The sequence below is a fragment of the Akebia trifoliata genome, chromosome 3 (assembly GCF_017979445.1).
Source record: "Akebia trifoliata isolate Shusen 1 chromosome 3, ASM1797944v1, whole genome shotgun sequence".
Classification (NCBI taxonomy): Eukaryota; Viridiplantae; Streptophyta; class Magnoliopsida; order Ranunculales; family Lardizabalaceae; genus Akebia; species Akebia trifoliata.
The window spans coordinates 878,259-988,828 of NC_141377.1; the positions used below are offsets into that span (position 1 = coordinate 878,259).

The 110,570-nt window shown below is 33.8% G+C and overlaps 9 protein-coding genes, 2 long non-coding RNA genes and 1 other non-coding gene across 22 annotated transcripts; 5 read left to right on the plus strand and 7 right to left on the minus strand.

Annotated features, from left to right (window-relative positions):
- Positions 1 to 449: 449 nt before the first annotated feature.
- On the minus strand, positions 450 to 36,382 carry LOC147405347 (uncharacterized). 4 transcript variants are annotated; one of them, XR_015175905.1, is made up of 13 exons: positions 32,253 to 36,380; positions 29,650 to 31,913; positions 28,346 to 29,524; positions 25,422 to 25,539; positions 22,002 to 22,059; positions 19,384 to 21,662; positions 19,201 to 19,258; positions 10,760 to 14,124; positions 10,447 to 10,539; positions 10,141 to 10,279; positions 1,316 to 1,414; positions 991 to 1,138; positions 450 to 842 (listed from the first exon to the last, which is right to left on the minus strand). It is a non-coding gene; the product is annotated as an uncharacterized LOC147405347 (long non-coding RNA). The 4 variants fall into 4 exon arrangements; XR_015175903.1 differs by having other exon boundaries at positions 10,760 to 20,523; positions 20,625 to 20,664; positions 32,253 to 36,382; XR_015175902.1 differs by having other exon boundaries at positions 10,760 to 20,533; positions 20,625 to 20,664; positions 32,253 to 36,382.
- A 4,538-nt stretch (positions 36,383 to 40,920) lies between these two features.
- LOC147405348 (acetylajmalan esterase-like) lies at positions 40,921 to 43,210 on the minus strand. Its single transcript, XM_086433104.1, has 5 exons — positions 42,915 to 43,210; positions 42,584 to 42,796; positions 42,302 to 42,450; positions 41,872 to 42,148; positions 40,921 to 41,234 (listed from the first exon to the last, which is right to left on the minus strand). The coding sequence occupies exons 1-5, from the start codon at positions 43,168 to 43,170 to the stop codon at positions 41,008 to 41,010; spliced, it is 1,122 nt and encodes a 373-aa protein (XP_086289230.1). The 5' UTR covers positions 43,171 to 43,210; the 3' UTR covers positions 40,921 to 41,007.
- Positions 43,211 to 48,587: 5,377 nt separating this feature from the next.
- Positions 48,588 to 52,081, minus strand: LOC147405349 (acetylajmalan esterase-like). Its single transcript, XM_086433105.1, has 5 exons — positions 51,802 to 52,081; positions 51,239 to 51,451; positions 49,987 to 50,135; positions 49,539 to 49,815; positions 48,588 to 48,989 (listed from the first exon to the last, which is right to left on the minus strand). The coding sequence occupies exons 1-5, from the start codon at positions 52,064 to 52,066 to the stop codon at positions 48,757 to 48,759; spliced, it is 1,137 nt and encodes a 378-aa protein (XP_086289231.1). The 5' UTR covers positions 52,067 to 52,081; the 3' UTR covers positions 48,588 to 48,756.
- A 2,119-nt stretch (positions 52,082 to 54,200) lies between these two features.
- On the minus strand, positions 54,201 to 57,986 carry LOC147405350 (acetylajmalan esterase-like). Its single transcript, XM_086432920.1, has 5 exons — positions 57,716 to 57,986; positions 56,482 to 56,694; positions 55,462 to 55,610; positions 55,004 to 55,280; positions 54,201 to 54,415 (listed from the first exon to the last, which is right to left on the minus strand). Exons 1-5 carry the CDS (start codon positions 57,984 to 57,986, stop codon positions 54,201 to 54,203), a joined length of 1,125 nt encoding a protein of 374 aa, XP_086289046.1.
- A 1,853-nt stretch (positions 57,987 to 59,839) lies between these two features.
- LOC147405351 (small nucleolar RNA SNORD36) lies at positions 59,840 to 59,923 on the plus strand. Its single transcript, XR_015177118.1, has one exon. It is a non-coding gene; the product is annotated as a small nucleolar RNA SNORD36 (small nucleolar RNA).
- Positions 59,924 to 65,160: 5,237 nt separating this feature from the next.
- On the plus strand, positions 65,161 to 69,799 carry LOC147405352 (protein AUXIN SIGNALING F-BOX 2-like). The gene is made up of 3 exons (XM_086433106.1): positions 65,161 to 66,610; positions 67,635 to 68,130; positions 68,807 to 69,799. Exons 1-3 carry the CDS (start codon positions 66,159 to 66,161, stop codon positions 69,572 to 69,574), a joined length of 1,716 nt encoding a protein of 571 aa, XP_086289232.1. The 5' UTR covers positions 65,161 to 66,158; the 3' UTR covers positions 69,575 to 69,799.
- A 2,511-nt stretch (positions 69,800 to 72,310) lies between these two features.
- On the minus strand, positions 72,311 to 76,047 carry LOC147405353 (uncharacterized). The gene is made up of 3 exons (XM_086433107.1): positions 75,879 to 76,047; positions 75,418 to 75,715; positions 72,311 to 72,717 (listed from the first exon to the last, which is right to left on the minus strand). Exons 1-3 carry the CDS (start codon positions 75,919 to 75,921, stop codon positions 72,669 to 72,671), a joined length of 390 nt encoding a protein of 129 aa, XP_086289233.1. The 5' UTR covers positions 75,922 to 76,047; the 3' UTR covers positions 72,311 to 72,668.
- A 3,331-nt stretch (positions 76,048 to 79,378) lies between these two features.
- Positions 79,379 to 86,662, plus strand: LOC147405354 (GEM-like protein 5). Of its 8 annotated transcripts, none has more exons than XM_086433109.1 (5): positions 79,379 to 79,474; positions 79,508 to 79,552; positions 84,498 to 84,959; positions 85,053 to 85,327; positions 86,157 to 86,662. In XM_086433109.1, exons 1-5 carry the CDS (start codon positions 79,408 to 79,410, stop codon positions 86,406 to 86,408), a joined length of 1,101 nt encoding a protein of 366 aa, XP_086289235.1. In that variant the 5' UTR covers positions 79,379 to 79,407; the 3' UTR covers positions 86,409 to 86,662. The 8 variants fall into 8 exon arrangements, with proteins under 8 accessions (XP_086289235.1, XP_086289239.1, XP_086289237.1 ...); XM_086433113.1 differs by having other exon boundaries at positions 84,585 to 84,959; XM_086433111.1 differs by having other exon boundaries at positions 79,408 to 79,552; positions 84,498 to 84,666; positions 84,712 to 84,959.
- Positions 79,558 to 80,158, plus strand: LOC147405355 (GRAM domain family protein; the record flags this gene model as incomplete). The annotated part of the gene is made up of 2 exons (XM_086432909.1): positions 79,558 to 79,789; positions 79,875 to 80,158. Coding segments are annotated over 2 exons (516 nt in total), but the record flags the coding sequence as incomplete, so codon positions are not given.
- A 4,886-nt stretch (positions 86,663 to 91,548) lies between the features above and the next one.
- On the minus strand, positions 91,549 to 92,801 carry LOC147405356 (protein CURLY FLAG LEAF 1-like). Its single transcript, XM_086432689.1, has 2 exons — positions 92,575 to 92,801; positions 91,549 to 91,979 (listed from the first exon to the last, which is right to left on the minus strand). Exons 1-2 carry the CDS (start codon positions 92,779 to 92,781, stop codon positions 91,650 to 91,652), a joined length of 537 nt encoding a protein of 178 aa, XP_086288815.1. The 5' UTR covers positions 92,782 to 92,801; the 3' UTR covers positions 91,549 to 91,649.
- A 6,706-nt stretch (positions 92,802 to 99,507) lies between these two features.
- On the minus strand, positions 99,508 to 101,118 carry LOC147405357 (protein CURLY FLAG LEAF 1-like). The gene is made up of 2 exons (XM_086432690.1): positions 100,750 to 101,118; positions 99,508 to 100,156 (listed from the first exon to the last, which is right to left on the minus strand). The coding sequence occupies exons 1-2, from the start codon at positions 100,954 to 100,956 to the stop codon at positions 99,830 to 99,832; spliced, it is 534 nt and encodes a 177-aa protein (XP_086288816.1). The 5' UTR covers positions 100,957 to 101,118; the 3' UTR covers positions 99,508 to 99,829.
- A 4,140-nt stretch (positions 101,119 to 105,258) lies between these two features.
- LOC147405358 (uncharacterized) lies at positions 105,259 to 108,988 on the plus strand. The gene is made up of 4 exons (XR_015175907.1): positions 105,259 to 107,493; positions 107,574 to 107,660; positions 107,768 to 107,927; positions 108,225 to 108,988. It is a non-coding gene; the product is annotated as an uncharacterized LOC147405358 (long non-coding RNA).
- The last annotated feature ends 1,582 nt before the right edge of the window (positions 108,989 to 110,570 follow it).

Sequence of the window (110,570 nt, forward strand, 5' to 3'; positions counted from 1 at the left end):
ATTCTAATAAGGTCGATTTTTTTTTTTCTTCAAAAAATATTATTTTCCATAGTTGAATTTTAATTTTAAGTTTTGGGAGCTTAATAGCCATCCATTTTTAACACCTACGAACAAGATCGAAAAATATTTCTTTTTATTTTTTACTCTTTTTTACTTTTTTTATTTTTTGAATTAGAATTTTTCATTATATAAAAAAGGCTGTCATGTTGGATTGCCAATTTGGTAATCCATGCGGGCCAAATGACCCTATCTAAGACATGAAATCTAACTACGTAAGTAAAGTGTTTTTATTTTCTTTTTCCCAAGGTTTCAAAGACTGAATTATAAGAAGACTGGGCTCAATTGGTGCATTTCATCAACTTGAAAAACATTGGTAATAATGAAAATTGAGCTCAATATCATTTCTCAGATAGAAATTAAGATTCTAACAATACAAACATACATACATCTTGGCATTCCAATAAGAATAATTTATGAGAATTATTAATTTAATGCTAGATTGGCTTAGCATAATTTATTGACATGCATAGTTTATTGAAGTAATTTAAAGGATGGGCCAGTGGTGTAAAATCCCAACTTTGCTACTAGTGATCTATCGTGCATTTCATCAGATGATCCGATGGCCCAACAGAGTATTTTAATTTACATTTGAACAAAAGTTATTGTTCACATAATTATATATGAATTGTTCATCAATTGGTCTTACTATGATCATTTGTTTGGGGCCATCTATCTATTTCTGTGCATCTAAACCATCTTTCTTTCGATCGTCGAAATCTCAATCAGTAATATGTGTGGTCCTTTCTGGTAGAATTATGAAGTTGCCTTACTTGGTGACCTACCTGTTTCAGATTTTGTAAAGCTTTTAGTAACCATGGACAAGATATCAACTAAAGCTTAATGGGTTTTGAGAATTAGAGGACGGGGAATTAAAACGAATAATAATTCAAATAAGCGAACTTAATAAGGGTCAAGCAAGAATCAATATACCCATTTCGTATTGTAGCTTGATCTTCTTTTCATTCTCTATGTGTACACTCGTGAATCCAGGTGTCTGGAGTGTTGATCCCACGACCTAGCCTAGGTTCAAATCTCGTTGAAGCCACCTTCACATTGGCAGTGGATCACCCTTGCCTGCCTAGCAAAAAAAAGGTAATGGAAATTGTACTTTACCAAGTTAGTCCACATCATGATTTAGTTTGTTGATAAACATGAATTCATAATGACTCTATTTCTCGGTTGTAACGACAGGAAAATGAAAACATTGTCAAAGAAATGGTCAAGATATATCTACTAGGGAGGGATGGATAGATACCTCAAGTTCCATCTTGCACAGACACCAGAGTAGTTCTGGAGCCCCCATAAATTTGCAGACAAATAGGGGTGATAGGTATTCTGACAACAATAACAAATCCTAACCCCAAAGATTTGGGGTCAGCCGAACAAATAAAATAAGAATGGGTGAGTGCAGTAAAAGGAAAAGGTGTAGAAACCCAAGTGTATAACAAATAAAAGGCAAAGAGGAATGGTTGAAGGGCAAACCAAAATCTACAAATTGTTACATCGTCTAATTAGGGGTTTGTGTACTATTCACTATGGTCTATCATCAACACACCACACCCCCATAGAGTGTTCATAATTTAACATGTAATTATATATAATAATCCCCAAAGAATATATCGGGAACTAAATGCACCATTTCCTTCCTCTTCTGTTCTGCAACATAGTCGAAAGGGTGATCACAGGTGAAACAGTACAGCCAATCACCATTGGTCATGTTGCTTATATATGATATATGTTCATGAATGAGCTTGTTCAGTCCTTAAATGATGGAGGAAGATTTCCATTTCTTACTAGTATATCAGAATTACTAGAAAGAAATAGATTCCAATCTTCAATGAAAATAAAATCTAGAAAAGGCGAACAATTTGTCGTGTCACCATTTATGCCAAATATTGGGGGGTCAGCAACATGAATCCTATTTCACCATTCAATTCCATTCTTGAACCATATGCATGTCTTCATATCAATTCCAACTCCGTATACGTTATTTTTGGTCTTCCCAAAGTGAGCAATAACTCAATATCACAAAAATACGGCAAGTAACAACATGTGCAACTTAAACCTATGAGGCAGCGTATCTGAGTCTTCAAGATGTCAACATCTTTATCAGCCCCCTATCACAAATATTTGCAGTTGGCAACACAGATCCTGTCCCAATTCAACTATTGCAGATCTGAGAAATGGACAAGATCCATCATTATTGGCTGGACCACACCTTGGAAATTTCCTTGGAAAAAAATCAACCCAAGTCAATTATCATACAAATCTGATCTGTAATTCCTTTGAGACGGGCAGAAAAAACAAGGAGAATGGTCCAAAAACAGAGTATGAAATGGATTTATGATCATCCTAACAAGTCAACACTTGTCCTAGGAATCCGAGTTGAGCCTTAAGTGATGGTTACTAGCATAGTCATTTCCCCATGCATGATTCAGGTGCAAAATGTCATTGCTAAACCATATTTGTAGTGATGAGACAGACATTAGCTTCCAGCAAACTATTAACATTTATAGTTGTAGATTGATTATCTGATGCATAAATAATTCACGAGCTAAGGCCATAAAAAAATTGGATTGTCAATCGGAAGAACCTAATCAATAAGCATCTGGGGCACCAACACCAATGGAGGTGTACTGCAATATGCTGAACACTAAATTGCATTGCAGGAACAATTCCAGCCATGTACTCCAAGTGAAAAAGAGCGCTGCAAAAGTAACTGAATAGAAGAATAAAGAATACTTGCATTGATCTTATGCAACATGAGCACACTGACAGAACTCTTCCATTTCCTACTGCTTATAGTAGAAAATCCACATCGGCATGGTGTGATTGAGACCTTCCCTTATCAGCAAGTGTGACTCTCACTTATTGCTCAAGGATTTTTTTCTCCACATGGGAGCAGTGCTTGTTGGTAGACCTTAAGATCATGGTGATACTCATTATCATTGATGGAACTCTTCTTTCCATTGTTGCCTTGGTCTTCAAAATGTGGACTACCATCATTATAATTGTCTTGAGCTTAAAATTCTTGTGACAGTTATCTGCAGTCTGTCTTACATCCCTGAAATGCTTAGTGTCAGGGCTGTTGCCAGCATGATCTCGAGGAGTGGATACTTGTCATCATCATATTTTTTTGTGTCAAACCTTTCATCCTTAAAGTTTCCTTTCTTGGCTCAAATGAACCCCCTAGAGTTCTTATCACCAGAGCCATCTTCTCCTCCTGGCCCAAGTTCTTTCTCTAATTCAGGATTTCGTGGCTCATCTTGTTTGTGACAATAAGAAAAAAAAATAATTTTGAAGTAGAAAACAAATAAGAAAAGTTAAGGCCAAAAAGGATGAATACTAACATTACCATTGAAAGAAACCTTTCTCAGGTAAATTGAAGAAGAAAACCTTAAAGATGCAATTATGCATAGCAAGTTCATCTGCAGTCTCTAACGTTAAAGGTCATCCATTGGTAAAAAAGGAAAAATAGCATGTTATGCCATCACATGAGCATTTATTAGGCCCACGTAGAATGCAAACAAAATGATAGTAAGTGCCTTAAAATGAAATTAAGATAAAGGTATCATGAACAATTTAATTGGTCTGTCAAGATGAACATGATGAGCTGACAATCTTTCATTTATTATAAGTTATTTTCATTTTTAAATACACTTTGAGCCCTATAAGATCAGTGAACCCCGCATAGAAACCGAAACTTTGTCTTATGCACCAGATGAGAGGAAATTGTTATGAGCTATGTGAAAATGTGTACATGAATCTGCGATAGCAAGGATTCCTAATATAGATGCATCAAGTGAATTCATTTTCCCTATAAAAGAGAGATTTAGTAACTCCAATATTGTATAGTAATTGAAATTAATGGTGGTAATTGTGGGTATTGAAATGAGCAGCATTGTTTTTCTCCGTGGACCTTGGATAGTCAAACCCACAATTCCTTAGGATATATCACATTCAAAGTGGCCAACTACCCTTTATTCCTCTAGGGGGAGCAATAGCCTTTACACCAACCTCCTCCTCCCTCTTCATCATCAATTTTTTTTTATTCCGTTTTTTTTGCCTATCCCAAAGATTGGGCACAGCAGCATTGACCTTATTCCGCTATTCAACTCTAACTAGAGCATCCATGTGACAAGGCATGTGTCTTTGGATCTTTTCTTATGACCCAGAAAATACATTGGCATGAGTCAAGATCAACGAATTCGAATGTATGCGAACATGGCTTTTGGGGCTTATAGCATCTGAAACAGTCCTCTTACCATTGGACTCAAAATATTCGAGTTGGCAACAATCCTACATTTCCGTTCAACTCTATCTAGAGTTATATCTTTTGTTGTAGAATATCTTCAAATCTTTTTTCCTACCCAGTGAAGGCTCTAACATTCGTCAAAATCAATGAATTTGATTGCATGCAAGATGGCTTTTGTGTCAACAACACCACAATTACAAAAATAAGATAATTACGCCTACTGAGCTCATCTATAAACCATAAGATGCTCAAAGTTACCTGACTTCAAAATGATTCAATCCTTAAAGCAACCTCTAACAAGGAAAACCCTACGATGTTGCATTGCCAACGTAGTAAAATACGAAATATCATAATTAGACTACAAAATATCCATAACAGAAGTCTTATTTAGCTTAGTCTCCCACCTTAAACTATGTTAACAAAACTACTAATTCATCAACAACATTGTCCACAGTTGCACCATCAAGCTTTCTTGGTTCAACACTCAATCTGATTGTCATTAGCTTTTTTGAAGCTTCATGAGGCCAATAAATCCGAATATTGGGGTTTGCAACATCAATCCTATTTCTCCATTCAACTCTGTCTTGAGATGTTCACAACTGTTATGAATTGCTCCAAAATGTGGGTTTGTCTTCAAGACGGAACAAGTTTCAATGTCAATGCATCTTTGCATCATATACTTTCCAGAAAAGATCCTTTCAGCTCTAGAGTTATAGGTAAATGAATATCAACAGTGCATTTCCAACATACAATTTTTTAGATTACTAGGTGTGGGCATGGGGTGTAAAGTCTTTTGTTAATGCGTCACAATGATTGAAAAGAAAACAAGATTGGGTAATTTGTTATAGAATACCCTTAAGAAGGCACCAAATGAAACAATTTTTCTTCCTGCGATACAAAACATACCATAAACGAGGTAAACAATTTCTTAAAAGATTTTCTTAAAAGGTACGTACTCCATTATAAATTGAGGTACCTTCATCAATATTAGCTACAAATGCACAAAATAAAATTTGTTGAGTACAATTTTCCAGATTACTTGTGCAGATTACTAGGCGTGGGGTGAAGTCTTTTGTTAATGATTCACAGTGATTGAAAAGAAAACAAGATTAGGTAATTTGTAATAGAATACCTTAAGAAGGCACTCAATTAAACAATTTTTCTTTCTAAGATACAAAAGCATACAATAAATGTGGTAAAAAATTTCTTAAAATGTACATGCTCCATTTTAATTGAGGAACATTCATGAATATTAGCTACAAATGCACAAAATTTGTAATAGAATACCTTAAGAAGGCGCTCAATTAAACAATTTTTCTTTCTAAGATACAAAAGCATACAATAAATGAGGTAAAAAATTTCTTAAAATGTACATGCTCCATTTTAATTGAGGAACATTCATGAATATTAGCTACAAATGCACAAAATAATATTAGCTACATGCACAATTCTTCCAATCTTTCAGTCTAAAACTTAGCTACAATTTCATGCAAGCAAGTATGCCTACGTAGTTGAAACCATTGAAAAGAAGCCAAATATGCAAACCTCAAGTCATGAAGTTCTAGAAAGGAACACACATACACAATGAATAACATGATCCTCTGCTCATTAGATTTGCTAGCCTTACAAGAATTTCAACTATAAGCGAAACAAATAAACATAAACTACACAAGTTGAAAAAAGTTGCTCAAAACCATCAAATTTTAGGTTCTTCTCAATGCCTTATAAGATTGAAGATTTTCCTTGAGCTAAACTTCTGAATTAATTTGTAAAACAATACCCAGACATAGAAGAAAAATGAATTAATATTTTCCCAATGGTGGTGTTAATGAGTGATGCAAAAACTTGAAAAAAATCCCTTTGAAATAGAATCAACAATGAATATAAATAAAATACTTCTGCCAAAAACAAATTTTACATAGTCCAATGGAAATTTTTTGGTGACAAGTAAACTTTAAGGAAGTTGTGTTCCAAGAAACATTCTCAAAATTAAGCATTTAAATGGGGAATCATAGTAAGTTCTTGCAATACTTAGATATTGGAGAAAGTAATGACTAATAAGATGACTAATTGCTCGTCTGTTGCATTAGCTTTGAAATTCAAAATGTAAAATAAAAGAGCATTCAATTACCTATTCTACTATACATCTTCTAATAAATCCACAAATTCACCACTAACCACCATCGTTATACCTGAGATCACAGTACTTGCATGCCATATAGAGAAAAGAGTCGAGTAATGGATTTCAAATAAAAAGTACATAAACACGGAAATCAAAATCATCCTCATATGTGATTATCTCTTAGAATTTCTAAAATCAAGGGGAAAACTTCTCATAAAATATAATGCCTCAGTGCCAAATACTTTTAAAAGCATCTACACGATAGGAACACCGAAACCAAACAAAAATAGGGAATTGAAATCATTCTATACAAGATTATCACTTAGAGAAAAGATTCGAGTGCTATATAGAGAAAATAGTAGAGTAATAGATTTCAAATAAAAAATACATACAACCGAAATCAAACAAAAATAGGGAATCAAAATCATCCTCATATGTGATTATCACTTAGAATTTCTCAAATCAAGGGTACAACTTTTCATAAAATATAATGCCTCAACGCCAAGTTTACCTTTAGAAGCATCTAAACAATACGAACACCGAAACCAAACAAAAATAGGGAATCAGAATCATTCTTAATGAGATTAATAGTTAGAATTTCTTAAATCAAGGGGGACTACAAATTTTTAGAAAATATAAAGCTTCAATTTTAAGTTTAATTTTAGAAGCATCTATAATATAAAGATCATTTTGATCTATTTACAAAGGTTTTTCTAAAAGTTTTATAAAGTTTCTAATTGTATAGTGTTGATTGAGATTAAGGTAACCCAGTCTGGGTATTTTTTTTAAACACTACAAAGTTGCACTCAATTCACCCAGTCCCAATCCTAAATACATGAAATGGGTTAGAATAGAAGGCCAATTAGCATAAATTATGCATGTCTCATGAACTTGATAATAAATTCAGTTCAATCTAGGGTTTCCAGGCATGTCTTCAGACAAAATTGAATTCCTATGTCATAAGAAAAAAATTGAATTGAGGAAGAACAAGATTCATTTAGTACCCAAAACTATTAGGGACCGTTATGATGATGACGAGAACTATGACAACGATAATAATGATGATGACAACAATGACAACTATGATAATAATGAATGAATGATGATGACAAAAATGACAATGAATGATGACGACAAAAATGACAATGAATGATGACGACAATGACAACTATGGCAATAATGAATGAATGATGATGACAATAATGACAACGACGATGATGAACGATGAGGTCCAACATCATCAAACACTTATCCCAAAGATTTGGATTCACTAAATGCCATCTTTGTTCCTCTACTCAATTTTCTCCAAAGCCAACGTCTTATATTATTTAAAATGAGTACTTATACACATTTTCTATCTTAATCAACATTCATTTGGGTTCCCCTCATTCTTTAAAAACCTTCAAGTAGCATAGTCTTGTAACTAAGGGGTTGTAACTGATCATTGTTGAACATGCTCAAACCATCTCAATCAACTTTATCTTAGTTAGTCATCTATTGGAGCTACTCCAACATTTTGTGAATGTACATATTTCTAATTTTTTTCTTGTCTAGTTTTATTAATTTAAGCTTGTTTTAACCTTATCTTTTTAAAGCCTAGGTGGGTTTCCTCAATTTACTATTAGATTTCTTCATTTCTCAATTTATTATCCTTGCAAACATAATGTTTATCCTCATTATTAAACCCAAAGTAGAGTCTCAAGTTGGCAACTGATTGAAAATTTTTGCCTAATAAGTCTAGTTTTATTAATTTAAGCTTGTTTTAACCTTATCTTTTTAAAGCCTAGGTGGATTTCCTCAATTTACTATTAGATTTCTTCATTTCTCAATTTATTATCCTTGCAAACATAATGTTTATCCTCATTATTAAACCCAAAGTAGAGTCTCAAGTTGGCAACTGATTGAAAATTTTTGCCTAATAATTTCATATGAGTATAGATGCAATTAATCGAAAAGGGGCAATGCACAAGAAAATAAATTTAACTTTGACTGCAATTTAGAACAAAGCTTCGACGATTATGATTATCGCCAAGATATTATACAAGTAGAGATTTTGAGATCATCGATAGGTAAATATCAAAAATAGATAAATAAAACTATAACATTTTAAATACAAAGAAAGACTACTATCTTTTCGATAATAAGAAAAGTGTGTGCATGAAAACCTATAGGACACTTGTGCTAAGTTCATGAATAAATTTAGGCCTATATTGATTAATAAGAAGGCCTAATGAATCACCCTAAGCCTCTTCACATTACTCTAATCATTTTTAAGGTTGACAACATTCTTTGATTGGATAACATTGAAATTTGGGTGAATTTCCATTTCGTGAGGCTGAATTTGATGAATTTATAGTTCCGGCTCGCTAATTATTTTAATTACCAAAACATGAATGGTAATGAATTCAAGTGTTTTGAAGTGACTATTTCGTAGGTTTAAAGTGATTGTCCCGCTAAAAATAATGAAACCTACGAGATAGTCACTTTAAACCTGCGAAATAGTCAATTTAAAAAACCTCCGAATTCATTTCACGTTTTGGTAATTAAAATGAACAGTGAGCCAGAATCGTATAATTCGTCCATGTGGGCTAAATGACCCTTTCGAAGACGTGAAATCAAACAAAGTAAAGTGTTTTTATTTTTCTTTTGTCCCAAGGTTTCAAAGACTGAATTATAAGAAGACTGGGCTCAATTGGTGCATTTCATCAACTTGAAAAACATTGGAGTATGTCAAATATTCATCAAAACATGGGGGGTTATGCCTAAATCGTGCTTTATTAATAATAAGTCTATCAATGGAAAAGTCCAAGCCAACCTTGATTGAGCCCAAACCTGACCCTAACGACTGGGCTGGTTTTGGGTTTTATAAAAATTAAATTCATGCATATTTCAAAGTCGTTTGGAGTGTTTGATATTGTTTGTCATCAAGATATGGTTCCAATCTCTATCCTAGATAAAAAAAAAAGGTTAAAGATGAATGTGGCCCAGGTTAAGGAAGGCACCAGACCTAATTATATCATCTATGATCTTAAATTGATTTTTTAATTTATGGTAATAATGAAAATTGAGCTCAATATCATTTCTCAGATAGAAATTAAGATTCTAACAATATAAACATACATACATCTTGGCATTCCAATAAGAATAATTTATGGGAATTATTAATTTAATGCTAGATTGGCTTAGCATAATTTAATAACATAGTGCATAGTGTATTAAAGTAATTTAAAGGTCTAGGATGGGCCGGTAGTGTAAAATCCCAACTTTGCTACTAGTGATTGATCACGCATTTCATCAGATGATCCGATGGCCCAACATAGTATTTTACATTTGAACAAAAGTTATTGTTCACATAATTATATATGAATTAGTTCATCAATTGGTCTTACTATGATCATTTGTTTGGGGCCATCTATCTATTTCTGTGGACCTAAATCATCTTTCTTTCGACCATCTAAGTCTCAATCAGTACAATGTGTGGTAATATCCTAAGTAGCTGCTGCAAATTTGGTCCTTTTTGGTAGAATTATGAAGTTGCCTTACTTGGTGACCTACCTGTTTCAGATTTTGTAAAGCTTTTAGTAACCATGGACAAGATATCAGCTAAAGCTTAATGAGTTTTGAGAATTAGAGGACAGGGAATTAAAACGAATAATAATTCAAATAAGCGAAATACTTAAAGAGTCAAGCAAGAATCATATACCCATTTCGTATTGTAGCTTTTCATTCTCTATGTGTACACTCGTGAATCAAGGTATCTAGAGTGTTGATCCCACGACCTAGCCTAGGTTCAAATCTCATTGGACCCACCTACACATTGGCAGTGGATCATCCTTGCCTGCCTAGCAAAAAAAAGTAACGGAAATCATACTTTACCAAGTTAGTCCAAATCATATTTATTTTGTTGATAAACATGAATTCATAATGACTCTATTTCTCTGTTGTAACAACAGGAAAATGAGAACATTGCTGGTTAAGATATATCTACTAGGTAGGGATGGATAGATACCTCAAGTTCCATCTTGCACAGACACCAGAGTAATTCTTGAGCCCATAAATTGCAATTGAACACATAAATTTCATCAGTTGTGGAAGTATCTAGCTGAAATTCAAAAAGGGGTGATAAGTATTCTGACAACAATAACAAATCCTAACCCCAAAGATTTGGGGTCGGCCAAACAAATCCCGTTCCTCCATTTTACTCTATCCAAAGCCAAGTCTTCTGTGACATCTTCTCAATAAAAACAAAACCACAGAGGGAGAATACTGCTGGTGGGGTCTATCTAAAGATATATATATATATAAAACTTTCATAGTCGAACCTTGATGATGTGAGACTTATGGAGGTTCAGAGAGATGGTTGATACTGTTAGAGCAAATCAACTGTTAATTGGGACCAGAGAGATGGTTATCATATTTTACTGGGTACCTTGAACAAATAAAATAAGAATGGGTGAGTGTAGTAAAAGGAAAAGGTGTAGAAACCCAAGTGTATAACAGATAAAAGTCAAAGAGGAAATGGTTGAAGGGCAAACCAAAATCTACAAAATTGTTACATCGTCTAATTAGGGGTTTGTGTACTATTTACAAAATTTGATTTTGATCAACCACTAATTTTAAAGTGTTAAAAGCTAAAACATACACTAATAAAGAAGGCTATAAACTAATAAAGAATAGAGCGGCTCGACAATAGAAGGTTTAACCTGTTAACTTGAATTCCTCAATGGATTGAGTTAGAAGTTTTGGAGTGTGCAGATTTTTTGTGAGGATGGATCTAAAGAGATCATCCCCACCAGATATCAGTCATTGAATCATCATCTCCATGTGGGCCCAATGATCATGTGTGAACATAGACGTCAAATTATCCATACATCTACATATAATGATATCAATTGTTTCAATAATCTTAATTTTGGGAAAATACTTCAAACAAGACAGAATCTTTTATTTTCGAAGGCGATAATGTACCTATCCTCCATTTTGTTAAATGGAGAAGGGTCCATAGTTGTGATTCTTGTTATTTATATAGAAAATTATGTGACTGATCTAATTCGACACAAAGAACAATGATCCTTCACATGAAACCATCCTCATTTACAACAGTACATAAATGCCAAGGCAATAATTGACTATATTGAGCCTTTCTTCCTTTTCACACATATCAAACAACACTTATTGGTACTTTCCACAAAATAAAACATTATAAATGGACATTCGATTAAGTTACTACTTCCCACAAGTACCGCAATCACAAACCCAAAAGAGGCCATCCTTAGCAGAGCCAAGGTGGTTTCATGGAGCTTTAGTCATCCTGATTAAAATTGACTTTCTATAATTTAATTCTTCTTCAAGCTAATGGTAAGTCCAGCCACTTATGCCCCATGTACACTGGTAAACCATTAGTAGAGAATCCTTAGAGTCTACCAATGGATCCGAAAATTTAGCAGATATTGCAAAATGAGCACAAAATGAAAATCCCATCTAGGTTATGAGAAAGATACAATGCACAAACTTACCCTTGACCCTCACATGATTCACCTTCGCAAGAAGAGGATGACTTTTGAATTATACTGGAAGCTACAAGTTAAGAATCAACATCCAGCCTCTTTGGCAGAGCGAATCCTGTTCGTCCATTCAATTATGTCTAGAGCCCACTACTGCCACAAGTTAAGCATACATCTAAAACCAATAGATAACGGGATGCAGAATTACTAGAAAGAAATAGATTCCAATCTTCAATGAAAATAAAATCTAGAAAAGGCGAACAATTTGTCGTGTCACCATTTATGCCAAACATTGGGGTCAGCAACATGAATCCTATTTCACCATTCAATTCCATTCTTGAACCATATGCATGTCTAAATATCAATTCTAACTCCATATACGTTATTTTTGGCCTTCCCAAAGTGAGCAATAAATATCACAAAAATACAGCAAGTAACAACATGTGCAACTTAAATCTATGAGGCAGCAAATCTGATTCTTCAAGAAGTCAACATCTTTATCAGTCCCCCTATCACAAATATTTGTAGTTAGCAACACAGATCTTGTCCCAATTCAACTATTGCAGATCTGAATAACGGAAAAGATCCATCATTATTGGCTGGACCCCACCTTGGAAATATCCTTGGCAAAAAATCAACCCAAGTCAATTATCATACAAATCTGATCTGTAATTCCTTCGAGACAGCCAGAAAAAACATGGAGAATGGTCCAAAAACAGAGTATGAAATGGATTTATGATCATCCTAACAAGTCAACACTTGTCCTAGGAATCCAAGTTGAGCCTTAAGTGATGGTCAGGTGCAAAATGCCATTGCTAAACCATATTTGTAGTGATGAGACAGACATTAGCTTCCAGCACACCATTACCATTTATAGTTGTAGATTGATTATCTGATGGGTAAATAATTCACGAGCTAAGGCCATATAAAAACTGGTTTGTCAATCAGAAGAACCTAATCAATGAGCATCTGGGGCACCAGGGCACCAACACCAATGGTGGTGGACTGCAATATGCTGAACACTAAATTGCATTGCAGGAACAATTCCAGCCATGTACTCCAAGTGAAAAAGAGCACTGCAAAAGTAACTGAATAGAAGAATAAAGGATACTTGCATTTCTTATGCAACATGAGCACACTTAAACTGAAAGAACTCTTCCATTTCCTACTGCTTATAGTAGAAAATCCACATCAACATGGTGTGATTGAGACCTTCTTCAGATCCTGCTTGGATGAAACGAAAAATACCTTATCAGCAAGTGTAACTCCACTTATTGCTCAAGGCTTTTCCTCCACATGGGAGCGGTGCTTGTTGGTAGACCTTATGATCATAGTGATACTCAATATCATTGGTGGATCTCTTCTTTCCATTGTAGCCTTGGTTGTCAAACTGTGGGCTACCATCATTATAATTGTCTTGAGCTTAAAATTCTTGTGACAGTTATCTGCAGTCTGTCTTACATCCCTGAAATGCTTGGTGTCAGGGCTGTTGCTAGCATGATCTCGAGGAGTGGTCATCTATGTGCTTATCATCTTGCTGTCTATTATCCTTGTCAAGATCTTTTCGGTCTTTATCTCTGTACTTATCATCATCATATTTTTTTGTGTCAAACCTTTCATCCTTAAATTTCCCATTCTTGGCTCAAATGAACCCTAGAAGATATTCGTCTATCATGACCATCTCTGAAATTATCTTGATCATTGTCTTGATATTAGACTTCTTTATCTCTAGACTGATCATCCTCAGGTAAATTGAAGAAGAGAACCTTACCATTAAAAGAAACCTTTCTCAGGTAAATTGAAGAAGAAAACCTTAAAGATGCAATTATGCATAGCAAGTTCATCTGAACTCTCTAAAGTTCTTATCACCAGAGCCATCTTCTCCTCCTGGCCCAAGTTCTTTCTCTCTAATTCAGGATTTCGTGGCTCATCTTGTTTGTGACAATAAGAATATAAAAAAATTGAAATAGAAAATAAATAAGAAAAGTTAAGGCCAAAAAGGATGCATCCTAACATTACCATTAAAAGAAACCTTTCTCAGGTAAATTGAAGAAGAAAACCTTAAAGATGCAATTATGCATAGCAAGTTCATCTTCACTCTCTAAAGTTAAAGGTTATCCATTGGTAAAAAAGGAAAAACAATATGTTAGGCCATCACATGAGCAGTTATTAGGCCCACATACCTGCATGCAAACAAAATGATAGTAAGTACCTTAAAACGAAATTAAGATGAAGGTATCATGAACGATTAACTTGGACTGTCAAGATGAACATGATGAGCTGACAATCTTTCATTTATTATAAGTTATGTTATTTTTAAATACACTTTGAGCCCTATAAGATCAGTGAACCCCGCATAGAAACCGAAACTTTGTCTTATGCACCAGATGAGAGGAAATTGTTATGAGCTATGTGAAAATGTGTATATGATTCTGCGATAGCAAGGATTCGTAATATATATACATCAAGTGAATTCATTTTCCCTATAAAAGAGAGATTTAGTAACTCCAATATTGTATAGTAATTGAAATTAATGGTGGTAATTGTGGGTATTGAAATGAGCAGCATTGTTCTTCTCTGTGGACGTTGGATAGTCAAACCCACAATTCCTTAGGATATATCACATTCAAAGTGGCCAACTACCCTTTTTTCCGCTAGGGGGAACAATAGCCTTTACACCAACCTCCTCCCCTCCCTATTCATCATCAATCTTTTTTTTTTTCCGTTTTTTTTTGCCTATCCCAAAGATTGGGCACAGCAGCATTGATCTTATTCCGCCATTCAACTCTAACCAGAGCATCCATGTGACAAGGCATGTGTCTTTGGATCTTTTCTTATGACCCAGAAAATACCTTGGCATGAGTCAAGATCAACGATTTTTTTTTTTTTTTGAAAGGAAGATCAATGAATTTGAATGTATGCAAATGGCTTTTGGGGCCTATAGCATCTGAAACAGTCCTCTTATCATTGGACTCAAAATATTCGGGTTGGCAACAATAATCCTACTTTTCCGTTCAACTCTATCTAGAGTTATATCTTTTGTTGTAGAATATCTTCAAATCTTTTTTCCTACCCAGTGAATGCTCTTGCATTCGTCAAAATCAATGAATTTGATTGCATGCGAAGATGGCTTTTTGTGTCAACAACAACAAAAATAATATAATTATGCCAACTGAGCTCATCTATAAACCATAAGATGCTCAAAGTTACCTGACTTAAAAAATGATTCAATCCTTAATGCAACCTCTAAGAAGGAAAACCCTATGATGTTGCATTGCCAACGTAGTAAAATATGAAATATCATAAAAACCCCTTAGACTACAAAATATCCATAATAGAAGTCTTATTTAGCTTAGTCTCCCACCTCAAACTATGTTAACAAAACTACCAGTTCATCAACAACATTGTCCACAGTTGTACCATTAAGCTTTCTTGGTTCAACACTCAATCTGATTGTCATTAGCTTTTTTGAAGCTTCATGAGGCCAATAAATCCAAATATTGGGGTCTGCAACATCAATCCTATTTCTCCATTCAACTCTGTCTTGAGATGTTCACAAAACTGTTATGAATTGCTCCAAAATGTGGGTTTGTTTCCAAGACGGACCAAGTTACAATGTCAATGTTGGGAGAAAGGAAGCGAAAGGGCCATCTTTGCAACATATACAAATGCACAAAATAAAATTAGTTGAGTACAATTTTCTAGATTACTTGTACAGATTACTAGGCGTGGGGTGAAGTCTTTTGCTAATGATTCAAAATGATTGAAAATAAAACAAGATTAGGTAATTTGTAATAGAATACCCTTAAGAAGGCACCCAATTAAACAATTTTTCGTTCTAAGATACAAAACATACCATAAATGAGGTAAAAAAATTCTTAAAATGTACGTACTCCAATATAAATTGAGGAACCTTCATGAATATTAGCTACAAATGCACAAAATAAAATTTGTTGAGTGCAACTTTTGGATATTACATGCACAATTCTTCCAATCGTATAGTCTAAAACTTAGCTACAATTTAATGCAAGCAAATATGCTTACATAGTTGAAACATTGAAAAGAAGCTAAATATGCAAACCTCAAATCATGAAATTCTAGCAAGGAACACACATACACATAAGTGAAACAAATAAACATAAACTACACAAGTTGAAAAAAGTTGCTCAAAACCATCAAATCTTAGGCTCTTCGCAATGCATTGTAAGATCTAAGATTTTCCATGAGCTAAACTACAAAATTAATTTGTAAAACAATACCCAACATTGAAGAAAAATGAATTAACATTTTCCCGATGATGGTGTTAATGAGTGATGCCAAAACATGAAAAAAATCCATTTGAAATCAAATCAACATGAATATAAATAAAATACTTGTGCCAACAACAAATTTTACATAGTCCAATGGAAATTTTTTGGTGACAGGTACACTTTAGGGAAGTTGTATTCCAAGAAACATTCTCGAAATTAAGCATTTAAATGGGGAATCATAGTAAGTTCTTGCAATACTTAGATATTGGAGAAAGTAATTGCTCATCTGTTGCATTAGCTTTGAAATTCAAAATGTAAAATAGCATTCAATTACCTATTCTGCTATACATCTTCTAATAAATCTATCAACAGATTCACCACCAACCACCATCATTCTATTTGCGATCACAGTACTTGCATGCCATATAGAGAAAAGAGTTGAGTGCTATATAGAGAAAAGAGTCGAGTAATGAATTTCAAATAAAAAATACATAAACACCGAAATCAAACAAAAATAGGAAATCAAAATCATCCTCATATGTGATTATCTCTTAGAATTTCTAAAATCAAGGGGAAAACTTCTCATAAAATATAATGCCTCAGTGCCAAGTTTACTTTTAAAAGCATCTACACAATAGGAACACCGAAACCAAACAAAAATAGGGAATCGAAATCATTCTATACGAGATTATCACTTAGAGAAAAGATTCGAGTGCAGAGTATTGAATTTCAAATAAAAAATACATACAACCGAAATCAAACAAAAATAGGGAATCAAAATCATCCTCCTATGTGATTATCACTTAGAATTTCTCAAATCAAGGGTACAACTTTTCAGAAAATATAATGCCTCAGCGCCATGTTTACTTTTAAAAGCATCTAAATAATAGGAACACCGAAACCAAAAAAAAATAGGGAATCAAAATAATTCTAAATGAGATTATGACTTAGAATTTCTTAAATCAAGGGGGACTACAAATTTTTAGAAAATATAATGCTTCAATGCCAAGTTTAATTTTAGAAGCATCTATAATATAGAGGTCATTTTGATCAATTTATAGAGGTTTTTCTAAAAATTTTATAAAGTTTCTAATTGTATAGTGTGGATTGAGATTAAAGGTAACCCAATCTGTGTATTTTTTTAACACTACAAAGTTGCACTCAATTCACCCAGTCCCAATCCTAAATACATGAAATGGGTTAGAATAGAAGGCCAATTAGCATAAATTATGCATTCCTCATGAACTTGATAATAAATTTAGTTCAATCTACGATTTCCAAGCATTGCTTCAGACAAAATTGAATTCCTATGTCATAAAAAAAAATTGAATTGAGGAAGAAAAAGATTCATTCAGTACCCAAAACTGTTATGATGATGATGAGAACTATGAAAACGATAATAATGATGATGACAACAATGACAACTATGATAATAATGAATGAATGATGATGACAAAACTGACAATAAATGATGACGACAATGACGACTATGATAATAATGAATGAATGATGATGACAACAATGACAATGACGATGATGAATGATGAGGTCCAACATCATCTAACACTTATCCCAAAGATTGGGGTTCACCAATGCCATCTTTGTTCCTCTATTCAATTTTCTCTAAAGCCAACGTCTTATATTATTTAAAATGAGTACTTATACATGTTCTCTATCTCAATCAACATTCATTTGGGTTCCCCTCATGCTTTTAAAACCTTCAAGTAGCATAGTCTTCTAACTAAGTGGTTGTAACTGATCATTGTTGAACATGCTCAAACCATCTCAATCAACTTTCTCTTAGTTTGTCATCTACTAGAGCTACGCCAACATTTTGTGAATGTACATATTTCTATTTTTTTTTTCTTGTCTAATTTTATTAATTTAAGCTTGTTTTAACCTTATTCTTTTTAAAGCCTAGGTGGATTTCCTCAATTTACTAGTAGATTTCTTCATTCCTCTATTTATTATCCTTGAAAACATAATGCTTATCCTCATTATTAAACCCAAAGTAGAGTCTCAAGTTGCCAACCGATTGAAAACTTTTACCTAATAATTTCATATGAGTATAGATGCAATTCATCTAAAATGGGCAATGCACAAGAAAATAAATTTAACTTTGATTGCAATTTAGAAAAAAGTTCAACGATTATGACTATCACCAAGATATTACACAAGTAGAGATTTTGAGATCATCAGTAGGTAAATATCAAAAACGGATAAATAAAACTATAACATTTTAAATATAAAGAAAGACTACTATCTTTTCGATAATAAGAAAAGTGTGCATGAAAACCTATAGGACACTTGTGCTGAGTTCATGCATAAATTTAGGCCTATATTGATTAATAAAAAGCCTTAATGAATCACCCTAACCCTCTATACATTACTCTTATCATTTTTAAGGTTGACAACATTCTTTGATTGGATAACATTAAAATTTGGGTGAATTTCCATTTCGTGAGCTGAATTTGATGAATTTACAGTTCCGGCTCACTATTCAGTTTAATTACCAAAACGTGAATAGTAAGGAATTCAGGTGCTTTGAAGTGACTATTTTGCAGGTTTAAAGTGACTATCTTGCTAAAAATAGAGAAACCTGCGAGATAGTCACTTTATACCTGCGAAATAGCCACTTAAAAAAACCTCCGAATTCGTTACCATTCATGTTTTGGTAATTAAAATGAACAGAGAGCCGGAATCGTATGATTCGTCAAAAGTTGATCATGTTTTAGAAAATATTCCTCGAAATTTACTATCAAATTGTTGTATGATTTAAAGGATGCAAAGAGATTACAACATTAGTGGTTCACAATGATTGAAAAGAAAACAAGTTTAGGAGAATTTTTTTCAACATTTTGAATTATACAATTTTCTGTTATAGATTGCTCTCTCATGCAATGAGCCAAGATACTGTCCTTTTCTCACCTGAGAGGATTGAAAGAGAGTTGTTTTCAAATTAGTTAGTTTAGATAAGAAAAATGTCTAAATGACTAAAAGAAACTTAACTTGTACACCAGATGGAGGCCATGGATGTGTTTCCCTGGTTCAAAAGTTGTTGTCTCACCTGTTAAGGGCATGGACAAAACAGAAAGAGATAAAGATCAATAATACAAATGAAATGGACACTTTAGATGGAAAATCCTAGTCAAGTTTTGAATTCTTAGAAAAAAATTCTTTTGGGACCCATACCAGTAAAATCTGGGAATCAACATATTGAGAGAAATGAACTGTTCTGTACCTGCAGTTCCAGATGCTTACACTAGTAATCTCTAACGTAAGTCATATGTCCTCATAAATTTCTAATGCAGTTTGTGCACAAATAATTCCATGGGGTTTCAGCATGATCTCTTCAATTTGTCTACATTAAAGCCATGGAACTCCTCGGTACCATCAACGTTGAAGTCCAAACCTACTCCATCAAAACCTATGCAGCCTCCCATCTATATATAAACCAACTAATTGCAAGCCCTTGGCCACTCCTATCCTCCGAATTTTATTCAAAATTCTGATATACCATATCCTGCTACCAGTGCTTAGAGGCTAGGAAGTAATCTGCATTCAGATTAGTCATAACCCATCTTGAAATGTAATCTGCATTCAGATTAGTCATAACCCATCTTGAAAAGGTCAGTAATCTCCCCCCAGTAGACATCGTTGTGGCGCGCTCATTCTGCATACATATCCAATGGCCATAAAATTCCAAACAGGCATGCAATATGGAGCTGTTCCAGGGATTGATTTATTTTCCGTGATGGCGCGCCACCATATTGATTTATCAGGTGAGTACACCATAGCCTGCTACCAGTTCTCAGAGGCTAGGAAGTAATCTACATTCAGATTAGTCATCACCCATCTTGAAAAGGTCAGTAATCTCCCCCCAATAGACGTCGTTGTGGAGCACTCATTTTGCATCCTTTGGAGAGAAGAGATGGTCAATCCCCATGCTTGTGAACTACGTATCCCATGGTCTTATAATTCCAAACAGACAAACAACATGGAGCTGTTCCAGGTATTGATTTATCTTCCGTGATGGTGCGCCACCATATTGATAATCAGGTGAAAACCTTATCGATGCATGGAGGCCCGGTCAATCCCCATGCTTTTGAACTACGTATCCCATGGTCTTATAATTCCAAACAGACAAACAACATGGAGCTGTTCCAGGTATTGATTTATCTTCCGTGATGGTGCGCCACCATATTGATAATCAGGTGAAAACCTTATCGATGCATGGAGGCCCGGCCCCTTCATCATGTGATTGTTGTTTGGCAATCAGATGATCTTTCTTTTTTGTTTGGAGAGGAGTTGATGACATTTTAGCCGGCTTCACTATCGTACCCTTACAAAAGACATCAATCAGGAGGAAAATGAAGTGAGAAAAGGTGGTAGAAACAATGTCATCCTAAAAAGATAAAACCCAAAGATCGAACCTGCACTCAATCTGGCATGAATAATTGAGAAGTTTGGCCACTGCATTTTACAATGTATGAACGGTCAGCAGTCCTCAAAGTTGGGTTAATTCAAGAAAAATTATTACCAATAAAAGCTCAGAAGTGACATTTTGATGACAGGTCACACATCCAATTGTTACTAGATTTTGATTTTGGCACTGCCATCACAAAGATTGTGTTTGGAAAAAAAAAATGAGAAAATGAATGAATTAGAAAAATGTAGAGTGTGACAAGTCAGGCAATGGATGCGTCTGTCTTTTCATCCAATGCCCTATAAACAAGTCAGGCATGTTACTAACATTACTAAAAACAGATAAAAACACGAACTGGGTAGGGGCGAAAGGAACATTGAATAAAATGGTCATCACCCTACAAAATAGTCAACCTTCAAAAGTTTGATAATTCTGACATTAAAGGGGAGGCCATAGAAAATGTTCCTAAAAATCAAACTTAACTGTAACCAAACACAACTTCAGAAGATGAGACCATCTTTCTAATGGTGAGAATACCATAAAAATTTTACGAGCAATTATAAATCCTCCCTGTTCTATGGTCTGAGACAAGATACAGAAATATTTGAACAGGTGTTTTTTTTATCTCCTTTCTCTGCATCATTTAGATTAAGAGAAAAAAAAAAGTGGGGTTGCTCTTGCTCTCTAGTATAAAAATGAATTCACTAAATGATCAGTCATGAAGCAAACACAAGTCACATCAGCATGTTTTAAATTTAAGAAGATTTTTGTAAAACAGTTGAAAAATGAATACCTCAAATTATGATATAATGGAAAAAAAAAACATTTTTCAACTAGAAAGACTTCACATAACCCAACCACAGACTGATATATTGAGCACCATTTCAAGACATTAAAGAGGAAAAAGGATAAAAATTACTTTTCTTTTGGAGATAACAAACCGTTGGGTTATTGAAGGAAGTATCAAATACCAATCATATTCAAAAACCCATGCTTTTACTTCTTGGCCTCTCTCTGAGATTGTTGTAATTAGTTCAAGGTTAGCCTACAAAAATAACAGTTAGTTCGAAGTTCAACTTCAAGAATCTAGCAAGTTGATTTGGGAACCCTACATCCTATTAGAAAGAAAACAAGATCCAGTAGAAAAGCCACTTAAAATATTGAAGTAAAAAAAAATGAAATACAGGAACATTCTCAAAAGTTGAACCAGTACATGTACATAGCTGAAACATTTAGTTTAACCCAACTGGACTGTGGGTAGTATGAATCCCAATTTTCAAACAATGGGATAAACAAGAATAAAACAAAATTTTGATGTTTGAGTTCAAAGAAATTTAAACTAAAAACAACAAGAAAGTGTTGAAACAAGTATGCAGCGCCTAACCTTGCATCTATGAACACAAGCTTCATGGTTGTTCACAAGTACCCTATCAGCAGCCCATCTGTTGAGGGTAAAAAAGAATTAGTACTATCAACGACTCATCTGACATGAAGCTGCCTGTGAGTCCTAGTGGGGGTATTTGCTCGACTGTGAACATCACAAAGATGACATGAATCAAACCCAAAGTCACATCAATCAGCCGAACAAAGAGCCATGTAACATATTTACTTATTCTTGGTTCTTTTCAAAACCTACGTGGATTTCCTCAATTTACTAGCAGATTTATGTTGAGTGTTGTGTTTATCCGCCTCCACTCCTAGGTGTCACGTGCTCACGTATTGTGCCCCAATTGCGCCTTCCCCATCAGATCGGTATTTTGGGGTAAATGGTTTGTCAACATGGTTTCAAAGTGGTAGGTTCGTATAGGTCACGGGTTCAAGTCGCCTCAAGGGAATTTTCCACCCTTATGAGGGGGGGAATGTTGAGTGTTGTGTTATTCTGCCACCACTCCCGAGTGTCACGTGCTCACGTATCGTACCCCAATTCGATCCGTGACATAGTTGTGCTTCCCCATCAGATCTGTCTTTTGGGGTAAATGGTTTGTCAACAATTTCTTTATTCCTACCCTATTGATTTTTATCAACTCAACTACAATAAAAGTTAGTAATTTTATCAACTCTACTACCATAAAAGTTAGTATTATTAAAACCAAAGTTGAAGTGAGGAGGGTTGTTGTAAGTTAGCAATCGACGACAAGTAAACTTTGAGGAAGCTGTGTTCCAAGAAACATTCTAAATGAACTTTACAACAATTACTATAAAGAAAGTTATTGCAACACACAGATACATATTAGAGAAAGTAATAACTAACAAAATGAAAATTAATTGAGTATGGCTATCATTTTAGGCAAAAGTATATGATCTTACTGATAAGTGATAAGATGGAAGTTAACTGAGTATGGCTAACATTTCAGGTACATGTGTATGATATGACTAATTACCCCCATCAGTGCCACTAGATTATAAATTAAAAAGAAAAAAATAACATTGAAGTAAGAACCATACATCTTTGATAAACCATCAATAGATTCTCCACCAATCAGTGGAGAAAAGTGGTGGCATGCAATATATAGAAAAGTGGTTGCATGCTATAAATGGGGAAAAGAATTGAGTAATGGACATCAAATGAAAAAATACACAAGGATTCACACCCAAAATCAAACAAAATTAAAAAATCAAAGTCATCCTCACATGAGATTTTCACTCAAATTAATCTATCCAAGAAAAAAATATTTTCACATCTAAGCTTTTCAAGGCATGGCTTGAGACAAAATTGAACTGAGGAACAAAATTTCTTCAATCAACCCAAAACTGTTAGGGAAATGCTTTTATGATGATGACGACAATTATGACGATGATTATAATAATGATGATGAATGGATATGACGACGACGATGAATGATCAAAGACTTATCCCACAGATTTGGGTGAACTAAATACATCTTGTTCCTCCACTCAATTATGTCATTTAAAATGAGTTCTTATACACTTTCACTATCTCAAGCAATGTTATTTTGAGTCTTCCTCTCTCTTCTTTTAGAACCATCAAATTTCATGTCATCTAACCAAGGGGGTTGTAATTGATCATTGTTGACTATTGTTAAATGTTCTCAAAATTACTTATATATAAGTTACTAGGCTTGGGATGTGAAATCTTTTGTTAGTGGTTCACAATAATTGAAAAAGAAAAATGGTTTGGGATGATTTTTTCAATATGCTGAATTCTAGCATTTTCTGTTACAAATTGCTTTCTCATAAAATGAGCCAAGATATTGTTCTTTTCTCACCCGAGCAGATGGAAGAGAGATATTTTCAAATTAGTTAGTTTAGATGAGAAAAAAATTCTTAATGGTATCTCTTGTGCACAGTTTCACAATCTGTTGTCTCAAGTGTTAAAGAATCAACATATTGAAAAGAAAAAAAAAATGGGTTTCAAGATAAAATAGAGAAACTTATCTGGGGCTTTATTGAGGGATATTGCTGGGAATCCAGCCATGCTGATGCAGCTTATCATGGTATCAAGGTTCCAAACTCACTCCATCAAACCTACGCAGCCTCCCATCGATATAACCCTACTAATTGCAATCCTCCCAATTTTGTTTGGAATTCCAATACACCATTAATTCTGCTCCTAGTTTCTTATAAGCTAAGAAGTAATCTAAGGCATTTAGATTAGCCATCACCCCCATTTCATGCAAACAAGTATGCTTATGGCTAATATGGCCTTCAGTGATGGTTGTGGTTGTCACTATAATGCATTTTTCCGTCGCTAAAAGTTATGGCGACAGCCACAATTTTTGTTGCTGAACGTCGGTGAAAGCTTGGAAGCAAATTCATTCAGTGATGACCAAAGTTCTAGAAAAAAAATGTCCCTATTACTTTTTTGCCAGAAAAAAAAAAAATTGGAAAAAAATTTCTGAGATAACCCTATAGCGACAGTCAATTTTGGTCGTTGCTAGTTCTGGCTGTCACTATAAATATTTTAATTCAAAAAAAAATTTAGTTAAACTCTTTGACTTTCTGCAATTCATTAAACTCTTTGTTAATGTTTGATGGAAAGACAACAATAAACATATCAAACGCCTCACACCAAAAACAATAGGGATCAAATACAACACAAAAGACCCACCACCCATCTACAGACAATAACCCAAAAAAGAAAAAAGTTTTGGGGGTGTTTAGTACACTACATCACACTATAAACAGATAAAACTAAAAAGTGATCAACTTTTGACGAATTTACGATATCGGTTCACTGTTCATTTTAATTACCAAAACGTGAACGATAACGAATTCTGAGGTGTTTATAAAGTGACTATTTCGCAGTCGTTCTGAATTTTTTTTAAACGTGATTGTTCACGTTTTGGTAATTAAAATGAACAATGAGCCGGAATCGTAAATAACTCATTTTCAGCCCACGAAATAGAAATTCACCCATTAAACTACATCAAACAGATTAAACCTATCACACTATAAACAATAAGAATCGCAATGATAACAAAGAGCTACACCCAACTTCAAGTAAAAATCCAAGCAAATAAGTTGGGGGTGTTTGATGCAATTCAACATAGGTTATGACAATCAAAGATAAAACAAAAAACCCATAACCCATCTTCAAGTAAGAATCCAATATCGAACCTCCCTATGACCTGTGAAAGTTGTTTGTTAGAGTGCCTGAAAACATTGAATTCTCAATGAATAATAATAAAAATAATAGAATCAAAATTACAAGAAAACAGAAAACCTGAATGGAGGAAGCATCATAATTATAATAGTATATAATGGTCAACTTACAAGCACAATAATGTAAACCCCCAGCAACACAAGTTACTAAAAAAATAATTGAAAACAAATTGGTACTTACCCTCCTATGCAAACAGATTCTTTCGAACTCAATAACTTGGCTGCAACATCAATGTAGTCAAGAACAAAATTTTGATCACCAAGTAGTGGCGGAAGGGGTGGATCAAGGGACAACTACCCTGCAATAAGAAGAATGGTTGGCAAAAGTGCTGAATGAACACTCCAAAGACAATTCCTTAGAGAGAAACCTCAATAAACATTATTGCATGCATGCATTTCTGTAGCATGATCTCCATGTGAAATAAGAACCTCTCTGACTCAAAATCTAGTTATGAATATAAAAAAATAAGAGGCTACACAATCGGAACATTTCTATAATCAAGATTAAGATGTATGACCCGGCTGGTAAATATCAGGTGGTAGCCACTACCAATGTGGTCAACCTGTTTACAATGTCTTTTTAGGTCACTAATGATGTGTATACATTTTTTTTAACCACGTACAATGTTCCCCATTTTTCAGTATTGGGCTTCCTAATTTAAACCTGCAAAATTGTCACTTTAAAAAACTTCGGAATCGTTAGAGTTCTTGTTTAGGTAATTAAAATGAATAGTGAGCCGGAATCATAAATTCATCAAAAGCTGGTCACGTTTTCCTAAATATTCCCTGAAATTTTACTATCAAATTGTTGTATGATTTAAAGGATGCAAAGAGATTACAACGTTAGTGGTTCACAATGATTGAGAAGAAAACAAGTTTGGGATAATTTTTTTCAATAGTTTGAATTATACCATTTTCTGTTATAGATTGCTTTCTCATGCAATGAGCCAAGATACTGTTCTTTTCTCAACTGAGAGGATTGAATAGATAAGAAAAATGTCTTAATATGACTAAAAGAAACTTGACTTGTTATCTCTCTCAATTTAATGGGATGTCACCTGCCTCCATCGCCACTGTAGAATCCGAGGATTCTCCTTGGCTTCACCATTGCAGATACCCTCTTCAGTTGCCTCTCTCTCAATTTAAAAGGAGGCTTCCTCGTTACTCAACGTTTACAACGGTCATATTGCTCCACATTCTCCAATGGATATATTTGTCCATCATCAAATCCACGTTCACAACGGTCATATTGTTCCACATTCTCCAATGGATACATTTGTCCAACAGATCTCGTTGAATCCACGGTCATACTTAAAAGTTGGTTTATTTATGATGGAGAATGAGTTTTATACTCGTCTCCGGAAAAATTAGGGCCGCAAATTGGGTGAGCCAAACCCCTTAGACTACAAAATATCCATAACAGAAGTCTAATTTAGCTTAGCCTCCCACCTTAACTATGTTAACAAAACTACCAGTACATCGACAACATTGTCCACAGTTGTACCATCAAGCTTTCTTGGTTCAACACTCAATCTGATTGTCATTACCTTTTTTGAAGCTTCATGAGGCCCAATAAATCCAAATATTGGGGTCTGCAACATCAATCCTATTTCTCCATTCAACTCTGTCTTTAGATGTTCACAAACTGATATGAATTTCTCCAAATGTGGGAGACAGAACAAGTTACAATGTCAATGTTGGGAGAAAGGAAGCAAAAGGGCCATCTTTGTATCATATACTTCCCAGAAAAGATCCTTTCAGCTCTAGAGTTATGTGTACACAAAACTGTTATGAATTGCTCCCAAATGTGGATTTGTCTCCAAGACGGAACAAGTTACAATGTCAATGTTGGGAGAAAGGAAGCGAAAGGGCCATCTTTGCATCATATACTTTTCCCAGAAAAGATCCTTTCAGCTCTAGAGTTATGAGGTATATGAATATCAACAGTGCATTTCCAACATAAAATTCTCTAGATTACTAACCATGGGCATGGGGTGTGAAGTCTTTTGTTGATGAGTCACAATGATTGAAACGAAAACAAGATTGGGTAATTTGTAATAGAATACCCTTAAGAAGGCACCAAATTAAACAATTTTTCTTCCTATGATACAAAACATACCATAAAGGAGGTAAACAATTTCTTAAAAGGTACATACTCCATTATAAATTGATGTAACTTCATCAATATTAGCTACATATGCACAAAATAAAATTAGTTGAGTACAATTTTCTAGATTACTTGTGCAGATTACTAGGCGTGGGGTGAAGTCTTTTCTTAATGATTCCCAATGATTGAAAATAAAACAAGATTACGTAATTTGTAATAGAATACCCTTAAGAAGGCACCCAATTTTTCTTTCTAAGATACAAAACATAAAATAAATGAGGTAAAAAATTTCTTAAAATGTACATACTCCATTATAAATTGAGGAACCTTCATGAATATTAGCTACAAATGCACAAAATAAAATTTGTTGTGTGCAACTTTTGGATATTACATGCACAATTCTTCCAATCGTTTAGTCTAAAACTTAGCTACAATTTAATGTGAGCAAATAGGCTTACATAGTTGAAACATTGAAAAGAAGCTAAATATGCAAACCTCAAATCATGAAATTCTAGCAAGGAACACACATACACATAAGTGAAACAAATAAACATAAACTACACAAGTTGAAAAAAGTTGCTCAAAACCATCAAATCTTAGGCTCTTCGCAATGCATTGTAAGATCTAAGATTTTCCATGAGCTAAACTACAAAATTAATTTGTAAAACAATACCCAACATTGAAGAAAAATGAATTAACATTTTCCCAATGATGGTGTTAATGAGTGATGCCAAAACATGAAAAAAATCCATTTGAAATCAAATCAACATGAATATAAATAAAATACTTGTGCCAACAACAAATTTTACATAGTCCAATGGAAATTTTTTGGTGACAGGTACACTTTAGGGAAGTTGTATTCCAAGAAACATTCTCGAAATTAAGCATTTAAATGGGGAATCATAGTAAGTTCTTGCAATACTTAGATATTGGAGAAAGTAATTGCTCATCTGTTGCATTAGCTTTGAAATTCAAAATGTAAAATAGCATTCAATTACCTATTCTGCTATACATCTTCTAATAAATCTATCAACAGATTCACCACCAACCACCATCATTCTATTTGCGATCACAGTACTTGCATGCCATATAGAGAAAAGAGTTGAGTGCTATATAGAGAAAAGAGTCGAGTAATGAATTTCAAATAAAAAATACATAAACACCGAAATCAAACAAAAATAGGAAATCAAAATCATCCTCATATGTGATTATCTCTTAGAATTTCTAAAATCAAGGGGAAAACTTCTCATAATTTAGGACACTTGTTTTTGATATTTACCTACTGATGATCTCAAAAACAGGTGAACTATAGGACACTTGTGCTGAGTTCATTAATAAATTTAGGCCTATATTGATAAATAAGAAGGCTAATGAATCACCCTAACCCTCTTCACATTACTCTTATCATTTTTAAGGTTGAGAACATTCTTTGATTGGATAACATTGAAATTTGGGTGATCTCAAAAACAGGTGAACTATAGGACACTTGTGCTGAGTTCATTAATAAATTTAGGCCTATATTGATAAATAAGAAGGCTAATGAATCACCCTAACCCTCTTCACATTACTCTTATCATTTTTAAGGTTGAGAACATTCTTTGATTGGATAACATTGAAATTTGGGTGAATTTCCAATGCGTGAGCTTAATTTGATAAATTTACGGTTCTGGCTCACTATTCATTTTAATTTCCAAAACGTGAATGGTAACGAATTCAGGCGTTTTGAAGTGACTATTTCGCTAAAAATAGCGAAACCTATGAGATAGTAACTTTAACCTGCGAAATAGTCACTTAAAAAAAACTTTGAATTCGTTGCCATTCACATTTTGGCAATTAAAATGAACGGTGAACTGGAATCGTATGATTCATCAAAAGTTGATCATGTTTTTGAAAATATTCCTTGAAATTTACTATCAAATTGTAGTATGATTTAAAGGATGCAAAGAGATTACAACGTTAGTGGTTCACAATGATTGGAAAGAATTTTTTGTTATAGATTGCTTTCTTAGGCAATGAGCCAAGATACTGTTCTTCTCACCTGAAAGGATTGAAAGAGAAGTGTTTTCAAATTAGTTAGTTTAGATAAGAAAAATGTCTAAATGACAAGAAGAAACTTAACTTGTGCACCAGATAGAGGCCATGGATGTGTTTCCCTGGTTCAAAAGTTGTTGTCTCACCTATTAAGGGCATGGACAAAACAGATAGAGATAAAGATCAATAATACAAATGACATGGACACTTTAGATGGAAAATCCTAGTCAAGTTTTGAATTCTTAGAAAAAATTTCTTTTGGGACCCATACCTGTTAAATCTGGGAATCAACATATTGCAAATACGGATTTCGAGAGAAATGAATTGTTCTGTACCTGCAGATCCAGATGCTTACAATTAGTAATCTCTAATGTAAGTCATATGTCCTCATAAATTTCTAATGCAACTTGTGCTCAAATTATTCCATGGGGCTTCAGCATGATCTCTTCAATTTGTCTACTTTAAAGCCATGGAACTCCTCGGTACCATCAATGTCGAAGTCCAAACCTACTCCATCAAACCTATGCAGCCTTCCATCTATATATAAACCAACTAATTGCAAGCCCTTGGCTGCTCCAATTCTCCTAATTTTATTCAAAGTTCTGATATACGATAACTTGCTACTAGTGCTTAGAGGCTGGGAAGTAATTTGCATTCAGATTAGCCATAACCCATCTAGAAAAGGTTAGTAATCTCCCCCCAATAGATGTCGTTGTGGCGCACTCATTCTGCATACGTATCCCATGGTCATATAATTCCAAACAGGCAAGCAATATGGAGCTGTTCCAGGGATGGATTTATCATCTGTGATGGTGCGCCACCATATTGATTTATCAGGTGAGTACCATATCCTACTACCAGTTCTTAGAGGCTAGGAAGTAATCTGCATTCAAATTAGTCATCATCCATCTTGAAAAGGTCAGTAATCTCCCCCAATAGACGTTGTGGCGCACGCATTGATTTATCAAGTGAGTACCATATCCTGCTACCAGTTCTTAGAGGCTAGGAAGTAATCTGCATTCAAATTAGTCATCATCCATCTTGAAAAGGTCAGTAATCTCCCCCAATAGACGTTGTGGCGCACGCATTCTGCATCCTTTGGAGAGAAGAGATGGTCAATCCCCATGCTTGTGAACTACGTATCCCATGGTCATATAATTCCAAACAGACAAGCAACATGGAACTGTTCCAGGTATTGATTTATCTTCCGTGATGGTGTGCCACCACGATATTGATTATCAGTTGAGTACCTTATCGATGCATGGTGGTCCAGCACCTTCACCATGTGATTGTTGTGTGGCAATCAGATGATCTTTTTTCTTTGTTTGGAGAGGAGGGGTTGATGACATTTTAGCCGGCTTCATTGGTCGCACCCTTACAAAAGACATCAAGCAGGAGGTAAATGAAGTGAGAGAAGGTGGTAGAAACAGTGGCATCCTAAAAAGATAAAACCCAAAGATCGAACCTGCACTCAATCTTGCATGAATAATTGAGAAGTTTGGCCACTACATTTTCCAATGTATGAACAATCAGCGGTCCTCAAAGTTGGGTTAATTCAAGAAAAATCATTACCAATAAAGCTTGAAAGTGACGTTTTGATGACAGGTCCCATCCACTTGTTACTAGATTTTGATTTTGGCACTGCCATCATGAAGCTTGTGCTTGGAAAAAAAATGAGAAAATGAATGAATTAGAAAAATGTAGAGTGTGACAAGCAAGCAAACATTTCAAATAAGGAGTGGAGAATGGATGCGTCTATCTTTTCATCCAATGCCCTAAAAACAAGTCAGGCATGTTACTAACGTTACCAAAAACAGATAAAAACATGAACTGGGTAGAGGCGAAAGGAACCTTGAATAAAATGGTCATCACCTTATAAACAAGCCAACCTTCAAAAGTTTGATAATTCTGACATTAAAGGGGAGGCCATAGAAAATGTTCCTAAAAATCAAACTTAACTGTAACCAAACACAACTTCAGAAGATGAGAGCATCTTTCTAATGGTAAGAATACCATAAAAATTTTACAAGCAATTATAAATCCTCCCTGTTCTATGGTCTGAGACAAGATACAGAAATATTTGATCATGTGTTTTTTTAATCTCCTTTCTCTGCTGCATCATTTAGATTAAAAGAAAAAAAAAAAGTGGGGTTGCTCTTGCTCTCTAGTATGAAATTGAATTCACTAAATGATCGGTCATGAAGCAAACACAAGTCACATCAGCATGTTTTAAATTTAAGAAGGCTTGATTTTTGTAAGACAGTTGAAAAATAAATACCTCAAATTATGATATAATGGAAAAAATATATATTTTTCAACTAGAAAGACTTCACATAACCCAACCCAAGACTGATATATTGAACACCAATCTTTAAAGACATGAAAGAAGAAAAAGGATAAAAATTACTTTTCTTTTGGACATAACAAACCGTTGGATTATTGAAGGAAGTATCAAATACCGATCATATTCAGAAACCCATTGCTTTCACTTCTTGGCCTCTCTCTGAGATTGTTGTAATTAGTTCAAGGTTTAGCCTACAAAAATAACAGTTTGTTTCAAGTTAATCTTCAAGAATCTAGCAAGTTGATTTGGGAACCCTACATCCTGTTAGAAAGAAAACAAGATCCAGTAGAAAAGCCACTCAAAATATTGATGTCAAAAAAATGAAATACAGGAACATTCTCAAAAGTTGAACCAGTACATGTACATGGCTGAAACATTTAGTTTAACCCAACTGGACTGTGGGTAGTATGAATCCCAATTTTTCAAACCATGGGATAACCAAGAATAAAAAAAAATTTTGATGTTTGAGTTGGAAGAAATTTAAATTAAAAACAACAAGAAAGTGCTGAAAAAAGTATGCAGTGCCTAACCTTGCATCCATGAACACAAGCTTCATGGTTGTTCACAAGTACCCTATCAGCAGCCCATCTGTTGAGGGTAAAAATGAATTAGTACTATTAACGACTCATCTGACATGAAGCTGCCTATGAGTCCTAGTGGGTATTTTCTCAACTGTGAACATCACAAAGATGACATGAATCAGACCCAAAGTCACATCGATCAGCCGAACAAAGAGCCATGTAACATATTTATTTATTCTTGGTTCTTTTCAAAACCTACGTGGATTTCCTCAATTTACTAGCAGATTTATGTTGAGTGTTGTGTTTATCCGCCTCCGCTCCTAGGTGTCACGTGCTCACGTATTGTGCCCCAATTTGACACATGACCTTGTTATATTGATAGTTGCACCTTCCCCATCAGATCGGTCTTTTGGGGTAAATGGTTTGTCAACATGATTTCAGAGCGGTAGGTTCTATTAGGTCACAGGTTCGAGTCACCTCAAGGAGGGGGGGAATGTTGAGTGATGTGTCATTCTGCCACCGCTACCGGGGTTCACGTGCTCATGTATCGTACCCCAATTCGACCCGTGGCATGGTTGCGCTTCCCCATCAGATCTATCTTTTGGGGTATATGGTTTGTCAACAATTTCTTTATTCCTACCCTATTGATTTTTATCAACTCTACTACAATAAAAGTTGGTATTATTAAACCCAAAGTTGAATGGAAGAGGATTGTCGTAAGTTAGCAACAGACGACAAGTAAAATTTGAGGAAGCTGTGTTCCAAGAAACATTCTCAAAATAAGCATCTTCTAATTGGGGAATATAAATGATCTTTACAACAATTTCTATAAAGAAAGTTATTGCAACACGCAGATACTAATAAGATGAAAACTAATTGAGTTTGGCTATCATTTGAGGCAAAAGTATATGATCTTACTTGATAAGTGATAAGATGGAAGTTAATTGAGTATGGCTAACATTTCAGGTACATGTGTATGATATGACTACTTACCCCCATCAGTGCCACTAGATTATAAATTAAAAAGAAAAAAATAACATTCAAGTAATAACTATACATCTTTCGATAAACCTTCAATAGATTCTCCACCAATCAGTGGATAAAAGTGGTGGCGTGCTATATAGAGAAAAGTGGTTGCATGCTATATATGGAGAAAAGAATTGAGTAATGGACATCAAATAAAAAAATACACAAGGATTCACACCCAAAATCAAACAAAATTAAGAAATTAAAGTCATCCTCACATGAGATTTTCACTTAAATTTATCTATCCAACAAAAAAATATTTACACTTGAAATTCTTAAATCAAGGGACTACAAATAAATATATATATATGCCTTGGTGTCAAGTTTACTTTAAGAAGTAACTTAGCCAGTCTGGTTTTTTTATACACTGTAAAATTAAAATTGAACTTAATTCGTCAGTCCCAAATGATATGGGTAAGAATAAAAGGTCAACCAACATAAAATTATGCCATATAACATGAATTTGATAATTAATTCAATTCACATTTAAGCTTTTCAAGGCATGGCTTGAGACAAAATTGAATTGAGGAACAAAATTTCTTCAGTCAACCCAAAACTGTTAGGTAAATGCTTTTATGATGATGACGACAATTTCGACGATGATTATAATGATGATGACAATGACGACAACAATGATGATGAATGGATATGACGACAATGATGAATGATCAAAGACTTTTCCCACGGATTTGGGTGAACTAAATACATCTTGTTCCTCCACTCAATTTTGTCTAAATCCACGTCTTATGTCAGTTAAAATGAGTTCTTATAAACTTTCACTATCTCAAGCAATGTTATTTTGAGTCTTCCTCTCTCTTCTTTTAGAACCATCAAATTTCATGTCATCTAACCAAGGGGGTTGTAATTGATCATTGTTGACTATTGTTAAATGTTCTCAAAATTACTTATATATATGTTACTAGGCTTGGGATGTGAAATCTTTTGTTAGTGATTCACAATGATTGAAAAAGAAAAATGGTTTGGGATGATTTTTTCAATATGTTGAATTCTAGCATTTTCCGTTACAAATTGCTTTCTCATATAATGAGCCAAGATACTGTTCTTTTCTACCCGAGCAGATGAAAGAGATATATTTTCAAATTAGTTAGTTTAGATGAGAAAAAAATCTTAAGGGTATCTCCTGTGCACAATTTCACAATCTGTGGTCTCAAATGTTAAATCTGAGAATCAACATATAGAAGAAAAAAAAAAAATGGGTTTCAAGATAAAATAGAGAAACTTATCTGGGGCTTTATTGAGGGATATTGCTGGGAATCCAGCCATGCTGATGCAGCTTATCATGGTATCAAGGTTCCAAACCCACTCCATCAAACCTACGCGGCCTCCCATCGATATAACCCTACTAATTGCAATCCTCCCTATTTTGTTCGGAATTCCGATACACCATTAATTCTACTCCTAGTTTCTTATAAGCCAAGAAGTAATCTAAGGCATTCAGATTAGCCATCACTCCCATCTTGAAAAGGTCAGATTGGAAAAATCCCTACAGAACCCCCCCACCAAACAGACGTCGATGTGGCTGATTCCCATGCCTGTGAACTATGTATCCCATCATCATCGAATTCCAAATAGTAGTAAAGCAATATGGATTTCTTTCAGATATCGATCTTCTTTAAGTCCAGTTGTAATTAAGAAGCCATGGATTTCTATCAGACTATTTGTAACAATAATTAGATCAAATCAGGAATCAGAGATTGAGGGAAACTGCCCAGAATACCCCACATCTGCCTCCATCGTGTGCAAAATAGACTGAATTTGTCTGTTAGTTAGATCAGGACATCCAATTAGGGTTTTAATGAGATCTCACCATTATTGCAGGAACTCCAACTCGCAAGGCCGATTAAACTCCACAAAAACCAGAAAAAAAACCTAGAAGAGGAAGATTTAGCTTCTTAAACCTCAATCTGCTTCCATCGTGTCTAAAAGAGATTGATTTTGTCCGTAGGTTAGATCAGAAGATCCAATTAGGTTTTTAATGAGATCTCACCATTATTGCAGGAACTCCAACTCGCAAGGCCGATTAACAACACAGAAACCAGGAAAAAAAAACCTAGAAGAGGAAGACGTAGCTTCTTAAACTCCAATCTGCTTCCATCGTCTAAAATAGATTGATTTTGTCTGTTGGTAGATCAGAACATCCAATTAGGGTTTTAATAAGATCTCACCATTATTGCAGGAACTCACTCTTATGGCCGATTAACTCCACAGAAACCAGAAAAAAAAACCTAGAAGAGGAAGATTTTGCTTCTTAAACCCCAATCTGCTTCCATCGTGTCTAAAATAGATTGATTTTGCCCATTGGTTGATCAGAACATCCAATTAGGGTTTTAAAAAGATCTCACCATTATTCCAGAAACTCCAACTCGCATTGCCGATTAACTCCACAGAAACCAGAAAAAAAAAAACCTAGAAGAGGAAGATTTTGCTTCTTAAACCCCAATCTGCTTCCATCGTGTCTAAAATAGATTGATTTTGTCCGTTGGTTAGATCAGAACATCCAATTAGGGTTTTAAAAAGATCTCACCATTATTGCAGGAACTCCAACTCGCATTGCTGATTAACTCCACAGAAACCAGGAAAAAAAAAACCCTAGAATAGGAAGATTTTGCTTCTTAAACCCCAATCTGCTTCCATCGTGTCTAAAATAGATTGATTTTGTCCGTTGGTTAGATCAGAACAATCAATTAGGGTTTTAAAAAGATCTCACCATTATTGCAGGAACTCCAAATCGCATTGCCGATTAACTCCACAGAAACCAGAAAAAAAAAAACCTAGAAGAGGAAGATTTAGCTTCTTAAACCCCAATCTGCTTCCGTCGTGTCTAAAATAGACTGATTTTGTCCGTTGGTTAGATCAGAACAGACTTTTATGTGATGTCACCAATATTGCAGCAACTCCAACTCGCATGGTTGATTATCTCCACAGAAACAGAGAAATAAAAAAACCCTACACGAGTACAACAAGAGAGGAAGATTTAGCTTTCTAAGCCCCCATCGCCACTATAAAATTTAAGGATTTTCCTTGGCGTTGCCGTTGCGGAAACCTCTCTCTCGATTTAAAAAGAGAGATGACCGTTACCCCACGTTCACCCAACGGTCATATTGCTCCACTCTCTCTCGATTTAAAAAGAGGATTTGACCGTTACGCACGTTCAGCCAACGGTCATATTGCTCCACGTTCCCAGTTAAATTTTTCTATCGTCAGATGACGTTGAACTACAGTCTTTTTCAAAAGTTATTTCTTTACGTTAAATAACGAGTCTCATACTGTTCTTCGGAAGTTCCTCTTCATAAAATTATTTAATGGGAAAATTATATATATATGGGTTAGGATCCATATACTCATAAAGTTACAATGTGTTTTGTCTTATATGGGCAAAAATGTTTTGAATGGGCTGATTTTTTGTGAGGATGATCTCTATGGTGAGGAGATCATCCTTGCCAAAAATCAGCCTATTATGAAACTTCTAACCCTATGTTTAAGTTGATAAATTTTAGACCATCCAATTTTTGTAAATCAGTTTTGATGGGGTTAGAAATTTTGGAATGGGATGATTTTTTGCAAGAATGATCCCCTCACTATAGAGATCATCCTTACAAAAAATTAGCCTATTCCGAATATTTTTAACCATATAAGACAAAAATGTTGTAGCTTTATGTGTCTACGGAACCCGACCTTATATATATATAGGGTCCCATTCGACACTCAACTATTTACCCAACAATTTGCCCAACATGTTTTATCCTACATGGGTTAGAATTTTTGGAATAAGTTAATTTTTTGTGAGGATGATCTCTATGGTGAGAAGATCATCTTCACCAAAAATCAGCCCATTTCAAAACTTCTAACCCTATGACAAATGATTTACAAAAAATGGACGATCCACGATTTTTCAACTTGTAAACATGGGGTTAGAAATTTTGGAATGAGACAAAAATGGTTGGGTGCCGAACAGGACCTTAAAGAGCTACTCATAAAGCTACAACGTTTTTGTCTTATATGGTTAAAAAGATTCGGAATAGACTGATTTTCTGTGAGGATGATCTCTATGGTGAGGGGATCATCCTTGCAAAAATCAGCCTATTATGAAATTTCTAACCCCATGTTTACAAGTTGAAAATTTTTAGACCGTCCAATTTTTGTAAATCAGTTTTGATGGGGTTAGAAGTTTTGGAATATGCTGTTTTTTGGTGAGGATGATCTCCTCATCATAGATATCATCCTCACAAAAAATCAGCTCATTTTGAAACATCTAACCCTAATTTACAAGTTGAAGAATTGTAGACCGTCAAATTTTTGTAAATCACTTTTGATGGGGTTAAAAGTTTTGGAATAGGCTGATTTTTAGTGATGATGATCTCCTCATTATAGAGATCATCCTCACAAAAAATCAGCTCATTCCAAAACTTCTAACCCATGTTTTGAAAAATGTTTGGCAAACTTTAGGGCTGTTGAACTGCTCCATATATATATATATATATATATATATATATATATATATATATATATATATATATATATATATATATATATAATATTAAGTAAAAAAAAATATACTTTTTCAAAAAAAAATTAATAAATAATACCTAGGTCTTTTCACTTTTAATTATATTTTATTTTTGAGTCGTGCTGGGGTGACCCAGTATTTACTGCGATTCTCACAATTTTGACGTGGACATACATATATAACCATAGATGATTTTTACTCGTATCACGAGAAAATATATCTATGGTTATATGCACATCCCACGTTAGACTTGTGAGAATCACAGTAAATACTTTTTGTCATTTTAACATTTTCCTTCATTTTTTTAAATAAAATTTGAAATAAGACGTTAGTCGATCGACTTGATTTCATTTTTTTTAAATGAAATTTGAAATAATTCAGAAAACAAGTTTGGGATAAATTTTTTCAATATTTTGAATTATATCATTTTCTGTTATAGATTGCTTTCTCATACAATGAGCCAAGATGCTATCCTTTTCTCACTTGAGAGGATTGAATAGATAAGAAAAATGTCTTAATGACTAAAAGAAACTTAACTTGTTATCTCACTCAATTTAAAAGGAGGCTCTCTCGCTACTCCACGTTTACAACGGTCATATTGCACCACATTCTCCAATGGATATATTTGAACATCATCAAATCCACGTTCACAACGGTCAAGTTGTTCCACATCCACTGTCATACTTAAAAGTTGATTTCTTTATGACGGAGAATGAGTTTGATACTCATCTCCGAAAAAATTTGGATTGCAAATTGGGTGGGCCAAACCCGAACCCATCAGTTGAACCCAACCTCAAGTCTGGTCTGGAGTACGCTTGGGTCTGGTCTTGAGCTCGGGCAACCAAAAAAAAAAGAGTTGCGGTAGAGTGACCTCAAGATTGGACCTCATATTACATATCTTGACGTAAAATAGGAATCATAGATGCTTTTCACTCATATCTCGAGGAAAGCATATATGGTTCCCATACACATTCAAACGTCAGGGTGTGCAATGTGAGGTCCAATCTTGAGGTCACTTTAGCATTATTCAAAAATAAATAAATAAATAAATAAAATAATTACTTGCATTAGGTTCGGTCAACTCATTATAGTCTATTAATCTTTCACTACAATGTAATTATAGATAATTTTCTTTTACTTCTAAAAGATATTTTGCAAGTCAAGTCATCCATGAAGAGAAATCAAATAATAAGTTGTAAGTATATGAGATATTGGAGGAAACTACTAGTGATAATAAATCAGAAATGTTATGTATGAGTGGTGACAGTTTGGAACGATCATTATTCACAGATTAGCTAGGCCAACAAACCGAATATTATCAAGTTAGTCATGATCTTAATATTTTCGCTCATAAAGAAACATATTTAAAAGTAGAGAGATTTACTCATTAGACTTAATTAATGCGTTTTTATTACAAAAACTCCTATGGAGTTCTTACAACTCGAGGAGAATATTATTTTATGAAGTTTGTCACCAACCATACTTCATCAAGTTTGTTATTGAGCAAACCTTGGAGTGTGGACCCAAGCCATAAAATTCAAATTTATGCGGATAATTTGTTCCTTAACATGATCTGATATCATAAGATTATAAAGGAAAAAATTCTAACACCTTTAAAAAAATATTTCTAAAAAAAAATTAATTTTCAACATTAAATTTTAGTTTTAAATGTGAATTTCAATAGCCATACATTTAAAAACAAAAAAAAAATCTTTTGAATATGAATTTTGCCATGAAACCTAGAAGGTTATGTTGTTGGATTTCTAATTTGATAATCTATGTGAACCGAAAGACCTTTAGTAAGATTTGAAATTTTACTAAGTTAGTCGTTTAGCATGATCCATAAAGTAAAGTTTCTTAATGTAAACAAACTTTATAAATTAAAAGAGTTTTTATAATAAAATTACTACAATTAGGTTTGTACAATAAATCTCTCCAAAAAGTAAATTTATGATGATAATTTGTTAGTTAACATGATCTGATACCATAGGATTATAAAGGAAAAAAAATCTTACACCTTTAAAAAAATATTTCAAAAAATAATAATAATAATTTTCAACATTAAATTTTAGTTTTAAATTTGGATTTCAGTAGCCATACATTTTCAAAAAAAAAAATCCTTTTGAATGTGAATTTTGCCATGAAACCTAGAAGGTTATGTTGTTGGATTTCTAATTTGATAGTTTATGTGAACCCAAAGACCTTTAGTAAGATTTGAAATTTTACTAAGTTAGTCGTCTAGCATGATTTATAAAGTAAAGTTTCTTAACGTAAACAAAAGTTATAAAGTAAAAGAGTTTTTATAATAAAATTGCTACAGTTAGGTTTGTAAATTGTAGGTATCCCACTAAAACTCCCCTATCTATTAAAAAAAAGTCTCATATAAGGGAGGTGAGAGGTGAAAATGACATAAAGTATGAGAAACACTTTAGTTGAAAAACAAGGAAAAGAAAGGAATATGGATAAAAGATAGACATTCCACCATACACATATCTCTATTATTGCACGGTGGACCCATGAATGTCTTTTTTCTGTTTTCATATTTAAGAAGATTGATGTTTGGTAGGTTTAGTTTCAATGCTTCAATTATGTGTGGGAGAGAGATTTTTATGGAATGAGAAGTATTTCGATGATTGTTATTGAGAATTATTGTTGAATCATGTGAGACGAATAATTTTCTTTGAAATTAAAATAAATTCCTTTAAACTAAGAACCTAAATGGCTTTATAAATTTATAATTCAAAAATAATAATAAAAAACTGGTGTTTTTGAGTAAGGTTGAAGACAATGAAATTATGTGAGTAATAGTTATCGATCTTGACCTTCACCTAGTTATTTCTATACTTTTTTGCTATTTTCAACATTTATAATTGAACTGATGTACCATTTTCATAGTTGAACAAGTAAATGGTCCATTGAAAGGTAGTCGTTGGCCTAATGTTACAACACCAATTCCATTTGCTTTGAAACTGTCAATTTATTCTACATATATATTATGTGCATCTAGATTTGCATTAAAAGGTGCCCATCCAGACTACGGGCCCATTTAAAATAAATGTAAATTCAAATTTCATCTAACCACTACATAAAAAATATATTTGCAACATCATTAGTCAAACACTGATCCAAAACCTAATATAAATAATAAAAAAAACCAAAAAAAAAGAAACACTTGTTCAGCAAATTAGTAAAGTATCGAGGCTTTAATAGTTAGCTTGACTCATATGCATAGGAGTCTAGATTTCGAATCATTTTAATGTGCCATAGTGATATATACTGGTAAGCCTTCTGAGTCAAATGGATACCATCCCAACTCACTTGTTCTTCTGGATTTGGGCAAGACGAAACCCCTTCCGTTCCACACATCCTGAATGCGTCGAAGTTGTAGTCACCTCCAGTCCCACAGCACGCTTTCAATATCGATTCCTTTTCAAATCCTACATAAAATGTATGTGATCTTCATCTGTACAAGTCCTTTTATACAATAGGATGAATTACTATTTTGTGAGCTGAAAATAAGTTACTTACAATTCAGGCTCACTGTTCATTTTAATTACAAAAATGTGAATGGTCACGTTTTTGTTAAAAAAAATTGATAACAGTACCGAATTCGGAGGTTTTAAAGTGACCATAAAAACCTCCAAATTCGTTATCATTCACATTTTGGTAATTAAAATGAATAGTGAGCTGGAATCGTAAATTTGTCAAAAGTTGATCACTTTTTTTGTAAATATTCCTATACAACACTACGTGAAAATTGGAAAATTTGACAGAAAATTTTGATGAGCCAAAGCCCATAAATTTTGGAAATTGAATTTTGACGGTTTAGGACTGTCGAAATTCTAGATATTCCCAGATTTGACAGCTTAAAGCTATCGAATTTCTCCCATCCTTCATTAATTTGATAATTTCAGCCTATCGAAAAAAAAAATTTGATAAGGAAAAATTTGACGCCAATCGAATTTTATGAAATTTGAAGGTCCAAGGCCATCAAATTTGAGCTTTTTTCACATAGTGCAATATATGTTTGTCTACTTAGGCTACAACAGTTAGAGCTAGATGTCAAAGATTTACCAAGGAAAGGAGCATCGTGAAGGAGGGACATAAATGTGTTGTAATAATCAGCGTAGAGTATAACAACTTCGGGATATTCTTGTCTCAGCTCTTGTAGTACTCTCTGAAGTTGTTTGTTGTGAAATCTCGCAAAGTCGTTGAAGCTAACAAGACACTTGTAGTCGGGATCATAGGCTGTCGGATCATTGCTTTTGAATGTCGTTAAATATAAAGGCAAACATCCAATTGGGAAGTTTCCGGGCACCAACACATGAAGTGCACCTAAACTAATCACTTTCTGTATGATCACAATCATCCATTGTTTTAGAAGAAATCAAATCAAGAACTTAAGGATCACAACTATATATTGATATAAATCCCCGAGGCACCACGAGAATGGTCTAGTGTTAAAAAATTATGTTCTTAGGAAAGAAAAAAGAAAAAAACTCACTTTAATGGCATTCTTGATGACCTTGACGACGTGTGGCACGTAAGACTTAACTTCCTCCATGGTTTTGCCTTGGCTGAAAGCGTAATTATAATCGTTGCCTCCAATCTCCCCCACCAAGAACAGAGCCATTTCAAGTTTCTTGGCACACTCTGTAACATTGGTAAATAAGTAATTATGCCCAAAATTGGCCTAATAATAGGTATGTTAGAGTGGACATAAGGTTTTGTTTTATTTTGTTGGCCTATTGTTTCCTCTAATATAAAGAGTACATAGCTAAATCACCTGATTTAGTGTTGCAGATAGTCTTGAGATGAGTCTTGAACCAATCAATTTGGATAGAAAGGGAACTGTTGGTCACTTGCATTTGAATATTGTGGTTTCCAAAGAAGGAATAATCGAGTGCCGTGGCTCCAGCGACAGCAAAGTTCACTCCATGATCGAACGATGCTTCCTCATCCAAGTAAGGGTTAAGGAAGGGGAGACCAAGGGCATTAGCTGTAAAAAGCATCAAATTTATACATAATAGAAACTTATAATTAGCCTCAAAACAATAGATCTAGCGATGCAAAATATATGAAATAAACAAGAAACAATCAAGAAACACAAGATTTACCCAAGAAATCGATCATAAGTAGTCCATTGGAACATCGACCTGTTGATTTGTTGAAAAAAGTCTCACCATATGGAAGATTAGTAATGAACCAAAGGGCTCCGCCCACGTTTTCACGAATTAGATTACCTACGTCGGATATCGAGTCCCCAAACTGATAAATTGATCTGGAAGAGAGACTCTTGTGTTGAGCAAGACATGGCTGGAAAAGAAGGAAAAGAAAGCTGAAAGAGAGCATGGTGACTCTACATGTGGCCATTATTGAAGAAAATGATATGTTGATGCAACTTGCAAGTCCCCCAAGTATAGGTACAGCTATATATTAATAGATATTAATAGAAGAGACCTAAGTTTTGCATTGTTATTACAAAAACTCCGTTGGAGTTCTGACAACTCCAAGAGAACCTTATTTTATAAAGTTTGATACCCAGCAAACCTTAGAGTGGGTATCCACGTTATAAATTCAAATTGGTGCCATTAATTTGTTATTTAACATACCTTCGAGTGGATCTTTAACCACATCAATTTGTTACATCCAAAAACATGATCTAATGCCAACAGGTTTATAACAGATAAAATTCTAAGAATTTTTTAAATAAAATTAATTTTTTACTATTGAATTTTAATTTTAAATTTGAGAGTTTGAAAGCCATCCATCTTCAACATCTTGTTCAAGTTCAAAAAGAAAAGAAAAAAATCTTAGAATTCAAATTATTCATAAAATTTAAAAGGATGTAGTGTTGAATTATCAATTTGATAATTCATATGGGTCCAATGACCCTTAGTAAAACTTGAAATCTTACTAAGTTAGTCATACTAGCCTGATTCATAAAGTAAGTAGTAACTTTATATTTTATAAAGTAAAGGAGTTTTTTAAATAAAAATTGCTACAATCTGCCCCTTTTGAGTCTCTCTCTATAGAATATGAAAATTTCAAATATAGATGTGAAGCATAAATACCTGTGATTTGATTTGGTTATGCGAAATATTTCCACATCGTACACTCTTAGGCTCCCACTGACTTAATCAACTTTTTGATTAATATTTAGTAATCCAAACCTATAGATCGACTTCATATATGTCAGCATCAGCCCCATGGTTGAAAAGATCGACTTCCGAGCATGGTAAAATGCACAATCGTAAAATTATAGTTAATTTTTTTCTTCATCAGTGGACTTTGTTGATTGAGTCTTTGATGAGTGGGGGTATCTACTTTGGATTGATAGAAAACATCTCTCTTTTGTCCCTCTTGATTGAAACTGTCTAAAAAATGCAACCAACCAAATAGAATAAGTTGTTCTTGTCAAGAGAGTAACGTCGGAAACATCTTTATCTGAGGAGGAGGCTTAGCCGTACAGCTCCTCAAAAATGATGTTAGGATCGGCTGGCTCATCCTTAAAATCCGAAAAGAAAACAGAGATAGAATGAAACCAATTTGTTTCAATTACATATCTACGAAGATTGAATAGGATTTTAAGAACTATCACAATCATTCACATTCATTTCAACAAATAGGGAAAAAAAAAAAAAAAAGTTAAGGGTATCGTGAAATACCTTTAAAATTCTATTCATCCAAGAATTTTAATAGAATTTTAAAACACAATAATCTATCTCCCACACAGCTACCAAGTTGATTTGTCTTAGTCATTCCATCATAAACAAGATAGTGAAATAAAATATATTCATTCTCATAATCTATAAAAAAAAAAATGTTAATGAGAAGATTCTCACTTAAATGATGATATTTTTATTTAAAAGTAAATATTTACTCAATTTAAAATTATTTATTCAATAATATTTATATTCTTAGAATTTAATTTTCTTTAGAAAATGAGGTGGATTGAAAAATTCTTACTCTCAAATTATTTAAATAATATATTTATTGAGTCAAGATCTGGTAACTCATGAAGAACGACTCATGAGAAAAACACGTGATCTCAACCATTTAAAAACAAAATCCAACAATTGAGATTCATCCTCGAGATAAGTATTTTTGAGATTTGTTTAATGGGGAAAGGTATAAATCTCAACCATTCGATTTTTTGTTTACACAGTAGAGATCATGTGTTTTCTCGTAAGTCATTCTTCACAAGTCAACGGAACCCAACCCATATTTTCATTTAAAAATTCAATACCCAAACTGACCTTTACTTGTTTCAAACGGTTGAAACTAATAAAATCTCGCATTATCTCCTTATGTCACATGTCATTATTAGGAGAGAAGTAACCACCACGCTCCTACCTAGAACGTGGGGCAATCATGTCTCCATTATATAACATAAAGTGAGATGCAGAATATGTGAAGAATTCATTAAAAGAATATGTCAAGTCATGAGAATACCTTATTTAGGGAAATTTTGGAAAACAACTCCATTTGCACTGGCCCTCTAGACATCTTAGTTTAGTGTAACTAGATAGATTGACTACTTATGGGATGGCATTTACAAAAAAGGACTAAAAAAAAATTCTTCAAGATGGCCAAAAGAAGGACACATTCGCCAACTCAGAGACAAAATTACTCAATTTGTGATAGTACACACTACACATTCGAACCATATTGATTACATAAATTTGGATTTTGATTTGACCTGACTAAATTATTTGATTCGGATCGGATAACTTTGGATTATTCAATATTTATTTTTTTGTCATATTTCATTTCTATTTTACTATTATAATTTATTTATTTTCTAAGAGTTAATGTTATATTCAAGTAGTAAATAAAAGATATTTTGAAAAATAAAAAAATAATAACTTTTAAAGCAATATATTATTATGATATAGGGATGGATCAGTATTTGACCCTAATCCAACTCGGGGAAGGAAAGGGACATCAACCTATATCCGGCCCATATTTTTATTTGGATAAATTCCAAGGGTCTAAGCCCTCTAAATTCAAATCACTCGGATTTTGAATAAAATTTGATCCATTTTATGCCCTATTTTTTTTTTCTTTTCTTTTTTGTCTATCTTGGGTATCCCCACCTTTCGGGTGAGACTAATCCCATGGTCACACACACCACCTCCTCGAAAAGTGCTAAGTGCATTTGATTGAGTCAAAGGTCAACTAGACCTGGGATGGTGAACCCAAGGAATTCATAGTTTTGTGGGGTTTCGAACACTTGACCTATCTTTCTTGAGGAGTTTATCAAGGCTCAGCTTGTCACTAGGTCAACCCCTTGGGGTTTATATTATGCCCTATATATTCTAATTACTTTATTTTATTAAAAAAATTATAATTATTTAAATAGGAATCTAGATTATAAATAATATAAAGTGAGTTGAATGATTTATAATTATTTAAGTAGAATTAAAGATTTATGCGTGGAGTTGTAAATCCCACCCACAAAGGTGGGAGTTGTACCAACTTTAAAAATAGGAGTTGAAGACTTCTTTAGCTGTAACAACCAAACAACCAATTAGAATTTTAAGGTGGGAGCTGTAACTTCAAGTTCCACCAACCACCATTTTCAAATACACCCTTAGTTTAAAAAACAACTCATTCACTAAGAGTACTTACTTTGTAAATAGTTTAGAATGTGTATTGTCCTTGTAAATAAGATGATTTAATTTCATCTTCTAGTAATTCACCCATGAATTAATAGAAGTTGATGCAAATTTTGTTGTGCACAAGGTGTATGACCAAACTAAAAATCGAAAAATTGTGTGACACCACACACAAATAAAAAGCACACCCAATTCGATCTCTCATTGTACATAAAGATAAATCCAAATATCTTCTACTCAATTCGTATATATATTTGCAGCATCATTTTTTGAATGCTTTGATGTTTTTCCTTGAAATATGAGTGAAAAGCATCTATGGATCTGTGCACACTTTCACGTCAACTCAGTGTCCAATGCAGTGTCCTGCACAGATCTAGCGATGTATAATATGAAATAAATAAGAAACACAATATTTACCCAAGAAATCAATCATAAGGAGTCCATTGGAACATGGGCTGTAACCTTGGCGAGTAACATTAAAATTAACATCGATTCACACATCGCTGACGAGGAGGTGAGCATAGAACCATAAATGCTTTTTACTCATATCTCGATGAAAAGTATATGTGGCTCTTTACATACATCCACATCAGCAATGTGTGAATCGATGTCAATTTCAAATGTCAGTTCATCATTTTTTATTTTTAATGGGTGACGGTAATGACCAAAGTTTTAAAATTATGTACAAAATAATCCCCTCTTAAAAATATGGACTCTTTAGTACTTACTTTATCAAATATTAGTCTAACAAGAACTTTTGAAGTTAAAATACTGGAACTGACCTTTTGATAAGGTTTGAAGAAACGTGACTTGAATGTCCTTCAAATAAACTCCAACAATCATAAGTCAAACAAAAATAATTATTTCTATGAATATTTTTAAATAATAAAATATTTATTTTTGTCCTCCATAATTATCATATATAACCTAATAACTTGGTCAATTTTTTTACCTAACTCTATGCATTTTTTAGTTAGGTCAAGCAAGCTGAATTGACAAGTTGATTCCATCGCGTTTGGGGCTAAGTCATGACAAAATCCTATCGAATCGATTGCAATGAACAAAAATTAGTTTTTTGAGTCGACTCAATTGGATTTGAAGATGACTTGGCCCAAATTTTGTAAAACCAACTTCTTGAGTTAACTTGGTTGAATAAGATAAAAAAAATACACCGAGTTAGGTCAAAATTTTGATCAAATTATTTGATCAATAATATTTGTACGAAAAATAATTATTTTATTTATTAAAAATTATTTTTGAAATATTCATTAATTTAATATAATTTCCTTTTAGTCAATTTGAGAGTTTATGAGTCGATTCAATCGATAGACATTCAAGATTAGTTTTAAAACCAAGGATAACCTCAAATATTCACGAAAATGTGGAGAGGTAATCTCTCAAATACATACATTTTTTTTTTCAAACCTACTTGAAAGGAGGGTAATTATGGTATTTTAACTTCAAAAAATCATTATTAGGCTAATATTCAACAAAGTAGGCACTAAAGAGTCCGTATTTTTTAATAGAAGACTTTTTGGTACATAATTTCAAAATTTTGATCCTTGTAGTCATTGTCTCTTTTTAATTGAAACATGTGGAGCAGGTTTACTCATATTATTAAAGACTAGTATTATAAAAATTAGGATCTATGCATGATTTCGATATATTATACTTAGTTAAAAAATTATTTTAAAATCTTAAATAGATTATTTAATTTTATATGATATTTTATTCTTTTAATATGTTATAAGAATTTTTTGTAATTTAATATATTAAATAAGGTAATTTTGTAAATAGCATAACAAAAAAATTACATTTGAACTTTAAGGTGCCTATCCAAACCAAATTGAATAACTGAATCACACAATTTAAATTCAAAAATCTCAATAAAGATAAATCCAAAACCTCATAAAAGAAAGGAAAAATTACTTAGGGAGTGATTTCTTTCTAAACTCCCTTAATTTTTCCACAATAGCTTGATGACCCATTTAGTTAACTCTTTTTTTTCTTCCTTAATTTCCCCACAATTTGTGAGATCAATGATTCAAATTGTCGAGATCGACCTTTATTCAAATAGTCAAGATTAACCTTTTACAACCGTTGAAGTCAAAGATTGTAAATTGTCAATCTCAACAATTTGAACTCCTCATTTATAGAGGTGCCCATTAAGAAAGAAATTAAGATTTTACTAATTGAGTTGTTAAGATACCACTCCAAACTATTAAGTAATTTCACCTAATAGAAATACATTTGTAGCAACACTAGCCCAACACCTATACATCCAAAATAGGAAAATAAGAGGAAAAAAGAACACTTTAATCAACCAAATATTGAGGTTCTAACGAACTTGATCTATAAGCATTGGAAAATAGGATGAAGCGTTCCAATGAACCAGCCATTGTGACATGTACTCGTAAGCCTTTTGAGTCAAATGGATGCCGTCCCAACTCACTCGTTGTTCTGGATTTGGGCATGCTGAAACCCCTTCACTTCCACACATCTTTAACGCGTTGAAGTTGTAGTCACCTCCTCTTCCACAACACGCTTTCAATATTGATTCTTTTTCAAATCCTATATAAAAAATATATATGTCATTAGAGACGGGAAAACTACTCACTTTTGTTAGCCTATTGGAATTATCCCATATCGATTATGTGGGTTGGTTGCCATGGCTTCATATATATGTTCGACCACTCCACTTAGTACCAATTGGTTTGGTTGGAATCTGACATGATATCAGAACGGGTTGTCTTACCCTATTGTGCAAGCACAGAACCCATGCATTGGGCCTCGACTTGAGGAGGAGTATTAGCCAACTGGAATTATCCCGCATCGAATATGTGCATGTGCTTAGTACCAATTGGTTTGAGTTGGAATCAGACAACTTTCCCTTCTATGTGCAAACCAATGGAAAATCGTGGTGTGTTTTGTGGGTGTGTTTGTATAACTTAAGCTCCAATTTACTTTTATTCCATATTTATATTCTTCGTGGATGAAATTCCATTGGTTTGCACATAGAGGGAAAGACAAGTAGTTTCCCAACAATCATTAAGTACTTTCTTCTCTATAAGGTATATGTCTACCTAATTATGAACATTTAGAGTTGTCGAAGAAGTTTACCTAGGAAATTTGCATTGCGAAGGAGAGCCAAGTATGTGTAGTAATAGTCGGCATAGAGTATAACGACTTGAGGGTGTTCTTGTCTCAGCTCTTCCAGGGCTTTCTGTAGTTGTTTGTTGTGAAACCTCGAAAAGCTGTTTAAGGCATGAAGGCACCCCAATTCCTTATCATACGCACTCGGATAGCTGCTTTTGAATGCAGTTAGATAAATGGGCATACATCCAATTGGGAAGTTTCCCGGCACCACCACATGAAGTGCACCCACACCAATCACTTTCTGTGTCACAAACAACATGTTTTTTTTAGAAGAAACCGTACCAATCAATAACTTAAGGACCAAGAGAATAGTAAATAAGGTTTATAGGATGTTGAATCCCACAATTAATTCTAGTAATATAAGTTACAAAAATATGTTCTTAGAAAAAAGAAAGAAAAAAAAAAATCTCACTTTAATAGCATTCTTGATGGTGTTGACAATGCGTGGCACGTAAGTCCTAACCTCCTCAATGGTTTTGCCTTGAGTGAAGGCATAGCTATAATCGTTGCCTCCAATCTCTCCCATCAAGAATAGAGCCTTCTCAAGTTTCTTTGCACATTCTATCAATAGTTAATCAAGATCAATTGATATTGCTGTTTTTTCAAATAGAGAACTTATATTGCCACACCAAGTTTTGCTATTGCTACCCCAAGACGTGTGCCAATTATTTAGTGATTTACATATGAATTGGGTGGCATTAGAAAAACTTGGTGGGGCAATATAATATAGTAAAGACGATTAAATTAGAACATACAAGGGGTGTTAGTGGACTGGATTCAGGTTGGACCACTTAAGCTCCCCACGTGCTAGCCAAATATACTAAAGCAACAAGGTAGAATTACGAAAATGGATATAAAACTTCATGAATTTACACATTTACTATCATATAACCACATAATGTTGATTAAATGTTATCAAATTGTCAACATTACGTTATAATTTTATCAACATTAACAACACTTTGGAAAGATAAAAAATTATTGTAATTATATGGGAATTTACCCTATTTGTATATGTTCTAAAGTATTTATGTAAAAGAATAATTTAACGTGTCTATATATATAAAAGAATGCATATGTATATGTGTGTGATTGTTAATATAAATTTACCTTACATACCCTAAAAGTAAATAAAATAAAATTTTGAAAAATGCATCATTTTTAGATGAAACTACTAAATAATTTTAGGCTAAGCTTTAAAAGATTGTCATTGTTATGTTAAATAATTACAAGAATCCCATTTTAATTTGTAATTTAACTTAAAATGGTGGTTATTCAATCTGATTAAATCAAAAGGGATACCAAAGTGTAAGAGTTGTGATTTTCTGACTCCCCCCCCCCCCCCACCTACCACCCACCTACTCTCCCATACTCTCGTGATGTGACATATGGAGATATATAGTTGTGTATCCCGAGGAAAAAATCTATGATTCTAACATGTGCCACATCAGAAGAGTATGGGAGAGTATGTCAAAGGGGGGGAGTAGAAAATCATTATTCAAAGTATAACACACGCGTAAGTTATTAGGGCCCAAATTTGCCTGAGAATAGGTATGATAGACTGCGCATAAGGATTAATTTCTTTGAAAGTATATCCCAAGTCCATGGAACTTGTTGGCCTATTGTTTCCTCTTATGTAAAGAGTATATATTTAGCTGGATCACCTGATTTAGTGTGGCAGATGGTCTTGAGATGAGTCATGAACCAATCAAGTTGGATAGAAAGGGAACTTTTGGTCTCTTCCAGTCGAATATTGCGATTGGCGAAGAAAGAATAATCGAGTGCAGTGGCTCCTGCTACTGCAAAGTCCACTCCATGATCGAACGTTGCGTCCTTGTCCAAGTAAGCGTTAAGGAAGGGGAGACCAAGAGCATTAGCTGCAAAATGTTGGAAATTTTAATAAAAACCATGGGAAACTTCTTATAAAAATTCTCTTTCGATCCAACACAAACAAGTTTCTAATTGGATTGAGATGTTACTTAGAAGGGTACGAAGGTACAAATCAGAAACCAATTATACAATCTAAACTAGAGTTTCTAATTCGTTTGGTTTGTTATTTTTTTTCACTTATTGTTTCTTAGATCCGTACAAGATGGATAGTAGTAATCCGACACAAAAACCATCGAAGTGACATGTAAGAGACACTAACAATCTCAAAACAAATGCGCGGATCCATAAATTTAGTGATGCACAATAGGAACTAAACAAGAAACACAAGAATATTTACCAAAGAAATCGATCATAAGGAGTCCATTGGAAGATCGACCTGTTGATTCGTTGAAATAGGTCTCACCATATGGGAGGTGGGCAACCAGTTTTGAAAAGGTTCCGCCCGAACCTTCACGAATAAGATTGCCTACATCGGAGATCGAGTCTCCAAACTGATAGATTGATGTGTAAGAGCAACTCTTGAGTTGAAGAAGGCAAGGTTGAACAACAAGGAAAAGAGAGCTGACAAGGAAAGAGAGAATGGTGACTCGAAAAGCGGCCATTATTGAAAATAATGTGATCAACTTGCAACTCCTCAAGTACAGCTATATATATATATTTATTGAATAAGAAATTTTCAAATCTAAAAGTTGATTTAAATAACAAGCTTAAGTCATATACTACGTATATATGATATTGAATTGAAAGTATATTATTTTAATAGAAAAAAAATATATTATTAGTGATTGGTAGGTGGCATGTGTTGTCCCAAAAGGGAGAATAACACTCAAGGACTCTTTATTGAGAATATGTATCGAATGGTCCTCTTGTAAAAAATATGGATCGTTTAAATCCCTCTTAATAAAATATTAATCTATTAAGATCTTTTGAAGATTTATTTTTAAAGAAAATACCTGAAGTACCCATTTAACAACTTTACAAAGTGGTTGATCTAAAAAATATATAGAGTCAAATAAAAATTTTGACCAATTTATTTAATTATTAATATTTCTGAAAAAAATAAAAAATAAATATTTGACTCATTTATGTCAACTTACTAATTTTTGAGTTGAATCAATTCTGTGAACATTCAAGGCGAGTTTTAAAATTATGTGTTAACTATTTAAAATTATTTATATATTTTAATAAATCTAATATACGTTAACCAAATTAGTTTGATGATGATCATACTCATCTCCATCATCATCATCGTTTATGTGATTTAAAGATATTCTTTTTGAGAAGAGAAAACAAGTTTTTTTTTTTCCATTTATATCTTCTTCTTTTTTATTGATCTATAAGAGATGACCATAGTTAAGGAGAATTTCGTTAATTATAAAACATAGGAGTAGATCAAATATTCTCAAATAAACATGTTTCTTTAAACTTAAAAAACTATTGGCATAGTAATTATGATATATTCACTTCAAAAATCCTTTTAAGACTAATTACATTGGGTACTAAAAGGTCCATATCTTTTTTAGAAGGGTACCTATTTTCAAAAAAATAGGTCTTTGGGGGGTGGGGGGGGGGGGGTCATTGTCCCTTATAAAAATTAGAATTTATGCTTTGATTTCAATTTTTTATAATTATTTAAAATTTTAAATACATAATCTAATTTTATATGATATTTTGTCATTTAATATGTTATTAGGATCCTTTTGTGATTTAAAATATTAAATAATATAATGATTTTGTAACTCAACCTGATAGGGTGACCCAAAAACTCAATTGACATCTACCCTGCAAGAATCATAGATTTTTCTCTCAGGATACATAACTGCACATCCCCATAAAACATGTCCAGTTGTGTATCCCAAAGGGAAAAAATCTATGATTTTTGAGTTACCTGACAGGTCGGATTACAAAATCAGCAATCTATTGAGCAGGGTAATTTTGTCAAAAATGATATTTCTGTAATTTTTTAAAGTTAAAACTAATTAATGTGATTATAGGGACCGTGGCAATGTAAGATTACGACAACGAAATCTATTTGTTCAACAAAATTAAATGGGTCTTCTTAAAGTGCAATAAAGACATTTTGGAAATTGGAATATAAGGGTATTTTGGTATATAAAAAAAATTAAGGGCATTTTCAAATACAAAATCCAATTTCCAAAGTGTATTTATTACACCTTAACATGTGCCCTTAGGACACACATTAACAAAATCCAAATTATATTTGCACTGTAAGGTGCCCGTCCAAACCAAATTGAATAACTGGATCACACAACTTAAATTCAAAATCTCGATAAAGATAAAATCCGAATCTCATAAAAGAAAGGAAACTACTTGGCGAGTGATTTATTTTTAAATCCAACTAATTTTTCCACAAAAGCTTGATTATCCATTTAATAAACTTTTTTTCTTTCTTTCTTAATGCCCCCAATCCCCTTTCAATTGGTGACATCAATGATTCAAATAGTCCAGTTTAACATTTTAAAAAAAGAATCAAAGATTGTAAATTGTCGATCTCGACAATTTGAAAGATTGGTCTCAATGATTTAAATTGTTAATCTCAACAATTTGAATTCGTCGTTTAAATGGGTGAGGGCATTATGAATCTATTGAGTAATTTTGCCTGAGAGAAATACATTTGTAGCATCACTTGTCCAACACCCCTCCATCCAAAATATAAAAACAAGAACACTTTAGTCAATCAAATAGTCCAAATATTGAGGTTCTAATGGACTTGATCTATAAGCATAGGAAACTAGGACGAAGCATTCCAATGAGCCATTGTGACATATACTCATACGCCTTCTGAGTCAGATGGATTCCATCCCAACTCACTCGTTCTTCTGGATTTGGGCAAGCCAAATCCCCTTCACTTCCACACATCTTGGACACGTTGAAGTTGTAGTCACCTCCTCTTCCACAACATGCTTTCAATAATGATTCTTTTTCAAATCCTATAAAAAAATTGTATATAATTATCGTCATCAAAGTTGAAAATGTGAACGACAATCTCATATCGCCTAGGTATCATGATCTTGTACTATATATAAACCTAGGCCAATTCTCACCTTAGAAGCCAGTTTTGTGAGGATGAGTTAGGCCCACGGGCTTCTACATGGTATCAAAGCGTGTAACCACAAGGATGTAGGAGACACATTACATGTGAAAGGGAGTATGAGTGACAGTCTCACATCAACTGGGTATCATGACCTTGGGCTATATATAAACCTAGGGCAATCCTCACCTTACAAGCTGATTTTGTTAGGATGAGTTAGGCCCATGGACTTCTACATGGAATACTACTTGCTATCGCTTTCTATGTGCAAACCAATGGAAAATCGCGGTGTCTCATATGTGTTTGCTTGTATAATTTAAGCTCCAATTTACTTTTATTCCATAATTATATTCTTCGTGGGTGAAATTCCATTGGTTTGCTCATCGAGGTGAAGACAAGTAATTTCCCGACAATCATTAAGTATTTTTCTTCTCTACTATTTATGTCTACTCAATTATGAAAATTTAGAGTTGTCGAAGAAGTTTACCTAGGAAACGGGCATGGCGAAGGAGGGACAAGAATGTGTTGTAATAGTCAGCATAGAGTATAATGACTTGAGGGTGTTCTTGTCTCAGCTCTTCCAAGGCTTTCTGTAGCTGGTTGTTGTGAAACCTCGAAAATTTGTTAAAGCTCTGAAGGCATTGGAACTCGTCATCGTACGCAGTCGAATAGTTGCTTTTAAATGTTGTTAGATAAATGGGCATACAACCAATTGGGAAGATTCCGGGTACCACCACATGAAGTGCACCCACACCAATTACTTCCTATCTCACAAACAACACATTTATCATACATATCAATCAACAACTTAAGGATCATAGTCGATGGCATGAATCCCGAGGCACCACGAGAATGGTAAGTCGGGGTCACAGGATTTTGAATCCAACAATTAATTCTAATAATATAAGCTACAAAAATATGTTCTTAGAAAAAGATGAGTCTCACTTTAACAGCATCCTTGATGGCGTTGACAATGCGTGGCACGTAAGTCCTAACCTCATCGATGGTTTTGCCTTGAGTGAAGGCGAAATTATAATCGTTAAGTCCAATCTCTCCCATCAAGAATAGAGCCTTGTCAAGTTTTTTTTCACATTCTAACAATGGTTAAGCAAGCAAAATACCATTAATCAATCGATGTTGCTCTTCATTTATTATAGTGACGTTAAACTCAATTAAATTAGAACATAAAAAAAAGGGTGCTAGTGGGATGGAACTATTGGAATAATAGTAGATGCAACTAACAAAACAGAAAACAAAATTGAAGATTTTGATTAAGGTGATGAATTACTACTCTTTAGAGTATATCGCGTCCCACAAAGATGGTATCTCAGTGCAATTGGTTATAGCGAAACACCTTCCAGGGTACAACAATTGGAATCTCAAACCAAGCGTGCACTCGCAACGGCCGAGCTCCGTGTTGAAAACAATAAGAGGAAGTTTATGGCAAAACGTGAACAAGAAGAGGAGAGAAAGAAACTTTTTATTTGTGTTGTGAGTTTGAGGAAAGCCCATTTATACAAACCGAAGGTTTTGACCTACCCATTAATTTTATTATTCAAATAAAACGAAGCGCACGGTTAATTAAAAATTAGAATAAAATAAATTAAGCACAAATTTATATCAGTGTGTAGTTGTTAATTTAAATTTACCTTATACCCTAATAACAAAATAAATTAAGTTTTGAAAAATGAATCATTTTGGATGAAATTACCAAAATAATTTTAGGCTAAGCTTTAAAAGATTGCGATGATTTTGTTAAATAATTACAAGGATGCAATTGTAATTGGCATTTTTGTAATTTAAACTACAAAAAAGTGGACATTTAATTTTATTAAATCAAAGGTGTATAAAAGTATAACACACTCGGTAGGTAATTAAGACCCAAATTAGCCCAAGAATAGGTATAAGAGAGTGGGCATAAGGTTTTATTTCCTAATATAACGAGTACATGCTTAGCTGAATCACCTGATTTAGTGAGGCAGAGAGTCTTGAGATGGGTCTTGAACCAGTCAAGTTGTATAGAAAGGGAACTGTTGGTCGCTAGCAGTTGAACGTTACGATTGGCGAAGAAGGAATAATCGAGTGCAGTGGCTCCAGCTACTGCAAAGTTCACTCCATGATCGAACATTGCATCCTTGTCCAAGTAAGGGTTAAGGAAGGGGAGACCAAGAGCTTTAGCTGCAAAATGTTGGAAATTTTAACGTAAATCGTGGGAAACTTCTTATAAAAGTTTCCTATGTGGATTAAGATGTTACTTAAAAGCATACAAGAGAACCATGAGGGGTTGGCTCATTGGCAATTTTGGACCGATAAGCAGTTGATGCCCATATGTCGTGAGTTTGATACTCAATATGAGAATTAAATATTTTCCATTATTTCTATGATGGGTTGAAATTAGGAGGTTTAATTCTATATAAAGAGTGGAGGCCATCTCCTGCTACACATGAAGGGGTGGAGTTATGGGGCCAACTAAGGGTAGAAAATATTTTGTGAGAGCATCTAAGAGCAAAATTCTTATTATTATTTTTCTTTTTGTGGATTATAGCGATGGATTTTTTTATTCGCCACTTTAATTTGTCGCAATCACTCATACATCCTTATTCGTTTTGAAAATTCTCCCACTCTAAATCTACCCTATAAACACGTTCCAGAAAATTTTGAGATACCCCTGTATTTTCAACTAATTACATATGCATTTGCCCCCACTCCCTCATCTTCAAATTCCTCCCCCCTCCCCCCTCCCCCTCTTCAATTTTTTGAAGATGATATTGCCTCTTGACTTGGACTTCCTCTCATAGATTTATCGGAAATGACTTAAATATCATTTTCTTCAACTTCTAACTAAAAAACCTATTAATTTCTTCCAAAACCATTCATTTTCAACTTTACCATTACCTATAGTTTGCCCCCACTACAAGAAAATCATGGCTCCACTTCTGGAAGGTAGTGCACCATAGTTGTGATAATCATTTATTTTGCATGCCATAAAACGCATACATGCGATCAAAAAATCTTATTATTTAATTATTGTTTCTCGAATTGATTGAATATTTGAGGCCTAGATCCGTATAAGATGGATTGTAGAAATCCAACACAAAAACCATCAAATTGACATGTAAGAGACACTAACAATCTTAAAACAAATGCGAGGACCCATAGATTTGGTGATGCACAATAAGAAAAAAAAAAAAAGATTTACCAAAGAAATCGATCATAAGGAGTCCATTGGAAAATCGACCTGTTGACTTGTTGAAATAGGTCTCACCATATGGGAGGTGGGCACCCAACATTGAAATGGCTCCACCCGGACTTTCACGAATGAGATTGCCTACATCGGAGATCGAGTCTCCAAACTGATAGATTGCTCGGTAAGAGCAACTCTTGCGTTGAAGAAAACGAGGTTGAATAACAAGGAAAAGAGAGCTGAATATGAATACGAACGCGAGTAAGGAGACTCTAAAAGTAGCCATTCTTGAAGAAAATAATTTGTCCAAGCAAAGTACAGCTATATATTTATAGAATAAGAAATTTTCAAATCTAGAATTCGGTTTAAATAATGAATTTAAACACTTCAGAGTGTGTAAGAAGTTAAAAATAAATAGCTGTTTGATTTGAATTTGCGAAATATTATCCCATGGCACGTATTTAGGCTCAATCAATTTTTGATCACCAGTTAGTTTCGAATCTCAATCCGTATTTTTTTTTGCTATATAAAAAGTTGTATGAGTGAAAGTTTGAACATAGAACATAGGGATTTTGATTTTCAATCTGTGTAATTCCAAGAGACTCGGTTTTAATTGATTCTAATAAAAAGGGATTCAGAACAAGGATTTTTCGTTCCAATTTTGATTCGATTTAGGCTCCATATGGCATGTCATGATGACGTTGTGCTCTCCAAACACGAGAAAAAATATTAGTGAGCAACACATGAGATTTCCTAAAATTTATTTATAAGTGATTTAGAAAAATATGGTTGAATCTAGTTAGATGCGATTAAAATATCCTATTAAGACTAAAAATTTTAAAAATAAAATATTCCAGTCCAACTAACACTCATATTATTAGAGATTGATTGCAATATTGTCAAACTCACATAAACTAATTCAATTAAACTATTTAGTTTAGTATAAGTAGCCTAATTAACCGACCAGATCCTCAATTTATGGGATGCAATGTTTAAAAAACAAAAAAAAGGCCTAAAGGGGGAAAAAAAATGCTTCTAAGGGCCGAAAAAAAGAGAAATTTGCAAACTAATTGGCCAAAGACAAAGACAAATGCGTTAAGGGTAAATTACACTTTGATCCCTTATGATTTGACATAACTCCTTGTTGACCCCCTCCTAACATTTTGACAATTGCACTTTCCTCCCTTGATTTTTAAATTCAAGTGTTATTTTACTAGTTTACCCTCACATTTTATATATTTTTAGATAAAAAAATTAAGTTTTAAAAATATAAAAATGTTCACGTCTAAGCATTCACTCTCTTACATGTGAAACCATTTTTTTTTTAGTCGTGATTTTCTGATGCACCTTCTGACACATGTCCCCCTGACCGTGGCATTAACTAGAATCATAGATTTTTTCCTTCGAGATACAGAACTACACATCCCCATAAATATGTGCAGTTGTGCATTCTGAGGAAAAGAATCTATGATTTTAAAACATGCCACGTCAAGAGCGTGTATTGAAGGAGCGCGTCAAAAAATCTTATTTATTTTTTTTTACAAGGAAATTTGTGTTTATAAAAAGGAACAACATTTTGAAAAGGGTAAAATAATCTTTATAAAGGTTAAAAAAATAAATATATTTTTTAACTATTTGATCAATGGCAAGTAGATAACTATAGGGGAGGTAAGTGTAATTGTCAAATCGTTAAGGGGTTGACATGAAATTATGTCAAACCACAGGGGGTGAAACTGTAATTACCTTATAAATTAATGGACCCATAAAACTGAACTTAAAAACCCCAAGTTTGGGCCTTATTTGAAATGGACCATATAGCATGTGGACCTTAGATTCGGCCTTTCAAGTTTCAATGGGAAAATGTCTTTAGTCGGGCTCGAACCTAGGACTAGGGTTTCTCAAACAAGTTATTAGGGCTTCTCTTTAGGGTTTTATTTCTCTCTCTATAAATAATCGTCTTGTGCGGGAAGAGTTGAGCAAGACAAAAATTGCAGCATTTGAGAGAGAGAGAGAGAGAGGAGAAAGAAGCAGAGTTTTCTTCTTTGCTCTGCCGTTTTGTTTTTTCGCTTTCGTTTTCTCTTTCTTTTAAAAGAATTTTTTTTTTTTCTTTTCTGTTAAATTTGTTGGTCAATGGGTCTGGAGCAGATGATGAAAGAGATTAATGTTTTTTGCTGAGATTCTCTATGAAGCTTCAAACATCGAGCTTTTTAAAACTGATGCTCAGATCTTTGTCTTTGTTATCCTTCTTTGTGTTTCCTTAAAAAATTGTTACTTTTATTTGGGGTTGTTTGTGGTTTCTTTTGTTTTGAAACCAAGAATGTATTGGTTTTAATCTTGATTTTTATTCAAAATAAATTATATTTTCTAAAATTAAATTGAAACCCTTTGTAACATGAGGACGGAAGATTACCCTTGGATGTCAACAGAATTATGTTTATTTTCATTTGGGGAAAATATTTTCACTCACTTTTTATTTTATTTTTAAACAAATATTTTTAAAATTATCTTCATTATTGATCCTCCAAGATTGTATGAAATCTCAGATTCACACTCTTGGAGCAAAAAACATTTGGTCATCTAGAATCCCAAATTCCCAATTAGAAAAAAATATTCAGATAAATGAAATAAATAAATAATAATGGGGACAAAATAAACTCACTATTAGGAAGAGAAGGGAAGAATTTTCCTTTAACCAACCCCCAATCTTTCGGTTGAGACATTGTTGTTAAAGAAAATATAAGTTGACATAGTCATTTAATAGTGTTGCATATTTTGCAAGATCAAGCCTCAATATCCATTCATGGGGATGAGTCCCAAACATGGTATTAAAACTTGTTTTGACATCTCATTAACCATGAGTTTTCCGATATGTTTGAGTTGTCTAGCTCAACAATGAGACAGATGAAGTATGATTTTAAATCTCATCCGATAAGTTTGACTTGTCTATTGGTGGTATCTACTTGTCTCTCGGTGATATTGGGCTGAAACAAGGTCTTGTGATGGTCAAGCTTTCATTGCGTATAGACAAGCTAGGAAAGTGTATTTAAGATATCGAATAAGCTCCTTAAAAAAGACAAGACACTGCTTAACTATAGAAAATGTGTGGCATAAGTTCAGGATGGAGCCATGATTTTCCTATAGTGAGGGCAAACTATGGTTAGTTGTATAGTGAAGATAAATGGTTTTAGGGAGAAATTAAGAGATTTTTAGTTAGAAATTGAAGAAAATGATATTTAGGTCATTTCCTATTAATATTTGAGAAGTCCCGGTCAAGAGGCAATGTCAACAATAAAAAATTGAAGAGGTGAGAGAGTGGGGACAAATGGAACATGTAATTAGTTGAAAATATAGGAATTTCTCAAAGTTCTGTGGGGGCAAAAATTGAAGGGAGGTGATGGTGTGGGGACAAATGGAGAGAGAGGTGAGGGAATGGAGACAAATGAGGCATGTAATTAGTTGAAAATATAGGAGTGTCTCAAAATTTTGTGGGGGCAATCGCCCCACTAACTCCTTACTAGTTCTGCCCTTGCATAAGTTCATACCACACCCAACCAACCAACCCAAAAAGATCTTGAAATTTCAAATGAAAGCAATGAAGGAACTTAAGCGATTTCCATGACGGCAAGTAACGATGGTAAGGTTTTGAGCATCGATACCACGACTTGGGAATCACTAACCCACTTGCCTATAAAAAAAAAAAGAGTTCTAAAACAATAAAGGCTAAATCATATGATAATGTAGTACCATCGGGAACATGGACATCGAGGGTTCTTTTGGCACCAGCTATACTTCATTCAAGTGTAACTAGGCCAACATGAAAGACATTGCACCAAGTCGCTCACTCGTATAAGAAATGCAAATGGGAAGTATTCTTCATCTAAGATAAGTAAATGGCTCTCCCATCGATAGTAACAAAGTTTGGATTTGATCATTATTCAGCGAGGGTTTGATTTGGTTAATTTGAAATTTTTTTAAAAAGTTGTGTAAAAGAATCGGTAAAATTTTAGAGATTATACAACATATTTTATTGAATTTCTCACCAAAACCTATTATCTACAACCTCTCTCTAAATCCAAACTTCTTTCTTAAGGTTTGAATGTTGAAAAGACTAAAATTTTAGTGGTATAAAAATGTTACCATATTCCATGATTAATTGAGGGATCATTGATTAATTCGTCAAATTAATCTGCTAACCCCTAGTTTGGAGAATTGTGCAAATTTTTTGAAAAATTCAGAGAATTTTGTAGCTATGCTCCCATCATCAGACAATGACCCCATATTTTTTGTGTACTTCATCAAAAGAATAAAAGAAAAGAATAAAGGGGAAAAAAGACTTCGTAAGAGCTCACAAACACCCGTTCTTGTTTTCACATGGTGAAGGCCTTGTGTAAAAAGTGTATGCTTGTTAATGGAAAAAAAGGAAAGTAAATGAAAATATTGAAGTTCATCTGTAAAGTTTATAATAAGGGCCAATAATGGAAAGAATATAGGATAAGTATACTTCTCAACATCCTCATCTCTACTGCGCTTAATTTATTAACATTATGTTTCTTAACGACCTAACATTCAGTTCTATAAAACATAAACATAACCAGTCTTACAACCATCTTTAAAAAAAAAAAAAAATATATATTTTAATTTGATCGGTATGCATGCAAACCTTCACTTTAATCATCCAACTATAATTATATGGGCAACATCTTTCTTAATTTATCCATCCTTATGTATAATAGATCCAAGATAACAAAATTAGTGAAGTCATCTACAACTATGTTAAAAACTTTATATATATTTTCTCATTGATTTAGAATTAGAATCATTAGAGAAAATTGAGTAATTAATCCCATTTTTAGTGGAACAAGTGGCAATATTTATCACCAAAAAGTAAGATTGGAAAGAAAAATCAAGGATTTTGGACAAAAGACTGAAGACGGTATTTTGATCACTTTCTGTTGGTCTCTCATGGAAAACAATAGTCAAGGAGTTATGCCTTTCTATTATACAAGTGTAAAATTTTAAAAATCATTAAAGAAAAAGTTGTTATAATCCCCCCTTTGACATACTCCCCCATAAAAAATCATTATAGAAAGAGTCGTGATAATCTAAACCCCCTCTCTCCCCCCCCCCTCCCCCCGACATGGTGTGTGCATAGAACCATATATTCTTTCTTCGGGATATACGATTGCACATCCCTATGAATATGTGCAGTTGTGTATCCCGAGAAAACCTATGGTTCTCTGCACTGCCTTGTCAGGAGAGTATGTTAGAGGGGGAGAGTTAGAAAATCATTATTCTTAAACATAGAGTCATGATAATCTGATTCCCCCCACCCCAACACACTCTCATGACATAGCATGTGCATAGAACCATAGATTCTTTCCTCGGGATACACAATGTCACGTCCTCATAAAATATGTGCAGTTGTGTATCCTGATGAAAGATATATGGGTCGAACGTGGATCATTAGAGCTAAACCCAGACTTGAGATCAACCCCAAATATGAATCAGTCCTTGTCCAACCCATTCTCATAAATAAACAGGTCTAAACCCAATCCATACTAGACGGACCAAAACCCGGCCCATCAACAGTCCTAGATTCGATTTCACCCTTAAATCACCTTTTCATTATGTTTTTATCGTGGTTAACAACTCCAATGAAGAGTAAATTGGCTTCAAACAAGTGATAGATTACACTCAATTCTGTGGTGGGGCATGAAAACTGCTGCACCCAAACAAGCGATCAAATACAAATTTGTCCAACAATCACGACCGTTCAATCAAAGCAAGAGAGACACTGATCATAAGATTCTAACCATTCGATCAAGAAATGACTTGTGATGGATCTTATAGGTTTTTGTCTACCTATAAATGAAAATGGGTTGAGGTTTGAAAGCCTTTCTCCTTCACATATTTTCACATGGTGGCAAATGATGGTAGAGTCATGTTAGATGGGAAATATTATGATTTTAATAATCTTTCTTTTGTTGCCTCTCACTATCAATCTTTGTTTTTCTCTTTGTATGGATGTGCAAGTGGAGAGCTATAATTATATTCTTTAACCACTCCTTTAAATTATATAAATAACACCCCCTCAACACCTCATTACTCAGCTCTAATTCCCAATTTTGCCCTCCATTTCAACACCCATTACCCCTTAATGCCACACTTCTAAAGATACTACACTCCTTCTTGTATCAAATACAATTATAACAATTATTGGGGAGTGTTTGGTTAGGATTCTAGGATCTAATTATTGCTCATAATTAGATTATTGAACCAATTGGAGAATCCAATGATAGGTTTGGTAAGGACTATAAAAAATAAAATAAAAATGATTCTTTCATTATCAAAATCAGAAATGACCTTATAATCGTTTCGTGTGAATTTAGCAAGATTTTTCTAATGTCGAGAAAGACAAAGATTTCTTAGAGATCAGTTTTAGTTTCTTATCCAATAATACATTTTTTTTTTCTAAAGATCCATTTTCTCTAGAATCACTAGGTGTATCCTCCCATTTTAACTATGTCAGACCTGAAATCTCAAAAACTTTGAAACACCAACCCTTCCTTTTGAATCACACAAGTTGTCCCCAAGGAGTGATCTCAAATATTAACCAAAAAGTAGGATGGTGAAATAAACACAAAAAATCATATCAAATAAGGATGAATTTGGATCTAAAAACCATCCAATAATAATCAAATTAGATCCTTGATGTATCGAGGTTTTTGTCATATCTCAATACTATGATCTAAATCCAATCTGATAACAATTAGATTGGATCAAATATGATTTCATAAACAAAATATAAAATAAATTTTACATATTATAATAAATATAATAGAATTTACATAGTTTTTTATATTTTGTCATGGTAGGACCCTATTAGACTAAGAAATGGTTGGTCGATCCAAATCTAAGTCAAAACCGGAATGCTCCATCCCAAGTTATCATATTGGAATGGATCGAATATGGGTCTGATCCAATCCATTTGGGTTGGATAAATGGCCCACCAATTTAGATGGAAGAATTAGTTTCCCCCTAAAAATGTAAATATGTTGAAGCATTTAAAGCTGTTTTTTAGATTTTGTCAAAAATCATTTTCTTACTTATTATTATTGATGGCAGTTGAATTTCATCAATCATTAAAAAGTCATGATTCTGTTATCCAAAATCAAATAAAATCTCTGACCCACAAACTTATATCTTTAAATTAGGTATTTTCGTAATTTCTCACAACTTCAGTGTCATTTCTCTACTTCTAATATTTCTGGTCTTCATCCTCTCTTCGAAATCAGAGATAAGGACGCATGCATGCGTGGGAACTGGTCAGCTTCCAACGGTCAAGATTCCTTTAAACAGTCCATCAACGACTTACAACTTGTTTTTTTTTTTGGTAAAGGTCTTTTAATCATGATTAGGTTAGGTTGAGGTTGAAATATTAACCATGGTTAAGATAAGAGTTTTGTTTTCGTGAATGGTGAGTTAGCTTCAGCTCTCTTAAAGTCACAGAGAGATACAGAGAGGGAGGGGTTTTCCTAATCAAAGGAAGCTTCCTTCCCTTCTATGAATTTCTATTTTTATCTGATTTAGTTTTGCTTAATTTCTTTGTTTTTTTCAGAATTTTTGGGAATATTGGTGACTAGATCCATGGATTTGATCTGTTTCTGAAGTTTTTCATAGATCATCGAATTCAGGAAAAAAATTCACAAAATTTCCGTTTCTGGTAACTTTTCTGTGATATTTATTTCCTTTTAATGGCGTAGATTTCATCTCTTCTGGTCTGAGAGAAAGAGCAGATGTTAGAAACTTAGAATTATCTCGAAATTGAAAAGTTGTAGCTTTGGATCTGTAGATCAGGTTTTGGTTGATGGATTTTGAGTAGTTAGAGCAGATCTGAGCAAAGATCTGGTTAGATTGTTCATTTTCTTTCTGAAATCTTGTTAATCTGTATTTAAGTTTGTGGAATTGAGATGAATAGGGTTTCGGTTGTGAAAGATTGCTTCTTTTTTTTGCTGTTTTGAGTAATCTTTGAAGTTCTTTGACTAGAAAATCCAACAAATTTAAGTTTTTTGGCTTCTTAGATTGGCTTGAAGCATGTCAGACCGTTGTTTTTCTGTATTTAAGCTTGTTGGCTTGTGAGGGTTTCTGCTGTTGAAGTTTACTTTTCTTTGCTGTTTCTAGTGATCTTTGAAGTGCTTTGACTAGGAAATCCAAGAAATTTACTGTTTATTGGCTTCAAGCAAATCGGACTCTTGTTTTTATGTATGTAAGCTTAGGGAATTGAGCTTGTTAGGGTTTCGGTTGTTCCAGTTTGCCTTTGTTTACTGTTTCTAGTAATCTTTGAACTTCTTTGACAAGTAAACCCTAGAAATTTACCTTTTTTCTGTTCTTAAATTGGCTTCTAGCATTAACAGACACTTTGGAACTGTTCTGATAGTTTATAGTGTTGTCTTGAAAGATGACTTATTTTCCTGAAGAGGTTTTAGAGCACATCCTTGATTTCCTCTCGTCACACCAAGACAGGAATGTTGTTTCTCTGGTCTGCAAATCATGGTTCAGGGTTGAGAGATGTAGTAGACAGAGAGTTTTTATAGGAAATTGTTATGCAATTAGTCCTGAGAGAGTAATTGATAGGTTTCCTAGGGTTAGGTCTCTTACCTTGAAAGGAAAACCGCATTTTGCGGATTTCAATCTGGTTCCTCATGATTGGGGTGGTTTTGTCTTTCCTTGGATCAAAACCATGGCGAAGAGCTATCCAGGGCTCGAGGAGCTAAGGTTGAAGAGGATGGTGGTCTCTGATGAGAGCCTCGAGTTGCTTTCTCGTTCGTTCCCGAATTTCAAGTCTCTTGTTCTAGTCAGCTGTGAAGGGTTTACCACAGATGGCCTTGCGGCCATAGCTGCGAATTGCAGGTAAGAGTGTTTATGTGTTAGTGATTTTTCTGATTAGAACTTTCATTATGCGTGTTCAGGTCTCTTATGATAACACTTTGATGATGATGATTATATGTATTCAAGCTTGTCCTATTTATGCTATTTTTGAGATATCGTCTCTGATTATTTTTTAGTTAGTCTTTCATTCTTTTCTTTTTTGCTTTTTCATTAATTTGTGTATGAATGTTTGTTTACCATATGATAAATGGCATACTTAGCATAAATGTTCGACTAATACATCAAATATTCAACAGGATTCATATAGCCAACCTCAAATCGTTGGGATAAGGTTTTGTTGTTGATGGACTATACACTAATGTTCATCCTAATGTAATAGTGCTGAACTTCTTGTTCATAATCTTGATTTTTGATGGTCGTTGGAGTTATCTGAAATGGTTATTGAAACATTTATTACTTGATTGATTGGATGGACTTTGTAATTTTTTCATACTAATCTAATGGTCCTAACTATATCATTTGTATCTTGATTTCGATGGTCATTGGAGTTAACGGAATTGGTCGCTCAGACATTTATTGACTAAATAATTAGGATCGTTAGTATGGCTTTAGTCTCATTCCTTAATTGTTCATTCACTGGACTTAAGTAAGACATAGCAATTTTATAACTTTTAACATTTCGGGTACATATCAACACACGGATACCTACCGACTTATCCTAACTCGTACGGTAGTGTCACCTTCTATTTTAGTGATTGTCTATAAAAATGACTTCTGAAAATGGGTTTGTGGTATAGATCTTCATCCTTCCATACACTATTTTATTACACATGTTTTAATTTAGAAAGTCAATGTTTCAACTTTCTCAATTGCACCATCTCGGAAATCCCATAGCCATTGCTGATGCAAATGTGTGTTTGTGTTATCTTGATTGGACTTGATGAAATTGTGAATTCATTGGAGGTGGACTTATTAAATGTCAATTGCTTGGACATGAGGAGTTCTAGCCTAAACTATTGTTCTGTACTACTTTTTCAATGTGTAGGGTTCTTAGGGAGCTGGACCTGCAAGAAAATGACATAGATGATCGTAGGGGCCAATGGCTTAGTTGTTTTCCTGACACATGCACATCACTAGTCTCCCTGAATTTCGCATGCCTCAAAGGAGAAGTTAATTTGGGGGCTCTAGAGAGGTTGGTGGCAAGATCTCCAAACCTCAGGAGTCTAAGGTTAAACCGAGCAGTGCCACTTGAAACGCTCCACAAAATACTTGTGCGAGCACCTCAACTGGTGGACTTAGGGACGGGCTCATATGTTAATGAGCCAAATTCTGAGACTTACATTAAATTAATCGATGCTGTCCTCAATTGTAAATCAGTTAGGAGCTTGTCAGGGTTTCTTGAGGTTGCTGCCCGCTGTCTTCCAGCTGTTTACCCAATTTGCTTGAGCTTGACGTCGTTAAACTTAAGCTATGCGCCTGGGATTCAGGGTACTGAGCTCATCAGGCTGATTCGTCATTGCTGCAAACTTCAACGCCTATGGGTCTGATTTTTTGAACCCTCATTTTTTCTGATTATTACCTTTGTTTTTTTCCTTTTGTTTTACTAGGAGGTGGCATGTGCTAATGCACATGTATTATTAGGGTCTTTTTATAATTAATAATATTAGTTAAAAGAATTTTAAGATAAATAGAAGAGGGGATAATTTTGTAATTTAAAAAACTTGTTAACATGACTTTAGGGATATGGGAATAATGGGATTGTAATTTTATTGATTATTAACAAAATTGACCCTTATAGTATTTAGTCTAACTGTAAAGGTGCGGTCATTTTTTGGGATTCCCAATTTTGATGTCAAACCACTTCTATTGGGCCTTCTCTCATGAGTCCTAATCTAGAGCGGTGTTCCGTTCCTATAACAACATAAGGTGTTTACGTGGCACGTTTTGGTTGGAGGTTAAACGTATCAGGCTGCGTGCAATTAAGAAAACAGCTTGATGTGTTTGAAACTCCTAAAATGTGCCACATTGACACCGGGACAACTTACTTTTCCTCATTCTTCTCATATAGTAGTAAAGACATAGAGATGTGGCATCACTATATAGTATGTGATGTGGCAGAGCATTAAATGACAAAAAGGCAAATGAAACCAATTTTCTTTTTATATAGGTAGAGAGGATTCTTTGCCATAATGATAAAGGTTTTGATTACCTTTGCAGATACTGGATTGTATTGGAGACAAAGGTCTTGGAGTTGTAGCTTCCACTTGTAAAGAATTGCAGGAATTGAGGGTATTTCCATCTCTCTATGGTGCAGAGAATGTAGGTGTAACAGAAGAAGGCCTGATTGCCATATCATTGGGTTGCACAAAGCTTCATTCATTGCTTTACTTTTGTCACCAGATGACAAATGCTGCTCTCATAACTGTTGCCAAGAGGTGCCCTAATTTCACTCGCTTCAGATTATGCATCCTCGACCCAACGAAACCCGACCATGTGACTTTGCAACCTTTGGATGATGGCTTTGGGGCAATTGTTCAGTCATGTAAGGGGCTGAAGCGGTTGTCACTTTCGGGCCTTCTAACTGACCAAGTCTTCCTTTATATTGGAATGTACGCGGAGCGACTTGAGATGCTTTCGATTGCATTTGCTGGGGATAGTGATAAGGGAATGCTCTATGTATTAAATGGGTGTAAGAACCTTCGTAAGCTAGAGATCAGGGATTGCCCCTTTGGGGATACGGCACTTCTAAGGGACGTGGGGAAGTATGAAACAATGCGATCCCTTTGGATGTCGTCGTGTGATGTAACTCTTAAAGGCTGCAAGTCGCTTGCGAAGAACATGAATATGCTTAATGTGGAGATCATAAATGACAGGAATCAGATGGAAGAGGACCCCAATGATTGTCAGAAGGTGGAGAAGCTATATTTGTACCGAACTCTTGTTGGACCAAGGATAGATGCACCAGATTATGTGTCCATCTTGTAAATTACCCCCGATTGTACTTTCTTGGGTGGTGGGGGAGGTATGCAGACGCAATGGTTCTAGATTTTTCTTGTTTCTTTTATTAGTTGTACCTTATGTAGATTTTTACTATTTTATGGATCTAGTTAATGTGTTTGATGGAAAATTTAAGCAAGTTTTGTAGAGATTGCCTATTTGTAAGTCTAGCTATTATATTATTAGTTGATCCATCAATATTTTTGTGGTTTAGTGATCCTCCCTCCCATCACGTCATATGAGCAAATTTATTTTCTTTTTTCTCATGTTTCTTACTGTTTTACAAGCTAAGTGCTGATTCAGTGTTTGGATGACTACTCCATTCAAAGGCCGATTGTAGTTGTAGGACGTTGTTATTGATTTTCTAAGTCAGTAAGTGGGAAATGAAATTGTGCGAGATGAGCATCTAGTGGTTGCAAATGAATCCAAGAAAGAGATCACTTTGAAGCCAAACAGGTTGAACATCTTGGTTAAATAGTTACAAAGCAGCAAAAAGAATTACTTTTCAATACTGATGGGCGTTCATACTCTTTAAGCCACACTTGTCACATCAGCTCCAAAAGCAATTTTCTCCACAAATTGTGTTTTATGTCCTAGCAGATCCTATCACCTCCAGACTCCCCTGTTGCTTACCAAATCATGGTGTTAAAACTCGTTTTGATGTCTCAGACAGGTTTTTTTTTTATAAGTTTGAGTTGTCTTGTTCAACAATGAGAAAAATGAACCATGTTTTAAATCTCATCCAATGCGTTGAACTTGTTTATCCGTCTCATTAGTGGACAATACCAAGATGTAGTGGACAAGTCATCTCGGTATTGTTGAGATTTAAAACCATGCCTCAAATATGTCTCCAGTGTGCATCGGACACAAACGGCCCAAGCAAAGCTAAGTTGGCACCTTCCTTACTAGTCCATCATTCTTCATGCTCAAAAACATTGCACAAACCCTTTGTCTAATTATTATTTTATTTTATTTTTTAATTCACAATTTTGGACCCTGTGTACATAACATCGTCGTCATCTATTCAATTCAATTCAATTCATGCCCGTGGCTTGAACTGATTGCAATCCAGATGGGAGATCATTCAGGGACATACTAAAGTTGATCCCATCTCTTGCAAGCACACACGTTAGATATTATCGACCTCATAGGATAATATAACAATGATATATTGCTTTGAAAATTATATTTTCATATATTTTTCCTACTAGTTTAATATAACATGAAATCTTATAAAATAAAAGAATTATAATAATAGAATAGAATAGTATTACAATTAGAAATTAAATATAGCACAAAAAAGTTAAAACGGTTCGAAATTATCAGACCCAACAGACCCAAATCAAGTAATTCAGTCGGGTTGAATCCGGATTTAGTGAAAGCAAAATGATTCGGATATGATTTTAACTAACAGGATCCTAATCAGATTCAGATCTTTTCCATATACTCATATCCGACCCGAGCACCACCAATTTTTAGCACTAGCGGTGCATTTCTGGCCTTATCTTAGGTTAGAAGTCTTACACAGAGATAGGAGCTTGACTATGTCAAGTTAGTCTTACTCTAATCTAATAATAAATAAAGGGTGATTTAGACATACCACCTTCCACCTTTGGTGAATATTCAAACTGTTGACATAATCAGTGGCATAGATTTTCTCTGAGGCCAATGAAAAAAATCATCTAAATGCCCTTATCTTCAACCACTAACTTTAAAAAATTCTTTATTTTATTTTTCAAAACCTGTCGTCTTCAATCTCTAGTGTAATATTTGTTACAATCATCTTCGACATTAAGACCATATTCTTCAACCTTGAAACCTCAAGAAAAAGATACATTTTTTGGGGAAGTGAAATACCTATAATTTTCTACAAGATTGAAGATTGAAGAGCTTGAAAATGAAAAGCAAGGATTTTGATTATTTGAATAATTTTCTATTTAGATTGTTTTCTTTTGGGATAATTTCCTGAGGTCAAATCTTCACCAAAATGCGGCTGCTTATAAGAAAATACTCATAAATAAATTAGCAATTTCCTATCAATGGATCCATATAAATCGCACCGATAACTACAATGACTTTATTCGAGATTAAAATATGTAACTTGTCCCATACTTTACATCATTTCCATTCATAATTTTAGATTGATTTTTTTTATTGTCAATCTTTCAACTCAAGCTAGTAAAGTTTCTAGTACTTGGGACCAAATATCGCTATTTCCATCAGACTTTGAATTCAAAATTAGGGCTTAAACGGGATTAGATCGGATAATGTCAAAATCGTTCAATGTTATTTCAAATAAAATTGTTAAAATACAGCCAAATGGTGACTTGACCTGAAGAGAGGCCTCGACCATTATGCTCAATTATTGTTATTTGATAAAAGATAACTTGTAAAAAATATAAAAATACAACTTACAAGTAATATATCATTTGGATCTTGACAGATATAAGAATGGATGCATTTCCGAACCGGATCCGACTTATTCAAGGGACATCAACCCATGTCCGAACCATATTTTAATTCGGATATACTTTAAGGACCAAACCTGCTAAATTCATATTTGGATCACTCGAAATTCAGATAAAATCCGTCCCATTTTAAGCCCTATTCAAAACACCACCACCCTAGAGTCTCACCAAATTCTTCGAGAACCAACACCCCCACTGCTGTGTGAGGCTCCAAAATACAGTCTTATATTTTGCACATAGAAGATGCAAGCCAATGTTTTAGGCATTAAACAATGATGGCTCATTATAAGCTACATACAGCTTAATTGCACTTTTACATGGTCAATGTTGTTCTAAACAGCTTATTAGAACATCATAAAGTTTCAACTACACTGAAAAGAAAAAAAACATTCGGACACTAAGAGGATATACCCATGGATTAAATTTGTCATCTAAGAATGACATAATTATAATTACAAATTTCATACAGTGATATAAAGGTTCAGAATAGATCACATGGATAGGTACACCAAAGATCAGTTTGTTCGTAGAACAACTTTAACACAACAGATAGAAGCATTGTTCGCGCCAAATATCAGATCCCATATTTACTTGATTAAATGCCTCAAAACAGCCTAAAAGCAGCACTCCTCCAACACACAACAGCAACAAAGTGCAGTCAAACTGCAAAGGTAAAAGAAACAAATCATTCATTAGTATCACCATCACTTCAAGGGGTTGGCATAGTCGCAAGCCGAGCCTTGATAAGCTCCTCAAGAAGGGTAGGTCAAGTCTTCGAAACCCCATGAAGCAATGAATTCCTGGGGGCCACCTTCCAGGGTCCAGTTGACTCAACCAGTTGCACGTAGGACTTTCCGAGGGAGCGATGCGTGTGACCATGGGATTAAGTCTCACTCGAAGGGTGAGGAAACCCACGATAAGCCAAAAAAAAAAAAAAAATCACCCTCACTTCAAAGCTTTTAGAACAAACTCTGCACGAATTTTTAATAGAATCTAAGCTAATACTTACCAACCCAAAAAAAAATGGAATCTAAGCTAATAACTCATTAATCTAACACATTCGACTGCTAATACCCAGACTGAAGACATCCAAACTATTCCCAACTTTAATGAAAGTGGATGTGAATTTGAAAGGTCTCACTTGCCTCTTGAATTCGACAACTGAAACTCGATCATAGTAATCTCATATTCCCTCCTGTATATATAACTGCATGTATTGAAATTGAAATTTGAATCATCATGACTAGCTGTAATTCCATTGTTCTCCTTATCCTATATCATTAACCACCTCTATGGGAGAGTTCTAAAGATGGTAAAACCCAAAAGCTTTTCAAACCAATTTAAAAACCACCCAACACGGAGTCAGACTTTGAAGCGGGCAGTCCGACTTTGAAATTTTGAAGGAACCCTCTTGGCACTATGACACGTGGCTTTTCGTATTTATTTCACATCCCTACTTTTTGTAAAACGGCATCCTCATTTAATGATAAATACAATTAGAAGTCAAACTTATGGACTGAATCTTCTTATCCATTCTACCTAAGCCAGCAAGAAATCTCAATGATGACGACCTAAGAGCATAACCTCCTATTTTAATTTGAATACACAGATATGTTTTGAGCTAATAGACATCGCTATGCCAATCGAAAGGAAAAGATATTAAGAAGAAACAATAACCATTTGAACAACATAGGCTCTTGAGCAAGGAACAAGCTTAAGCACAAGGTTTCCAAGATCGAGAAAAGATCTTTCTACATTGATAATAACTAACAAAGGAAAATCAGAAAAGAAAAACTAAGGACTTTCAGCTCCTAAAGAAACTTACCCTAATAAACAGAGTCCACTTGATACTAAACAATGATAGTTAACCATTTGTTTGATTTTCAAAACAAGTGATAGATGCAAATTCGTATGGTTTCTATAGCAAATATTGCCAAATCATGAAAACCCAACAGAACCGTAACTTGTAGTGTATCTATCAGTGAAACTCAAACTACACGAAGATTTGACTGAATATGGACTAAAATTTTCAGATTGTATCACACCAAAGATATCCCAAAGAACCAAAAGATTAACCTTTTACCATTGCCAATAAAGATGAGAAAACAATAATAAAAAGAAGCATTTATAACCTCTTGCACATTGCATGTGCCATAATAAGCTTAATTGATAAGGTTCCAGCAATCAAGAAAAAGATGGATCACTCACTAAAAAGATGGTAACAAGCAAAAGGGGCAGGACAAAAGGAACAATTTTTGGTGACAAACTTGGAAAACTATCTCACAAACTGAAATCTGTTGATAGCAATTTTTTTGATAAAGTATAATTTATTAGAGAGAAGGAGGTTGAGATGACCAACCGAGATACAACGGAAGAAATTAAGAAGTCCAATTATTATACACAAGATCCCATCAAAAGAGAAAGTCCTCAAAAAATACGCCTTTAAATTCCTCAAATGGCTTACACCAAAGAAAAAGTAAACCGACAATATTTAGGAACTCTTCTTAGAGAGAAGACTCCTTTCCTCAAAGATTCTCATATTGCTCTCCTACCAAATCCCCCAACTCACTGCAAAAGGGGTGAAAGACCAAAAAAACTTCTCTCCAAGGGAAGAGACATCAAAACGCCAACTTTGAAAGAGGTCCCAAACCGAGCTAGGGAAGATCCAATGAGCTTGGAATTGTGAAAGAATATAGTAAGCCATTTGAGGGAACCATTTGGTTTAAATATAAATAGATGCATTAGAAACAAACTTTTACACATAGTAAGAACCATACCAAAACTTCTAAACAAAAAAGCCTAACCCATAGTAGATTGATTAGAAGTTAGAACTACTCTCATTTACTGAAAGAATAAAAATGAACACAGGTTTAATTTTCCAGATTTTTTTCATTAAAGATACCCCAAAATAAAATAAAATATATATATTTACAGTAGGTTCCAGTACAGGACCCTATCTTTCTTATACATTGCAAATATTTTAAGATAATAAGAAAGTATTTTCAACATATATTGAATTTAAACAGGACTCCTGATTTTTTTTTTTTTTTTTTTGTAAATTCAATTGTAGTATTATAACCATTTTCTGAAGAAAAAAATCACATAGAAATAGAAATTTAAAACATCTGCAACCATATTGGGTTTAAATTGATTTAAGGTTCAAATAAATATAGCACCAAAGAGAAAATAAAAAATCTAAATAACCAAACACCAATCTCACAATGATAAAACCCACTACCTATATATAGAGTCTCACATCATAAAAATGAAAACTATAAGCACAGAAATTTGCAAACATCACAATATCAAATACTAAAAGAAAAGTAAAAAAATAAATCAAATGGTCTCACTGAAATCACATACCACCCTTTCATAAATGAAGAACAACCAGACTCTTCATGGTAGTGGTAGTATTGCTGAGGTGGTGGTGGTGGTGGTGGTGGCGGTGGTGGAGGGTATCCATCATTGAAGTACCCTTGATACCCAGGAGGAGGGTATGGAGAGTGCCCATGATGCCTATGATGATGCCGATGATGATGCTCATGAGGTGGAGGTGGAGGATACCCATGTGGTGGTGGTGGTGGTGGAGGGTATCCTTCATAAGGTGGAGGTGGTGGTGCTGAAGGTTGGTATCCTGGTGGAGGATGAGAAGATGGATACCCTAAAAATAAAATTGAGACCAAAATTAAATATTAATCAAAAAATACCCAAATTTCAATTTCAATTTTAATCCATAAATTATCAAAGTGAAACAAAGAAAAATACAGAAACAAATAGAACCCATTAATCTAGGGTTTCTAATAAAGGGAGAAAGTAAAGATTACTTTGTGGATGGTAGGGATCCTGAGGAACGTTTTGGTAACTCATTCTCTTCGATGACAGAATGGGGTTTCAGAATTTAGGGTTAGGGAGAGAGAGAGGTTTTTGGATTGAGTCTCCAATTTCTTCTTGGTCACAACTACGGAACAACCACTCCCCTCTTTGGTTGGTCAATCGTAAATGAGAGCTATTATTGGCACCCCACTTAAATTATTTCTTAAATTATTACACCCCAATCTCTTAAATTACGATTGTGATTAGGCTCATAAAAAAAAACTAACATCCAGCACGAGAGAGATTTTCTATTGGCACCCAACTTTTAATTATTTTCTTTATTTTTTTAATTGGGGTGTAATAAGTAAAAATTGGAGTGCCAGTAGCAGCTCACCAAGAATAGATTCCTGGGTGTTTAAGAAAACAGCTGTATTTTGAAAGAAAAAGAAAATTACTTAACTAACTATGATTTTGACAGTTACCGCAATGGTTATTTATCGATCGAGATATCCTTTGTTTTGTCCAAAAAAGTTGATTGAATCATCAATAATTTAGATCCATTTTTGGGGGGATCGATATTAATATTCTCAATTAGAATAATTTATGGTTGGCTTGGTTGGACCAATAAAATGAAGTATCCAGGCTCCGTTCAGACAATACCCAATTGGTAATATATGTATGATTACCACTTGTATCATAAATGCTTCCTATATTTATACCATATGATAAAATCTCAAATGGTTGGTGGAAGACATGAAATGATATGAAGAGAGAGATATAGAGAGGTGGTAACAAAAAGAAGTGGTATTGGGATTATTTATCCTATATATGCAAATCGAAGTCAGGTAGATCTTTATACGGAGTGGAGCATAAAATTAAAAGAATTGAAGAAGCCCATTCACGAATAAGAAAATTACATTGTAATTTAGGTTGGATTTCAATGAAATAATACATCAATGAGAAGTTAGTTCGATAAGTTGAGTGAATTCTTTTTTAGGGAGAAGCAAAAAAACTCATCCTTCTTTACTTTAAATTGTAGACAGTGTTCGATAGACAAAATTGAATACAAAGATTTGTCTTATATGGCTAAAAGATCATCATCACAGAAAATCAACTCATTTCTATTGAAAAGTGATTACAAACTAACAGTGAAAATTAACGATCCACGATTCATCAATTAGTAAATTAGGGTTAGAAATTTTAGAATTGACTATTTTTTGTGAGACTTTATCATTATTAATTAACTTAATTAATGGATCGTGATGAAGTGATTTCTTTCTAATCACCCACTAATTTTTCTTTAATAACTTGATATACCATTTAGTGTTTTTTTTTTTTTCTTTCTCAATACCTCCTACCCTGATTTTAATTGGTAAGATTGATGATTCAAATTTTTAAGATTAATAATTCAAGTTGTTAGGATCAAACTTTCTTTCAATCATTCAAATTGACTTTTTACAATCATCGAGATCAATAATTGTAAATCATTAATCTCAACATTTGAACATGAATCATTCAAATCAATGGTTCAAATTGTCAAGTTCGATGATTTGAATGATTTATCACAATTATTTGAAGCATCAGACCATTTGAGTTTTGCTGTTTTTATTTATTTGTTTTCCATCACGAGGTCTATTAAGTAATTTTACATTTTTTTAATTTGGATATTGAACCGGATCCAACAGTTGGTATATTTGGGTTTTTAACTCACTATATATAATGTATAATGGTATCGCTGACATAGGGCACATGCTTAGTTGCATTAAATACAACTTGAAAAATTAAATTTCATATCCAAAAATGCCCTCAAAACCTTAATTAATTGGCAAAGCATGGTTGGATTAGATGCTCTCATATGATCTCTCAGTACATTTATTGGAATGGTGGGCCTTGAGATCCACAATACTTGCTTCACACTATTTCTAATTTTGGAGTATCATTTTATTTAATTGGTTTAGAATGGAAATCAGAACCAATAGGACAATTTTGAAAGAACCCTAAGAACAAATCTTTTGTTTTATCTTTTTTTTTTCTTTTCTTTGATTATTTTTTGTGTGATTTTGATCATATGTGTGCATCAAGAATAATAAAAGATTGATCATCAAAAGTAAATCTCGAAGAATCAGTGGCATCTAAGATTTTACCTCTACAATTGATTTCATTGATACGAGAACCGCAACCAATAAAGACCATAACCAAAAGAAATTAACAGACATATTTCCTATAAAAATCACACTGGAACAAACCAGTTGATACTCCTAATTGGAGTGAATTATAGTTGCAAAAGAAGGATGAGATATCAAATATGTTAATCATAGAGATTAAAAAAAAAATCCTCGGGACAATCACATATCACCTCAAAATATCTTAACCTAAAATTATAAGTATGACCGTGATCCAGTATTCATCTAATAAAATTTACTTTAAGTGCTTGTTGAAAGAATACATAACCTTATAGATATTAAAAAAAAAAAAAAAAAATTAATATATATTTTTCTTGGGAATCCCCAATATCTCATCCATTTTTATGATGGAGAGCTCGACTCAAGTTAACTCTAGTATTTTGGTTTTTTTTTTTTTTTTTGTCATATACGAATCATTTTACATTAAGATCTTAACAAAAGAAGAGTCGTGATTTTCTGAAACTCCTCAAACACATGCCTCCACCCATTGATGTGGTATAGGCTAGAACCATAGATTTGTCCCCTTAGGATACACAATTGTACATCCCCATAAATATGTATAATTATATATCACAAGGAAAAAGAATTTATGATTCTAGCGTATGCGATGTCAGGGATGAGTGTGAGAGGGGTGGTCATTATTCATAAAGGAAAATGCTGAAATGACACAAGCAAAGACACAAAGGTGACAAAAATGATGTGGTGGCACATATATAATCGGAGATGCTTTTTCTCGTATCTCAAAGAAAGCATCTACGGCAATGTGCAAGACACCATGAGTTCTTGTCATCCCTACACAACTCATTCATAAAAGAGTTTATTAAAAACGGAAAGTCAAAAGTCACAAATGAGAAATAATCAATTAAATTCTTAAAAATCAATCGTGACTTAAATACTACGCTACCATATCAAAAAGCCATTGTTATCTTGTCTACGTGATAATTTTGTTATAAATAAAATTCTATTTGAATGATAAATAAATAAATAAATGAAATACACGTGTCAAAGAAATAAATAAGATAACGAAATATTTTAGTTTTAGTCTTTTTTTTTTTTGATAAACAGTTTTAGTCTTACAAAAGAAGCTTCTAGACTCTAGAGACTTAACAAGTTAATGACACGGCCCAGCCACCGCGCTTTACATCCGTTCCAGTACGCGACGTGGTTGTCAAAGGTCATCTTCTTGGCCTTCAATTATCGGTCAAACGTTAATTCTTAAGGAAAAGAGCCCACACGTGTGTAAAGGCTATAAATAAGCGTTCCCCCTCCATAATCCCAAATACAACAAAATCATCAACAATCCTCTATTTCTGATCTCTCAATCTCAATCTTACCTTCAATTTCAAAGACTTCAACCATGACCACGAGCAGCATAACTGAAGAAACTCTACCCAATCAACCTTCTTCATCACCATCACCATCATCTCCACCGTATGATCATGTAGAGAAACTATCACCATCATCTCCACCTTATGATCATGTAGAGAAACCATCACCATCATCTCCACCGTCTGGTCATGATGATGAGAAATGGGGGACCCACATCATGGGCCCACCTTCAGCACCCTCATCTCACCCTAGTAACCAGAAGGCAGCCTTATGGCGTGCTGAGGACCATCCTTACCTTCAGTACGCCCCAGTCGAAAAGCCAAGAACCAATCCCATAGAACCAGTTATCCACGTGTTCAATTCTTGGACTAACAAGGCTGATACTCTTGCTCGAAATATCTGGCAAAACCGTAAGTCACTTACCAAATTCTTCTTCTACTTGCACATTAAATTTCCTTCCTTTGCTTTTAGTAACGTTTCGGGGTTTTTTTTCAGTTAAAACGGGTTCATCCGTATCGGGTGCTGCATGGGGGAAGATGGGCCTGACAGCTAAGGCAATAACAGGTGGTGGATTCGAATCTCTTTACAAACAGATTTTTACAACCGACCCGAACGAGAAACTAAAGAGGAGGTTCGCTTGTTATCTGTCCACGTCGACAGGACCAGTAGCTGGAACTCTGTATCTGTCCAACATTCACGTGGCTTTCTGCAGTGATCGTCCACTGTCCTTCACTGCACCGTCTGGTCAGGAGACTTGGGGTTATTATAAGGTAACATAAAATGTTTTCCTAATACTATCAAATGGATTGGATTCGGATCTGATTCGTACTAAATCGGTACCAATCCGATTTGTTATGTGATTGGGTCCTTATCGGAACTCACATCCTTAATCCGGATCCGGGGTTATTGGATCGAATCGAGGTTTGGATCTGACCTGATTCATGGGCAGCCCTACTATCATAAAGGTCTGGGATGTGTTCCCAAACGAGCCCTATTTCTGCATTGCATTTATACACAAAAGCCCATTATGCTTTTTGTGACCAGGTTTAGATAAAGAAGTATTAGGGCCCATTATATTGAAAGATGGGCTTGGATAGATACTTACCCAACCCAAATCTGGTCGGTCCATAACAACTAAATCAAATCCATCAGTTTAACAACTCTTGAAAATTAAAATGTATACAACACATTTGGGAAATATTATGTGAAAATGACATAAATTTTCTTTGAATAGGTGATGATACCTTTGGGGAAGTTGAGTGCCATAACCCCAGTGAGCATGAAAGAAAATCAATCAGAGAGGTACATCCAGCTATCAACGATCGACGAACACGAATTTTGGTTCATGGGTTTCGTTAATTACGAGAAAGCTTGTGGTCATCTCTCAGACAGTAAAACAGAATTCGAAACACACCAAATAGCAACAGAACCACCAGTAGTTGGTTAACAGAGGAGTAGCTTTACGATCACGATTTATTACGTCGATTATGATTTCCTAGTCTTTTCAGAAATTGTTTGATTTTTTTTTTCTTGTAATAAGTTATTATGGACCATTTGTTCATTTGTAGCTTTGTAATAATGTTATTAATAATAAATGGTGGATATTCGTTTTTTTTTTTTATATATGTTAGATGTATCTTGGTTTTAAATAAATCTCGAATGGAGGTGTTTGTGTTGAGTTTCATCCCCCAAATGTAACAATACATTACATGATCTAGAGCTTCATAGAGTGATCGAATTAGTTGTGGCCTTTAACAAATAACTCCACATACCTTTAAAGAGCAAGTAATTATATCAAGCTTGATGGAGAATTGTTCTTGGTGACTGAGTAACTGATCGGTCAAACCTGATCTTAAATCAAGGGTGCTGCTAACATGTGTCCTAAGTGCACACGTAAGATGCAATAAATACACCTCCAACTTTATTTTCTTACCTAAAATGCTCTGCATACTATTTTTTCCTATAAAACTACTTTTAGAAGCCGATTTCTAGTGTATTTAATGCATTTTAACACATGCCTTAGGGTCATGGTTTTTAAACTCGTTCGAGACCGAGATGTATCACCCAAGTTAAGTCGATATCAGAGTTGAATGAGACAAACTCACAAAGTCATTTTTTTGACAGCGATTTAGGGCTCATGTTTAATTTTTTTTTTTTTGGTCTCATGAGACGTTTCAAACATATCCGAAAACTCATCCAAAACGACTCGATATTGGGCCTGGACGAGACAATACACTAAACCAAGTTTTAAAACCATGCTTAGGGCACGTTAACAAAATCCATAAATCAATGTGAAACACTTTCCTTACTAACATAATAAGATTTTAAGTTTTACTAAGAGTCGCATTGCTCAAATTGATTATCACATGAGCAATCCAACACCACAGTCCCCTAAATTTCGTAGAAAAACTTAAATTTAAAAAAATAAAAAATAAAAAATTCGTTTAATCTCGATCCAAGGTTTTGAAAATGGACAGTTACCAAACTTCCACATAACTCCCATTAAAATTCAACCAAAAAATAAATTTTTTTTTTTTGAATTTTTTGAATGCCACAAAGTCAATCGAACGATCCCTTACTAAGGGTGAAATCCTTACCAACTTAGTAAGGTTAGTCGGACTCCAAATCAATTAAAATAATCTTCATCTCCTTTAACATATCTGGAGTCCATAAATCCCATAGAGTCCTATACACCTTGGACTGATTTTTGGTGAGAGTTTATCGTTCTTAATTAACTTATTTAATGAATCGTGACGGAATGATTTCTTTCTAACCACCCCCTAATTTTTCTTTAATAACTTGATATACCATTTAGTGTTTTTTGTTTTCTTTTTCAATGCCCCCTACTCTCATTTTAATTGGTGAGGTTGAATTGTTAAGATCAATAATTCAAGTCATTAGGATCAAACTTTCTTTCAATCATTCAAATTGACTTTTTACAATCATTGAAATCAATAATTGTAAATCATTAATCTCACATTTGAACATGAATCAATGGTTCAAATTGTGAGTTCGATGATTTGAAGGATTGATCTCAATTATTTGAAGCATCCATCTCTACCATTTGAGTTTGCTGTTTTTTTTTTTTCATCATGAGGTCTATTAAGTAATTTTACTTTTTTAAAATTCGGATATTGGACGATCCAACAGTTGGTATATTTGGGTTTTCAACAAACCATATATAATGTATAATGGTTTTGCTGACATGTGCCCTAAGGGCACATGCTTGGTTGCATTAAAAACAACTTGGAAATTAAATTTCTTCTCCAAAAATGCCCTCAAAAGATTTATTTTATTTTTTTCAGATATACCCTCACTTATTTTCAAGGTATATTTAATGCATCGAAACATGTGCCCTAAGGGCACACGTTAACAAGACCCTAATCAATTGGCAAAGCATGGTTGTATCTGATGCTCTCATGTGATCTCTTACATTAATTGGAATAGTGGGTCTTGAGGTCCGTAATATTTGCTTCACACTATTTCTAATGAAGGGGTGTCATTTTATTTAATTGGATTAGAATGGAAATCAAAACTAATAGGATAGTTTTGAATTTTTTTTTTAAAATTGATTAGAGTCAAGTATTCTGAAAACCAAAACCAACAACTGGAGTTATTTAAAAAGAATTTTTTGGATAACTCCAAAATTAGTGTGTGGGTAAAAAATTGGTATTCGACACCTGACATGAACAAAGCAAATCACAATGATTGGTTGTATAACAAATTCATTGCGTATCTCGAGTAATCTCCTTGTTAATTAGGGACTCTCTATTTTTTTATATTAATTGATTGAGAATCCCTTGATTTAAAGGAAGAGATTGATTCATTCTTTTCTAGTTTAATGTTTTATTTTTCTATTTAAAAAGGGGACTATCATGTAAAGAGAGAAGAAAAAAAAATGAAGAAGAGGCTATGTTTGGTAGATCTTATATGACTTCGAGTGGAATGAATCTTCAGAATTTGGACATGTAATCTAATTTAGGACGAACCCTAAGAACAATTCTTTTGTTTTGTCTTCTTTTTCTTTTTTCTTTTTTTTTTAAAAATTTTTTTTGTGTGATTTTGATCATTTGTGTGCATCAAAAATAATAAAAGATTGATTGTAAATGGTAAATCTCGAAGAATTGGTAACATCTAAGATTTTACCTTTACAATTGATTCCATTAATATGAGAATTACAACCTATAAAGACCATAATCAAGAAAAATTAACAGTCATATTTCTTATAAAAATCACACTGGAACAAACTTGTTGACACCCTGAGCGGAGTAAATCATAGTGGCAGAAGAAGGATAATATATCAAATATGTTAATCAATATATATATATATTCCTTGGACAATAACATGTCATCACAAAATATCTTAAGCTATAATGATAAGTATGACTATGATCCAATAAAATTTACTTGAGTTTTTTTTTTAATCAAAATATATATTTTTCTTAAGAATCCCCGACATCTCAATCATTTGTTTAATAGAGAGCCTCAACTCTATCTTAACAAAAGAAGAGTCGTGATTTTTTTATGCCCCCTCTGACACATGCCACCGCCGACTGATTATGATTATAGCACATACGTGTCAGGGGGGTCTGTGAGAGGGGAGGTCATTACTCATAAATAATTAAATTCTTAAAATCAATCGTGACTTAGATACAAACGTGTCTAAAAGCCATTGTTATCTTGTCTACATGATAATTTTCCTAATTTTTTTATAAATAAAATTCTATTTGAATGATAAATAAAATTTAAAACAAAGAAGTACACGTGTCAAAGAAATAGATAAGATAACGAAAGATTTTAGTTTTAGTCCTATGCAAGAAGCTTCTAGACTTTAAAGGCGTAACACGTTAATGACACGGCCCAGCCACCGCCCTTTACATCCGTTACAATACGTGACGTGGTTGTCAAAGTTCATTAATTCTTAAGGAAAAGAGCCCACACGTGTTTAAAGGCTATAAATAAGCGTTCCCCCTCCATAATCCCAAATACAACAAAATCATCAACAATACTCAATTTCTCATCTCTCAATCTTACCTTCAATTTCAAAGACTTCAACCATGACCACGAGCAGCATAACTGAAGAAACTCTACCCAATCAACCTTCTTCATCACCATCACCATCATCTCCACCTTATGATCATGTAGAGAAATCATCACAATCACCATCATCTCCACCGTCTAATCATGATGTAGAGAAACCATCACCATCATCTCCACCGTATGATCATGTAGAGAAACCATCACAATCACCATCATCTCCACCGTCTAATCATGATGTAGAGAAACCATCACCACCATCTCCACCATACGATCATGTAGAGAGACCATCACAATCACCATCATCTCCACCGTCTGGTCATGATGATGAGAAATGGGGGACCCACATCATGGGCCCACCTTCTGCACCTTCATCTCACCCTAGTAACCAGAAGGCAGCCTTATGGCGTGCTGAGGACCACCCATACCTTCAGTACGCCCCAGTCGAAAAGTCAAGAACCAATCCCATAGAACCAGTTATCCACGTGTTCAATTCTTGGACTAACAAGGCTGATACTCTTGCTCGAAATATCTGGCAAAACCGTAAGTCACTTACCAAATTCTCCTTCTACTTGCACATTAAATTTCCTTCCTTCCTTTGCTTTTAGTAACGTTTCGGGTTTTTTTTTTTTTCAGTTAAAACGGGTTCATCCGTATCGGGTGCTGCATGGGGGAAGATGGGCCTGACAGCTAAGGCAATAACAGGTGGTGGATTCGAATCTCTTTACAAACAGATTTTTACAACTGACCCGAACGAGAAACTAAAGAGGAGGTTCGCTTGTTATATGTCCACGTCGACAGGACCAGTAGCTGGAACTCTGTATCTGTCCAACATTCACGTGGCTTTCTGCAGTGATCGTCCACTGTCCTTCACTGCACCGTCTGGTCAGGAGACTTGGGGTTATTATAAGGTAACATAAAATGTTTTCCTACTACTATCAAATGGATTGGAATTCGGATCTGATTCGTACTAAATCGGTACCAATCCCATAAAAAAAATTTATTTGGCCCAGACCCAATTGGATCTATTATTATAAGATCCATTCCCGGTCCAATATGAAATTGGTCTAATCTTAGATCAATCATAATCCAATCCAACATGGGTATATGTAAAAGGAAAATGCCGGAATGACACAAAAGTGATAAAAATGATGCAGTGGCGTGCACATAGCCGTAGATGATTTTCACTCGTATCTAGCTGAAAAACATCTACAGAAATGCGCATGACACCACGTGCTTTTGTCACTTTTGTATCACCTCAGCGCAACTCTTGTTTAAAACATCAATATATTCGTATCTTTTTCATTAAAAGATAAAATTAATAAAATTCTTTTCAATAAAGGAAATATTGAAAAGGGGAAGTATTGGAGAATACAAACCTCCCACATCCTTAATATGGATCCGGATTTATTAGATCGAATCGAGTTTTGGATCTGACCTGATTCATTGGCAGCCCTACCACCCATGAAGGTCGGTCTGGGATGTGTGTTCCCAAACGAGCACTATTTCTGCATTGCTCTTATAGACAAGCCCATTATGCTTATATGCGACCAGGTTTAGATAAAGAAGTATTAGGGCCCATTATATTCAAAGATGGGCTTGGATAGAAACTTACCCAACCCAAATCTGATCCATAACAACTAAATCAAGTCCATCAGTTTAACAACTCTTCAAAATTAAAATGTATACAACACATATGGGAAATATTATGTGAAAATGACATTAATTTTCTTTAAACAGGTGATGATGCCTTTGGGAAAGTTGAGTGCCATAACCCCAGTGAACATGAAAGAAAATCAATCAGAGAGGTACATCCAGCTATCAACGATCGACGAACACGAATTTTGGTTCATGGGTTTCGTTAATTATGAGAAAGCTTGTGTTCATCTCTCAGACAGTAAAACAGAATTCCAAGCACCCCAAGTAGCATCAGACAGTAAAACAGAATTCCAAGCACCCCAAGTAGCAACAGAACCACCAGTAGTTGGTTAACAGAGGAGTTGCTTTACGACCCGATTTATTACGTCAATTACGATCACAGTGTTTTTTTTCTCCATTTTTGTACGACCTTCCCTAGTCTCTTCTTTGCTGTGATGATATGATTTCCTAGTATTTTCTGAGATTGTTTGGTTTTTTGTTTTTTCCTTCTCTCTTGTAATAAGTTATTATAGAGCATTTGTTCATTTGTAGCTTTGTAATAATGTTATTAATAAAAATAGTGGTATTCGTTTATCTTTTTTATGTTAGATGTATCTTGGTTTTAAATATATCTCGAATGGAGGTGTTTGTGTTGATGAGTTTCATCCCAAATGTAACAATACATTACATGATCTAGAGCTTCATAGAGTGATCGAATTAGCTGTGGCCTTTAACAAATATCTCCACATAACTTTAAAGAGCAAGTAATTATATCAAGCTTGAAGGGGAATAGTTTCTTGGTGAACTAATTACCCAACCTTGGAGCAACTCCAACACACTCACGTTTTTGCTCTGTATTCTCTCCTAATTATCGTTATATAGAGTCAGAGTCCTCCAAAAGATCTCTAATGCATTTGCGTTATAGTTCTCTACCTCGAAATTTTATAGGAAAAAAGTAAGTACAAGTGGTAAAAGGAGAGTGTATTTCTCTCCCTCTACCTATTGGTAGTAAAAAACTATGGCAATTGTGACACAGATTATTGTAGCTGAATTTGTGGAGATTAGATTTTTTCTAATTTAATTGGAGTGAAGACCTCTTGAATAGGTAAAAGGACTCTCCATAATAAAATGCCTAATAAATATGCTTATTTAAGTTGGAGTTGCTCTTAATAGCCAAACAAGCACAAAGAAATAAGAGAGAGCACTACTCCAATCCTTGCAATCAAAGTATGTAAAAAAGACCAATAGAGGATAAACACAATCAATTTTAAGAGTTGTGATTCAAATAAAATGTGATTTGTAGGATCTACTAATCCAAAATATAATAAGAAAAAAAATTAATTACCTAAACATTGATCAAATCTATTGGAATTGGTTTAAAAGGGGTTGATTGATCAAATTTGAGATGACTTGCATGGATGCACAAACTACTAATCCACCTTGAGATTGGTTGATATTCCTCAAGATCTCAAAAAGAAATCACAAAAACCACATAAAAAGAAGAAAAAATTAAGAGCAAGATTTACATAGTTCAGCAAAGACACTTACATCAATGGACTCTTAAGAGTAATTCAACTATTATTCATATCTGATATTACTTGATTTTCTCCGTTATATGATAGGCTTTGGGCTTTCCTTTCTAGATCCCTCTTTTATAGGTCATTTTACAAAGAATCTCTCCAAATTTAGGGACCTTCTTGTTATCGAAATACAAAGATTTTTGGTCTTCTCTTTGAACTTCCATCCTTTTTAGAGGGAGGGTTGGGATGTCCACAAGGGTGGAGGATCCTTTTTAGTTCCAACTTCTTGGAATATATATTTCTAACTTATTTTCTCATCTTATGCTCATATAGATGGACAATATTTTATTTTAAATTATTTATAATTGAATCCCTAGTAGCTTAGAATATTGCAAAAGAGTGTCATTCCATGTAATCTTTCCAACTTACTTTGAAAAAATCTTAGGAGATTTAATAGATAACTCTAAATACTATTTCGACTTCTGAAAAGTATTTTTTGATAATTTTTTCACTCATTCATTAATCAAATATAAAACATTCCTAAGGATTAACAAAACAATCATAAATATGAAAATAATTACTTCGAGATGCGAACAAGATCCAACTTGAACCGATTTGATCCAAACTCGATCAAAAAGAGCATAGTGTAAGTAGCCGACCCCTCTCCCTTCCAAAGATGGGAGGTTCAGCGCTATGCTCATGTTTTCTTCTCCTTCTTAGAGGCTTGGCTCCTTTGAAGTAGTCGACCCTCTCCCTCTCCAAGATAAGAGGCTCAGCCTCTTTGAAGTAGTTGGCCCTTCGCTTCTCCAAGATAAAGGCTTGACCCTTTGAAGTAGCTGATCCTCCCTCTTTCCAAGATAGGTGGCTCTAACCCTTTGACGTAGCCAACTCTCTCCCCCTCCATGATAAGAGGCTCGACATCTTCATCATAGGTGGTTCGCCTCTATTGAAGTAGCTAACCCTCCCATTCTCCAATTTAGGGGTCTGTCCCATTCAATTTTTAAGCTTTCTTCTTTTATCTCTCTTAAATATTGAAATTCTACTTCCTTTTATGGATGATTGGTCTCCACACTACCATTCATCCTCTCTTAGGAATATTATCAATTATTCACATGATGAGTAACACATCAAGAATTGGCTCGAGAAGAGAAAAACATCTCAAACAATACTATCCAAGTAACAACACAATAAGAAGGTGCTACAAATAAACTACTAACTCTATCGTCAAGAGTTCAATGAAAATCACATCCAAAGAAATCACGAATGCATAACTTATCTAAGTCAACTTGGAGAATTGAGTAGTCATCGAGTTAGAGTAATTACACAATAATAACTACTTCTCATGTCAATTATAAAAATCATAAGAAATTGATCTTTAAGATTACTAATAAAAAGCATCATGGGTCTCTAACGAAGGGCATCATGATTCCCCGTCTTAAATCCTTTTGCATCATATTTTTCCTCATTTTTTACTTCATATTTGTATTTTCTCAAAAGCTTAAAATATTACTATATAACACTCCACTTATTTATATTTATGCCATTTATCATTTTAATAACACCATTCATCAATAAAATATTGTTTTGTTACTTACCAAGATGAGTTTGTATTTGTTTTAGGAAAAAAAAAAAAATGGAGGAAAAAATATTTTAATGAAAAAAGATATTTATCATATAATAAATGATTTTTTTTTCTAAAATAGTAACTTTGACATAAGATAAAAGGATACTACAACACTAAGAATAATGCTAAGTGACCTCAAAACCATACTTCATATCGCTTTTTACCTGGTGGGGAATGGTGGGGAAGGGTTGTAGAACCATAGATGCATATCATCGAGATATAAGTGAAAAAGCACCTTTGATTCCTACACACTTTCACCTCAGGAAAGTGTGATATGAGTAGTAGAAGTTGAGGTCATTCTGCACGCTCCAACCCTAAATATCTTTTTATTTTGTTTTATATATATTTTATTTGTTAACTATGTATGGAGATAGGGACGAGCGAGACCCATAGAGATGTTCTTTAAGAAGAATCTGTCTTTTGGTGAGAACTATGTTTTACCAAATCTATTTCCTTTTGGATTTTGATTGATGTATGATAATACATTTAGGTTTTAATATATTTTATAGAAGTCAGGTATTTAGATAATAATAAAATACTTCGTCTGACTTTTGGGAAGACTTTTATATGAGAAACTAAATTGAAAAATGATTGTGTGGAATGTGACTTTTGTATAATATATCATAAATTATAGGGATTCAATTGAAAATATATTATGTACCATTCTAGTTAAAAATTAAAGAGCTTATATTGCCAAGCCAAATTTTTACTAATGGCAACCCAAGAGGTGTGCTAATTCTTTGGTAATTTACATATGAATTGGGTGCGATTAGTTGGTGTGGCAATAGAATCTCTCCAAAATTAATAGAAAATAAATCAAGGGTGCTGCTAACATGTGTCCTAAGTGCACATGTAAGATGCAAAAAAATACACCTCCAAACTTTATTTTCTTACTTAAAATGCCCTCCAAACTATTTTTTCCTATCAAAACTACTTTTTTTTTTTTTTTTGTAACCGAGGGAGTATCCCATCAACACTCTCACGTAAGCGTGACGGACTAATCTCCCTTGGGGGCCCCGCATGACCAACCCCATACGAGATTTAAGGGGACTAACCCAAACCCATTTAAGTGCCACACAAGGAGGTGGGAAGGGGACTCGAAGACAAGACCTGGGGAGCACACCCAGTCTTATCAAAACTACTTTGAGAAACTTATTTCCAAACGCATTTAATGCATTTTAACATGTGCCTTAACAAAATCTATAAATCAATGTGAAACATTTTTCTTACAAGGATAGTTAGATTTTAAGTCTTAGTAAGAGTCGTGTTGTTCAAATTGATTACCACGTCATCAATCCAACACCACAGTCCTCTAAATTTCATAAAAAAATTAAAAAAAAAATCGTTTAATCTTGATACAAAATTTTGAAAATGGACAATTACCAAACTTGTACATAGCTCCCAAACTTAAAATTAAAATTCAACGAAAAAAAAAAAAATTTTTTGAATTTTTTTTTTTTTTTAGTTCAAAGAATTTTGCCTCTAACAATCTTTTACAATGGGATCATATAATGAGGGTAAAATCCTTGCTAACTTTCTAAGGTTAGTTGGACTTCCAAATCAATTAAGAGAATCTTCGTCCCCTTTAAAACAGGAAGATAGGACAAATTAGGAGTCCATAAATCCCATAGAATCCTATACACCTGACTTCTCAATTTATTCTGTCTCCATTTATATATTTAATAAAAATAAAAACTAGAATACAGAACAGGAGGCTTTCTCTACTCTCTCGATAAATAAATAAAAAAGGAATGAAAAATATTTGATTTTAAAAATTAAATGGACACGATGGGACCATGTTAGTGATGCAATCTCTACCGTCCACGTGGCTCACAAAATTCAAAAACTTTATCTTTGACCATGTCACGATCTCTCTCCCCTGTTGATCGTTTAGGGTCTGTTAAGATTCCTTCTGGCAAAGAAGGAATCACTGAGGCAGTAGTGTTGTTGGGTTCTGCGACTAGCTCTCAAAAGCTGATGGGTTCGTCCTATAAGATTCGAATTCCAGATAGACAGAGAGAGATTTACAGATTACAGGTTGCACAAAGTAAACAAAGAATTAAGAATGCCGACAGTTTCGATTATTAGTTTAAATTTTAAATTTTTTAAGACGAAAACATGAGTTACAAAAGAAAATGACAAACAAAACAATTTAATTAGATTAACAAAAAAAAGATGGAGACTTTACATGGAACCAAACCAAGCCACATGTCGCTATCATTATGACATTTTATTCTCTGTTCTCCACTGATGATTCGAAACTTGAGAGCTTATCTCTGCAACTCTAATGGCGTCCAAAGAAACACCAAAAACCAATAAAATAAATAACAAAAATAAAAAAAAAAAAAAAAAAAAAACAAGAAATGATTGAAACCCATTTTTCTAACTTCATCAATCCACGTTGAAGATCAATCAAAAACAATATTATGTAGAAAGTAAGAAAATTGAATCTTATGGGAATTCGTTTTCCGATCGATCCAAATGCAGAATAAGTCCACTACATTTGGGGCACTCTTCGACCCCTTTTGGAATCATAAAATACATCAAACAAGTCTTGCATCCAGCAACAACGAGAACATGGTCATGATCATGATCACCTTCATAGTGAAAATTTTTCTTTGATGATGAAGAAGGAGAAGATGAACCAGAGGATGAACTCTCACTTTCACATGAACTATCTTCCTCGGAGTAATAGTCTCCATCAAAATTAGCTGTTTTTCGTGGATCTTCTTTGGCTTTCGTTCCATTCCTCCTCCAGTTTACATAATAAATCTCTCCTGTCTGCAGATATAGAACCCCATAAAAGAAATAAAAATCAAGACTTTCAAGAAAAACATCACAGATATTAAGGGGGGGAAACTAACAGAAGGATTATAAGAACGAGGAATAGAAAGATCCCAGAAAAAAAATATCTTAAATTTAGAATACCCATCAAAGAAAGCCAGAAAGATTACAAGAACAAAGAAGACATTAAGAGAAGAAAAAAAACCAGTAAAAAGATCTTAAATTTAGAAATACTCATTAAAGTAACCCAGAAAGATTATAAGAACAGAGAAGATATTAGGAAGAAACCCAGTAAAAAAATCTTAAATTTAGAAATACCTATCAAGATAACTCAGCAGACTTACGAGAAACAAAGAAAATATTAAAAACCCAAGAAAAAAAATCTTAAAATTTAAAAACCCATTAAAAGTAAAGTCAGGAAAAAAAAAAATTCTTCACTTTGCTCCCTTTTAGCCCTGTTTTCTGCATTTATGAGAGAAACAAAATAGAAAAATAGGGTCTCTAATGTACAAAACTATAAACACCCCTGGAAGGAACAAAAAAGAGGATTGTAGGATCTAGTTTTTTCTTGCATTTATTGAAGAGATGTGACCTTTAAATCGAGGCACTGTTCCCATTGGTAGGGAAGAGCGATTTCCGAATTAAGATCTAAAGTTGTTTCTTCATTCAACAGATTTTCAGCCGCATCAGAAGTTTCTGAGTGCTCAACGACACCATTAACGCTATTTGGTCGATTGAGCGAGCAATTCTGAAGAGACCTCTCTAAAGCAGTGATCGTCGCCATATTCCGAGCCATCATTGAATCATCAAAATATCAAATACAAAGTAGAAAACGAGAGAGACAAAGATGAAATCAAGCTATCCATATATAACATTGTAATCGGTAAAAACGAGAAGAGAATCTTTAAAAAAATGAGAAACAGAGATCTAAAACAGATGAGACAGAGAGAGAGAGAGCGAGAGTATGAGAGAACCGGTAAAAACGCGTTTTCCAAAAAAATTGCGGGAGCTTTCTAAAACAGTTTCTGGATTTTGCAAAGAGAGCTCTACTAACACATCTACTTTTACTTATGCAACACCAATCACTCTTTAAACCGAAAAAGTTGGTGTGCCAATAGAATCTCTCTTTTGAAAATATCTGCTTTTGTTCAAATGGCGGGATTGTTTGGCCTGTGATTTCTACCGGACTGTTTGGCTCAGTTGGTCAGAGTGAAACTAAGAGTGAAAAAATATTTGTGGGGGACAATAATGATGGATTTCTTCTTTACCGCGGTTAATATCTGTCCCAATAACTCATTAATCTATAAATTTTCAAAAATTTGTGGGGGCAAGCACCCCGCAGTGTAAATCTGCTCATGTCCTTATCCAAATCCTACTCTTTTTTAATATCCGTATCTGATTCTTATATCCGATTTGTTTAAGAATATCCATATCAGTGACTCCAAATATATTAGAGATGATTATGCAAGAATACTACATTGCTCTCGAAATTCAACTCTAGTTGATGATAACATGGCCAGAGGCAGGTTCTACTGTAGTGGGGGGCAAACTATAGTTAGAAAATGATACTTAGGTTTTTTTCGATTAGTCAATAAAAAAATGTTCAATCAAAAGGCCATGTCAAAAACTAAAGGGGGTGCAAAAATTGAAGGGAGACCAGGGGGTGGCAAATATAGACAGAGGCGAGGGAGTGGGGGCAAATGAGGCATGTGGTTAGTTAAAATACAAAGTTTTGTGGTGACAACTTCCCCCACAAGCTCCTTACTAGCTCCACCCCTGAATGATAGCATGGAAGACTACTATACAGACAATATCTTTATACTGCCCCCATACTACAAATAATTTTAATATATATTCATGCATTAAAAATCATTTTTATTAGCATTCTAACATGTCCATGCATCAATTTATGCATTTTATTCTATAATATTCAAACTAATTAAAAATCATTCTTAACAATTTCATGCATGAAAATCATCACTCTTTTACGTTATGTTTGGATTGAGAAAAATGGAGAGAAGAAAAGAGAAAATAAATGAATTTCTCTTGTTTGGATTGTTAAGTGGGGAGAGAAGAGCAAAGAATTTGAACAAAGAGGAGAGAAAACAAAAATGTTAATTTTCTTTCTCTCCAAAAGTGAAGAGAAGAGGGGAGAAATGGAGAGAGGCCCTTTTAAAATATTTTATAATGCCAATTCTTCCCTTAGATATCTTTTAAGATGTTTTAAAATTCCTAAGTTGTCCCAAATTCTCTCATGTCAATCTAAACATAGTGGAGAGATATTGAGTTTCCCTTCTCTTCTCTTCTCTTAGTGGTTTCTCTTCTCTCCACTTCTCTCAATCCAAACATGTTTTAGTCATTTTTATGTAAGTGTATTTATGCATTCCTACATTTTGTTTCATAGGTTTGGCATTAAATAATTATTTTTCATATTTATTATCATCTAAACTTATTCATAAATCATCCAAGGCTTACCACTCAATTTTAGAATAAAATCATTCGATTTCATGAACAAAGGGCAAAATTCATGTTTTTCTATTGGTAATGGCACACCATAAACATATGTCTTATTATAATATTGATACACAATAACAGATAGGGCTAGCAATGGTCAGATAATATCCGCTTACCCGACTCACCTACCCAAATTATTTACGTATAGGTACAAAATTTTTATCCGATTAAGAATTTGGGGTAAATTTATCCACAATATTTTTATCCGAATATTTTTAGGGCGTGTTTTTTTTCTCCATTTTTGTACGACCTTCCCTAGTCTCTTCTTTGCTGTGATGATATGATTTCCTAGTATTTTCTGAGATTGTTTGGTTTTTTGTTTTTTCCTTCTCTCTTGTAATAAGTTATTATAGAGCATTTGTTCATTTGTAGCTTTGTAATAATGTTATTAATAAAAATAGTGGATATTCGTTTATCTTTTTTATGTTAGATGTATCTTGGTTTTAAATATATCTCGAATGGAGGTGTTTGTGTTGATGAGTTTCATCCCAAATGTAACAATACATTACATGATCTAGAGCTTCATAGAGTGATCGAATTAGCTGTGGCCTTTAACAAATATCTCCACATAACTTTAAAGAGCAAGTAATTATATCAAGCTTGAAGGGGAATAGTTCTTGGTGACTAATTACCCAACCTTAGAGCAACTCCAACACACTCACGTTTTTGCTCTGTATTCTCTCCTAATTATCGTTATATAGAGTCAGAGTCCTCCAAAAGATCTCTAATGCATTTGCGTTATAGTTCTCTACCTCGAAATTTTATAGGAAAAAAGTAAGTACAAGTGGTAAAAGGAGAGTGTATTTCTCTCCCTCTACCTATTGGTAGTAAAAAACTATGGCAATTGTGACACATATTATTGTAGCTGAATTTGTGGAGACTAGATTTTTTCTAATTCAATTGGAGTGAAGACCTCTTGAGTAGGCAAAAGGACTCTTCATAATAAAATGCCTAATAAATATGCTTATTTACGTTGGAGTTGCTCTTAATAGTCAAACAAGCACAAAGAAATAAGAGAGAGCACTACTCCAATCCTTGCAATCAAAGTATGTAAAAAGACCAATCGAGGATAAACACAATCAATTTTAAGAGTTGTGATTCAAATAAAATGTGATTTGTAGGGTCTACTAATCCAAAATATAACAAGAAAAAAAAATTAATTACCTAAACATTGATCAAATCTATTGGAATTGGTTTAAAAGGGGTTGATTGATCAAATTTGAGATGACTTGCATGGATGCACAAACTACTAATCCACCTTGAGATTGGTTGATATTCCTCAAGATCTCAAAAAGAAATCACAAAAACCACATAAAAAGAAGAAAAAAATTAAGAGCAAGATTTACATAGTTCACCAAAGACACTTACATCAATGGACTCTTAAGAGTAATTCAACTATTATTCATATCTGATATTACTTGATTTTCTCCGTTATATGATAGGCTTTGGGCTTTCCTTTCTAGATCCCTCTTTTATAGGTCATTTTACAAAGAACCTCTCCAAATTTAGGGACCTTCTTGTTATCGAAATACAAAGATTTTTGGTCTTCTCTTTGAACTTCCATCCTTTTTAGAGGGAGGGTTGGGATGTCCACAAGGGTGGAGGATCCTTTTTAGTTCCAACTTCTTGGAATATATATTTCTAACTTATTTTCTCATCTTATGCTCATATAGATGGACAATATTTTATTTTAAATTATTTATAATTGAATCCCTAGTAGCTTAGAATATTGCAAAAGAGTGTCATTCCATGTAATCTTTCCAACTTACTTTGAAAAAATCTTAGGAGATTTAATAGATAACTCTAAATACTATTTCGACTTCTGAAAAGTATTTTTTGATAATTTTTTCACTCATTCATTAATCAAATATAAAACATTCCTAAGGATTAACAAAACAATCATAAATATGAAAATAATTACTTCGAGATGCGAACAAGATCCAACTTGAACCGATTTGATCCAAACTCGATCAAAAAGAGCATAGTGTAAGTAGCCGACCCCTCTCCCTTCCAAAGATGGGAGGTTCAGCGCTATGCTCATGTTTTCTTCTCCTTCTTAGAGGCTTGGCTCCTTTGAAGTAGTCGACCCTCTCCCTCTCCAAGATAAGAGGCTCAGCCTCTTTGAAGTAGTTGGCCCTTCGCTTCTCCAAGATAAAAGGCTTGACCCCTTTGAAGTAGCTGATCCTCCCTCTTTCCAAGATAGGTGGCTCTAACCCTTTGACGTAGCCAACTCTCTCCCCCTCCATGATAAGAGGCTCGACATCTTCATCATAGGTGGTTCGCCTCTATTGAAGTAGCTAACCCTCCCATTCTCCAATTTAGGGGTCTGTCCCATTCAATTTTTAAGCTTTCTTCTTTTATCTCTCTTAAATATTGAAATTCTACTTCCTTTTATGGATGATTGGTCTCCACACTACCATTCATCCTCTCTTAGGAATATTATCAATTATTCACATGATGAGTAACACATCAAGAATTGGCTCGAGAAGAGAAAAACATCTCAAACAATACTATCCAAGTAACAACACAATAAGAAGGTGCTACAAATAAACTACTAACTCTATCGTCAAGAGTTCAATGAAAATCACATCCAAAGAAATCACGAATGCATAACTTATCTAAGTCAACTTGGAGAATTGAGTAGTCATCGAGTTAGAGTAATTACACAATAATAACTACTTCTCATGTCAATTATAAAATCATAAGAAATTGATCTTTAAGATTACTAATAAAAAGCATCATGGGTCTCTAACGAAGGGCATCATGATTCCCCGTCTTAAATCCTTTTGCATCATATTTTTCCTCATTTTTTACTTCATATTTGTATTTTCTCAAAAGCTTAAAATATTACTATATAACACTCCACTTATTTATATTTATGCCATTTATCATTTTAATAACACCATTCATCAATAATAAATATTGTTTTGTTACTTACCAAGATGAGTTGTATTTGATTTTTAGGAAAAAAAAAAAATGGAGGAAAAAATATTTTAATGAAAAAAAGATATTTATCATATAATAAATGATTTTTTTTTTTTAAATAGTAACTTTGACATAAGATAAAAGGATACTACAACACTAAGAATAATGTTAAGTGACCTCAAAACCATACTTCATATCGCTTTTACCTGGCGGGGAAGGGTGTAGAAACCATAGATGCATATCATCGAGATATAAGTGAAAAAGCACCTTTGATTCCTACACACTTTCACCTCAGGAAAGTGTGATATGAGGTAGAATGTTGAGGTCATTCTGCACGCTCCAACACTAAATATCTTTTTATTTTGTTTTATATATATTTTATTTGTTAACTATGTATGGAGATAGGGACGAGAGACCCATAGAGATGTTCTTTAAGAAGAATCTGTCTTTTGGTGAGAACTATGTTTTACCAAATATATTCCTTTTGGATTTTGATTGATGTATGATAATACATTTTAGTTTTAATATATTTTATAGAAGTCAAGGTATTTAGATAATAATAAAATACTTCGTCTGACTTTTGGAAGAAATTTTATAAGAGAAACTAAATTGAAAAATGATTGTGTGGAATGTGACTTTTGTATAATATATCATAAATTATAGGGATTCAATTGAAAATAATTATGTACCATTCTAGTTAAAAATTAAAGAGCTTATATTGCCAAGCCAAATTTTACTAATGGCAACCCAAGAGGTGTGCTAATTCTTTGGTAATTTACATATGAATTGGGTGCGATTAGTTGGTGTGGCAATAGAATCTCTCCAAAATTAATAGAAAATAAATCAAGGGTGCTGCTAACATGTGTCCTAAGTGCACATGTAAGATGCAAAAAAATACACCTCCAAACTTTATTTTCTTACTTAAAATGCCCTCCAAACTATTTTTTCCTATCAAAACTACTTTTTTTTTTTTTTTTTTGTAACCGAGGGAGTATCCCATCAACACTCTCACGTAAGCGTGACGGACTAATCTCCCTTGGGGGCCCCGCATGACCAACCCATACGAGATTAAGGGGACTAACCCAAACCCATTTAAGTGCCACACAAGGAGGTGGGAAGGGGACAAGACAAGACCTGGGGAGCACACCCACTTATCAAACACTTGAGAAACTTATTTCCAAACGCAATGCATTGTTTAACAAATATCAAGATTAAACCATCATTAACAACATCCAAAACACACCATTGAGTCCAATCCAACACCACAGTCCTCTAAATTTCATAAAAAAATTAAAAAAAAAATCGTTTAATCTTGATACAAAATTTTGAAAATGGACAATTACCAAACTTGTACATAGCTCCCAAACTTAAAATTAAAATTCAACGAAAAAAAAAAAAACTTTTTTGAATTTTTTTTTTTTTTAGTTCAAAGAATTTTGCCCTCTAACAATCTTTTACAATGGGATCATAATGAGGGTAAAATCCTTGCTAACTTTCTAAGGTTAGTTGGACTTCCAAATCAATTAAGAGAATCTTCGTCCCCTTTAAAACAGGAAGATAGGACAAATTAGGAGTCCATAAATCCCATAGAATCCTATACACCTGACTTCTCAATTTATTCTGTCTCCATTTATATATTTAATAAAAAATAAAACTAGAATACAGAACAGGAGGCTTTCTCTACTCTCTCGATAAATAAATAAAAAAGGAATGAAAAATATTTGATTTTAAAAATTAAATGGACACGATGGGACCATGTTAGTGATGCAATCTCTACCGTCCACGTGGCTCACAAAATTCAAAAACTTTATCTTTGACCATGTCACGATCTCTCTCCCCTGTTGATCTGTTAGGGTCTGTTAAGATTCCTTCTGGCAAAGAAGGAATCACTGAGGCAGTAGTGTTGTTGGGTTCTGCGACTAGCTCTCAAAAGCTGATGGGTTCGTCCTATAAGATTCGAATTCCAGATAGACAGAGAGAGATTTACAGATTACAGGTTGCACAAAGTAAACAAAGAATTAAGAATGCCGACAGTTTCGATTATTAGTTTAAATTTTAAATTTTTTTAGACGAAAACATGAGTTACAAAAGAAAATGACAAACAAAACAATTTAATTAGATTAACAAAAAAAAGATGGAGACTTTACATGGAACCAAAACCAAGCCACATGTCGCTATCATTATGACATTTTATTCTCTGTTCTCCACTGATGATTCGAAACTTGAGAGCTTATCTCTGCAACTCTAATGGCGTCCAAAGAAACACCCAAAAACCCAATAAAATAAAATAACAAAAAAAAAAAAAAAAAAAAAAACACAAATGATTGAAACCCATTTTTCTAACTTCATCAATCCACGTTGAAGATCAATCAAAAACAATATTATGTAGAAAGAAAGAAAATTGAATCTTATGGGAATTCGTTTTCCGATCGATCCAAATGCAGAATAAGTCCACTACATTTGGGGCACTCTTCGACCCCTTTTGGAATCATAAAATACATCAAACAAGTCTTGCATCCAGCAACAACGAGAACATGGTCATGATCATGATCACCTTCATAGTGAAAATTTTTCTTTGATGATGAAGAAGGAGAAGATGAACCAGAGGATGAACTCTCACTTTCACATGAACTATCTTCCTCGGAGTAATAGTCTCCATCAAAATTAGCTGTTTTTCGTGGATCTTCTTTGGCTTTCGTTCCATTCCTCCAGTTTACATAATAAATCTCTCCTGTCTGCAGATATAGAACCCCATAAAAGAAATAAAAATCAAGACTTTCAAGAAAAACATCACAGATATTAAGGGGGGAAACTAACAGAAGGATTATAAGAACGAGGAATAGAAAGATCCCAGAAAAAAAAAAATCTTAAATTTAGAATACCCATCAAAGAAAGCCAGAAAGATTACAAGAACAAAGAAGACATTAAGAGAAGAAAAAAACCAGTAAAAAGATCTTAAATTTAGAAATACTCATTAAAGTAACCCAGAAAGATTATAAGAACAGAGAAGATATTAGGAAGAAACCCAGTAAAAAAATCTTAAATTTAGAAATACCTATCAAGATAACTCAGCAGACTTACGAGAAACAAAGAAAATATTAAAAACCCAAGAAAAAAAATCTTAAAATTTAAAAACCCATTAAAAGTAAAGTCAGGAAAAAAAAATTTCTTCACTTTGCTCCCTTTTAGCCCTGTTTTCTGCATTTATGAGAGAAACAAAATAGAAAAATAGGGTCTCTAATGTACAAAACTATAAACACCCCTGGAAGGAACAAAAAAGAGGATTGTAGGATCTAGTTTTTTCTTGCATTTATTGAAGAGATGTGACCTTTAAATCGAGGCACTGTTCCCATTGGTAGGGAAGAGCGATTTCCGAATTAAGATCTAAAGTTGTTTCTTCATTCAACAGATTTTCAGCCGCATCAGAAGTTTCTGAGTGCTCAACGACACCATTAACGCTATTTGGTCGATTGAGCGAGCAATTCTGAAGAGACCTCTCTAAAGCAGTGATCGTCGCCATATTTCGAGCCATCATTGAATCATCAAAATATCAAATACAAAGTAGAAAACGAGAGAGACAAAGAGATGAAATCAAGCTATCCATATATAAAGCATTGTAATCGGTAAAAACGAGAAGAGAATCTTTAAAAAAATGAGAAACAGAGATCTAAAACAGATGAGACAGAGAGAGAGAGAGCGAGAGTATGAGAGAACCGGTAAAAACGCGTTTTCCAAAAAAATTGCGGGAGCTTTCTAAAACAGTTTCTGGATTTTGCAAAGAGAGCTCTACTAACACATCTACTTTTACTTATGCAACACCAATCACTCTTTAAACCGAAAAAGTTGGTGTGCCAATAGAATCTCTCTTTTGAAAATATCTGCTTTTGTTCAAATGGCGGGATTGTTTGGCCTGTGATTTCTACCGGACTGTTTGGCTCAGTTGGTCAGAGTGAAACTAAGAGTGAAAAAATATTTGTGGGGGACAATAATGATGGATTTCTTTAACCGCGGTTAATATCTGTCCCAATAACTCATTAATCTATAAATTTTCAAAAATTTTGTGGGGGCAAGCACCCCCGCAGTGTAAATCTGCTCATGTCCTTATCCAAATCCTACTCTTTTTTAATATCCGTATCTGATTCTTATATCCGATTTGTTTAAGAATATCCATATCAGTGACTCCAAATATATTAGAGATGATTATGCAAGAATACTACATTGCTCTCGAAATTCAACTCTAGTTGATGATAACATGGCCAGAGGCAGGTTCTACTGTAGTGGGGGCAAACTATAGTTAGAAAATGATACTTAGGTTTTTTTCGATTAGTCAATAAAAAAATGTTCAATCAAAAGGCCATGTCAAAAACTAAAGGGGGTGCAAAAATTGAAGGGAGACCAGGGGGTGGCAAATATAGACAGAGGCGAGGGAGTGGGGGCAAATGAGGCATGTGGTTAGTTAAAATACAAAGTTTTGTGGTGACAACTTCCCCCACAAGCTCCTTACTAGCTCCACCCCTGAATGATAGCATGGAAGACTACTATACAGACAATATCTTTATATCTGCCCCCATACTACAAATAATTTTAATATATATTCATGCATTAAAAATCATTTTTATTAGCATTCTAACATGTCCATGCATCAATTTATGCATTTTATTCTATAATATTCAAACTAATTAAAATCATTCTTTAACAATTTCATGCATGAAAATCATCACTCTTTTACGTTATGTTTGGATTGAGAAAAATGGAGAGAAGAAAAGAGAAAATAAATGAATTTCTCTTGTTTGGATTGTTAAGTGGGGAGAGAAGAGCAAAGAATTTGAACAAAGAGGAGAGAAAACAAAAAATGTTAATTTTCTTTCTCTCCAAAAGTGAAGAGAAGAGGGGAGAAATGGAGAGAGGCCCTTTTAAAATATTTTATAATGCCAATTCTTCCCTTAGATATCTTTTAAGATGTTTTAAAATTCCTAAGTTGTCCCAAATTCTCTCATGTCAATCTAAACATAGTGGAGAGATATTGAGTTTCCCTTCTCTTCTCTTCTCTTAGTGGGTTTCTCTTCTCTCCACTTCTCTCAATCCAAACATGATTTTAGTCATTTTTATGTAAGTGTATTTATGCATTCCTACATTTTGTTTCATAGGTTTGTGCATTAAAATAATTATTTTTCATATTTATTATCATCTAAACTTATTCATAAATCATCCAAGGCTTACCACTCAATTTTAGAATAAAATCATTCGATTTCATGAACAAAGGGCAAAATTCATGTTTTCTATTGGTAATGGCACACCATAAACATATGTCTTATTATAATATTGATACACAATAACAGATAGGGCTAGCAATGGTCAGATAATATCCACTTACCCGACTCACCTACCCAAGCTATTTATGTATAGGTACAAAATTTTTATCCGATTAAGAATTTGGGTAAATTTATCCACAATATTTTTATCCGAATATTTTTAGGGCATTCTATCTACCTGAATATTCGTTTATCCATGTTTAATATGATAAATTCACAATAAATATATATGTATAACCCAAAATTAAGATTTTTTCCATCGTCTCCATAATGACATATATATATATATATATATTATATATATATATCAACTTGAAATTTGGGCACAAGTTGGATACGGATATCCTTCACATAAGTGGGTCAAAAATTGGATATGGATAATCGACCATAGAATTAGATAAGGATATGGAAATAGCTTCATCCGACCCACACTCAACCCATTGCCGCCCTAACAACAAAGATAGAAATGATTAAGCCCATTTTTCTACTTGAACGGATCCTAGTTGAATCTAGGCCTCAAGACTCGATTAACATAATCCCTAAGACCCTAAATAGTCCCACTTGAGCTTGATCTAAGCAAATTGACTGAAAATTGTTAGGTTGACCATAAGATTTAATTAATGGATAGCAATAGAAAAACCAATTTAATTTGTTGGTGGATTTGATTCCTATTACCTTTGGCTTTTTTAACCCTTGGTTCTTAGACCAAAAAATTAATTTGGTTGTCGCGACTCCTTGTGACATGCAACATCAGGGATAAATTTGACTTTGGATTGAGGAATATACACTCGCATAGTTTGATTAATGGTCATCCCACGAAAAAGGTCACATATGCCCTCTCGTCGAATGGGGTTCTTCTCAGATATCCCATGATTCCTCACTGTAATGTTATTGTGTTCTAAAACACTTTCAACAATACTGGGTCGCCTCGTCTTCTCTGATTATTAATTGTTATGCACAAGTTTTCACAACTCATTTCAATTCTATATTTCACTCACTCTATGTCTAAACATTCGATCTCTAAATAATTATGACCATGAGAACAACTATGATGACTCCTATACGTTCTCTTTAAACAACACACAGCTTGATAGTCTGGACCTTATGACAAATAGAGATAAGGAAACATCAGAAAATGACGAACTTTTGTAATATAATACCACTCTAATGGCGATTATTAATATTGAAAAAACTAACTACTAGATCTTGAAATTACAACCTTAAGTCCTTATTAATTTGATGGTGCATATATAGAATAATTGTGTGAATAGGATACAACATCTCCAGAAATAATTACCAAATTTTGTGCGTATATGATTGCATTAAAACCATTATGTATACCCCATACAAACCAAAACTTCTCTAGCAACAAGCGTCTCACATATACGTGTATTCATGGTTTTCGCAAATAAATAAGAAAAATATGTGTGGGAGTTGTTAGGTCCAAAAATGTTTCACGAGTTATTTTACGTTGTGTTTGAATTGGGGGAAATGGAAAGAAAAGAAATTCTTTTTCTCTCTACATTGGTTGGTTTTAACATGAGAAAAACATAAGAACCCTAAGTTTCTCTTGTTTGGTTAGCAATCACGAGAGAAAATAAAAGAAATGACTTTAAGTCAAATGATTATTATACTCCTAAAGATATGAAGATCAAAGTTTCAATTGTGCAATAAAATGAAATACAAAAACTTGAAATTATTTATAAATAATATAATAAATCCTTATCTTTCTATCAATCATTATAAAAAATAAATAAACATCTATTAAAATAAAATCTTAAAATCCATATAATAACTGTAGACACCCCAATTTGCATGAACCCATTAAAAAAATTCATACGATACCCATGAAGAAATATGACTTCTCGGTAACCAAATATTTCTTGATCAATTTGTCTTAAGATTATGATTGAATAATAATATATAGTAATCCTTCATTACTTATCCTCCATCCCCACGAGACTCAATTAGGAAATGCGTTTGAAGCTACATTGATGCAATAAAGAAAATCCTCGAAAGAGGAATTTATAAAAAGAGTCGTGCTGGAGTGACTCAAGACTGTACCTCATATCTCACTTCGTGACATGGAAGTACGTAGGAATCATAGATGCTTTTCTTACATGAGGTACAATCTTGAGGACACTTGACATTATTCTTGTAAAAATGGTTGGTACTTGGAGTCATTTTTAATTAGTCTACAACAGAAGACAGAGGTCAAGAAGTGCCACGTGTCAGGTAAAGGGGAAAGAGAAGGTGGGGTAATAATAACGCTGGAGAATGTGTAGTACTCATAGAAACTAGTTTTTAACCGTTCGATTAAATTAGATGGAACGTGGCATTTCTTTCTAAAATCGCACAACTGCGAAGCTGATTGTGCACAGTCGAGAGTACCGTTGCGTATCTCACAGCAGGTATTGCGTATCTCACAGCTGGCAGATATTGCATGAAATGAATCCACGTGTCCTCTCTCACTCTCACTCCCCGCTCCCGCTAACGGCTCTTCTATTTTAAACTCACAATCCCTTTCTCGGCTCTAAACACAAATCCTCTGCGACATATAGACTGGAATGCTTTTCGAGGCGACATTCGCAAGGTTTCTTTCAATCTCTCTGGGTTAGGGTTTTTGTTCGATCCTTTTATTCTGCAATTATTTAGATTTGGATAGTTCAATCTGCAACAATGCCCTCATGAACAGTGAAGAAAGGGGTGAACGCTTCATGAAGGAAGAGAACCCTAGAATGAGAGAGTGAGATCAGAGCCATACCAATCTGTTTCAATCTCACTAGGTTAGGGTTTCCGATCTCTCTCCAAGGGTTAGGGTTTTTGTTCGGTCCTTTTGTTCCTATTATTGATATTTGGATTGTTCGATCTGCAAAAATGCCCCCACGAACGGTGAAGAAAGTGGTGAACGCTTCATGAAGGAAGAGAACACTAGAATGAGAGAGTGAGATCAGAACCATACCAATCTGTAGTTTTAAATCCATGACCTTAAGGACTTCTGAAATGCTCTTTGAGGCGACCTTCTTAAGGCTTCTTTCAATCTCACTAGGTCAGGGTTTCCGATCTCTCTCCAAGGGTTAGGATTTTTGTTCGATACTTTTGTTCCTGCAATTATTGATATTTGGATTGTTCGATCTGCAACAATGCCTCCACGAACAGTGAAGAAAGCCGCGAACTCTTCGGAAAAGAGAACCCTACTGGACGGTTAGGGTTTTTTCCTTCTCCATTTGTATTTAATATAATTTTTTTGCTGGTTGCTCAATATTATTTTAAGGTAAATATATGGTCTTTTTGTTTTATAATTCTAGTTTAGAAAGTAGGTCTTTAGGTAATTCGATTCTACTCTATGCCACACAAATGAACAAAATACTGCCTATAATTTTTGTTGGACACGTTTGGTTGGGTATGATTCTAAATTTCCTGGAGTTCATTGATGCTTTATAATTTATTAGGTCATTATTATTTTCCTGTATGGCAATGTCAGGACACCTGAACGACATCTATGAATACACATTTGTTCCGTAAGTCTATTCTATTCTATCTATGTTTCCAAATATGGGATGAATCCAAAAAACAGGCTTAAAATTGGCTTGAGGTAAGCATAATTGTGCCCCAATTAGCTTTTCTTGTTTATTTTGTATGAAGTGTTATTTTTAATGACATTTTTTTTAGTTTATTTTTGTATATATTCCTAACTCTTACTTGAAATTAGCTTCGTATTTTATTTTGTTTGGAATAGAAAAGGATCAAGAATGTTACAAAATGACAGTAAAGACCTACATTTGAAATAATCTGATAATATCTCTGAATGTGACATGATATTTTATTTAACACTACTGCTGCAATGATAAATTCATGCAAAATATTTAGTTTTGGTATGAATTTAGTACTGTGTTTCATGAATTTTTGTCATGGATATCTTGATAATTAATTTTTTTCATGGGTTTGATAATTAGTTTTGTTTCTTATTTTATATTTATTTTCATTTTTTAGCATCATTAAAAAAAAAAAAGGTTTAAAATCCATAGTTTTCCTTAAGGTAGTTTAGTAATATAAATGAAATTGTTATTGTAGCACTATTGCTTGTTAAATTTCTATGTCATATTAGGAGATACCATCCAGTTGTTTAAAAAATGGGAACATATTTTTGTGCCTTATTTTCATGGCTTGGAAAGGTAGCTGATCTACTGGTTTGACTTAAATGTGATATCATTTCATAGTAGGAGATACCATCCAATTACAAAGAAGGTTACTCCCGACCTGGGTTCATAGTCTACTTTCCTTCACCCAAGTTTTATTTTTATTTTTTAATATGGATAAATTTAATTGACGAACGAAGAACAACTAGTTTCCTTCACCCATTAATTGCTGACCACTAATTTATTTGTCACTAAAAAGGGGAAAAGAAGAAGAAAACAAACAAGGATTATTTACTTGATCATATCTATTAATTACACTAAAATCTGTAAAATACTGAGTTTGGCCAAAAGATTGTTTTCTTGTTAGCTTAGATTGCCTGTTGTTTGTTGGGCAAGATTCTCAATTACCAGCAGAACAGTCATGGAGTCTTGTTACTGAACTGAAAAGCAATCAAGAACAAAATTGAGCATCCTTTGAGACTAGACATCATGATAACGATCACCAATCTTTGCCTTAAATCAAGAATGAAGACACCTGATGATCTATTCCACAAGTGAAAAGCTTTTGGACCAGGATGCTGCTGATGATCACATAGGGACCAATTATTATTTAAATCCTAAGTATATATCCACACCTTCTGACGTGTCATTTGTTGTTTACTTAGTACTTTTATTAACGTGTTATGCTTATTTTCATCAAGGTATGGCAATGTAAGGCACATGAAACAAGTGGATTAACAGTTTACCGATCTGTACTGGTTGAAGAAGAAAAACTAGATCTTTCTCAGGTATTAAACTCAACCCCCTAATTTTTTTTTTCCTTTTGTAAAGTATCTTCACAGTAAAATCATCATAAGTGTTGCAATAATTCTTCTTGCCTATTTTGATGGTGTAGGGGGACTTGAACATTACTGATTAGGAGATACAAGTCCAAATCAATGGATCATAGAGAAAAAATAGTATCAAGTTCTTTAAAAAGCTAAGGTGTGGGAGGACTACCAACAGTACCTGTCAATGGATCTTGGATGCCATAAGACATAATTCAGAAGAAGAAGGTTAGTGAGTCTTTTCATATGCCTTTTTCCTGTAATTTCAACTTTCTATTTATTTATTTTTTTTATAGATGTAGGGGGACTTGAACAACATTTTTAATGCTTAGTGCCATCATTTTATTGAATTTATATATCGTTTATATCAGCAAAAATAAAATGACATACCCATGAAATAAAGAGGAATAAATTATTTGATTGTGAAAAATGGAAAATTATTATCTTAAAACTCTTGTGCAATAAGTATTTTTTTATATTCTGAAGGTATTTTAGTGTCTGAATTTCTTTTTACATTCATTGCAGAACATTGATGATTCGGAGATATAAATCCAATTCAGTGGTTTCATGTGGAAAAAATACTGGTGAGTTCATTTACGTGTTTAACCCCCAAAAAAATGCAATTGGTTGGCCAATCTTTGGTGCAAAAGAATGGGGAAATTAGGAAGAAGGTGAGACTTAGAATACCTTGTAGCTGTAATTTCAACTGTTTTAATGTTTGGCGCCAATGCTGTTTTTAATTTGTATATTTTTTATTTAAATGTTTATTAACATTGGATTTTGTCCAAAAAACTCCCGCCTACTTTTGTCTTATTGACACTGTACCTAGTGCTCCTTATCTGAAGTTCTTATGAAGTTGTTATATTTTTCAAGTTCTCTTTAAAAAAATTCAGGTTCTATTTATATGATCTTCTAATTTATTAACAATGGATATGGTATTCTCATAATTAAGTGACCCCCGGGACACTCCTGATAAGCTGGTTCTTCAGCAATCACGTCTGAAATTTATCATCCTTTAAGACTAGAAAGAAAGATAACGATGCCGTATATATCTTACATAAACATCTAAACCTTCTGATCCGTAGTTCATTTCTTTTACTTTCTACTTTATATTAAGGTTTTATCAATATTTTCATTCAGCTATACTGATGTCAGGACACTTGAGCAACCTGTACAAACACTCCTTAATTCCACATCCGTGAGGAACCTATAATTCTAAGAATTTCTATGTGATGATTATCTTCTTCCATTTGTTTATTTGTTTTTAAATTTCGATTATTTTTTTATTATTACAGGAAGGTTTCCCTCATTGAAAAAACATGTGATGAACACCAATTTGGGTACGAAAGAAGAGGAAATTAGTAAGGACGAGGTCACACATTTCACATACCTTGTATTTGTTATTTCAATTGTTTTAATGCTTGGTGCCATCATTTTGTTGAATTTGTTTATGATTGATTTAGGTTGTAATCAAATATTTTCTTTTTATCATCATTTTGTTCAGCCTAGTTATTTATTTGTGATGCTAAAAAGAAAATATTTGATTACAAAATCAAAATAGATATAAATAAGATACAAAATTAATTATCAAACCCATAAAAAAAATTAATTACCAAGATATCCATCAAATAACATTGTACTAAATTTATACTGAAACTAAACTTTTTTTTTTTTTTTTTTGCATGAATTTATTATCGTAGCAGTAATGTTAACTAAATTATCATGTCACATTGAAAGATATCATCACATTACTTCAAACATACTATTTTGTTATTCTTTTTTACATTCTTGATCCTTTACATTCCCCACAATAAATAAATTTTATTTACTAAAATAAATTTAAGTAAAAAATGTCAAGAACATTTTATGTAAATCTCATTGCTCAATCCCATTTGTCATGCTTCACAGACGTTGATTATGTTGGTTTTATTACGAATAAAAGGTCTATTTTTTATTTATGTACTTGCCATGATGGTAATTTGATTTCGTGGAAAAATAAGAAATAGAGTATGATTTTTTGTTCTTCTGTTGAAGTTAAGTATTGAGTTATTACTCTTAGCATATGTGAGCTTATTTGATTTCGGTCATTATTGATAGAGTTAGGATTTCTTATTTCTGATTCCTCCTCACGATTTTTAGACAAGAAGTTTGTTATTGTGCTTGCTTCTGACTTTGTCCTTCACGAGAGAACAAAGTCCCAAAAAAGTCTTAATTTTGAAAAGAGTTGTGTTGGAGTGGCATTTGAATTGACATCGATTCACATATTGTTGATGTGGAGGTGCGCACATAACCATAAATGCTTTTTACTTGTATCTTGAATCTGTACACATCCACGTTTGCAATGTGTGAATCGATGTCAATTTCAATGTTACTTCAGCATTTTTCTCTTGAAAAAGGTAATTTACCATTTTGGAATTGAAATGAATAATCTACTAGTTTGGAATATTATTGTTTTGAATTTTAGTGCATGTTTTGGTAAAACATCCTTCTATTTAGGATGATTACAAGATGTGTTTTAAACGGACCACTATCTTGGAAATCTCGATGGCATTTTAACTTTTCTCATTCATACATTATTTCCAATCTCGTGCGAGATTGAGGTGATCGGCTCAAGTCATTTGTCCACAAACAAGATGTCTCACATATGCACAATCTCGCAAGATGACTCAGTTGATATTTTGAATTTTTTACCAAGTTAATCGGGATTTTTTATAAGGTGAATTACCATTTCATGAGCTGAATTTGAAGAATTCAATTAATCACTTTAAATCCATCGAATTCGTTATTGTTCATGATTTGGTAATTAAAATAAACAGTGAGCCAGAATCATAAATTCATCAAAAGTTGATCACTTTTTTGTAAATATCTTTT

Coding starts and splice junctions, on each gene's coding strand:
- LOC147405348 (XM_086433104.1), bottom strand. CDS start 43,170: ATGGCCACATGTAGAGTCACCATGCTCTCTTTCAGCTTTCTTTTCCTT. Junction 42,149..42,301: donor TCATCAAGAATGCCATTAAA/GTGAGTTTTTTT, acceptor GTGATCATACAG/AAAGTGATTAGTTTAGGTGC. Junction 41,235..41,871: donor TCACGATGCTCCTTTCCTTG/GTAAATCTTTGA, acceptor CATTTTATGTAG/GATTTGAAAAGGAATCGATA.
- LOC147405349 (XM_086433105.1), bottom strand. CDS start 52,066: ATGGCCGCTTTTCGAGTCACCATTCTCTCTTTCCTTGTCAGCTCTCTT. Junction 51,452..51,801: donor CCTTATGATCGATTTCTTTG/GTAAATATTCTT, acceptor AACATTTTGCAG/CTAATGCTCTTGGTCTCCCC. Junction 49,816..49,986: donor CCATCAAGAATGCTATTAAA/GTGAGATTTTTT, acceptor TTTGTGACACAG/AAAGTGATTGGTGTGGGTGC.
- LOC147405350 (XM_086432920.1), bottom strand. CDS start 57,986: ATGGCTACTTTTAGAGTCTCCTTACTCGCGTTCGTATTCATATTCAGC. Junction 56,695..57,715: donor CCTTATGATCGATTTCTTTG/GTAAATCTTTTT, acceptor AACATTTTGCAG/CTAAAGCTCTTGGTCTCCCC. Junction 55,281..55,461: donor CCATCAAGGATGCTGTTAAA/GTGAGACTCATC, acceptor TTTGTGAGATAG/GAAGTAATTGGTGTGGGTGC.
- LOC147405352 (XM_086433106.1), top strand. CDS start 66,159: ATGACTTATTTTCCTGAAGAGGTTTTAGAGCACATCCTTGATTTCCTC. Junction 66,611..67,634: donor GCCATAGCTGCGAATTGCAG/GTAAGAGTGTTT, acceptor TTCAATGTGTAG/GGTTCTTAGGGAGCTGGACC. Junction 68,131..68,806: donor GCAAACTTCAACGCCTATGG/GTCTGATTTTTT, acceptor TTACCTTTGCAG/ATACTGGATTGTATTGGAGA.
- LOC147405353 (XM_086433107.1), bottom strand. CDS start 75,921: ATGAGTTACCAAAACGTTCCTCAGGATCCCTACCATCCACAAA. Junction 75,716..75,878: donor GGATCCCTACCATCCACAAA/GTAATCTTTACT, acceptor TTTTATTTTTAG/GGTATCCATCTTCTCATCCT. Junction 72,718..75,417: donor TCTTCATTTATGAAAGGGTG/GTATGTGATTTC, acceptor TTACCTTTGCAG/TTTGACTGCACTTTGTTGCT.
- LOC147405354 (XM_086433108.1), top strand. CDS start 79,408: ATGACCACGAGCAGCATAACTGAAGAAACTCTACCCAATCAACCTTCT. Junction 84,960..85,052: donor TCGAAATATCTGGCAAAACC/GTAAGTCACTTA, acceptor TTTTTTTTTCAG/TTAAAACGGGTTCATCCGTA. Junction 85,328..86,156: donor AGACTTGGGGTTATTATAAG/GTAACATAAAAT, acceptor TTCTTTAAACAG/GTGATGATGCCTTTGGGAAA.
- LOC147405356 (XM_086432689.1), bottom strand. CDS start 92,781: ATGATGGCTCGGAATATGGCGACGATCACTGCTTTAGAGAGGTCTCTT. Junction 91,980..92,574: donor AACAGTGCCTCGATTTAAAG/GTCACATCTCTT, acceptor CTATATCTGCAG/ACAGGAGAGATTTATTATGT.
- LOC147405357 (XM_086432690.1), bottom strand. CDS start 100,956: ATGATGGCTCGAAATATGGCGACGATCACTGCTTTAGAGAGGTCTCTT. Junction 100,157..100,749: donor AACAGTGCCTCGATTTAAAG/GTCACATCTCTT, acceptor CTATATCTGCAG/ACAGGAGAGATTTATTATGT.